General features: G+C 41.0%; 1 protein-coding gene across 2 annotated transcripts; it reads right to left on the reverse strand.

Annotated features, from left to right (window-relative positions):
- Positions 1-25,396: 25,396 nt before the first annotated feature.
- Positions 25,397-71,357, reverse strand: MAP3K7 (mitogen-activated protein kinase kinase kinase 7; the record flags this gene model as incomplete). 2 transcript variants are annotated; one of them, XM_081997253.1, is made up of 17 exons in its annotated part: positions 25,397-25,577; positions 27,609-27,724; positions 28,280-28,341; positions 31,154-31,248; positions 37,447-37,516; positions 43,500-43,580; positions 46,155-46,314; positions 46,951-47,102; positions 48,082-48,163; positions 48,564-48,694; positions 50,730-50,858; positions 54,326-54,450; positions 55,588-55,726; positions 56,400-56,445; positions 57,352-57,417; positions 59,058-59,168; positions 71,268-71,357. In XM_081997253.1, 17 exons carry the CDS (start codon positions 71,355-71,357, stop codon positions 25,397-25,399), a joined length of 1,836 nt encoding a protein of 611 aa, XP_081853379.1. The 2 variants fall into 2 exon arrangements, with proteins under 2 accessions (XP_081853379.1, XP_081853380.1); XM_081997254.1 differs by lacking the exon at positions 43,500-43,580.
- Positions 71,358-144,179: the final 72,822 nt, after the last annotated feature.

The following is a 144,179-nucleotide window of genomic DNA, read 5'->3' on the forward strand; positions in this document are numbered from 1 at the left end:
ACTGCCGGCTCATATTCAGCTGGCTGTCAACCAGCACCCCCAGGTCCCTTTCCGCCGGGCTGCTCTCCAGCCACTCCTCCCCAAGCCTGTACTCCTCCCCAAGCCTGTACTCCTCACACTCTGCCCCTGCTCCAGCTTGGGGTCCCTCCCACAGGAGACCGTCCTCCACGAACTGCTCCAGCGTGAGCCCTTCCCACGGGCTGCAGTTCTTCACGCACTGCTCCAGCCTTGGTCCCCCCACGGGTGCCGTCCTTCAGGAACAGACGGCTCCAGCCTGGGTCCCCCATGGGGCCACAGCTCCTGGCAGCAACCCTGCTCCAGCGTGGGCTGCCCACGGGGTCACGGCCTCCTTCAGGCATCCCCCTGCTCTGGTGTGGAATCCTCCAAGGACTGGCACCTGGAGCACCTCCTGCCCCCTCTTCTTCATTGACCTTGGGGTCTGCAGGGCTGTTCTCTCACACATTCTCACTCCTCTCTCCGGCTGCAGTTGCTGTTGCGCCATTTACCCCCCTCCTTTTTAACTCTGTTCCCCCAGAGACGCTGCCACCATCACTGATGGGCTCGGCCTTGGCCAGCGGCTGGTTCGTCTTGTAGCCGGCTGGCGCTGGCTCTGTGGGACACAGGGGAAGCTTCTCGCAGCTTCTCACAGAAGAAGCCCTTGTAACCTCCTTAGTAGCAAAACCTGGCCAGGCCAACCCAACACAGCAGGTAAACACAGACAAGAAAACTTTTTAAAGTGTCTCTTCTAAGACTGTCTTTCCATATTAAAAATAACTGCAAGGTGATGAGGAGAAAAACATGCTTTTTATGTTAACTCTGACACAATAACAAACTGGAGGTACCACACCAGTAATGACAGTACATTTCATTAGTCTAACTCAAATTGCCACCCATATCCCCTAGATCTCCACTACATTCCAATGAAATTGTTATCGAGTGTGAAAACCACCAGATCTTTAGGATTTACAATTAGTTCTTGACCAAATAGTGCAGATACCTTCTTCACTTCTCAAAACCAGCTTTGAAACATGATGTGGGTTGTTAGTGAGTAGCAGCAGTTTCCATTTGGCTTTTCCATTGTAAATAATCAACATCTGAAACTGTGCTGGAATTTCAAAAGTGAAGCATTTTGCCCAAGACCTACATTCGTTTATCCATGTGTGGGTAATCCTGGTGGAGACCTCCACACCTGTGATGAGATTCATCTTGTCTTAAAATAGATGTCTCTTAGACATCTATTAGGTGGGTAATTGAGGCTCAGAAATCATTGCTTAGTTTTCAGTTTACAACACTGGCAGCCAGCAAGGAAAACCTGCTTTCCCCACGGTCGCTTTAAGCAGTAGCTTGGCCTACGACAGTCATGACCCATATACGCGTCAAGCTGGCTGAGCCAGGCTGCAGATTAGCACACTGACCACCGCTGCAGGCTAAGAGGGTTCTGGGTTGAGTCACGTGTGGGTGGAGGCAAGGCTTTCTCCCTCACAACCAGCGTTATTTTCACCGCCTGCCTGGGCGAGATGGAGGAGGAAGGAGGTCAGTCAAACGGCGCGCCTGTGTCATGTCCTGCTTGCGGCAGCGTCGGATGCGGCGGCTCAGCGTGCCGGGCTTGAGGGTGGGCGTCCGGCCTCTGCGGTGCTTGAGAGGCTGCTGAAGCCTGGCGAGGGTGTGTGGACGGTGCCTTGGTAGCCACGAGGCCCCTGGGGTGCAGAATAGTCCTCTTTTTGTGGAGAGAGGCACAGCTGAGCCCTGGGACGGGGCTGCTCCTCTCCTACAGCACTGCAGGGTGCTGGGGACACTGGGGAAGGGCTGGGACGTGATGGGGGCTTGGCACGAGGCCTGTGCACTGCCCCGTCCCACCTCTCCTCCTGCCCGCGCTGCAGCTGAGCTGCTCTTCGTGATGTAAAGGCTTCTTCACCTTCAGGAGCCTGGGGCGATTCCCAATTTTGCAATGGGCAGAGCTGCTTTGGGCCATGGGGCGACAGCAGATTAAGCCGTGGTCCTTCCCTGCCACGTAGCAGATGGGGTCAGCATGCACAGGAGCACGTGGCTGGTGATGCTATGCAGCAGGGTACATTGCTGATATTGCAATAGACTTCTCCGCCCGAGGGGACACGTGACTGTCTCCCTGACGGAGGTGAGAGAAGTGTTTTTGAAAGACATGAGAGGACTCCAAAGATAATTTCCACTTTAGCTGTTCCTGAGGACGATGGCCCAGGAAAAGCAAAACACAAAGGGATACTGACATTTACACACACGTACGTTTTTGTGTGTTGTATGTGAGAATGGTGATCATGAATGGAAACAGGTAACAGAAAGTTTGCCCAGGAAAAATGCAATTCTAAAGCAAGGTTGGCCTGTGCAAAGAAAACACACCATCACCGAAAGGACCATTTTCCAATTAGCAAATCTTGACCGTTCACTTTGTTTTTTAAAAGTCTTATTTCTAAAGATAAGGCCATGCTTACAGTGGCATCTAGTGGCTATTGTGTTTATGGACCTCTCCTCCCCAACGCGGCTGCGAGCGTCGGACCAGGAGAGATTTGCAACACCAGTTGTTTGCCTTTTTGTCCAAGATTGACTTTCCAGTACGATATTTTTGGTGCTTTTTTTTTTTTTTTTAGATTATTGTCTAATGGATCAATGCAAATATCAACACTGAAGTCGGGGGAATCCCAGACTTTAAGGTGAATGTTGAGTTAGAGCACCTTATAAATAGGTGAAGTTTTGGACTCAGGTCTTCATTTTATTTGAGAATTATAGAAAACGAATTTCAAAAGGCAAAAATTTAGGGTGGTTCAGACTGACGAAAGCTGGAGGTAGCTAGGTAGCTCAGACCCAAGTTCCCATTTCATGGGAACTTAACGTGTCAGCAGATGGGAAATGCACATGTACAGGTTTACCAAAGGGCAAGCGAGCCGGGCTGTGGCCGTGACTCCCTGCGTGCTGGCTGGTGCCCACCTGGTGGGACAGAGTCAGGGCATTTGCTGAGAGATGGGCCATGCCTTCTCCTGCCAGCCAGTGCCCTAATGGAGGATGCTGACAGCCATGTTGCTGATAAAATGACCCAGTAAGTGCTCTTCCTCCCAAGAGACTGAGCTGACAGGAGAGCCCTCTCCCACAAGACAGCAGGAAAAAGGAGGGAGGTCAGCGCTGATGGCAGCTGTGAGGCTGTCCCGGAGAAAGTGCAGCCCTGCTGCTCCTCTCCTTCACCCACGGTTACCTGACATGGAGGGCAAGCACATCCAGCGCTCCTCTTGGCTGTCTGCTGGCCTTGCCTCCAGCGCAGACTTCCCTGTCCCCTTCTCATGACTTCACCAGCGACCCCAGCTGCCGCCACCCCAGCTCTCCTCAGACCCCCAGTCCACCAATGCCCGGCTCCCCACGGGAGGCTCCAGCACGGTTCCTGGTGCCTCACAGCTTCTGGCATCCCTGCTCCCTGCTCCCTGCCGCGTCTCTCCCCTTCCTGCACTGTGGACGCTGCCGGTGGAAATCTTAGCGCGATGCTGAGTTTTTCTAGTGCAGGCTCCTCCTCTCTTTTCATCTGCCGTTGTGCTAGCTGGTATCTCCACCTTCACTTAGCCCTACACCAGGAGTTTCAGCTCCTTTTCAGCCATTTTGGCCTTTGCCTAGCTCTTCCTCCACCGCATTCCCTGCTGCGCCTTTCTGTAGAGCCCAGCAGGTTTTGCTAAGAAAAACGCTGAGCTCTGCCGTGACCTATCTCTTCCGTTTGACCCACTCTTTCCTTTAGTCACAAGCACAGCTTTGACTAACAACGTTATTCTGGGGACTACAGCCTCTCCTTCAGTGAAGTTCAGACACAAGAGCCATGCTTCTGCTACACAACAGGCCAAGGGAAAAGGCCTCCAGCAGTGGCACGTTGTTGTCCATACAGTTAATTAGCAAGGTCCTGGCACGCTCGCACTCTCTCATCAATGCCGAGACGTAGCTCAGGACTGCTCCTAACAGGCTGCAGCAGCCGGACCCGGTTACCTGTACGGTGCGAGCGGGCAGGTGTTAGACCTAAAAAGCAGTCTCAGGCCCATTTTATTTACTAAGGTAGTTGTAATCAGCATGATCAAAACTGTTATGACGAACGACTCACCGGCCAGAAGTCCTCCCTGAATAGCACTCCAGTCCTTCCCCCTCGGTAAGCGTGGGGTGAGCCCCGGCAGCGGTACCGGCATCGCTGTACACCTCCCGTGAGACCTGCCCTTCCTTGCTGTGCCTATCGGAAAGGTGTAACGGATCTGGGGAAGCACTGAGATAAATTCATGGCAGAAAGACCCACCAAGGAGCTTCAGACCCTTCATGCTTTCTTCAGAGATCCCCAGGCCCTAGGTAACTGCAAGTGTCTGGGAGAGGAGGACCACCTCATACCTGCTCCGCCTCTGACATGGCTCCCTGAGCATCCCCCACCGGCGGCTCTCAGGGATGCGCTGGATGTGCCCTCGGTGGCTGTTCCTCTCTGCTTGCCCTGCACACAGTAACAAAAGCAAGTTCAAGGTCCAGAGCTGTAAGGGTGGTGGTTTCTTCAGTGTGAGGACAGCTAGATTTACATACTGAATTGCTGTGTGAAAACAATTCAGGCAACAACACGGGGGAAGACCTAGAGAGCTCGTGTGCTACAAAAGCCCAAGGGAGTTTTTTCTTATGTGCATACCTTATATTGTAATGCATGAAATATTGTAGCTAATGAGCCCCATTTACCTGTGATGTTAATACATCCACATCCTGTACCGCTTTATCTTTTGACATTTTAGAACTTCTTCCTTTTTTTTATGGAAGCGATAATTTTCTTGAGTATATTATCATGAATTCATTTAAACACCTAAAAGCTTAGCTATAGCCTAATTGTGACATAGATATTGGTAATATGAAATCTGCTTTTGCAATGCAAATACCTATCTATTAGCAGAATCTTGCAAATTTGATTTTGAGTTCGGAGCAGCAGTTGTTTATTCAGTTCGCAGGTTTCTTGTGGTTTGTGGTTTCTTGTGGTTTAAACATTTGCAGGGTGTAGACACTAACGAGAGCACTGAATTGTTTATGGGGATCTTTGAAGCAACATTGCAGATTTGTTATGAATTCTTGCCAGGCCAGCAGAAATATATATAAGCCTCTCCTTATGCAAAGTCCCACGCGCAAAGTAACCTCACTAATCCGGTGCTTTGGGACCATGCCACCATGCAGGTCAGTGAGAGTTTATACTGCTATCGTATGGCAGTTGAACACATCCTTTCTTCAGATCTATTATTTGGAGGATCATCTTTTCCCCAAAATAGGGCATTCATGCATAAAGCAAAAAAAAAAAAACAAAAAACCAACCAACCAAAACCAAACTAACGTCTTCGCAGCAAGAGCCCGTGTAAGAGCAGAGCACCGGATGAGGCAGCAGGCTAGTGGTCATCTCAGCGACTCGTGAACTAGCTCTGTAATGCCGGCTCTGCACTGGCAGCGCACGAATGGGACCTCCTAGTTGGAAACCCAACTCTTACAGCAATCTCCTACCAGCATCTGTGAGGCAGAGCTCCTCTCACCTTTTCTGTGTACTTTTGCTGGTAATTCCATGCCAGTTCCACCACTGTGTGTTTTCCACTGCAGTACTCAGCAAAATGAGTTTCCAGGAGCCCAATCAGTTCATGCCAAGCTCCCTCGCATGAACTATGAGGAGAATAGGCTGGTTGTCCCAACTCAGAGAGCAAGTGGCCAGACTTCTCCTAGCAACTACTGACTTGATAAATATTGACTGCAGAGTGATCCACTAGATTGTTGTTACCTCTATAGGGAAGGAGAGGAAGCTTATTTGAAGTGGGTTGGGCAAACCTCTGAAGAGATATAATTGTTGAAATAATATTGCACTCTGGAGGAATAGGAAAATTAATCTCACAAGCCCTTTCTACCTAATTCTTGATGACATGCCATCTTCCTCAGGTTCATGGCAAAAGGGAGCCCTCTAGGGTAAGTGTTGTATAGGAAGATCTCAGTTTTCAAAATGCTTCACAGTTGGTTTCATTTTGTACTTCAGCAGCTGTGAAGGTTCATGAAACACGATGATTTATGTTGCAGCTTCCAGCTCAGGGGAACCCCAGGCGGCTCACCCAAGCCCAGGACACTTTGCCAGCAGAAAGATCTCAGCATCTATGCCCTGTTTCTCTAAGCATCCATCAAAGACAGGCTGGAAGGGCTGGGAGACCTTCGTAGTGGCTCAGACTGGGCATCCCGATGCTCCCTAAAATGGGTATGAATGGCTGAAAGATGCTGGGGAGTGGACACCCCTCTTACCAAAGTGCCATGTTGATCTTCACCTTTTGCTCTTCTATGAATGTTTCACAGCTGCCGAAGCCCCATGTAAATGTGCTGCTTCTCCTTTTCCCATCGTTATCCTTCATCACACGCTGCTCCCACTCCCAGTTACCCACCTGCTGCCAGTACTGCCAGCCAGCATGTCCTATTTGTCTACTTTTTCTGTAATTATCATGTCTTTTCCTCCCACTGCTTTCAGACTCTCTCAATAGACAAGCAAACCCATGCTGCTTGGCTTGTGTATGCTGCAGCGGCGGTGAGGAGCATAGAAGGGCTGGAAGAGGAGAGCAGCCGCCATATCAGTGCTGGGCTGAGAAGAGAGGGGAGGGAGGAAAAAGGACAGCTGGAGGGAGTGGGATTGACCGCGATATTTAAAAATACAAGATGTTTGTACCTAGCAAGGCTTCTGGTGTATGTAGGGTCTCTCCCTTGCTGTTGACTGAAGACTCAGACCTGCTCTGGTCCTGTGACAGCAGCCCCAAGGACAGGAGGGTGCAGCGAGACCCTCAAGGCCTGGTGGGATAGGTGTCCTTCAAACGGGGCACGGCAGACCCCGGCCAGCTGCAACCCTCCTGCCGCTGCCTCGCCAGCCCTCCATCGCACCCAGCGCGGAGGCACCGCGTCCGCCGGGCTCTGCAGCCTCGTGCCGTTTTCTCAGTAAGGATTTACTGTCATGTCAAGCCCGCTCTCCCTGCCATTTTGCTAAAGCACATGGCCGTAGCTCAGGGAAATTACAGGCCTGCAACAGAAATGACTGGGTGTAACTCCCTGGCCTGCGTTAAAAGGATGACAGACCCAGGGATTGCAGAGATTCCTCCTGAGCCTGAGAAACCATGAATCACCTCGTGAAGCCTGCGGCTTTGCACAGTACTGCGAAGTTTTCTTTTTTTTCAGTCCCTTTTGTTTACCACCCCAATGGCAGAGCTCTTACTGGCTTGGGCAGCTGCACAGCTAAAGGATCATATGAATGTATATTCTGTGGTCTTTCCTTCTAACCCAGAAATACCATAGAAAGTAAGAAATCCTTGTTCAGAAATTGCTGTCAGGGAGGCGGTGTAAAGCATTTTCATTTTAACGGGATTTCCCATTTCTCCTTTTTCAACTCTCACACCAAAGGAATAGAAACAAGCAGTTTTGCCTTGGGCTGTGGTGGTTCCTCTGCTACGTGCGCCAGTTCAGCCTCAGATCTCCACCGGGACTGAACTTTCTGCTCAGCGCCCGACTTCAGGCAATGACGTATGAGGTGAGAGTGCAGCAGTTTGGGTCAGAAAGGCACTGCAACCCATGTGTTGCTGTGCTTGTTAGTATTGGACTAGAGGAAGGGTAACAACAGCAAAATTAATTTCTTTCTCCTAATCGGAAGCCATGTCAGTATCAGAGACAGTGATGTGAAAACTTCCTCTCAGACTTCACTGCTGACCTGCAGTGCACTTTAGATTTCAATTTTTTAATTCCTCTAAAAGTTTTGAATTGGCTTAACTTGGGGGCCATCCCTATGTCAATGTGCTTCTCTGCTATCTGCTGGGGTGTCTGGTGAGTGCTGCGGGATAAGCCCATCATGCTTCACTCTCCACAAGCATGCTTCGTTCTCTCTGCCCAGACCACATCTCCTATCATTCCTCACTCTCCCAGCTGACTGAATTTTTGAGGTTCATCCTGGTAACCACACAAGCACAGAGGGGCTCCAGGCTCACGGGAGCGGGGAGGGCTGTGCTTGGGCACAGCTCATGTGAGATCCGGCTGGAAGAGAAGGCAAAGGGAGCACTCACTGGCAGGGTGAAACATTTTCAAGAGCTATGATCTGGCACAGTGCCCTTACCTTCCCTGACGGGAATAGTCTGTCTTCATCAGAGCGGCATGAAGGCTTCGTCTTGGGTCACCAAATGGCATCAGTCTCCAAAAATACCTTCCTGCTTCTAGCACAAACCTGATTATTGGGTCAAGCATATCCAATACCCAGTAACTAATACAAGAGTTTGGCTGTTACAGAAGCTGATTGATTGCAAAAATGCTTTACCTGATAAAGAATTGCTCAGTTAGTTAGTCAATTAGTTGCTCTGAAGGAACAGAGAATGGCAGATTTTGGGGTACTGGCTGCCACCTCTGGAGTGACAAAAATCAGAGAGTGTAAAATGCAGCACACAGGGGAGTTACACAGTGTTTTCAGCCAGTGTCCTGGTCTCGGGACCAGAGAGAGAAGGTCAGAGCATGACTGTCTTTTCTTTCAAAAAGGTCTTTCCATCCCAGCAAGCTCAATGTTCCCAACACTTATGCTCCTTTTCATCCAAGTACTCTCTCTTCGGAAAAAAAACCCTTTAAAAAGGATTTGGCCAAAACCCAACCAAGAACAACCAAGTAAACAATCAAGCAAAATCTCCAGGAGCTCCCTCAGGACAACATTTCTGTGGCCTCTTGAACTTGGGAGACCCATTTCCCATGGCGGTGAGGCAGCACCCTAATGCCTAGCTAGGTAGCCATGATGCCACTTGCGAATTAATGTCATCCACTGTATTAAAAAGATTGGTTCATCAGATGCTTATATACATGTTGTAGCTCCAGAGCATTTACAAGAGGCTGAGTAACTTAACAGCTCCCAATTAGCTTGTAGAAAAGAATACATCGTGCTTAAGGTACGCCAAAAAAGCGGCATGCAACTCTGCTGAAAAAGCAATGCTGCTACTCCTTGTGATGCTTTAGCCTCCTGCAGTGCCAGATGTAGCTAGTGTTACACTATTTCTTTCTTCAAATAGCAGTGCTCAGGGGGGATAAACTTTACTTAACCTAATTAATTTTAATCACAGCTTTCAAATCTCATACTGTGCAAAGAATTACAAATTGGAATACATTAATAGAAGCCATGGTTTATGCTGCAAGCTAATCAGGAAGTGTGCATTTACATTTTCTGCATGAGTTTGCAATTACCATTAAAATAAAATTCAGTTATGTCCTTTTAAATTACTAAAACGTGAAGAACAGATTGAGCTGGTCCCATTTGTTGTAGAAAATGACTTGAAAATGGTCTACATTTCAAAGAATTAAATGGTTCTTACTGAATAAGAGGTTTTAGAAAATGATTTCCAGTTGTCTAGAGTTAAGGTGCTTCCAGGCATTCTGGTTTAAACAATCTTTCTTTTAAGATAATGGATTGCTTAATGTTTCCTACCTGCTTCAATACAGGTTCATGGAAGGAGCAAAGAGAGTTCTCCCACAAAGCCTCAGCTATGTCTTCCTGTAGGAGTAAACCAGAGAAACAACATCTCAGCCAACCGTATCCAAAACCTAACTCTAAGGTACCACAGCACTGAGCATCAGTCCAGAAAATTTCTTTCATAATCGGGAAGTTCCTCCTCATGTCATGAAGCGGGGTGGGGTGGCAAAAATACCTTCAAATACTAAAATGCAGCAGCTCTGGCATTTCACTACAAACACAGAACTCTTCCATGTGTCTTTGAAATTGTAATTCTGGTAGGACCAGGCTGAAAATTTTTCATACACCCAATGATTGAAGAGCTTTTTTCCTGTTTAAAAGGAATAAATGTATTTGGAAGACTGATCCCTTTAGTCACTGAGGGTGACTGGGGCCCATTCCCCAAGTGCCTGGCTGTGGGATTGATGGACCTGGAAGGTTGGGTGCCAAATTTCTGTGGTCTGTGTCACCCCATTAATTTCAGGGGTGCCTGTGACTACAGAAGGAATAAAAGTAAGGTGGCCTTGGCCTGGCTGATATATGCCAAAAAAGCTGATTTTTTTTTACAGGACTGTGATGCCAGATCAGAATGATTTGGCCAACTAATGCTCATCTTCAAAAGCAACTTGATCTTTTAGGCAACTAATTCCCATTGACTTCGGTGGAAACCTGGGTTTCAAGGTGCCAAACACCCTTCTGAGCATGCAGCTCAGATACCTAAGTCATCTGGTTCTTTTGAGAAAGGGTTATCTCACTAGAAATGGCCTAGTTTTTAAGAAAAGTCGAATTGTTCCTGAAAGGAGCATTGTCCTCAGGAGTGCATTCTGTGTTGCAGTCTGACAGCACCCAAAATCAGTTTTAATATAAAGTTTTACATCATAATGGCAGTGTTCAAGAGAGTACAGCAGTGTTTGTATTTACTTTCCGGTGTAAACCTGCTGCAACTTAACATTTTTTTAAAATTCAAGATCGTGTAAGGCGAACAGTGCAAAATTAAGAGGAAAACCACAGTCTCATCATAGTTTGTACAGACATAGAAAGAGTTTAGTCTTCTGTATAGCAAAAAGGTCAAAATGCGTGCCTTTCGGGAAAACACAAGCAGATGTAGCTATTAAAGATTATAACCTTTAGCTAAGTTGTAAACTCCATGCTTATTAAATAATTGATAATACATCAGAGCTTCAGGAAAGCCATGTTTAACATGCTGAGCTTAAATAAAATGGCTTATGCTAATGATTTTTTGTAAATCATAATATAAAGTACAAATGCTGACAGAGAGACCAACAGGATGAAACATTTTCATTTTATCAAACAGATTGTTATTATATCTAAAATAGCACTGAACCTCACTAAAATCTCTGGAAGAGTAAAATTAACCATGTTTTCACTGCGAAACATCACTTCAAACTTTTATTTGCAACAGAAAGCTTGTTGAGGGTTTCTTCTCTTTAAAAATGCAGCTTAAATGCTCTGTAGAGTGCTCATAACCACAGAACGATGTAAGTAGCTTTAAAGGAAATGATGAGCTCATTCTTAACTGATGTAAATCATCAGAGCTCTGCTAGACTAAGTGGAAATCTACTCAATGGACAATTTTAATTTTAAATAAGACAGAGACTGCAGATCCACCAAAATAGTTTCCATCTACTTTCTTTAAATTGCAATGAGAAGAGGAAAATTCACTTTTCCACCCCTCCAGTTTCCATAGGTGACTGTGAGACTATATTGCTCATGTGGCAGAAGGAAATACAAAAACACACCTCGTTTCCCTTTCTGTCACACTCAGGTAAATCACCAGTAAGTTCAGAAAGGTTGCACTGCTGGAAACAAAGAAGTCAGAGGGACCATGTAGTTAAATGCAGAGATGCCTCATCTCTAAGTAAGTGGTTTGTCTGCATCTTTTATGCCAGGTAGGAGTATGTGAGTGGTGCAAATGCCACACTTCTGCCTTCAAAAGAGCCCTGCCCACTGCTGAAGCAGAAATTGGACTCTGGCAAGCCCTTTTTGAATCCTTTTGGGGTTAAAGGTAAGAAGCCACTATGAGTATGAGGCTTACGCCAAGGCTTACCCATAGCAGTCACCGCGCAGAGCAGGAGAGCCCTGCACTTCCCTTTCTGCTCTTCGGTGGCAGACAGAAATACTGCACGCATCCTTTGGCTGCTTGAGTCATTTCAAAGGCTACTCCAGTAATTAGTCTGGGTGACTTAGATACTGTGTTGTTTTGTTGGTTTTTTGGTTTTGTGTTTTTTTTTTTTTTTAAACATGGAAAATCCTAAAGCAAAAGTAACCTCCAAGATGTTTATTAAAAATAAATAAAGGATAATTTCAGATACTTCTAAGATTACTTCTTGTTAACTGCTATAATCCAACTTCTTTGTGCTCAAGCCTGTCCAGCTGCCATCGAGGTCAGCCTGGGTTTTAAGTAGGCTCTTTGTAGTAGCTGCAAACGCCAGCCTCCACACAAGTGCACATTTTCTATGCTCTTAAATTATTAACAATGTCTAATTTCAGACACAAAACCATTTCACACCCATTAGAAAGGCTTTGTGCATTGAACAGGCGCCACGTGACATTCCTTCCCAGCAAAAGGAATGTCCTCCTTCCCGGACCAGAAGGAGGAAACTATGGCAATTCCCATTTCCAAGCTGTAAAGCAACTTTCAGCACCACCAGCTGACTACTTAGTGCATTTTAATTAGCTCAGGAACATTCCCAGGCCATTGCGTCAAAATGAAATGCATGCACAACTGAAGACTTGCTCATTGGCAATCAAATTTTTAAGTTACCAGGCCCGCTGAGTTCTCTCTGCAGAGCAGAGCCGCTTCTTCAAAAGCAGCGATATTCCTCAAGGGGCAAGGGAAAAAAAAAAAAAGCCATATTTTTGCATAATCACAGCTTTCAGTAGTACAAAATTCACTGCTCTGTGGGAAATTGCAAAACAAAAAGTCTTAGTAAGTATGATGTCCTCAGTGCTCTGACATATTAATGCAAAGGAAAAACTGCCTTTCACAAAAGAGATTATGAGGGCTATTTGGCACCATTTTTCTGTTGCTACATCTTTATTCAGGGTCTCATCGCAATTATGGAGCAGAGCGTCATGGTTTGAAGGGCTCCGTGTGCAATATAGCTCAAAACCAAAAGCTTTCTCCTGCTGCTCAGCCCTCCTTCAACAGAAATCTCTCTCACTTCCAGGAGACCTAGGTTATAGCATGATGTGATTTAGCCCCTGCTGGCAGTCTCAGTACTGTTTAATTAACTTTTTCAAATTTATTATGATTTCTTGCAGGTGCAGTGTAAATGCTGTGTCTTGGCTACTGCAAAGCTGACACTGAGAAATTTTGCAGAAAAGCTATGTGTATTTATTACCACTTTCATAGTGAAAATATATTGCTTTTGTCTACTAGTATGCACAATAGAGAGGAATAACACATTTTTCTTTTTCACTTTCCTTGAATTTAGAGGCTAATTTGTGTCTATCATGTATTTATTTCTATATATTTGCAAATAAGGTCAATAATTAGATAGCTTAAAGCCCATCTGTGCACATGGTCCAGTCTTACAACAGAAATTACAAGCAGAGGATGACTGCGTAAGACCTCTGTACTTGCCTAAATTTCAGCGGTGAAGAATATAGGCAAAAGAAACCTGAGCTGGGCATGAAGAAGCCATTGATCAAAAAAAATCAACTGATCATTTCAATCATAATTTAGGGTATTGGTGGTGCAGATCTCGAGCATGCTCCACTGCACAGGCATTGGCCTCAGCTGGCTCCCTGGCCAGGGCTGGGTGGGAGTCCCCAGGGGGGTAACAGCACCCCAAGCTAAGCATGTATAGAAATTTCTGCAAGACTCAAAAAGGTGATTCTTCCAGCGAGAGACAACAAATCAGACCTTCACTAACACAGCAGTGATATGCTGAGAGCAAACACAGAACAAAATGCTATTCTGTAGCGTGCTGGGTTTTGGCTGTGCCCTCCTGACTTCAGCTGTGTTTTCTGGATCATTGCAAGAAACTCTGGCATTAATTTTTTATTTTTTTTAAAGAGAGTTTGGCCCAGTTTCTCAAGCCAAGTAGGCCACAGTCTCAAAATGACGGGCCTCCAGGGAGCCAAGAGTAACTGAGGTAAGTCTGAGTTACTAAAGACTAGCAAAAAGTATTTGACTAGCAAAATTTATTAATTTCTAAAGCCTTAAAGGTTTTCTCGAGATATATGTGAAACATGCATTTATGTAATTTTTGTTTGCTATTTCACTGATGTCACAAGAAAGTAATGCATTTTTATTTACAGCTTTGCAGTCACTGCTGGTCTTGTAAAAGGAAGATTGTCTTGCGTTTCCTGTGCTCTAAATAGTAGAAAAGAAAGAATTCGAGCTTGGTGAGCAGTTCTTTCTTCTTATGAGCACTGCATGTGGAGATACAGCTTTAGGCACATTCTTTCCCAACCGCACAGCATTTTAATGTAATTAAGCACAGTCACTTGTAAAGAAGACCTTGAAGTGTATAAGGTAAATAGACCTGTCAACCTCTTATTTCAACAAAAAATGATACCATAATTTTAAATGCTTATACAGAATAACAGTAACAAGGTGTTTGCTTTAGAATATTTTACTCTGTCCCTGAATTATAAAGTTCTCTATTATTAGAAAGTCATCTCTTGGATTGTTTTATTTCATTAATAGTTATGAGCCTGAGCAAGATTAAGCAGAATCAGCTAGTTTGTAGCAAGTCCAAAACCCTGCATCTTTTATTAAAACCTTTTAGATATAGGAGACATATTATCTCATATTGAGATAGAATTTCATCACCTCGTTATGTGTATCCAAAAGGTGTACCCATTCCTTCACTTTCACAACAACACCTGACCTGGTTTGTAATTGGTTTTCTTCCATTTGTAACAGCTTCCATTTGCAATCAGCTGCAAATACCAGTTAAAAAAAAAAAAGTACCCCATCTTTGCTGACTAAAAGGATGTACTCTCTAGCTGAGCTAGGTACAGGAAACCTCTCCTGAATTGTGCTGCTTGACTGGTATATAATCAGCGACAGAATCACTGGAGCCCACTAGATATATTACTGGATGGACAGGCAGGAAACTTGAATTTTATTCCCCAATCAGATACGGACCTACTGTAAGGTCAGCTACACTCCCTTGGGCCTCAATTTCCCTGTAATCGTGCTTTTTGGAAAGTGGTTTGAAGTCTTCAGGTGAGAAATACTCTGCAAGTGTTATGTATCAGTAATAAAAGTAGACCAAATGACCACATCTTTTTCCCTTAAAGGCTTCCCATGGGGCCAGCATCACTTGTGGAGACTGTTCTGCAGTGTTTTGCTGGTGTTTTTGCTTTATGAATTTTTGGAAGATGGGCTCCATCCAGTTACTGGTTTATCATTATAAGCCTGTGCTGAGACTTGTACATCTAAATACTGGTGAAAATCCAATCACAGCTCTAAATTTTCTTATTAGCTATGCTCTGTACATTTCCAAATAAGCTTTTGCTTCCTAGTTGCTGCAATGACATTCTTTACAAGACGCTGTTGCCTGTGAGACCAGATGATAGTGCTAATGACCCATGTCCTCGTTCTCTGCTTCCCTTGCTTACGCCTCTTGTTCCTCCACACTCAATTAAGGAAAGGAATTGAGGTTAATATTCCTGTCCTTGAAATTAAATATATCCTTGCCCCACAGTGCAATTAATGAAAACAATTTGGATGCAGAGCCTTTCATCTCTAGGTCACTGGTTTATTTAGTAGGAGTCAACAATGACTCATGCCATTAATTTGTCTGCTTGGTGGCAAACACAGAGCAAATCGGTGACATTAACCTAGATTATAGGCGTTCAACTTGCAAAACATTGCCACAACTTAACATCCCTGCTGCTCTTTGAGGTGAAGAGTTGTGGCTACAAGACTCCTCCTTGTATCACAGGTCCTCCTGCAGCCAACAAGGGTGCACATGGCTTGTGCTGCTCTTGATACTACTAATTCTAGGCTTAATTAGATAAACATGGCTATCCTATGTCAAACAGCCTGGGTCCAAAGAACGCAGCAAGTTATGCTACGCACTCTTACTGTGGAAACTGCATGTCAATTATATATTTGGCTATTAAATGATTTTAAGGTCCAGAACATGTTCAGCAGCACAAACACAAGAGATGGGTCAAAATGGGTGTAGGTATCATCTCTGGTTTTCCTCATTGGCAGATGCCAACAAACAGGGAGTTCTTGGGGTATTGGCAAATGCTAAAGTTCAGGCATCTGAGAGTAATTTCTCCCAGATCCACCTCTGTAGTCTATGGAGACACTGACTTGCAAGGCAGAGATGCGTGTTCTGCATCATCCACTTCAGAAGCCTAAATTCAAGCTCATGGCTTGAATTACTGTGGAGGAACGCATCTCTCCCTTGCCTGTAAAGCAAGTGGGAGAAAGTGTCTTTGTGAATAATTCTACCACCCCTCCAGTTACATGCTCTGAGACTGAGTTCTGAGAAAATGGTCAATATGGGAAGAATGGCCATATAGTGAGTAGAGACAGCATCATCCTTCTACAACCCTGATCCTTGTTACAGAGAAGGCTGTGTATCTTCAAGCTCACAGCAACTTCTTCCATCAACTGCTGCCCTGGTAGGCTTTCCAACCCTGACAAGCACAATCAGCTCTTGAAAATAAAAAGAAACCTATAGTTTTCTTTTCCTCATCTCTTCAGAACAAAACAAAAAAGATTTCCAGAGTCACAGCTTGCTTAGATCATGTTGAAAATTTTTGAACTCTGCTGTGCCTGAAAGAAAGGAGAGCTGGCATTAGTGCACTATCATCACTCGCGCAGCAACGATTAGGTCTGAGCAGATACCATGGGGAACATTACTCCAAATAAACACCAGACACTGGATCATAAAGGTTCAGGAGAGCTCAAAGTGCTTAGCGTTCATAATCTGATTCTTAAGGGATTTGTATTTATGCCAAGTTAATAATCGAACAGCATAGCCTACGCTTCATCGCCATACTGCGCAGCAAGATTTTTATGCAGCCGACTGCAGTCACACCGATGTTGCATTCAGTTTTTGACTGGCTTGTGGAGCTGGCCACTTTTTTCCTCTTGACACGCTCAAGCTGGACCACAGGGCAGACGATGGAGTTGATAGCATTGAGATTTAAGAAATCTGTTGTGATGATCTTGCAAAAATCTTCATAACATAGTGTGCTGCTGAACACAGATGAATAAATGCCTCGCCTGAATGCTTCTGTATTTAAGGCATATTTTAGAGCTACCGCACACTTGTCCATTACACAGCAGGAGGAACGCTGAACCAGAACATAATCAGTCAGCACTTTTAAACTTCTTTTAAGCACTTTTTAAAGCATTCAGCTCATTCATCCTGCAAGCAAAAAGGGCTCTTGGGACTTGGCAGACAGAGGGCTACTACAGATATTTATATATATTTATATTACACTGCCAGCATGGATGGCTCTTTTGTTTTAAAAAATTATCTAAACCTCAGGTTTCTTAAATATTAATTTAGAAATTATTTTTTAATTGATTCTAATATGTTTTCTTTGAGGGTGGAATAAATGATTATGAAAAATACTGTCTTTTGGTGCAAGAAGACAATTCAAATGCAGAAACCTTAAGCAGCAACTTGCTTATTATTATAAACCAGTTGTAAGAAACACGGCCATTGCAGCTGCCGCTGTGATGTTCGTGTGACTTTCCCGGGAAACACACCCTCTTCCTACCCCTGCACGTGCTGTTACCAGTCAAGGATTGCACTGCCTTGGGAGCCTGATGTTTGCTAAAGAGCAAAGAGCAGGCAGTTGTGCGATACTGTCAGCGAAAGGGTCTGAGCCAGGCATGGTTTGCTGGAAGAGCAACAACCTCTCAGATCAACTGACGGAGTTGGAAAACTCAAATTTTTAGGAATTGCCTTCCCCTGCAGGTGTGAGGGTAATACCCCCTTTGCTTCCCTGCCCAGACAGTTTTAGACATCTGGAGTAACATGCCAATTTGACTGCAAATTCGTTTCCCTCACCAGCGTTCTCCTTCATTTTTCTTGCAAATTTTTGAGATTTCAGCATTTCGTTTGATTTCAGAAAGGGACTTTGCAGGTTCACTTTCTGTGAACCCAAGGCTCCTTCTCCCTTTGCAACTTCAATACCCAGACTAGAAAGAACCGCTCAGGCAAACGAAGACACAGTGCTACTTAAAAACCTGTTAACAAACAGAGTCATTAGACTCTGATCTCCCAACTGATGGTATTCTGAAAATGACTCATTTCACTGCTACAAAATTTCCTCCCAAGTCAATCAAAGGCTAAACTTTTCTGGAGCCATCTCCTTTGTAATTAGATTTTATGACTTTAGCAACTGTCTAATCTCCGTACGTGAGTCTCACTGGCAGAGACTAAATTTGTAGGAGCTGAAGAGAATATGGAAAAAGCTGTATGCTGTTAGGTTATGTCAGCTAGCTCCTCTTCTAGTTCTGAGACTGGGCACCGGGGAAGGAAAAACATCCCCTAAATCTGAACTCCCAGACAATTAAAACCAAGTTAGGTTCTTAATGTTCATCCCTTTTTGCACCTTTCATGATTTATCACAATAAGACTACATTAAGAAGAGATCAAGTTTGTAGCCTGTAGCTCCAGAAGTAGTAAGAGAAGAAGTTACGTTTTATGGAGGGGCAAATTCATCCACCCCCTCCACCTTGCTCAAGTCAGCGAGTTGGGGAAAAGAAGTTGTTGCTGCTGGTAGCTCTTATATGAGTACACTGGCTCCTTCCACTCTTGGAAAGGAAAAGCCCTTTCAGCCGTACCTGCTCAAAGCCGGTGAAGGCTGAGGTTTGCCCAGGCAGGAGGTGCAGGCTATGCGGTTCTAAACCCATAGAATTAAAGCAGCTGAGACTGCAAACTCAGTTTGACCTATAGCATGCCAGAATATGCAAAATAAACAAGAAGGCAGCCACACTAAGGTCCCCAGCTGTGTTGGTAGGGCTTTTTAATCTTTTTCCTTTCAGGTCTGCACTTTCAAATCAAAGCACTCAGGAAAGCAGCCATGAAACAAACAGAAAGCCTCCACCACACCACTTGTTTCACTGCATGGTTCTTTGGCAGTGCACTCACAGCAAGGTTTGTGTTTCCCTACAGGTGTGTTTCCCTCATCCAGAGATGTGGGATACAGCATGCTCAATAACCCTCACCCTTGGTTTTTAGGTTTTTTCCCCCTTAACAAATGAAATAACTCCCTCCTCAGCCATCTCTTGGTACCTAGTGTTTCTGATGAGCGTAAAAAGATCACGCTGAATCTCAAGCTTTGCTACAGCGTTGGTGTCTGACAGCACTCAAGGATACCTGGAGCGATGGCTGAAGACCTTTAATGAAAACCAGCAGCACAGCTCCCACCAGCAGGCCTGCTAGCACTCAGGCATGGCACTGTGCTCCCACGTGAAGACCCGCTGTACTGACCAAAACGGTGGCTTGTGCTGCTTCTGCCGCCGAGGTCCTACCCGAGCACTTTACTGACAGAAGCTGTTTGTGCCCAGCAGCCCCGCAGACTCCAGGCAGCCCTCAGAGGACGAGCTAAATTAGCTTCACCTCCCACCTCACCAACGGTTCCCGGCTATGCTCTAGCCACGTTGCTAATGATGATGTAAGAAACTTTAATAAGAGTCTGATTTGCACGTACCAGGTTTAACTTTTTGGAGACAGCTGTTTGAGGAGTCCTCTGGTGACGGGCACAGGCAGGCTCCTCTGGGACCTTGGAGAACAAAGACGTTCACAGGAACACTTCTGCGGTGGTGGTTTGGCAAATATGGCCAGCTTCCGATGATGGGACCATTTATTCCCTCTCTTAGCCTAATCTTTGTGACTGTTTTTTGGAAGGGAGTCCAAACAGTCTTAAATGTATATTGTATTGACACCAGCTACGCTGCATGAAAGAATCACAGAATCACTAGGTTGGAAAGGACCTTCAAGATCATCAAGTCCAACAATTAGTCCAGCGCCACCATGTCCCCTAAACCACGTCCTGAAGCACCACATCCACACGTTTTTTGAACACTTCCAGAGATGGCGACTCCACCACCTCCCTGGGCAGCCTATTCCAATGCCTGACCACTCTCTCAGTGAAGAAATTTTTCCTAATATCCAATCTAAACCTCCCCTGGCGCAACTTGAGGCCATTTCCTCTTGTCCTATCACTAGTTACTTGGGAGAAGAGACCAACACCCTTGTCGCCACAACCCCCTTTCAGGTAGTTGTAGAGAGCAATAAGGTCTCCCCTCAGCCTCCTCTTCTCCAGACTAAACAACCCCAGTTCCCTCAGCCGCTCCTCATAAGACTTGTGCTCCAGACCCCTCACCAGCTTCGTTGCCCTTCTCTGGACACGCTCCAGCACCTCAACATCCTTCTTGTAGTGAAGGGCCCAAAACTGAACACAGGATTCAAGCTGCGGCCTCACCAGTGCCAAGTACAGGGGCACAATCACTTCCCTACTCCTGCTGGCCACACTATTTCTGATACAGGCCAGGACGCTGTTGGCCTTCTTGGCCACCTGGACATACTGCCGGCTCATGTTCAGCCGGCTGTCAACCAGCACCCCCAGGTCCCTTTCCGCCGGGCTGCTCTCCAGCCACTCCTCCCCAAGCCTGTAGCATTGCATGGGGTTGCTGTGACTGAAGTGCAGGACCCTGCACTTGGCCTTGTTAAACCTCATACAGTTGGCCTTTGCCCATCGATCCAGCCAGTCCAGATCCCTCTGCAGAGCCCTCCTGCCCTCCAGCAGATCAACACTCCCACCCAACTTGGTGTCATCTGCAAACTTACTGAGGGAGCACTCGATCCCCTCATCCAGATCATCAATAAAGATATTGAACAAGACCGGCCCCAGAACCGAGCCCTGGGGAACACCGCTTGTGACCGGCCGCCAGCCAGATTCAACGCCGTTCACCACAACTCTCTGGGCTCGGCCATCCAGCCAGTTCCTCACCCAGCGAAGAGTGCAAAGTGCTCAGTGCAAACAGGTCTCCTCCTTTTCTTAAGCAGCTTTTTGGTCACCCCCCTTTTCACACAGCAGGAGCTACCAGGACAACCATACTGGCTTTGCACAGCGCTCAAAGGCAGCCCAACACATGAAGTCTACCTTGCTGCTCCTCGTGAAAAAGGAGAGGAACAGACGCAGACAGAGCGTATTCACCAGACCGATCCACCTCATCATATGATCTTCAAGTCTCCTAGAACTAGGGATTTTTTTTCTAGTTTTCTGCTCCAAGCTAAAATCATGTCCCATCCCACGTGCTGAGCCCATGGGCTCTACGAACGCAAGTCACTCCTTGGTCCTCTGCCTAAATACCACGGGAGAGCAGCCCACGTGCAGCTGCTCCACAGCCTCTCCCCTTCAACACGTGGTGGGAGAGAAAAGGGAAGACCCTTGCATTTCCACCAGCCTGCATGCCAGCGTTAGCGGATTTGTATTTACGCAGGGAGCACCCACTGCTTGAGGGCAGGTCCAAGGGAAGCCAAAACACACAGCTGGAGCCTGCGCGCTGCGAGGGAGCCGCAGCCGGGGTGCACCGTGTCACCCCCATCTCCCCCAGCACTGGCAAAGAGCTGTGGTCTCACACCAAGGAGGCTGGGGCTGCACTCCATCCGCCTCCAGGTCTGCCTCTCCCGGTGCCTTTTGCTTCACAAGGCTGGATATGCTTTTAACTTCTTGTAACGCGACGATCTGCGCCTCTCCGTCCGTAAAAGGCAGCGGCTCCCACGTGTAAGAGTAGCTGGGCTGCCTTTATCCAGGTTAGAAGGGGTGTATCGATGAGGCATGTGTAATTACGCACACACAAGCCTATTTTATCCTCTGGAGTATCTCTTAGTTACTTAGCGTAAACCACACAACTATGAATAAAACCCTTTTTTCCATTAATGCTTGTTTAGGTTAAAGTCCTAGGATTAGCAGTGCTCCAAGTATTTTAAGACAGTATCTTATTAACAATTATAAATTTAAAGTATTTGGTCTAAATTCTATTTTGCTCTTTCATTAAGTACCAGAATCAGGATGTAGGTTCAAAGTCAAAACATTTGTAGTGAATCTATCCAAGTGAGGTGGGAGGTCTGAACCATCCCTGCAAGTAGAAAAGGGTTACACGGGCACAGAAAATAAGCGATGCACTCTCACATACGCACACACCTGTATGGATCTGACTCTACAGAACTTGATCCTCACAAGCTTAGAGCACCACTCATCTAGTGACATTATCAAAGTAAATAGAAGCCAACTACAGAAAGCTCTGATTTTGGAAATAAAAAGTCTTCTACAAATTCCGATTGGATATATGCAGCGCTCTATACCCACACACGTAAGTACGTAACAGCGTGTATACACATGCGTATACACGTACACAGGCTTACTTTCGTAAGATCCTCCTCTTCAACCAGTTCACCACAGGGAAATCTGTATTTTGATGGGTTGAGTGTGCTGCACCTTTTTTTTGCCCTCATCCTTTTAAACTTTCCTGCAGGTTTGAGCAGGGCATCTGAAATGGCAGAGTTGCTCAAAGCAGCTGAGAACAGATCTGAAGCAAGATTCTGTGTTCTTCATGGGCCAGGAAACAGTTAAGGGGTTGTCTCTGTCTGTGGTACGTCAACGGAAACTCTTAAGCAGTAAAATCCATTATGAACAAAACAGAGAAGTTCCAGGGAATGGAATTTGTCCGAGCTGAACAACGAAAGATGAGCGCTTATCTTTTTGCGGAACATCCGTATGAAAGATGTGGCATTCTTACGGTATCTTGATACTCAGCTACGAGCAGGACTATTCATCCTACACCCTACTTCTGCACACAGGAAGGGAAGAGCTAATAACAGAAGAATTTTCTTTCGGCGGTGGGAACAACTGCATGATGATTATCCCCCACCCTGTGCGGGATTCCAGTAGAGATCAAGGGTGCCCTGGCAAGCGTTGGGGCATTACTACATGTTTGTGGAAGTCTCTCAGCTTTTATTAATCAGATTCCTGGCAACGCAATAAAACCCTGTAGCAGAAAGCCACACTGCTCATTCCTGAATTATATGAAATCATTCACCATTTTATGTACAAGTTTTGAATTACAATCTTCAACTTCTCATCAGAAAAAAACCCAAAAAGCCTAAAAAAAGCATTTTTGGCAGAACTGCAGAGTGTACAGAAGCATACTTTCAATTACACAGTATCTTACAGAACACATACTGTAACAAAAAGCAGAGCCTGTTACCTTTTCTGAGAAGGCAGTGCCCAGACAAAATTAGATGTTTCACCTCCATTATTAAAGGAACAGCTTTAAGTGGACAAAAGAGTACATGAAAAAAATCCTGAACACTACAAATAGTTGAACAGAAAAATAAAAGTACATTTGTAAACAACTTTAAAATAACAGCCTTATGAAAATGATAAAGGTCACAGAAAGTTAAGCTGTTAAACTCTTCTTAGCCCAAACCACTATACTCTACCCTTACAGTTATTTTTTTTTATGATATACAGATTTTGGCACACAGAACCCTTCACTAAGAAATCTGGGCAAATACTTTTAAAATTTTTGGTGGAATTAGGAGAGGGACAATTTGAAGGCAAAAGGTCAACCTCCAAATTCCCTTTGTAAGTTACAAAAGCGTTATAACCTAGCTATTGAATGGAGCAGAGTTCAACAGTGCATGGAAGCACAGTACTTACTTTACAATCTGAGAACCTTTTTAACGTAAACCTTGAAAGTTGTAAGCAACTGTGAGAACAGACTTTGGTATTACGTACCATTGAATTAGCATTGCATTCACTTTCATTACTCCAACTTCGCCATAAAGTGACTTTTCATATACAACACTGATTTACCTTAAGCGTATGACAAGGCAAACTGTAAAAACTGTCCTGGGAAATGATTTTGTGTATGTAATTACCAACCACGCATCTGAAGTTGAGCAGTAGTACTTATGCTGCTCTACTTCATGCTTCAGCATATGTTAAACAAGCTGCTGATCACCCACTGTGTCCATTTTGGTAGATGGGCAGATGTATGTGAACAGCAATGCTCTGGATAACTTGCGCTATTCCTAATACTACAGTTATTTTCTCTGCCAATTACATTTTGCTATAAATATGTGTGCCCTTAAGTTGATCCCAAGATCAGTTTCAGCTAACTAATCAAATTATCTGCTAAGGTTTTGGGAATGATAACCCTTCCTTTATTTAAATAAAATGAGGTCTAACTCTGACAGGTTTGCCAACAATAGATCTGTTTTCAAGACATGGTGACACTGTTCAGTAAACTGTTCGTCATCTTTGTTGTTCACAGATAAGCACAATAGCATTAATGTTTGTTACAGGGTAGGCAGGAAGGGGAAGAGAAAATACTATGAGGTTTTTACCCTTAATGTTTTCCAAGTTCTGCTCATGGGCTCTTGTGAATAATTATTCATTTGAAATAAGCCTAAGTAAAATTTCAGATTACCTCTCATATTTTGAGGGCTCAGCAGCTGAACTTCAATTTTCTATTTTCCTTTTACAAAAGAGTGTTATTAAAACCCTGCCCACAACTGAGTACGACAAGAGCTTATGTAAGGAATAATTTCTCATTATATCTACAAGCGCCTCATTTTTGTACCAGTTGAAAGTTAATTCACAATCCAAACAATCAGTCTGCAATGTAAGCAAGTAGCTATTTTCTCTCATGTAATAATGGTAAATAATGACACTGATCATTACATATTTTGCTGGAGTTCATTAAATGCAATTCTTCAGTCACAAAGGCAGCAGGCATTCTGTGATGGAATTCCTTTGAACTGGGTTCAAATGAGTGGAATATCTGAGATTCCTGATGGAGATCTAAGCCATTTCCCTCATTTTCTTAATAGCTTCCGCTATTTGCATACTCAACTCCATTTCATAATTTGCTACTTAAAACAAATTCATTTCCCCAGACCCTTCTCCCCCTACCCAAAATAAACTAACTTACATTTATGGTAAATGTTTTTCAGCAAATGAGTTTTAAGGAAAAAAAAAAAAAAATATCCAAGAAGTGGTATGAAGGGAATATGTATTTAAAATGATGTATTAATTTGCCTCCTGAATTTCCTTCTAAAGATGCTACAGGGACAAAAGCTTAAAAAGTTTAAAACACAATTTCACACATTTTTTTGATTGTTTCCCTCTTTTATACAAGGGACCTACTTTGCCCAGTGAATCACCTTCATAACTTTTGCCCAGTAACTAGATGAAACTGCATGCCATTCCCCCCAAGAAAGTAAAGAAAATAGAGCCTTTTACTTCAAATATTTTATGAATGCAAGATTACAAGAAATTAGTCAAAATGCAGGGCTATCAAGCACTGAACCGAGGATGCTGGCATAGTTTGCCTACCATTTTGCATGTGGAAAAAATACACTACGTCTACAGGTAAGAGGCATCACGAATTACTCTGGTCAGCCAGCATCACCTCTGCAGCTTGATGCATGTTTAAGTCCTGAAAATAATCATCATATTAATAGTTTGAGATGAGACACTGGAACAAAACCATTCTTAAACAGGAAAGTTTTTGTTTTGCTCTTATCAAGGTAACACCAAAAAATAAAACCAAGATCTTACAATTCAGCAGCCACTTTAACACTTGTTAGGCTAGCCTTCACACAAGGAGCATGCATACAGCCACTGTTCTTGCTTTAAACTGAGGGCTGTTGGTTAAGTCAAGTCACTGTTTTCTCCCCTTATTTGATTAACCTGTTGAACTGGATGTCCACCATAGGAAAAAGAAAATTAAATGATCTTAACTGTAGCAGACAAATACAGATCACACCAAGAAGCTAACACTCATGAGTTGTCATAATAAGGGATAATAATAACAATAAAAAAAAAAATTCAGTCTTTTCTGTGCATTTTTTTCATTTGGAAGGTCCCAGGAAATCATGATGTGCCTGGCCGTTTCTGTTGCTGATTTCTGATGACCTCTAATTGTTTTTTGCATTGCTGATAGTAAGTTGAGAGACTTTTGTTTTCGTCTAAGAGCTTTTTATGTTCTTGTACCAGACGGGATGTGTTTTGCTGGTCTTTTTCATCCTGGTCCAGTTCCGCTATTAGTTCTTGTCTAAAATAAAAATAAAAAATAATTGTCATTTTTAATCTACTTTTATTTGTGTGCAGATGACTTCCTATGTTTCAAATCAGTATTTCATTATCTGTCTGAACTCATGGATGCTGCTATTTTGTGGGGGGAAAAAAAAAGTTGACAAATTATCTTACTCTTTTCTGTAGTCTATGGGAAAATTCTCTTCCAAATCAAATCCACATTTAAACTTTAAAATAGCTGAAAGCCATAGCCTTAATCTCTAAAATTGTCCTTTATATAATGGCTTTCAGATGTAGTTCTACAGGTCACTGTAAAACATCTAAGGATCCACACAGAATTTCATAAATATATTGAACTCTAATTTGGCTTAATAATACGTACATTTAAAAACTCAAAAGGCAACTTAAAAGGCAGAACTGCAATAATTTTGGTAATTTTAGTGAACTGCTGGTTTCTATTTGGACTTGAACTTCTTAAAGCACTGGAAAAGCAGAATCAAGCGAATTATTTTTGTAACTGTCATTTCACTTAATATATGCCATAAGTGTTCAATATTTTTTTAGTAACAATTTTAGAGGAACAAACACACTGATAAACTTGCTATAAATTATCTGGCAAAACTGAGGTAGCAATTTGTTTTACTATTTGCTTATGAGGTGACAAGAAGGCCAGCTGCCAGCAGTATTTTAGCAACAAAATAGTAGAGGAGACAGTTCATGTTAATTAATTGTTGCCGTATGGTTTGCAATTACAGTTAAAGAAATTCTTAAATTATATTTATATAATAAATAATAAAAATATACATAATCATTATAATTATTAAAAGGCTGAACTAATAACTACCTTAACCAGCATTAAATTTATCAATCACAATACTATTTTTTGTTTTAACACACCTATGGGCAATTATGTTCTAAGAAAAAACAGTTTGGGAGAAATGTTGTATGCAAACTTTCTAGAAAAAACAAAAGATAAAATTGTAATCTAAAGGTACAGAATTAACAGTTTTGAACCAGAAAATAAAACCAAAATTAAGATCTTCACACTAGCTTCATTATCTCATCATGAAATCTAAAAATTCTATTTGCACTTAATAAAAAAAAAAAAAATTCTCAGGATGCTAAGCCAAAAGTGAATAGATGATAGGAGCTCGATCTTACAGTAGCTTTTCCCCCATTCTGTAGGCTATTTTTAATGTACAAGAGGTTTATACAGACATTTTTCTCGTTAGATGTTCCACAAACACCAAGGCAAGCTCCTCATTAACAAGCACTTGCTTGCAGTGGCTCAGACACTGGTGGGTAACAAGCTGGTTACTTGGTCTAGCATGGGAGTATATCGTGAACTCTCAGAACTGCTCCCCAGTGTCAGGAAATAGAAATGATGAGAAGCAGAACACAACAGAAACTATTGCAAACTGAAGTTCTGAACCACTCATAACTTTGGCCCTAGTCCAACAATACATGCAGTTGCTTCCCTTACATGTGTACACAAAGTAAGAGGAAAGAGATTATTTCTAGTGCACAAGGATAAGAAGCTACACATGCTTTTAAGTATTAGGTCCTAACTCCCTAGTAGAAAAATACATGACCTTGCTAAGGCTGATAACACAACGCAATGATTAACAAAGCCAAATATAGAAGATAAAAACTAACTGCAAAATGAGTAACTGGTATATTACTCAAAATTCTATAATGCATTGTCCAAATGTTTATTTACATATTACAATTTAAAATCTTTTCCTGGCTAGTGTGTGAAATAAACTTTCCAAGGTTCCTCAAAAGTCCAGGTCTTTCCTTTGAGCCAATACAAACAAACATTTATTAGTATGTTACATACATGGATGTGCTACACACTTTAAAGTAGGACTTGTCCAGAAGAAGAGTCTTGATGTTGATTAAAACCTTCAATTACCGGCTCTGAATCTCTCACCTATGGTGAGCAGCTCAGTATTTCTGAGATTAAGGCAGAAATAATAGTCACAGATAACAGACTTTGGGTAAAAGACACATATGGAAGAACAGAAAAGGTTTAACATGTTTCACTTACTTCCTCTGCAACAGCAATGCAATTTCTGTCTGAACTTTCATATATTCTTGTGCCATTTTGCAGTGCTGTTCAAACACAGCCATAGATTCTTTCGAGTTTGGGCATGGTGCTAGAGGCTGAAAATAAATCAGACACATTAAAAACTAATGAACTGATATCTTAGTATATAGTATGTTAGAATGTCTCTGCAGTGTATTTATAACATCTTTTAAAAACCAGGAAGGTTTTAAAAATAAGTGTTAAACCATGCCCTGGAAAATGTTACCACACTGATGTCAAAGTTGACTCAAACCTCAAATCTGCAGTTATTAATCTGATACTCTTTGTCACAAGGAACAAAAATCAAAGTAGTATTTAATCCCCCACACAACAAATAAAGTGAATACAAGAATTTAATTCAGTAACACTCAAGCAAATAATGTCTTATTTTGACAGTCAAACTCAGCTTACATTTGGTTTTAAGGATCATGTTTCCCAGGGCTTGTTTTTAATAGCTTGATCAAATCTCAGTCAACCAATCTCATATTACATAATATATTTTTTTAGCCTTGGTCAAAATTTAGACAGAATATAAACACAGGTAAATATGTGGCACTATATTTTGCAGCCCAAAATTCACACATTAGAATGAGATGCAAGATAAAGTATCTAATAAAGCATGTATTTATTACCTGTAGCTGATGATCTAATGTAAGATATGCCATTGGGATGGAGTTATCTGACCCATTGGTCTCTGTAACAACACCAAGAAAACTTTGATGTATTGTCGGAGTTAATTCTATACTTACAGGACAAAAACAAGAACACTAAATCATTTCACAGTACGCAATCTGAATGTGGAAAGGCAAATGGAAATAGCAGCGTTCCAATCCCAAGGCAGATGAATCATTTTGTTTTTCTGATAAAGTTAAGAACTTCAAAAGTATGGTCTATCACACCAAGAAGAAATAAAGATTAAGGTTATCATCCTACACTTCTAGAAGCCATGTAAAAGCATACTGACTTTAAAAATACTATTTTTGTACAGTTTGCAATCATGTTTTCTATTTATAAAAAAGTTGCCTTTTCATTCTTGTTTATGAAGGATCAGCCAGCCAGCCCATGCATCTAATGATTTTAAAATTAGAAGCTGTGCAAACCAGCTCTGCCAAAATAAAATAAGCACAACCTCCTGCCCAGTTTTGAAGCCTACTGAGGTAGGTCTGTAAGCATCTTCCTCACAACATGCTCTAGGACATCTTTTTTGCTCTGTTAGAGATACTTTGTGGGTAGCAAGGAACCCAATAATCAATCTATCTCCTGGGCCTGGCTGCTCTCTTCTTACACTGCAGTTACTCTGGATTTCTCTAGTGCTTTCATTCCAGATTTAACATGTTTCTGAATTCATATAGATCCTATCTTTTGGTAGCCCACAATCTGGGGATCACAAGGTTACTGTTAAGCTTTAAGAGACACAGGAGTAAAGACACATGGAGAAACTACTGATTTTATAGCTGCATTATTGCTACTAGAGGATTATATGGAGGAGGGTAGGTGGGAAAAAAAAGGGGCTGCTTACCCATACCCCAAAAGCACCTGCCACAGAGTAGTCGTGGTAGAGAAACTAAGGTGTTGCCCTCAAAGACTATGCTATCTCCAAGAGCAGCTTCAAAAGGAAACAGAAATAAGAGAGTGGGAATGGAGAAAAAGTGGTTAAGTGTATGCTTGTAAGGAAACTGGAAGGTGGTAAAAAAAAAAAAAGAAACAAAAAAAGAAACAACCCTAAAACCAGAGACTTAATCACCACAGTATCTTAAATGAGAACAATATAAAGAGTCCTTCCCTATGTTAGACTATTGCCATATACGGCATACCGCTACAGCAAAGGAATTACTGCAATGTTTCAAATACATCAATACATGCAAAATACCTCAGATGACACTCCTGAGCATTTCAGCACTGTGTCACGGAACTGTAACTTTTCCTGTGACTGACCAGATTCGGCTGCATCTTCATTTTATCATTTTGCCTCATTAACTTAAAAATGTACCCTCTTTTACAGAAAACTAAAATTATTTCTCTCTTTAGAAATTCAAACAATTATTTGTTTATGGACTGCATAAACCTAACAAGAAAAAAATATACATGTGGTACATTCTGTATTTACCCGAGTATAAGGTGAGGGATTTCTGTGGACCAGAAAACAGACCTGACTTTTAGCTCTAGTGCTGGGCTGCATTTAAGGCCGAAGACTTGGGAAAAACTGCCTTTGCACTGGCATACCACCAGCAACTTTCAGTTCCCAATAAGTATGGATTGGGTAAGAGCTTGTTTTCGTGTGAGGCAGCAATTCCTGTAAGTGCTCACTGCCTAAAGCAACTCAGGACCCATGCCACACAAAAGAGGGCACAGGTTGGGCTGTGGCAGTGGGCAAGGGATTTGGGAAATTATGAGTGCCAAGGCGTAGTGTGATCAGGCAAAGTGACAAGGGACAGAAAGAAGAAAGCACAGAAGCAAAATACAAGGGTATGTTGCCCTCCATCCACCAAAACGGGTGAGGAAAAAAAAAGTACACATCTTACATACAGAATCACCTTATATTTGGTAAAATACAAGTGTGCATATATATATGTGTATCTATATACACGCTTGTGCAAGAGTCAGTCCACATGTGAGTTTCTATTTTGCATTTGGTTACAGGAAAAGAATGAAATAGTCTGGTCAGTCAAAGATGAAACAGATCACAAGAAAAAGATTTCAGAATTTGAGGCACTATGAGGTATCAGCCTGAGATTAAGTATAAGATTCAACATGTACATTTTTGTAAGAAAAATGTAATTCTTATTTATATTCTAAAAAGGAATTTGTGGGTATTCATTTTTTTCATGCAGTCCAGTACTGGTTCTTTTCATAATGGAGTGCATTATGACTTTTAAAATTGAATTCAGCTATTAAATTATATTCACTTTTAATCATATTTCATAACAGAACAGTGATGCTACAGAAGTATTTACAACACTCCTCCAGACACTTACATTAGTTCATTTAAAAACAGTAAGATTGTGTGCACATGTACATTCTGAATAAGCAAAATTACAACACAGATAAAAAAATAGAACTAATGTATTCCAGCTGATACTCACCTATATAACATTTCATTCCAGAAGTCAGAGTAATGAAAGCTTTAATTGTGCATTCATAATACAAATGCACAAAGTCTAAAATGCTCTAAGATGTCTATTCCCCTCATTTCCCAAAACCACACTGCAGTCAAAAACTGGAGCTAAAAGATCTGCATTAAATAGTACTATAACTGCATAGGTACAGTATTTTATTACAAGCAAAATGCTTACAAGTTTATGTAATTTAATATAATCGATATAAAAAAGTTCTTAAAGCCAGTGTGCAAAACAAAGCAGTAATGTAATGATTTAATTTAAGCACAACTAAAATGGACTGTGACTTTCACTGCTTGGTTTTGTTAATGCCTGGGCACACACCCCACACCATAATCAAATAGATGTATTTCTTATAGGCAAAAAGTTAACTAATGAACAAAGGATTACCTGCATCATCAGGTGTCCATGGATTACGAGTTGGTTTTTCAGAGGTTGGTCCCGAGGTAGTGATCATTCTCACACTAGGACTAGATGATCTACTGCTGTTTCTACTCTCCTGAAATGATAAAAGAAAACAAACTAAAATGACAAGAAAAGTCAAGAGAAGTTTTGAAGGGTTCATTTTAGAAAACAGTATTAAAAAGAAAAATAAATGTGAAGAAACCTGAACCTATAAGCCTCCCAAATACCCCCCTCCCCAAGCTTTTACCCTGAAAGTTCTCCAGACAAGTTTGATAAACTTTACATGCACTACAGGGGTAATTTCAAATTTCCTTCGTCCAAAGGAATGGATATAATTGGGCTATTCAGCATAATAAAAAGCCGTGCTGAACAATGTGTTCAAGATCTTTATATAAGAAGCATGAAACTATGTCTAGTAGTTTTCATACTACCATTAGTGAAGTCTAGCAGCTCCATAACGTAAGGAAGAAATAAAGTTTGTTTCCAATGTTTAATTGATGAATGGAAGGACATTCAACTAAAGGAATGAAGCTTAGTAACTGCACTAGACTGCAGTGTGTTAATCTACAATTTTCTGACGGTTCCTGTGTTAACTCAGAGATTATGTGACTAATCTTCGGAAAACATGAAAAAAAGCGTTTAATCAAAAAGGATCAATCAATTAAAGCAAAGCCATTAGAAAATGAAGACATTATCTTATTCTTTAAAACCAAATTCTGTAGGGAGTTCCTTTATATACAACTTGATTCCTCCAATCCTTTTGTTTACCAAAGAGCAAAAATATAATACAATCTTCATTATTCTACTGAGCTTCTTTTCCAGAGTTATCATTTACAATATATATTCTTGTATTTCATATGCCCCCTCACTGACATAAAATTAACACAGTAAAGGACTTAAGACTATAAACCTCAGCAAGTTTTGCAGGAAAAAAAAATGAAGTAAAAAGAGAAGATGCTATTAAAATACAACTATTTTCAATATGGCTACTTTATCATAAAATGACTAAGCAAATGTCCCTATTTTTCAAAAAAAGCACTCAGATATACATTACCTGGAAACTGTATTTCTTTATGACTTTGATTTCCAAATATCCTATCTTAATTTAATTTTTAAAAGCCAGGATTTCTGTCAGTCAAGCAACAATTCAAAGAGTAACAAGATTCTACACACTGAAATATCCATTATTTCAACTGCATTACGTTTCTCCTGTAGTTGCTTCAGTTTAAGAGGCTAGGAAAACACACTATTAAACTGCATGCATGAGACCTATAACGGTAAATGCCCATGCTATCTAAAACAAAACATCTTTAAAAGAACAACAATTCAAGTCTGCTAGATAAAACAGGGAAGTCAGAAACATGGCTCAGTTACTACCTTTCAAACTAGCTTTACAAACTCTTACAAGCCTTATTTTGCAGCAGTTAATACCATTCCTGTGTCAATGCTGAACATTTCAGTGTTACTTGCTTATGCAATGGAAAATGTTTGCAGAGAAAGTAGGCAGCTTTAGTACAAACAGTTATTAATTAAAAAATGAAATGATTTTATATTTTATATTTCCTTATGCATAGTTTTCTGAAATTATTTCAGTCTTCAGATGTTGAGGAAACTCAACGTATGCGAGTGCATTCTGCCTTAACAAGGGAAGTATTTTCATAAATAGAGAGTAACTAACACAAAACTCTGCAAGAACAAAGGAATTGCCAAACTGGGACCAAAATTTACCCATTAGCCTGGTATTCCTTCTTTGACAGAGCCACTGGAAGCAGCATGAACGGGAGGTAGTTTTATTTTTATGAACCATTTAACGTTTTATGTTAGTAGTCGGGAACAGGGCAATAAACTATTGCAGAAATAATACTACGGGATGGTATTAACTATCAGGGTAACGGCATCAGGTATTTTGAAAAAGCTTTTTTGTTGGGAGTGTTTGTTGATATGAAGGAAGGTTTAAGTTGCCTAGCTTACTCCTTATTTACTGTCAGCGTCCTCAGACACAAACAATAAACAGACTCCGCTGATGTGAAAGGTCAGACGACTGAGGAAATGTTTTTAATGGTATGTAAGTTCTTTAAGCAAAAAGAGATTTGCTGAGTATCTACAGTCGACAGCAAAGGGCACCTGAGAAGCACTCTAGTTACAGTAACTTTGCATATGTACTGTACTAGATTGCTCGCTGCACCGGATTGTTTTGATCCGTCAACGGAAAAGAAAAAAAGAATTCTGTGGTAACATTATTTAGACAAAATTACGAGAGATAGAAACGAAGGAGCTGTATCGGAAGCATATCTAAAAAGCATTGCAAAGCCCAAAGAAAGTGCCCACAACTGAACACCTGTTAGATTACAGTGTCTGAGCGCGTGTTGAGCGAGATGCTTTAGGCCTCCTGGATGCCAGCCCCTGTGACAGGTATGCCAGTGACTGTCTTTAGCAATCGGTTTCTGCTGCCCTTTCACAGGTATCCTTTCATCCTTGCTTCCTCCAGGCATCTCAGCTTGCTCAACAGACTGGTTATCAGGTTACTCTCAAATCAGGTGGCCAAACCCACTTGGCGTTGTCAGCTTCTTAGCTTCCATTTCTCAAAGACTTGCAGTCTCGAAAATCTGGTGTGCCCAGAAGAATAATCCCCCCCTCAAGTTTAATTTAAATGGGCAACACAATTTAAAGCAATCATTGTTACTAGCCCTATCTCCTCATCTGTGGATTTTATCTCCCTGTGAAAGGAAAGAAAAAAATGTGTGTCTGTGACCAATTTCACAATCCCATGGACAGAATGATTCATCTGTATAATAGCAGATCCCAGAAATTATCACACTTAGCTTGCATGCATGTGGGCACCTACATTCTGACCTTCTTTTTCAACTGTTCAATACAGTACATTGTTTTCTTTAATACATTAGTTTTTTTCCTACTTCAAAGTAAACTGTATGAGTTATCAAGGCCCAGAAACAGTTGTAAAACTACAAAAAACTTTAAAAGAGGTAGTTTTGATATTACAATGGCACTGTGAAGGATGATGTACCAACACGACCCAATAAAAGATATACCTGATCACAACCTGCAGTTCTTGAGTGGTTATGCCAAATATGTTTCTCAGTCTATCTGTATCAAATACCAAATTTTGCAAAAACTCTCTCCAGTGTAAATAGGTTTGCTGTGTTCCTTCAAGCCCCTGAAAGTTTTTGGAGGCCTGCAATTCAGAGCCTGCACCATCTGTTTCTGTGCTACAAAGGTGTTTAGGCAAAAGCAGTAGTGCTGGACAGATGGCACAGTACAATGTTTTAAAGTACATGTACCGGGAAATGGAAAGGCAGAAGAATCAATTCAGATAAAAAAAAAAATTACGTGGAAAAATGAATAGAGCATGACAGTATATGGATGGAAACAAATGGAAATGTAGCATTTGACTGTACAGAGAGGGTTGCAACAGTGCTGCTCATGCCACTCGGAGTAAGGTCCTGTCTAAGGTGACCAAGCACTAAAGAAATTTGTGAAAAACAGGACTTAAAACATGTTATCAACACCGCAAACCTCCAACAACTGATCCAATGACTGAAAACCTTTGGTATATTTTCCTATCTAGACTTCTGATGTAAAAGGGTCAGGTGAGTAGTCAAATCATCTGCAAAACACTATTACTGCCTGCTCTTGATAACATTAGTTTCCAGCAATACTGGAAAACGCCTTAGGTCTCTCAAAACAACAAAAATAATATTCATAAACCATACAGATCACACAAAAAATTTTTCAAAGAGTACACAGAAAGAGTAACCGTAAAACATACAAGAGGGTGAAAATTGAAACAGACCAGAAGCTAAGCAGGGACACATGAGTCTTGGTCTACCCTTTAAGGTAAACATCCCAAACTTTGGTATATTTGTCATTATCAAGTCCAGTGTTTTCCTCCACCTTAACAAAAATTCCATTCTGAATTGGAAAAACCTTCTTGGTTAAAAAAATACAATTATAACAGAAACATTTTCTATTGACACAGCAGCTATTTTTCAGTGAAAACACTTTTAAGAAAAAAATTTCTGATCAGCTTTAGCGTGCAAGTCAAATAGCCACAAAAACGAAAGTGGCACAGCAGCAATCCTTCAATTTTGAGCGGGACAGGGGCTTAGAAAGGCTGGCTGGGGGAGCGGAGGCACGCAGTGCCATGGTGGCTCGGCGAGGAAGGCTGCGCCGCTGGGTGGGTGTAAGAGAGAATGGAATGCGGAGAAGAAGGATGTTTGCAATGAGGAGAGGGAGGGGGAAGGGGATTTTCACATTAGAAAGGATAACCTATATATGGTATGGTGCATATGGGGAGATAGGATAAACTGACCAAAACTACACTAGTCACGGATGTTTCTTCTGCTTTGGTTAGTAGATTGCTTATATGGATAGCACTTCAAGATTTTTAATTAAAAAATCAAGACCGTGACATCCAGAGCTATAGAAACCCATAAAGAGTAATTTTAAGTAGTTTGCCATAATTACATTGTGCTTGCTTTCTTCATTGGTTTCAAAATTCTTCTTTATTGTATGTTAAAAGTTAGCATTAGTTTCAGCAAACTTTTCTATCCCTTCTCACAGCAAAAAGGGGACAAAAATTCATTATTCATTTATATGGACAGTGCAAAAATTTCTTCCAAAGTGGATTTTTCATACCTGGTAAAATATTATTACATTCCATTATGTTTTCCAGGTTTTACTGTAACCTTTCCAAAAACTGCAAGATAGAAGCAGGTAACTGTAATTCTTCCATTTAGTTTTCCAATAACTACACTATCAGAAGCAAGAAAGTCAAATGTGATTCTGGTCCTTCTATAAACTCTCATCAGAAATTGGTGAGGTAAACAAAGAAAACCTTTTCTGTAGGTAACCTTTCCTGCACCCCCCTGGTCACAAGGACAATTTAGCTAGAACATCCATACAAGCAATATGACAGCTTTCAAAGCAAGGTTTTATAATAGTTATTAAGATATGAAATGAATGCTGAAATTCTATGTTTTCAAATATTAACCATTCATTAAAATGAACAGAATGAAAAATTTAAAATAAAAAAGCTATAATTAAATATATTCATACATCAATCATTGCAATTTGGTATAACTGATGTACCGTCACTTCCCCCTCCACCCCCAAGTCTTGCATAATTTTAATTCTTCAATTAATTGAATAGGCTAATCTATTTCTTTACTAAATTTTGCAGATTCATTCTTTTCTAACAAACCTGCCTTCTCTGAAGATACTAAAATGTATTTAAGAGTCATCCTATTAATTTCTGATAGATGTACAGAGTAAATTCTGCTAACAATACCAGGGGGATTGATGAGGTTTCTGCAGCTTATCATACTCCACGGAACTCAAGAAGGATCAAATGTTGATCTCCCTGATAACTACACACCCCCAAAATTACCACATATTGCATATTATTGCAGTAGGTTGTTTAATAGGGCAACCTGATTAACCTGATGAATATGCTAAGCTTCATTTTCCCACATCCAAATAATAGCAGGGATCTCAAACTTGCCAATTCACACTAATGACCGAGTAGCCTCTGTGAATTACTGAAACAGACAACGAAGCAATTAAAAACACGAAATAAACACATCTGAATGAAGCATTAGCTGTACTTTTCTCATTTAAGATGTTCTTAGTTTAATTTCAATTTTATGTAATGTACCACTCTGTCTGTTACTATGGCACTTACGATACCAGATAAAAAGCTATGTTAGTATAAAATAACTTACTGAGATAGTATTTTTTTAATTACACAAAACTTTGTGATAGCACCCTTCTGTAAAACTTTCACAAGAAATGGAGAGCTACTACTTTAAGCTATTATTCAGGATTCAGAGATTGATAATAAATACATTTATAATACTGACACACATGCTTTTTATTTTTATGCAAAAAGTGAGTCTGATGTATGTATAATTGCTTCAGACAATCGTAAGTAGTAATTAAAATTGTTTTCTACATAGAGAGGTGAAAAGGCTTTCCTGCATAACATCTGCCCTCAGCCAAATTAAATGGTACACAAAAACTTATGTGTAAGTAAAAGTGATAAATGCTGCACGAGCTATACAGAAAACACTTCTCATCTACAGCTCATTCATAGACTACCTACCCTCATGGAATGTAATTTAAAAGCAATACAAGTGCCACTACAGTCTGCCAAGCTTCCACATCATTTCTACGAAAGCATCAAAGGTGAAGTTTTCCAGACCAAGTTTCCCTGTACAGATTTGGTGTTGACTTGACTGAAAGATAAAGAAGAGAAAGACGTTACCTGACTGGACTCTGTTCCAGCAACACTAAGATCTTGAATGGATCTGCGCCTCTGCTGTCCGTTTCCTGCTGGGAAAAAAACAAAACAAAAACAAACCAGTGAAATCTATTCAGAACAAAATAAGAAGGGTGCGACTGTTACAGAGGAGCTTGGAATTTGTACAAATCCACAGAGAGAAAGTGAGAGAGGGGGAGAGAGACAGCTGCAGAATTTTAACTCAAACCATGCTGGCCTGTCAACAAAAAGTATACCCTAATACAATAACCACTCCTACCACATGAATAGCTGCTGCACTCTACTCCACCATCTTCTGTCACATGTATTTGATCAGGCTTCGTACTCGGGGCAGGAGCTGATGACGACATCTATTTCAAGGGCGTTACGTTATGGGGATTTCTAAAAGCTAGACCGCGAAGATAACAGGCTGCCAGCTTTAACCTGTTGCTCTTTGGAGCGCTCAAGGAACACAGCAAGGACTTCTGCCCGCGTGCCGCTCCCCTCACCCAAAGGAAGAGGCGAAAGCGCTTCCTTCTGGTCTTTCTCTCCTTCACATGAACGAAACTATGTCCCATTCTCATGCTCTGAGAAGTGTGAAAAGGGGACTGTTCAGCTAAATCACATCCCACCATCAACCTACTGAGCACAATGCTGTAATCTTTTCCTCTTCTCCTTCCACCTGTTAGCAATTATCCAGCAGTGACAGCCACATAAAGCAGTTTAAATTTTAACACTGACACGCAATCAAAGGCACTTCCAGGAAACAAAGTCTCCTTAAAAATAAAAGGAGATTATGCAACGAAATCTCCCTGGCTGCTTTGATTTTTATTACGGTGATTGTTTATATTGTCTCTTGAGAGCAGGTCAGCTGTCCAAAAGGAAACACCGAAATGTCCCGAGTAACAGCTGACAATGCTCAAAATTCTTGGTCTTAGCTCTGCGTTACGTAACTTTTCTACTCGAGGGGAGCATCCGAAACATCCACTACAGCCGTGGCAGCCCCTTGCCCAGCGACCCTGCACGCAACAGCCGACCCGGCTCACTCGGAGCCCTGTAACAGGCACTGTATTTTTAACCTTTTAGATACTACTTATTCAACATCATTTCCATGTGACTCCATAGCCTATCTTGACAGGTGTTTTGATTTGCAACAGTCACTACAAAAATGTCAGGCTATTTAATATTAATCAATACATTTAATGGCATCATACTTTAAATTTTTTAAATATAGGTACTATTACATGTAGGAACACGTTACCACAAAACAGCAGTACAAAATTCTCAGTGTCACTTTACCAATTTGTCATGACATTTTATAGCCTAAGATTTATAGAAAGTACTATGAGAAACAAGCATATCAGAAAATCAAGAAGTATTCTAGAATAGGAATATATTCTTTACTCTGACTACACATGAATCTGAATTACAACTTTTCTGGGGTCTCGATCTTTTTTCTTCTGAAATTCAGGGAAAGTATATACTTACCTAAGCAACAATAGCTATATTATGTTTAACACTTCTACATTAGAGATCGTGTGAATGACAAATCTATGTCAACATTTCTGAACTTACTCATTTTCTGTGAAATTTCTCAATACCTAATCATTTAACAAACAAAATTATACATTTAACAGAATTCGGCACTGTGGATAATTCATCTGGGTGCCACAGCACATCTCAATATTCAAGTTACGGGCGATCTACCCATGACCGATACAAAATTATGGGCACGTTTCATTCAACAACACTGTTCTAAAATTAGCTCAGCTGAAATAGGCTTGCAAAAATATCTGAAATTCTCATTTCAGATTAGCAACATTTGTGAATTTGAAGAACCCGGCACATGTGTTGCTGAAATATTAGAACATGGCTGCCAAAACGTTAAAATAATCAGGGTGGGGTGCAAGAAAGAAAAGAAAATGCCTTGGGGGGAGAGAAAGGGCCAAAACTACTGTGTTGTAATAAATGAACACCTTTAAATGAAATATATTTAAGTTAGTAGCATGAAGGAAGAGCAAGCTCTACTAGGCAATGCCATTTTAATTAGTGTAACTACTGCAGACATCTGGCAAATAGCTTAGACAAAGCAGAAACAGACTACAAATCAACAAATACTTATTGCTCCAGATTCAAGTCAAATTTCAATTGAAAAATATACTATACAACATATAATCTTTATTTGAAATGATCACTGCTACTTCTCTACACTTTCGCAGTTTTGATCTTGTTCTTACCTCTACGTCCATTTAAAACTGATGTATTCTCATTATAAAAACTAAGATCTGTGTGCATTCACAGAAGCTGACATATGGTAGCTTGATGCACTATGTCAGGATTTCAGTGGTTTACAGGATTTTAAGATTAAAAATCAAACATCACAAACATACCTCCTGGCCTCAAAAAAACAATTTCACATATTGTTGTTTATTTCTAAAATGAAATTCAAAAGGTACAGGAAACCTCCATCGTGTGCTGCCTCACATACTCCAGCAAAAACAAATTATGCAGCTTAAGGCTTTTGATCACCCCTCCCAAACATCCAGACCAGCTATGAACTCTTCTCCCTGCCCTTTAGCAGATACTTGCGTCTCCTTTTACACTTTCTTATTTGTGCAGAGTACTCTCTGTTCCTCACACACCTACGAGACCCAAACTGCCCTCCCAGCACAGGATGATCAGTAAGTGTAACAGTGCTAGAAGATATTTTGAAGACGTTAAAACACTGATCTGAATTCCAGAAGAATGAAGTGATCTGGGGAGACAAGGGTGGGGCTTCTGGCTTATATTGGTTTTAAAAGTAGACGGAAAAAATCACAGACCTAAAGCATCTACAATTCCTGCGCACTTTCTAAAGACACTGAACAAAATGTGTCTATCCGGAGTAATCACTTATGCAGTGTCAATGCTATAAAAACATTAACGCTGTGGCACAGTTTCAGATGACAAAATTACAAAGCCAAATGCATGCATGCTATATATGCATGAGATGTGTAACGTTTCCAGTGAAGAAAAGGCTGTACTTGAAGGTATATTTGCTAGATGCTGCTTGACTGGTTTGTACTGAAAAGGTGTTCTGAATATTTTTCTTGATTATTTTACAAACTAGTCTTAGATTTTTTTCTTTTACTTCTTTAAACATACAGCTACCTAAGCCTCTTGTATTTACTAGGGTTTTATTTTTCATATATATGTATAAAATGTTGGCCCGTTATTATCTATACCATATATGACCTACACTATAAATAAAAAAAAAAATATTGATAATTCACACTCGGCTATCTGGTTGCAGGATACCACCGCTGAAAACTCATTTGCCAAGTTGTTACACCAAAAAGGAATTAGTCAATCCATTTTTTGGTTTCTAAGTTTTGTAAGCTAGTTACAAAAAATAACATCTTAAACAAAAGAAAAATCTATCCGCCCTTATTTAAAACTAGTCAGAATGAAGAGCAAATATATACTAAAAACTTCCAAGTTCCACCAACATTTTACCTTCAACTGATAAAAACTTGTATTTTACGACCTCAGTAGCATAATCAGTTCACGGATGAAGAGCAGCCGAGGCAATACATTACGAAAAACCCCGGCGATAGCAGATGTAGTACTCACACTTCCAAAATAGCCCTGCCCCAAAGCAGCTGACTCATGGTAACATGCCTGCCTGGCGCCTCCCCTCGCTGGGAAGCAGCTGCTTTACCATGTGCTCAGCAGAACCTCGGGCAGCAGCGGCACAGCCTGGGACGGCGACGGGCCGCACGCCCCCGCGCCGGACGTGCCCAGGGAGGTTCGGAGGAGCTGGGTACGTGGCAGAAGTGCTACGGAACGTAACGGCGTGGGATCGAGATGGAGGTGCCAGTTTCGGGATCCTGGAAGTATAACTAGAAGGGGCAAAGGGTGTTAAAAGGCCAGGACTAAAAGCCTTGTGCTGAGAGAGTAAGGAAAGGGAAGAGGTGAGAAACAGACCATGCTATATTGTCTTTAAAAGACTGAGCAAGGTACTTTTCAATAACTGCTTTAAGTATATAGATAAATATAATTAGTTTACTGGGCAAATGATCACATCCCTGTCACGTAACAATTAATCTATTTTTTACTGATTCTTATGAGAAAGCTGTTCTGACAACCAGAAAGCTTTTAACATACAGCCCAGACTTACTCGCAGACAATTTACATCTTTTTTCTGTAGTGCCAACACTGCCTTTTAGCTTAAGTAATTCTCTTTTCCTAGTTTTTAGCTGCAGATTAATCTATTATTAATTTTTAATTAATTATTAATTTCTCAGCTTTAATTTTGTGGGCTAAAAAACCCCATGCATGCTTCTTCATACTCTCCATACTGTCCTAGTAGCTCTTCTTGCTGTTCAGAGTGCATGTGTATTTCTTTTATACAGCTGCCCAGAACAGTACATTGAATTCCTGATTAAACTTCATTGAGGGCCTGTAAAATAGCATTAGTGCTTTCTTACCTTTCCTGGAAACACACCTCTGGAAACAAAACTTAAAATTTCACACAGTTTTTCACAACTGCCTCACATTAGTGGCTTATGCTACGTGGCATTAATCTGCCTGTATCTGCTATGGTCCTTTGCAGTCATTTCCACTAATGAGCTCTCACCTTACTAAAAGAAATTGTTGCTAGTGTATGACCTGCAGTGTATGACCCTGGATTTTACCTGTTTTTTTTTTTTTTTACCCCCAGTCACAACATAATTGACCTTATGTGAGAGCCTAATCCTCTTCTTAATTAATAAGCTGCTCCTGATAAAGAATTAACAGTGAATTTCATTATCCCTCATTTAAGACTTAAATACCTTAAAAATAAACTTTGAGAAAATGAATTCATATGCTTGCTACAATCCTTTACCTTCTTTCATTTCTATGGGTTGCTATTTCTCGTGTCTATTCCAAATTCACCTTAGAATTCCCATCCTGTCAAATGCAATTAAAACAGTCCAGGTAAAGAATATCTAATTGACTTCCTCTGCCTAAATAAGTAAACCCAATAGATCGGTACAAACTATTTTGGGAAAACCACATGGCATTTTATTTCACTGACTTTTTAAATTATTCTCTAAAGGTTTTAAGGCTTCTTGGAAGTCTCATGCACTGTTACATGCAGCCTGCACAGACAAGAGGTGCCCAGTTAGCTTCAAGAGCTTATTGACCAGGCTCCCAACACATGTTGATACTGCAAAATGTGACAGACCACTTTCTCTTTCCTTGCTCTCTCAGGATTTCTTTTCTGTCATGGCAGGCCAGGCAAATTGCAAATTGCAGTGCAAAGCCACAACAAGTATACTTTCTTGCTGATTTGTTAGCCCCAATGCCAAATAGGTTTTCTTTCCACGGATAGTGCTACTGTTCTTTGGAATCTACTGTTTGGCATTCTGTATTTTTGTATGTAAATGTCAATAAAGTTATTTGAAAGAAACTTTAGTACAAAACTATCTTTTGCATTCAACTTTAAAATACCAAACAATCTCAAGATTTACCAGGCAACTTCCTCAAAGGACGCAAAATTAGAGTAGGGGGTCCACAGATTTTAATGGATCTCTAGACTAGCAGTATATACTACTACTTGCATCTCCTGCCTCTGACGAATCATTTATGGAACTTAGATGCCGCTAATGGTATACCTATCACAGCTTGGGGTTGCTTATACTTATTTGTAGGCTTTGAACAATATGTAATGAAAGAGAGAAATCCACTTGGGATGCAAAAAACGACATGGGAAAGGAAAAAGATATGTTACTAAATATAGACTTGGGATAGATGAGAATTATTCATTAAAGTCCCAACTGAAACTACCAGCTATGGTGCCTGATTTTTTAAATCAAGAAATGTAAATGTGATCTGAAAGATCCAGTCCTTTACTGATAAAAGTAAGTTTGTACTAAAATATCGTGCTCCTCTCTATAGAGACATTATTAAAAAATTATTGGGGTAATTTCTAGTTCTGTCCTAGCGCAACTGGAGCAAGAAGTATTTTTAGCAGTCTGATCATTATTCCAGCATCTTAACCAACTGACCCGTTCACCTGGTCTGCGATACCTGGTATGATGATCTCAGGGACATCCAGAATGTTGCCAAATGAAGCAGTTTTACGATGGCCTCGTTTAGGCTTGGAATAGGCTGAAAAAATACACATATACAATACACATGCAAAACACTAAAATGGCAATAGCAAAATTATTAAATTCCTAATACTGCATTTTTCATAAACCTGGTTAAACTACAGTTCATGCAAAAATGTGTCATGCAGAATAAACTGCATTGCCTTCCACTCATGCTTACACATAGTAAAGCAACTGTTAAAAAGCAAAAAATGCAGAACTAGCCGTCATTACAACGCTGTGTAATTAGTTATAGTTAGCAACACAAAAGTCAAACACAGAAAGCAGCATGGCAACAAGGAAGGGAAAACCAAATGTAATTATCCAAACAGAGAACAAATAAAATAATTTCAGATCAACTGTATCTTCAGAACGAATTATTGATTGCCTGAACTTACATAACATTTTCTCTTTACTGTTGGTTACAAACTATTTTATAAACAAGATTAATAGTTGGGTACTTCTGTTTCTTTAAATCACGTCCTCTTAAAGGAACTCTCACCTGTGTCTGAAAAAATGCTTACTCTTACTCTGTTTGACAATCATTCCTGCCTTTGCATTCTTTTGTCTTATTAATGAAGTTTTTTTGTTTTGCGAACTGGGTATCACTACCAACCTTTTCACTTCTGAATGATGTTCAAGAAACATTACATACTTTGGAATAAAATCTAATCATACATTTTTATTTTTATTTTACTACTTGTGTAGTTTGAGATAAAGAGTTCCCATTTACAGAAGTCTGCATACATCTCCCAAAGGCAGAATACTGCAGCATATCCATCTCAAACGTAGTAAGTAATGCTGACGTGCGTTATGTGATTTACTCTTACACTTAATCTAGTGATAGATGGAACAAGAAGATTAAATAATTCTTGACCTGATTTCCTCTTAACAACAGCCCAATTCTCACCCAGCCACACATTTTTTTTCAGATTCACAGCATATTATTTCTGTCACACAGTTAACAAGATTAAAAAACAAAGCAAAACCAATACAGGGCTGTTCCAGCTCTTTTTGAAAAAGTTATGGTCAGATGGATTTGACCTCATTTCTGGTAGTCTACTACTGCCTGAAGTGATTTCTTAGAAAAATAACTAGTATGTTCAATATAAACAAGAAAAAGAAAACCTACAGTCGTAACAAAACAACAACAACAACAAAACCCTTAGAATATTCTGAAATAATAATTACTGTTCAAAGCAATGTACTTAAGGAAGACAAACCAGGAAAATTAAAAGCTCACACAAAGGAGAGCCCAAGTTATGTCCACTAATGTCAAAAACTTACATTGACTTTAGAGTGTCAGTGACCAAAGTGAGTCCTGACAGATTTTAAAATAAAACCAGCATGTTGTTATTATCAGGTAAGTACACAGCTGCCTTCTGTGTTAGGAAACCTTTAGAAATACTCAGGGTGAGATGTGCTACACAATCATCCAGTCAAAGACTGACAATACGAAAGACAAATCTTGGAATAAGGCTTTAAAATAAGAATGTAAATGTAAAAAGTGTTTAGGGCAAGATAAATATTATTTCATGAGTATCTTCAGTATTTAGCAAAACAAGATCCTGGAGTAATCATAACACAATGAAGAACAAAAATGAAGTAGTAATGGTGCACAAGAAAGCCATAATATATAATATTTCCTTATAAATTACACCTAATTTTCAGATTGCTAGAAAAACACTAGGACAGCTAAATAACCCTGGACTAATCAAAGTAATTTTGTCTGATTATTTAAATCAAAACAAGATTTTTTTTTTTTTAGAACAAAAACAAGTCTCACATGCGAAACCTAAAAACGGAAGTTGCATAGATTAACAAACATTATCTTTGATGAAGAAAAGAGACAAGAAAATTTTTGCCAAGTATACACGTTTTTATTAATTTGCTCTCTGTGAAGAATAAAGTTTGCTCTCACCATAAAATTATGTATTTATACTTACACATAAATTCCAATTCACTCAAGGATTCAATGTTTAGACACAACAGTTTATAGCTACCTGAAGCAAACCTGGCAAAACACCTGTAGCTTTTTTTTTTTAACAGAAGATACCAATGCTTTGTTAATCTGATGAATAAATTCTGAGTATGTTTCTCTTTCTGAAATCTGTCAAACTGGATTTTAAAACCTATTTGGGAACGTGCTGAACTTTAAAACCACTTCTCAATTTCAAAATACTATAGGAGTAACCTTGAAAGAAATGTTATTTTAGAAATAATTATGCTAGCAGAGATGAAGTAACATTATTTCAGATGCAAAGGAGAAAGTTGTGCATTTGGAATAGGACTAATATTTAGAAGGCTCAATGATTTTTTTAAAAAGGTAAAAGTCTAATTCAACAGAAGTAATCTCTTCCGGAACCTTAAAAGTACCCAAGTAAAATACTCAACCTTGTTGAGCATAGAAGCATGAATGAAGCCATCTTCCCCCACAGTTAAAGGGCAATAAAGACTACATGAAAAGTTAATAGTGTTTTCATACAGCTAATTATATTAGCCTTGTGTAAGACTATGCATATTTTACTTCTTCCTTCCTCCTTTCCTTCCTTCCAGTTCCTTACTCTATTCCCCAAACATCCTTTAATGTTACCTGTGATGGAAGCTATTCTTGCTTCTATTTCAGACATGTCAGCACTCATCCTTTTGGCTTCTCCTGAAACAAGGGCTGACTGTGGTCGCGCACGAACATCTGACAAGCTCTCCACACTGCTCCCACGAGACGGAGGTAAACTCAATCGGCCAGGATCACCCTGTTACAACAGTCGCATTTTTAAAAAGAAAAAGATTTCTGCAGATGCCCCTCCATGACATGCTCAGTATGTAGGTTAAAATATATCTCTATAATGTGCATTTTAAATGTGACAGGGTTTAAAATTTGTAGTTTAAGAAATGGTAATAGTTTAGCTATTATTGGCATACACGGACCAAATATCTGCAACTTTCAAAAGAATCTAACTTTACACAGATAAAAATTGAGTAGAATTAGGCCAATATTGTCACAAGAGAATCTTTGTATTTTTTCATCCTACTTGAAATTAAATACAGCCTTTTCAAAATTCAAATAAAAGTTTAATCCTTTCATGTCAAACTAATATATTGGTTCTAAATTAAGGCAGCAATTTTAAAATTTTTTTTTAACCTAATGAATCCCTTTAAATAAAATTAATTATTTTTTCATTCCATTGGAGATCTTGTTAGAGCCTTGCAGTTTACCTTTTTGGAAACATTCAGTATTTTTCCATTCCCTTTCATGTTCTTTTACTGTAACTAACTGGCTCCAATCTTGTACTATTTTTGAAAGAAGACACTAATGTTTCATAGCAGTTACACTTGTGTCCATCTTTGCCTATGTCATTATTACGGTTCAAAATTGCACGTTTGCTTACCGGCTGCTTGGCTGTATTTTTCATTTGCTGTGCCAATTTTGACTCTAAACGTTTAATAGTGTCATTGGTAGAAGCTCCTTGGAAGTCACTTGGTTCCATGTTAGCATCGCTCTTGTTACTTGTATTTGTAGAAGTAATGTCCATGAATGAACCTGGAGATCAATGACAAGGAAAAATATTTGAGAATTTCCATTCTTCCATCTTTTCACCTGAGCATTTTCAGAAACCTAACTTTGCTTTAAAGACTCTTGAAAACTTTTAATGAAAGGCAAGCTGCAAGATTGCAACAGATCCATTAATGTAAAAAGTAAAAGGAAGGAAAAAGACAGAATACACGACTAAGTACTACGATGATATTCTGAAGTCAATCTTTAGCTTGCTCTGAATTTGTTGGCGTAGACTTATATTATAATCTACAGGTCACTAAGCTGCAAAGTAGCCAAGGAAGCATTATCCAAAATAACAGCAATCTGTTTGGAGATAGAAAACAAACCAGCCAAGCAGTGGAAGGTGAAGACACCTAAGATTAAAAACAACTGAAGTGGGAAAACTGTACTCGAAAAAATGAGAAGACCAAACAATCTTTATTTTCTATTATTAAAAGGATTTATCTGAGGGCAAGACCACCTGAAAGTCTAGCCCCCATTTTGTTCCACTTACCTTTCTAGTGATTTACTTCCACTAAATTTAAATTACTGTATTTACTGCATTCTAACACAAAACAACTGCAAGTTTAAATTGTGGAGATCATAACTGAGAGCAGGTGCACTTTTTAAGAGCAGCCAAAAATTTAAAAATGCCAACTCCTAAATATTACATATGAGTGAAAGAGTGTCAATTGCTAGCAACCTTCCTGGGAGAAAAAGGAGGAGACCCTAAACCTGGGCGTTTTAAGATAGCTTTTATTATATGCTTGTTCTCTGTTAAAAGGTACACTGCAGCAAAACTATTTGGCTGAGAACACTAAATGTGATGTGGTATGAGGTCTTACCAAAAAACTAGATTCCTGCCAAGATTTTGGAAAGGATGCCTTTCTCAATTTGAGTTCAAAAATCACTATGAGAATGTGCTTTATAATCCATCTGCATCATTTCATGTTGCTGTTCTTTTCTCTTACTTATACAAGTGTACCTGTACTAGTGGCAGAGTTGCTTTGGCCTTCATCTGAATACTGGCAAGGATACTGCAGAGGTTCATCAGCTCCTGGAAAGTACTGTGAAAAAGCAGCAATGATTTGATTAAAAAAAGTAATTAACAGTTGTTTTAAAATTATTTAACTAGTATCTCATAAAATAAATATAAATTATATATTACATTTATAATAATTTATGTAGAAGTAAATGCAGTTACTTTAGTAGTATATTAAAATACATCTATGACTATTTTTATTAATTTCCCCAAATTTGTTATGAGTTATTATACCTCTCCCATGAGGGGAGGAATAATTTTCCTTTTCTACTGTAATAATTTGATAATTTTTATCAAAAAGAGGGAGGGGAGAGAAAATAAGCAAGCCCACCTTTAGAGTGTGATAAAAGGCATACCTTCTATAATGTAATTTCCCAACGTAATAGGTTAAGAAATGATTATGATACTAAAATAGATTTTTATACCCGCATCAAGTGTGTCATTATTTTAACAATTTCCTCCATGGAGGGTCGTTGCGAGGGATCCTTGGACCAACAACGGGTCATTAAACTCTCGATTGGTTTAGGTAAGTTTTTGATCAGTGGTGGCCGAGTACCTGTAATTGAAATTAGAAAAAACTCTTAATTTGTTAAGCAGACTAAGTCAACTGACAGCGACTGATCTCTCTCCAGTATTTTGCTAAATAAATACAGGAAAACGTATAGTTAATTCTAGTCTGAAAGAACTGGCCTGTACTTCATTTTTTCTCTTACAAACAAAAAACTGACAGAAAAGTTCCTTTGCACTACATACACGTTACAAGTATATACAAACAAGTAGAAAGAAAAATGAAACTCTTCAGTAGTGGTTTGAATAAATTCACAACATACTGCAATGGCTAATGAATATGTTACCACTTTCTGAAGAATAAAACTCTAGTCCAAACTAGGAAGCAAGTAGTAAGAGTCTTTGATTCCTAATCTTGGACTTGAAAGAAAAAAAAAAGAAAAAAAAAAAAAAGTCATTTTGCTCTTAAGGATTTCCTGAAAAATTATTAAGCACTGGGAGTATCAATTTCAAGTGACTTTTTCATGGTTTATAAACATTTTTATTTATGTATTTTACTTCAACTGTTGTATGACTACTCAGCTCTTTCTAGTTCAAGTTTCTACTCTATTTACTATTTCAACAATGATTACAATTAATGAACATTCAGTTGTGTTTAATACAGGAGATGTAGTGACATTTTGCATAGAAAACAGCAAGTATTTAAAAATGTATTAACCATAACAAGTAATACATGAAGTAAGAGTGCCACAGTGGTTTCAAGTGAGATGAAGCGCACTAACATTTCCTTCCTAAAAAGGAAGGGGGGTGGAGGGGAAAGAAAAAGAAAAAAAAGAGAAGTTTTTAAAGCAAAAGTAGTGACAGATAGAGAATTTGTCTTCCCCTAAAGGATACTTCTGCACCTTACTGAAGCGTTGTGGTTTATGACTATTACATTTATGCTTACTTTTACAGTTAATGCTTTTATGCAAGGCACTCATCACTCGCAATCTCAATGACTTGTGTCCTTGAAAAACTGAAATGGAGAATCAATTTCTTCATTAAAAAATGCTATCTGCAAACATTCTTCTTTGTGCATTATTATGACTATAATGCTCATCCATCCTATCACTGTCTGCCCCTTTCTCTTCTTCATCGATCAGGATGCCTGTGCTCACCTTAAGCTTCTATCTTTTAGTACTGAAGCAATGACACTCAGGCAGAGTACCGGCCTTCATTGCTTGTTTGTTAATTACATCTTCCAAACAAGTTCATGCTTTCTTTGATGTTGTCTTTCACAAATAGCAGAAACTCTTTGCAGACATTCACTGAACTACTTCACTATCATTACTTTATTCTTCTTAAAACTCTGCTTTGCCGTGGTACCTAAAAACACACTGTTAAAAAAGTTATACCACTAGCATGAAGATACTACAGTCTGTTATTCTGACCAACATTATACCACTACTTTCTTTTGTCCATTTGAATCCAACCATTGTCTCCTGTTTATATTCTAAGCTCCTGAGAAGCTGTTCTGTATATTACCTAGCACAGTAGAGTCCTGCTGCATGATTGCAAGTACCTAGATATAAAGATAACACAATTCAAACAGCAGAACAAAAAAACCCCAGATGAAAAACAAAGTAACACTTTTAATGTCTAATGGTCCTGCAGGAGTTTGACAGTTTCTAGCATTTCTAAAGACAGGTCAAGTCACTTAAAATCACACGTTTACTGTATACACTTAATAATAACAACAACAACAATATCAAGTTGTCATTCATCCAGACAGGGTTGTTTTTTTTTACCATACAATTCAGGTAACTTTTAAAATGGGGTGTCATAACGAGAAGAACACAGTTCTTTTCCCTAGTTTGTTCATATGCTAGTTACATGTAGTGGGAAATGCAAGGACTGTAGCACCCGAGTAACACAAAACACACACTGACACAAAAGTGGTATTAAGTCTTTATGCCAAAAAAGCATATTTAATGGAGTATAAAATGAAAAAAACCCAGTAATTTAAAACTACACAGTTCAGAGTGTTTAGAAAATTTATAGGTCAGATACACAACTTCAAATGCAATAAAGTATTTTCAACTCACCATTGTGAACTGCCCACATTATGCGGAAAGCTGGACCACCAATCTCATCAAAAGGTTTCCTACGGGTGATTACCTCCCAGAGAATAATACCCCAACTGAAAACGTCACATTTTTCGCTGTAATTGCTACCTGGAAGAAAGCCACCAATATAATTTGTCTCTTTTCTATATAACACGTTAAAAATAAGTACAGTTTGAGCTGATAAATAGCTCTATATGCTTCCTTTCTCTTCACATTTGTTTTATTGAGAAAAAACAGTTTTCTAAAGCTGGCTGATTCACGCTAACTTAAGTCTGAAATCATTTGACAGTATGACATACTAAGATTTCCTTCTGGAAGTCAATCCTTTTCACTTGGAGTCATCCTGAAATGATAAAATGTGTCAGTTTTCTCATATTATATAAAGTGCAATTTATTAACTTTCAAAGATCTCTTGCATCCAGGATTTAACTGACTATGCTTGTTTCCTTTAAATCTTCTTTTTCAACTCACTTCTTCCATGTTAGTCATAATATGCCAGCCAGTTACATCTCTGTCATACCCATTGCTCTTTATTAATTACAGGTCTTCAGCAGAACTAGTAAGTTACCATATGAACAAATAGGCAGATTCATCAATTCCTCATATTTCCTCCCTGTTTATTATTCTTACTCTTTTTGACATGTCATTAATTAAAGTTCTTTGACCATAAGTTCAATATTTCTGAAACTCCTGTTAAAGGTGTAGAAGACACATAGGTGATACAGAATAATGAATAAAAATGTTCAGAGACTGCAAAGAAAGAATGTATGCTCTGTAACCATAACTCATGCACATACTAAAAAGAAATGTGAATGGCTAATGACATAATAAATGTGTCAACATAAATAATAGACTCGTCTGTCTTCAAACAAGGATCAAAATTGGCATCGAGTGGCCAAGACATGTTTTTGCTAATACATAATCAGAAAGCAGCATTGAAACAAATCATATCATAAGCAGTAGAAATCAAGAAGCCTAGTTTCATGTGGATACCCACTGTATAACATCCAGTTGCAACAGGCTCCACTGCCTATGAGCCATCTTCCTCAGCGCCTATACCTCTGACAAACGGTGCAAGGAAAGCAGCAGGTTCTCAGGCCAGTTAGAATCATAGAATAGTTCTTGCAGACCAGCCAGTTTGCAAGCCGAACAGGACAGACAGGCTGCAGCAAGAATCACAAGTCCTCTCTAAGCGAAGGCACTAATTTGGACTGCTCCCCGCTACTGATTTTACAAAACTCTTCAAGAACTTGGCATCTTCAAAGCTTTATACACCTGTATCAGAGTAGCTGATGGTGGCTAATGAGTTCAAAAGTTACTGAAGGAGAATAAAAGAAGGCGGCTTTATCAGTCAGCTTATTTTCAAAGGTGCTGGGAAAAAAGGTATCCGTTAACAATGGCAGATTGGTAAGGGAAGCAAAGGAGTCTTTCTCATCCTATGCAGCCACAGCACTTCTGTGAAAACACAGCCTATGACATGGAAGCAGTGTTATTCTCCTGTTTGAGCAAGGAAATTCTATTTTGTGACTGAGAAGCCTTGGACTAATTCCGATACTGATAGTCCAAAAGAAGTGAGTATCCTGTGTTGTTTCATTATGTAACAGAGGAAGGTAGGATAACAGACACAATCGTTCCTCCATTTATCCAATTCTCCCAAAGCAATTATTTTAAAATAGTTTCTTCTAAAGAGGAGTTCTGAGATTAGAGCATTTGCTCTCTTTCACTTTATCCTGACCTAAATGATACTATTTTCATTTAGATTGATTGATCTATACAAGGCTTTAGGTGCCCTAATGGTTAATGAGGGAGTGAAATCTTAACATTAGGGCAAGTACTTAAAATGAGCACTCTGCCATGTACAACAGATACTTCTTGTGCCTTTATTGTTGTAATCTAAAAAAATTAGTACTAGAACAGTACTAAAATAACATTAGCGTTTATTCCACTGTTGAATTCTGATGCAGTAACATAAGCAAACAAATTTTTAACAATTTTGACATTTGACATGATAATTTTAGTAGTTTAATGACTGTTTCAAGAGTAGTTTGACATGCTGCATCATAGAAGCTACTAGATTCCTTTCTTTCCTGGGTACTTGTGTAAATGCTTTCAGATAAAAGTACATAAAACCAACTGTAAACTGAAGGCTTTTGCTGCTGTCCAACAATAAATCTGCAGTACAGGATTTCTTTGTTCTGCCTTGCTGAATTCATACACCAGAGGAATTAGGATATGCACTGTAAATTCCTACTACAGTATGCTTATTTCAAAAATCTGGTTTCAATTAAGATTTTTCACTCCAAAAAAATCTAGCTTTAACATGGCTTGTCCAGCTGATTATTTCTAAAACAAGTTTATAAAATTTCATTTAATAGCAAACAGAAAAGAAGCATTCCTAGGTAGACTTAAAGAAATACAGTAGGTACCTCAATATAAAGTGATATAATGGAAAATTTTTAGGCACCAGAATGAAACACATCACCCTTGGGTGGGTTCTCTATGCAGTATGTGGGAGAAAAAGGCACCTTCAGAACAAAAGCTCCAAACGTAGTGTTTGGGAGGAAACACCTCCTAAAAATGTATATGGACATATATGTAATACTTTCCTGCTCCTCTCTGGAATAAGGACAGTAAAAGAAAAGAGGCCACTTGGACCCAGAATCTGTGAAACCACTGCAGCAGCTAGGCACTTGCCAATATATCAAAACCAGGACACCTGCTTCCTAAAGCAGGAATATGTCTTCTCCAGACCACTCTGCTCATCGCAATGATAATTTAAGGTACTGACTGGCTTAAAAGGTGTTTAATCTACAATCTAATATTGATGGGATTAATTCTCTGATTATCATGCAGCAATTATACCTATCTAATTATCAAGTGTCATCAGTCTTCCCCAGCTACACTCCAAGAAATAGCCTGTTTTCCTACTTAACTGAGTTAACTGTTAATAACAAGTTCTTCAGTATTTAGGAAAGAGGAAGTACATAAAATCTCCAGATTACACAAAAAGCAGATGAAGATGGAGTTACACGAAAGTGGGGGACTGAAAATGAAGGCAATTATGTTCAATTCAGAGACACTAACAGGGAAATTCTAAAGATAAAAGCTGATCAGAATAGAGAGTGAAAGTAATGACAGTGTATTTAAATGTCAGAAGAGTTTGAAAGTACTTAAGAATCTTGGAAACAGCACAATCCTGGGGAAACAGTCCTCTGGCTGTGTTTTGCTTATAAAAGAAGAAACAGCGTCTAAAGGTACTCCTTATGTAAATCTCTGCAATGACACAAATAAAGGTTCCACATCTTCAAGTAATTAGCTGTCTAATACTAACATGATAGAGTCAGTTCAGTGCTGCTCTTTGAAACGCTGCATAATTATTTGGCAATATGCAATCATACAGATTTTTAAACAAATGTTAGAATTCTGCCAAGACTCTTTCAGTTGTTACGTCAAACTTGAATATACTGATTGAAATAAAGTAAGGCTACATGATGCTCTTATTTTCTACATCAACTCCATTCACTCTTGCGTCCCTAGAAAGAACACATAATATTGACACCGTAGATTATTGTTACCTTCAAAAACTTCAGGGGCCATCCAAGCAGCACTTCCCTTATTGTTGGTCATGTGTGTTTGAATATCACAGGCTGTACCAAAATCGCAGATTTTTAGAACTGTCCCCCCAGCTACCAAGAGCAAACTGTCAAAGAAAAAAAATAATTGAAATTGTAGGATGAAATAGTCTGTTAATAAATCACTGATTTTTTTACCCCAACAACTATCATTCTAATATAGTTGAGTATCTAAGGCTTCGCTTCTCAGTGCCTTAGGTTTTATAATTTGAGAAAAAAGCAAAATCACTTATGCCTAATAAACATATGAAATATTTTAAATAATCAAATATATATTGTGATTTATTAATATTTCTACATGCTAGGTTTTAAATAAATAACTTTAGCCATAGTAAATCACTAAGCATATATAGGCAAAATCAGTCTTTCAGATGCCAGAGGCTGAAAAACAAGAAGTGCTGTAATAATTTTACCAAAAGAAGAACGATCAAGACTCCCATTAATGTCAGTCAACTTAGCTATTTATTTAAACGAAAGCACTCGAAGTTACATGTTAACAGCTCTCTAAGTCAAAACTGAGGATACAAGAAAGAATTCAAGATTTAAAGTGTGGCTTCACATTATAATTTTATCTGGTAGTAACTGCAGGCTACCACCAAAAGGGGGATGATCCTGCTGATCCCCAAATCTGTGTTTCCACCTAATCTGTGGAGTCATATCTGAAGCTGTAAAATGAGTCAGATCAACAAACTGACTGGGCAGAAAACTATTCATTTTTGTTTCAGTGGAAAGTGATGGGTCATTCTGGCAGGGGTAGTGGAACAGGCAGAAGATGAGGGCAGAGGAGGATGGCCATGTCAGGAAAGAGCTCTAACATATCAGATTAAATATGATGTTAAAACCAAGCAACCAAACAACCCCCCCAGCCTAACGTCCTCTTACTGAACACCACAACCCACTGTAAAATTGGGGCATTTTAAATGCCTCTGACAAGAAGCCCAATCCCTATCAAAATCCTCTTCCATGATGCAGGGCAAAGGCAGGATGTTTTTCCAGTTTAACAGAAAGTAACTAAGTACACTTATTTTCCTGTACCATGCACCATCCTTCTCTAAGTTTCAAATGCACAGCTTTCATTTAGAATATGGTACATCCCATAAAGTTAGTATCAATTACAGGTATTTCTTTCAAATGCAATGAGATTACTAGAAATTATCTTAAATTCCAATTGCAAAAATAATATGAAATATGAGCCATAAACCTACTTTGGTGGTTTCAGGTCTCTGTGAATCAGAGCCTTTGGTTTCATGCTGTGGAGATATGCCACTCCTTGGGAACACTGTAAACACCAACTCATGGCATGTGCAGCAGTATAATGAGGCAGAGGTTCAGCACCATGCAGCACTGCAAAACAAAGGCACAAACTAAAAAGAACTTTATTGCATATTACAACAGATACAATGGAGTTAACAACCTACCAGTCAGAAAGCTCAATGGAATCTAAGTAATTGTCAATGCCTCATCACTGCAACTGAAAACATCCTTCTGCAGATGGTTAAACTAATGGAAATGTCAAAATATTTTCCATTCTTTAGTATGTTTTTCATAATTGTTGATGTTAAAATTCAATATGAAAGGTGTTGCTTGTTCTCAGCTATCCCTGGTAAAGTCTATGTTAAACAAATGCTCAGGGCATTTACAAGTTAAGGAAGAATCTTTTCAGATGTTCCACTGGAAAACCTTAAATGCCTTGTATAAAATATAACAAACTGATATCAAGAAACAAACCAATGGACTGAAAAGTGTTTCTTAAAGGCACACTCCTTTCTCCTTAAAATTATTTTTAAGAATTTCAAATAACCACAGAATGGCTGGGGTTAGAAGGGACCTCTGGAGGTCCAGCAAGCAAGGTCAAGCAGGCCACCTACAGCGGGTTGCCCAGAACTGCGTCCAGGTGGCTTCTGAGTATCTCCAAGAATGGAAACGTATGTATGAAACAGCTTTGCAGTTTAGATCATGTTTTCCCTAACACTAGCACTTGAGCTCCAGGAAGACACTATGTTGAAATGATACTCACCATTGTACAGGGAACCTCCTTCAGCATACTCCATAACAAGACACACCTTTGGGGGCAGAGGGGACAAAGAAAAAAAGGATGTTTTAAATGTAGGGGTGGAAAACAGCCTTTGTAAACTAAAAGTTCTTTTGAGAGGAACTGCAAAGTCTTCCATACCTAAGCTAACGGAAAATTTATTTATGAGGTAAATAGTCAGTTTCAATAGTACATATTTACATATAAGAAACAGAAATTAGTTTTATGCTTAGTTCCCACTCTAAGTTACGAAAGAAAAGAATGACCTCCCCCCCAGTCTTGAAAAGCAAATGCTGTCTTCAAACAGCAATTCATTTGCCTTTACTTTTTTTTTTCTAGTGACTTACAAAAGAATTTCACTAGTACTAAGGAAAAAGGGATGAAGTGTTATTTTAACCAATTAAATAGCCCATACTAGAATTTAGCTAAGGATACATCTGTCCTGTCACAGTACTTGCTTTTCGGCTTTGAGAATTTGTGGGACTGTTTGCAGCTGTGGCAGAAAGCAAGCAAATCCTGAAAACTGCATATATGAGAATAGGAACTGATTTACAAGCTATGAATCACGTGTTGCTAACATATTTTCTTTTCATATTGCTGATCTACAATTAATAGGACTGCAGATATGAATGGCACTACATATGCAATACACCAGATGCCATTCTGACAAACTGACGTATAATCGGTGTTTAGAAATAGCTTTGGGGTTTTCTTGAAATAATTTCTTTCTCATAGCCAGGGAAAGAAGAAACAAAAACTTGAAAATATCAACCAGCCTACATATGTTTATATTTCCTTATTATGGCTAACTACATGTATAAAAAAAAGTATATATAAAAATATACATTTTTCTATATAAAATAGATATTTTGTACATTGATGCTTGCAATATGTTTAGTTAGTCACCTTTTGTCATACTGACAAAGCTATAACTTACTGGGTTTAGACAGGCTCCATATAACTTGACAATATTGGGATGGTTTACTCGTGACAGCTGTCGAAGCTGCAAAACAAATGACACTATTTCAAACCATAAGGAAAAAAAGGCTAATGCTTTATGTTCACATATATCATTTATACACCACAACAGCAATTACAGTTTTATATGTCTGCATAACCTTAGATGGTAATTTTAGGAATTACAAGACTGATGTTCCTGTTTGCATTTTAATTTATGTAATTAGGTTTCATTTAACTGGAACTGTATTTTAAATTTAATTTCTTTAAAATTTCTTTTAAGAAAGTATTTTTTTCGTGGGGAAGTAAAATCACTCAAGTCACAAGCAGTGTGCAACTATGACCTCTATAGGTTCAGTGCTCTTCCTGGAGCCTCCAATTTTGGAATCCCCATTGTCTGACCACATAAACTTGGCTTTATTCACAATATACAAAATTACTGTTCTGAAAAAAAACAAACCAGAACAAAAAAACACAAACCAACCCACAAGCCTACAAAATAAGCCAGCCAGTTTAATATTAATGTGACATAGTTCCAAGAACCTACGTCTGCTTGTGCTAATTGACGATCAGACTACTTTGCACTGAATTTTCCTTTAACAGTAGGTAGAAGAGAAGGGAAAAGGATTTTTTTTTTTCCCCCCCTTGACACAGATTTCTGGGGCAGCTTATGCTGTTCATTGTCTAGGGAGCTAATGTTATTTTTTCTGTCCAATTCAGAAGTTCTAAAAATCCAGAATGGAGTATTATAACTGATGCTTGCTCTATATAGGGTTTCCCAAATCCTAGTAATTACTGAAATATTTCTGTGATTATCTTCTCAGGTCTCTTTTGAACACAAAAATGCTAAGAGACTGATCAGATCTACTCAGTATTAAATTAGACTCAGGTTAATAACATTGAAAACTTTCCACAGTAACAAATGACACATAAATATTTACACAGAGAGGCCTATTACAAATAGGCTTCTTTTAACCCTTCAGTGTTACATTTTTACTTCCAAAATTAAGAGATTTTCAACACATTTTGTATACCTTGAACTTCCTAGATTCTTACTGACTGAATACTAAGCAGCATGTCACAATAGATCTCATTTAAATTACATGGCTAACTTTTGATTCTAGAAGAAGTTGTATCTTGGGAAGTTTATCAGTATATCTGAAGTACTCAAGATCTTTCTGAAGAAATAGACATTGAATGGAAAGAGTGATTGCCCTTAAATGAGTTACAGGTATTAATAAACTTATATGTATGAAAAGAAATAATGAAATTATTAGAACTGCTGAAAAAAACCTAAGAAACAGTTTCAAGTATGGACCCAACCGTTTGAAGAACCTACGCTGTAGCCCCTGGAAGTGTTAATGTGCTCTGGGATTTTGGTGGGTATCTCAGCTGCACCCTGACTCCATGCTGGGACAGAATCCAGGAGCTGGTGTTTCCCTGACCTGTGTGCCCTCCTCCCTCCCTCCCTGCCCTCCAGTTTTTATGGGAAGCAAACTAAAGGAGCTGCAATGTGCTCTGACAGGTGTCCTGATCTGCATGATAGGGGGTCCAGGCCTGTGCTGGGTACCACAGGCTACATCTACCTTGGTAATCCAGACATAGGTTTTAGTACACCACAGGCACCCATGAATTTAAGACAACAAGCTCTACCAATCCCCACGTTTTCCAGCAAACTTACTGTACCTCTACAATGAAGGCTTTCCTTTCAGATTCACTTTCTATTTGTTTAATGGCCACATCTTTAGCTCTCCATTTTGCCTTGCAGACCACACCAAAGGCTCCTCTTCCAACAACCTAAAACAAGGTAACACGAAACACTTGAGTTAAAACTTGAAATGGTTTCATTTGCTGTGCAGGACTTCATAAACAGAAAAGAAATTTAACTTGGAAAAATTAAGACATAGAATTGAGTTCTGCAGCAGCAATTTAAAATTATGCTGTTAAAGCATAACTGGTGCTTAGCTAAGCTTCCTCCAGAGATTATTTACAGAAGAATTGGAAAACACACATATAAAACATTATTATTAATCTGCAGCAAGAGTATTTCATAACAATGTTACCTTAATTATTTCAAACAAGATTTGCTCAGAAGCAAGTTAGGGGAGTGCTGGCAAATTTATTTTTATAGTTTTGACCACTGAAACAGTATCTATTTGCCATATTCATTTATGTTTGCTAGTAACAGGAATTGAAACTTCTGAAATCTAAATGCAAACAATTGAAATCTAAAATGCAAACAACTGCACAGGACTGTGCTGAAGTCTGGATGAGGTGTTCAGTGTGCTCAAAGTTATCCTGTCATTTTTCTCACAGATGCCTCAATCGTACAAGAACAGTAAATTCTCCTGAGAGTCCTCCAAATAAAGCACAGTGTCTGTATAAACTATGCCTTCTCTATTTTTGTTGAAGTCTGCTTTCTAGTTTATTTGGAATTAACACTGCCTAAAAATATACAAAACAAGACAAGAGTCATAACTCTTCACTGTAACTTCACAGAAGCAGTAGTAGCAGCTTCTGCATACTATATTATTCAAGAATCCTTTAACGTTTGCTGTGAAGAAGCTCTACCACCACCATTATTTGGAGTAGTTCTTTGAGACCAAGCATGAAAACTAAAGCAAGATAGAGAGGTGTCCTTTTTCTGTGAGGTCACTTTCAGTTTCTGATGAGTTATAAACTACAGTAAATGGAAATATCACTACTTTTAATTGCCTTCTTCAGAGGAAAAAAGGCAACATACAAAAGTAACAACAAAACATGTATATGCAATGTAAAGTTGAAACTAGAGGGTCATCAAAACCCTAGCTGCTACAGGAAAGCACAGACAAGCAAGTTGTGATGCATGTGCCTAAAACAAAAGTGGAGAAGAGGCGGAAAAGGAAGGCACACAAAGGTACAGAAGAAGCCAAGGGATAAGAGCTCCTCCAACTCCAAAAAATGCAAGGCAGGGCAGATAAGAAGGAGGGGCGGGGGAAGAAGTGCCCGAGGGGCTCGGTGCGCTGGTCTCAGACTCTCTGTTCGTCCCTAACAGCTTTTCTTCACCGTTGGTTTTAACAGCAGACTGTGCTCATGTTCTTAGTCCTTGATTTCAAGTAATATCACATGTATCCTGAGGAACAAAGCAGACACTTCCAATGAAATAAATACTTTTCTGGGAGGTGAATGAGGAGGGAAAGGAAGGGGAGTAGGGAGAGAGTGGAGAGGAAGCATTTACAAACGTAAGTATCATAGCAGTTTATTACGGCAGAATTTAATTTTATTATATTCCTTAAATGGGTAAATGCACACAACATGAATTTTATTTTGGATGGAAAACCTCAATTCCCAAAATTACAAAGCTCTTCACTAGAAAGTCATAGTTATTTATGACTTTATCCAATAAAAAATGGAAAAGATTCTTGGGGGCAGGGGGTGGAAAGGAATATTCAAAATTAAAATATAGAGATGCAACATAATTAAAGGACTCACAAAATGTTCAAACATAACATTGCATCCACGTCGTAAAAAACAGCAACTGATTCTTACAGGTTTGCTAATGAATTCACTTCTTAACAGGACAGTTTCTTAAAAGAAAAGGGTGATTTGTAGGAGATCAGTGAATATCCACACATTCTCAATGCTGAAGCAATGCAAACTGCCTGCTCCCTGAATGCTTATCCTTTGAGGAAACAACATTTAATAATTTTACCTCTTTTTTTTTTTTTTTTTTTTGAGATGCCCCCTAATTTAGTAATTATCCAGAACATAAATTAAGAGTGTTGATCCAGAGAAGGCAATTCGGTAGCCAGGAATGTACAAGCACCACACTGTGCTTGTCAAGGCTCCCTGTCAAAGCAACTGACTATCATGTATGTAAACGATGCTTGGGTTGGGTTCTCGCTAGTGAAGCTGATTTCCCCTGTGAATGAGGTAGATAAGGTTGCAGGTGCATAGCTCAAGACCTGCTAAACTTTCATGTCTGCAATCAAGGGCCCAATTTGAAGAGGGGGAAAAACATAAATTAAAAAAATAATCAAGATTTCACATTAAGAAAGATGAGAAAAGGGGATGTATGCTCAGTATTTTTGTGAGGTTATATAAGGATATGAGAGATGGCTGCCTAGGAATAATGATCAATGGCATCTTCCTCTTCTGGTTTCCTTAATACACACAGAGAAGTACTTTTCTCTTTTATATTACAGCACACACTTAACCTTCCAGGATCTCCTGGCTTCTCACCCTCCACAACAGTGGTTCACAGCCTGAGTCTACCATAAGAATCCACAGCAGATCCACAGAACATGCCCCATTCTGCACCATGTATAAAGGGACCTGTTGATTGTAACCTCCTCCCCCAGCTACAGTATAGGGCCTTGGCTCTTCACATAACACACACCAACTGTTTTCTTGCAGTCCACAAATGAGATTGGGAGCACCAAGCCATATGAATGATAGTCAAGCAGCCTACAAAAATAGTACATATAAACAAATTGGAAACAGTGAGTCATCAGAAGGCCTAAAAGTCCCAAATAGTCTCCCTTGGTATTTCCTCTTCTCTCTCAGACCACTTTTTAAATAGAATCGCCCAATTTCTTGAGCTGGCAGGCCGCCTTCTACTGGCATGAAAGAGTTGTCCATTACAATCTCCCTACCCACCTTGCACAGTGCATGACCTGAGCTACAGTTTAAAAAAAAAAAACAACAAAAAAAACCTCATCACTCTGTGTGCCCTAAGACTGCATTTCACAGAAGAGCTGATTTACTGAGCACATGGAAATCATCCACTGTGCAAGCACATGTAACTCAGCAGCCTGCTCACACCTGAGAAGTACTAAGGACAGACAGTCAACAAGAGAAGGATGCCCCAGAAGAACCTGGGCAGAATGAACTGCATTGGCAGCAGCAATTCAAGGTCTGCTGCTCCCCTACAATCTAGAGGAACCCAAACTGGTCAAGGAACTGGGAAGAACTCTTCCCTCCACTTAGGGAAAATGAGGTGTGCATATAATGATTTCTCCTAGCTGGATACAGCTGACACACAAGGCTAAGCGAGACTCCTTTGAGAAGGCTCCTTTTCTCACGCTCTTTCACGGTTTTTGGCTACAGCTCTGTTACATTTAATCCAGTGACACAGTTAAAAAACAGTTAAAAAATTGAAAGTAGTTAAAAGATTGGTCTCAGATGCATCTGATAAAATTTAATGAAGCAATTTGACTTTTTTTTTTTTAAACTTGGCCTGAACAGTTTACAACAGTTTGTGATGAATCAGGGTTACTTCTTTTGACTTGTCTTGCTAAAAAGACTTGTTTATGTGCATATGTACAAATATATTATATGTAATCTAGATATAATTTTAGTATTATGACTAAGTAATATATACTAGATATATTGTATTATTAAATATATTTATTTTTCACATGTGTATAAGAATAAAATAACACATTTAAGAAAAAAAAAGAAAACACAAGTATATCTTGCATTTGATTCCACATGGTCAAATTCAGGCCATAAGCCAATACAATTGCATACCGTTCCCCTTAAGATAAATCCATGACTATTTCTAAGTTTAACACCAAGAATCGGTACATGAACTTCCAGTTCACATAGTAGAGAAAACGTTATTTTTCAATTTTGCCGTATTTTTAAATAACATTTCTATTCAAGGAAGAAACTAAGATAAACAAGTGTACCACCCAATATGATGTTTTACATTGTGCCATGAATGCCACAGTACTTGGTCTCTAGTTGAAAACTGGAGTAAATTCCAGGAATCAGATGCACTTTATGAAGTCCTGCTGATGACTGAAAAAAAACCCAACAAATCACACACACAAAAAAGAAAAAAATCAGTGTCAGGCACCAACAGAAAGAGTTTACCAGGCAATCTAAATCTTAATTACATAATAGAAAACTGAGAGAGACCACCAGATATATAAATTTTATGGTTGGTGAAAGGAGTTTGATAAATGACTGTGCAGTCAAGGTTTCATAACAATTTATCAGTGACTTGGTGCCTGCTTAGGCAGAGGGTTGAACTTGAGAAGAGGACATGAATGCACTGAATATTTACCTAGGATACAGGGAAAACAGAGAAGAGCCGATCCTCTGTTAAAGCAGCTCAGCCACTTGGACAGCATATGAAAGGAGCAACCGTCAGAAGCAATGACGGATCCGACACAAGCTTGAAGTTTACCATATGTGAAAGCCCAGTATGTCATTCTTACTTGATCTGGAAAAAGTATCTTACTCATCGTAAAAACATCCTTTATAATCAACAGAACGGAGCTTGTGGTGGATTCCACTTACATTTAATTTTCTTCCTTTAAGTTGTCACTGAATTTATTCCTGAAAGGAGTAAGTCTTAGAATTTGTCAGAACAGTTCAAATACTACGTAGTTTCCTTCAACACCGTGTGCTGGAACTAAGTAACCTAATAGCACAGGAGGGAGGTGCTGCCTGAACTTTAGTTTCTTCACGCTCATTCCTTCTTGTCCCCTGCTGTTGGTGCCACACCATATGTTTGGTCAGTAGTGCATATTCTGAATTATATGAAGCACAGTTAATGGAATTATTGACACAACAAATCAGTAAACAGCAGTTGATCTGTAGCACTGTGTATGTTTGGAAAATGATCTAAAAATAAACATTCTTTTGGTAAAAGAGTTTGTCTGTCTAAATATCTTCTAGGAGAAAAAAGGAAATATAGGGCAGGTGACACATTTAGAAATAGAACTCCAGGGCTTCTACTTTCCCACAGAATAGAATTAAGTTTGTCAAGTATCACTTGGCTAGTGCATGACACAGACTCATTTTAAACTGGCAGAAATGCTTAAAGAGCTCTAAAGATTGAAAAGTATATAAAAATTTATTCCTCTCCCTATAAAATTCAAACCAGTAAAAAGTTATGTTTTACTGTGTGACAAAGTGACATGGCAGAAGACAGTGCCATTTGCATGTTTTCCAGATAATGTAGTTAGGGTCTTATTTAAAGAATCTGAACCATACAAGAGCCTTGGAACAAACATTACCTCTGCCTCTGTGTACAAATAGCATCAAATGCTGTACATAAACAAAGATACATGATACTGACTTGTAAGTATATAGACTATTACTGACTGGTAAGTATGTAGACTAGAAATCGTGCAGGAAATAGAGACTGGAGATATGTTAAGCCCTTAAGGATGTATTTTGTCCTAAGGGATGTGACCAATAATTTTCCCCCCTCCCACAGTAAAACAAGAAAAATACAACTCAATATTCAGATGCACCCTATTCCCCCATCAAATGTCAAAATTGGAAGCATTAGTTTCAACTTTGCATTAACTACAGAAGTTTTCTATTCACTCAAAAGACTAAAGATACAAAGTTGTCTTCTCTGTCCATGAAGTTTTCATGCTAGTTAGCTCTGCACGCTGGATACCTAGTGCTTTTCTTTCTAAAACAACCTTGCTGGATATATAAGATAGCAATAAAATATAAAAGCTCTGGTTAGCAGATGTAGTATTCTTTGGGAGGATTGTCTTCATAATTTGCAGTATCTACATGACATGTGTGTTTACGATTTTGGGAAGCAAGAAAAGCAGTTAAAAAAACCACACAACACAAAACCAACAAAGCTCATGCTTCCGAACAGACAGCATTCTCTGTATTATCTTTAATATCTATGTCCATTTGGTTACTGGTATATTTGCAAATGAAAGGTTTAGGTAAGCTGAACTTTTGGATCCCTCAAGCTTCAGACACAATGCAAGATGGACGAGGAAAAAAGAAAAAAAAAAAAAAGATGTTCTACAGCGCTTTGTAAAAACAGAAATGCAATTTTAAATTTAGTTGCTTCTATTCTACCTACCAGAGTTCCAATAAAACATACTAATATTTTCAGTTTTTCATACATCTGCCCATACGACACATGGAAATCACATAGATAAAATAATGAAGTGCCAAAAGAAGCCATGAACAACAATTTACAGCCCCTAAAAATATATGCCAAATTTTGTGTCATTCATTCAACCAGTCTCAAATTCCAGCTTTGCTTCCTCTGCGTGTGCTACGCTTTATTAAGCGGGTTGAAGCAAATCGGCCCCATGGCACAAATGACTGTGGCCAATACCCTGGCAGCACTTTTAGGAAGGAGTTCACATCTGCCAATTCTTACAGCTACGTTCTTTGACTGGTTAAGTTTATTTCTATTAGTGCTCAACCCAATTCTAAATGTTGCTTTCCCTTTCTGGGATTCGTACAGCAATGAAAAAACCCCAAACGTCAATCTCCCCCTCCCCCAGCCCGCCGTAAGCAATCCCACTAATTTTAAGTAGACTAAGTAATTTAGACTTAGTTTCCAAGTTTCACCTTTAAAGTTATGCAAAGCATCGTAAGAAAAAGATTTCTTAATGAAGGAAAAAGTTTATTAAAAATCAACTTATATTCTTCATAAATATACATAACCTTGGCTTGTCAGAAACTAATACAGTTGGTGAATATTTAGTGCATCATCTGTCAGAGCTGCTCAACACTGTACAGCTATTATTTAGTGATTTGGCTATCTGCATTTAGTTCTGTTTTAAGAAATCATTCTCTTTTCAACTTCTTTAGAACATGTTTATGGAGAATCAAAGTACCATCACATATGTTCCCAAAATTATGTGTGTTTCCAAAAATTCTTCCTTTGCTCTGAACATACAACCAACCCTCTTTGCATTTCGATAGCTAGGTCATTCTAAGAAATGCATCCATCTCAAGCAAATGTAACAGTTTATCAGGTTACACTTTCATTCCAGCTTTTTTACATATTGATGGCCTTTTACACATCTGTCTCAAGAACTGAACTCATTTTAATTACCAGTAATTTTAAAACGTTAACAAAACACTTGCCTGATGAATCGATTTGTTCTGTCACAGCAGCCCAGACAGGAGATTCTAGTTTTAGATACAAAATGCTGGGTAATGAGGCACTTGGGGTGAAGCAGGCTTGCTGGGCTGGCATACTCTATAATTACTGGTCTTTGAAAAACAAATAATCATTCTGCAGTCAGTCGAGTACTGCTAGAATCCACTGGGTGGGACAGATAAGGGACACGCGAAGCTAGTTCTGTTGTTTTAGTTTTTTTCCTAGGGAGAGGCCTCCTGCCCCGCCCCAAGTTCTGATAGCAGTTACACTGTCGCTCGGTTGTGACCTCAGCTTCTGCATTAGACGTGGAACTTCTATTATCTCAGAAATGCGCATCTTGCTTTCATCACTGGAATAGAAGAGCCTGTGAGTTTTCTTCCCCATGCATTCTTTATCAGAATAAAATGCAAGTTTATTTTACAGGACGCAAATTGATTCATTGAATAAATCTGCATGTGTAGAACTAAGTGTAAGGTCTCACATTAACAGTTTAACTAGCTTATTAGCCATTTCCTAACACTTACTGAACACTAGATTTCATCCACATGAAATCAGTGTTATATAACTTCCGCTATAAATTCACACTCCAGCTGACACTTCAGCTATTTTCTTATGTAGATGAATGAAGAGAATCTTCCACTCAAACTTAAAAATTAAACTAAAACTTAAAATAACTCAACAAAATTAAAATAGTGATTTGAATTAAATCAGAAATGTATTTAGAGCACAATCACAGAAAATCTAGCTTATGTTTTCACCATGTACTAGTTTTTTGCCTTTGCTTCTGGATGCCCAACTTTGCACCTTGAAGGCTTACTTTCTGAAAAAGGCTGAGAAATTGCGGATGTGACTGACTTCCAACGGATTCCTAACTACCACTCTCGGCTCTTGAGAATGAAGCCTTTCATACCCACATCAGATATCCAAGAATATTGTCGAGATCTCAAGTCACACTTGCGATTCTCATCCAAATGCCTTCCAATTTTGCAAACTTTTAGAATGGGTATTCTACAACTGGACACAATCCCCTAGGACTTAAAAACAATTAAGTTTTATACATGGAGGTATTAAAAATTCCATGCTCAGCAGTAGTTTAGACAAATCCACTTTACCTTGTAGCATAACGAACATAACTTTTTTAAAGTTAGTGAGATACAGTAAACGATTCACTACTGTAAGGGGGAGCAAAAACCGACTGTCATGTTGTATTCCTCATTCTCTTGTCTCCAAATTGTTTTGCTCTGTAACTGCAAGGAACACACGCAGGTCTCAGCGCACTTCTCGGGCAGTTAATGAAATTATTCAACTGTTTCAAAAACATCTAAGCTATGTGAACATGCCATAAATTGCAGCTCCTTAGTTGTTGGCACTTTAAGTAGGTTTTCTAAAATAAATATCTAGAAAGCTTACCTGTTCATCTTAAAGAAAACATTATCCTAAATCCCCTTAGAATTTACTACTGTTGCCCAAATAGACTGTTGAAAATAAACTTCATTGTATACTACAGCATATCAGCAGAGCGTTAAACAACAGTTTTCAAATAAGTTAGGCTTTCAGACTGTCAAAAACTTGCAACTACACAAATATGGCAATGGTTTTCAACCTGGCTACATCACACAGTGACTGGGCAGGGCCACAGCATACATGACCAGACATGCATCTTTTGGCTAAGGCGTACACACATCATGTGATGAAGAGGTCTGCCTTTTGGTCATGTATGGGACTGTTATCGAGTTACATGATGGAGGAAGGGCTGTGGGATTTTCAGGAAAGACTGGCAGGGAGCAGGTTGCCAGAACAATTCAAAACCAAAGTCTGTTCATTGCTTAGATGCGAAAGCTTTTCTGAGGAGAGTGCAATATTTAGCCTAGATTTAAAGATGAGATTTTAAAATAGGGCTATTAGGGTTTTTATTATTAACTTTATTTCAGTTATATTAAGTTTTCAGATAAATTATGTGGTTTTATTTATTCAGTTTCTAATGATTTGTCTAATACCTGAAAACTTGAGAGGACATTCTTACAGTCAAAAATGTGCATGGTGAAGAAGAGAACATTTCTGTTGAACCCAAGTTTTACGTTATTTTTCCCCTTCTAGTTTTGAAGATGCTTTCACTGTGTCACATCAATTTTAATTTTACTCCAACTCATTCTATTATCTCTGTATTTACTTCAATCTAAGTACTTTAAATAATGAAAAGGCAGCTTGAAACTGGAGACGTGTTTGACCGATGGGAAGTAACACTATAGTACAGTTAGTCATATGCATGGTAGCTAAAACAAAATATGGTGTATTCTTGATATTATCCAGTAGAGTTCAGCCAAACCTAAATGAAAGCACACTTATAGATCTCGCATTTATTAGCAAGGACTCAGGGCCCTGCAAGTATTCCAGAACTTCAATATCTATTAATAAACCAGTGGCAGAGTGGGACTGCTATCTGCTGACAAGACAGCCTTGATAATACAACGGCAAAGCTATGATTATAGAAGCATTCATTTGAGTTCCCACTGTAGATCTGTTGACACTCCATTTTGAAACATCTGAAGTTTACCAAGCATATTAAAATTTGACCATTTTGAGTCCTTACAGCCATTAAAAAAAAAATCTCTGAAAACTTCTGAGCCTGCAGTGAGAGCACAGAAAATCCTCAGTAATGATGTATGTTTTGTTACAACTGCAAAGTTGACTATTTGCTCTAAAACTGCATCGTGAGTAAGAGGTCAACACCCACAAGCTGCAAAAAACAAGGTCTAAGTATGATCTCCAGTTCACCTGTTTTATTCTAAAGTATATCTTACTTCTCTCTCAGTGCAATGACGTTTAGACTGTGTTCAGCACTATCCTCATTGCCTGTAAGAATTTCTGACAGGACAGGTACTGAGCGTAACTCAAAATGCGACACCACCTGTCACCAAATTTTCTCATGGAGAAAACACTTTGAGAGCTCCCCTGCTTATATCATATGAGTTTTGTCATCTCCAACAGAGATACTACTTTGAGGATAATGCAACAATCACATTAAAGCATAAATAACTGCTTAGACATAGTTTCTACATACATTTTCATTCATATAGTCCCATCTCTACAGGGACTAGACAGTATGTAGGACACAGATAAGCTCCAAACATTAAACCTTAGAATGATAAATTCTAGTTACACCAACTACACACTATGCAGCTCCACATTTTCTACTTGTAAAACAGCAATATAATCCTTGCTAACAGCTTCCCAAGGGTGTGTGAGGATTAAAGATTCGTATAGCTTTTTAGTTATTCAAAGGGTTATATCTAACGTATTAGATGTGCTACTCACTCCTGTGAGCCATCACAGGGCACCTTCTTATGAGGGATAAATTCTTATCAACTTTATTTTCTTCTTTGGGTGAGAAAAACCATTTCTCCCAAAAGATGTGATTTGACCCCTGTCCATTAGTAACTGTTGCAAAAAAGTCAGCATATTATCAAAAGCAGTTAAATGCATAAAGGGAAGAGGAATGATTAAAGTTACAGAGTAAAAAAATGTTCATGATTGCCATATTCATAGAAATGGGGAAGGCAATCTTTTGGAAGATACTGTCTTCTGAGAATTTCCAGTGTCTGCTATGGTGAAAGATGAAGTTACCCCAAAACTACTTGAATAGAGCAGAAAGTACCCTGGTGTTTTATGAAAATATTGCAGATTTTATGTTCTGTGAACTCTCCCAGGCCATACATGCCCAGCATAATAATTATGAACAAACAGATATCTAGCAAAACCACTTTAAAAACTGGAGACACTGGTTATGATATCTATAAAAGCTACTACACAAAACTAAATTCACTTCCACATAAACATTTTAAGAAAAAGAGGGTAATTATTACTGAAAGAGAAAGTTCTTAAATCTACAAGTGAAAGCACAAAGACTGTTTCATCAGTATTGGGTGTCTGTCAGGTCCAGACTCTACAAGCTGGCCTCATCAATTTCAGTATGGGTCTTCGTGAAGCGAGTTCATTCCTGGAAGATGTTAACAGATGAGAAAGAAAAAAATCCAACAGTAGCAATATTTTTGTGTGATTCTGAGAGCTAGACATCGTGCTATATACATACTACTGAGCCCTTTAGTAAAGCTTACATGCTATCCTAGATCACACCCATCCTAATTTTACAGGAAATCCAGACTGATGAAAGGTACATATGAAATCCTGTACTTTTGGCATCCCATTCTAGCCTCAAAGAACCTAAGGCAATAAATATACTAGGAAACTTTCTACAAAAGAAGAAGAAATATTTGCTTCCAACTGCCTAATACAATAACTGAATGTCACCTCCTAGGTAACATGCACAGGTAACTTACAAATGAAACGCTCCAGGTTCATGAGCCCAACATCACTAGTCTATGTTAAGAAAAAATAATACAAAAAGATCTGTACATCTTTACAGCTAACAGAGCTGTAAACTTAGCAAATAATTAACATTGGTATGATGATTATATATACAATGGTTCAGTTAGGTGGCAGGAGAAAGTAGGTGCATACAGAAAGAGCGACCCAAAAGAAACATCAGAATTAACAGTCCCCTCTTGTGACAGCGTTTGACAACTGTTTGCCACCGCATACTAAAGTGGGTGGCAAAATGGGCGGCGAAAGTTTTAAAATCAAAGTCCTGAATAAATCTATCCCGCTTAAATACATCCCCGCAGTACAGCACCCAGCACCAGGGCTGGCAGAAGTACGCTGGCACCTCCGCTCCCAGCCACGCCGCATTTGTTCGCTGGCGCCAACCGCGGCAGCATCCAGAGGAGAAGGGAAGCCCCGGGCAGGTACACAGCAGGCGGGGCTGGGGGGCGGCGGCCCCGCGCACCCAGGAAGCCTCCGCGGCCCGTCGCCAGCGGGGCGGCGGCGCCGGGGAGGGCAACCCCGGGGCCCCCGGGGGCAGCGGCGGGGCAGGCGCGGCGGCGGGGGCCAGGCAGGCCCGCCAGCAGGCCGCGCCCGGGGCGCGGGGGGCGTGCGTGGGGAGGCCGCCGGGCGGCGGGGCCCTCACTCACCTCTTCCACCTCGATCTCTTTGTAGTCGATTTCTTCGAAGTTGAGGACCGGGGGGGTTTCAATCATTTCAGCGGAGGCGGCAGCGGACATCCCTCCTCTTTCACCTGGGGGAGGAGAGGCCAGGGCAGGCCGGGGGCGGAGGGCGCGGCGCCGGGCTGCCGAGGGCCTGGGCCGCGGCCGGGGCTACGCGGGGCGCGGCGGCGGCTCCTGCCCTCCGCGCGGGCGCAGGTCGGGGGGAGCCTGGCCGAGGCGCCGCCGCGCGGGGCGAGGCCGCATCCGCGGCGGCCGCGGACTTCAGTGGAGGCGGGCGGAGGCCCCGGCAGCGGTGGCGGGGGCACCGCTCCGCATCCCGCGCCCTCCCGCACCGCCGCGGAGCGCCGCGCCGGCTGCCCTAGGCCGCGGCCTCTGCGGAGCCTGGGAGTCGCCTCGACCGCGCGTCCCCGGCCGAGAGAAGGGGGCGCCCCCGGGGCCGAAGCTGGGCGCCTCGGCAGTCCCGGCGGCGGCAGCAGCGGGCGAGGGGGCCGCGACAAGGGTGGGGGAGCCGCTCAGAGCCGCGCCGCGGCCGCCGCTGACATCAGAGCCGCTTCCTGCTGCCCCGGCTGGGAAGGCGGGGGAGGGAGCGCCGACGGAGGGGGCGGGGCGGGGCGGGACGGGGAAAGGCGCCGGCGGCGGCTGCTACTCAGGCGGCAAGCGGCTGGGCCACGGCCTGGCGCCGGCGACCCCGCCCCCGCCGCGCCCCGCCCACCGCCGCCGCGCCCCGCCCCGCCCTGCAGCTCGCCTCCGCCAGGGGGAGCAGCCACCGCCTCGGCCCGCTTCCTCTTCCTGCCGCTTGCGCAGGTGCCGGCAGCGGCGGGCCGGGGGATGCGGGAAAGGCGGTGGCAGCAGCAGCGGCGGGTAGTGCCGGCTGCCCCCGGGGCCAGGGAGACGGAGGCGGCGGCGGGCGGGTCTCCCGGGCTGCAGGCAACTATCAGGCACGGCGCACCCCGAGGCCCCGCCGGCTCCCCGCGGCCGCACGGTGCCGCTGCCCCGCAGGGGGCCGGCGGGGGCCGAGGCAGCCGCCGGCCGCGCGTTAGCTGCGTGCGCGGCAACACGCCTCGAGTGCTGAATATACCTTTTCCTTATATACATCTGTATTTTTCCAGGGGCAGGGGTGTAGCTGTGGGGGACATGCGTCTCGGGACGCGTTTTCTCTGAAGGCAGAAGCGCGGCGATGGGAGGCCTGTGCTCTTCAGCGGCTCTTTCTCGGGGGGAAGCATGTGTAGGAGGGTAGCTGGGGAGCGGAGGGTGATGAAGCGAATAATGTAAACACGGAGCAGTAATGGGAATAGGACTGGGGAATGAACATATACCTTAACCGCTCCCTCTCCTGACCCCAGCTAATCGGAATCTCGGCCCACTCCTCCAACAGCTAGTGTCTGCTTTGACTGTTAGCTGGAGCAGCGCGTCGATGTTTTTTGATGGTAAACCTCACAGGCTGAGGCTTCGGGGCGACCCACGGTGTGAAGCCAGTGCTGGGATGAGTGGTTTTAGCTCCCGTGTTTCACTGAAACAGCTGTACTTCATTTTGATATGTTTAGCCTCAGGGCTATATATAAAAAGTTATGTTACTGTACAATACTATTAATAGTGTGTAAGTTTAGTAGATCTAGTACACTTTCCGAGATCTTGCTCTGCTAAAATGCTAGTGAATGTCTGTACCTCACAGTGAAGTCTGGTAAATGGGAGGTAGAGCTGGGTTACAGGGCTAGCCTGAGGAAGCTGCTTAAGCAATTAACTGGGAAAGAGAAGATGGAGGATGAATATGGGCAGTGATACTCTCATGATGGCTCAGTTGTTAGAAAAGCTAAGGTGAAAATACCTCTGTCAGAGCTACTGTGCTTTTTGACAGGCTGTCATTTTGGGTTGTTTGCTCCCCTCTTGCCTTTTTCTGTCAGCTGTAGTAATTTGTCCAGGATTTCCGGACAAGCAGTCATGGTACATGTACTGGTTGACTGTGTTGCATGCAAGGTGAAACTAGTCTCCAGAACAGGTTGGATTGGTGCAATTACATCGCCCAAGCGATCTGTATGTGCGTGGGGAGCAGACTTGTATCCGGAATGCATTGAGTTCCTGTTGCTTTTTGATTTTCTCATATGATTTGGTCTAGAAGGATTTAAAGAGGCTTCTGTTAGACATGGGAAAGTTCCAGGTACCACAAAATCTGGCTAATAATCTGCTTCATGCAGCAATGGGATTATTCAGAGCCCTTAGTTTCTTGGAGGTTGTATATAGGTTTGAATGTTCATATTGACCCTGGTGCTCTCCAGATACGTAGTCTCTGGATGATTTGCGTTTCAGTTTCATCTTCATGAAAGCCACTGATAGTACACATCTTCATCATACTGTGACATGGAGTCACAAAGTACCGCATTTGTACCTGGACCCAACGACTTAAAGCATTTAACTTCAGTGTCAGCAGCTACTCCTGTCTCAGCTGCTGGGTGTGGAATATATTGGGTGTTGGAAGATGAAGAATATGGACTTCTGAGGTATTGAGAAACTGCAGATCAGATCAAAACCAGACTCCTCTCAGATAAATTCACAGTGCTGGATGAATTGCTTCAGTTCTCTAAATGCTTTTAAGACTGGTATTCAAGGTGGCCAACACATGAAGTAAACTGAAGCTAAGGAACAGGAGTGAATGAAAAAAAAGGATGTGTGAAAGTCTGTCACTGCTGGTCTTGATACCTAGTTGCAATCTTGAGCATAGTGTCGGGCAGAATTCTGAACTTAAAACTTTCTTTTTTCTTTTTTTTGGACATTTATGCTATGTATTAGGGAAGGTGAACTACATCAGTGCTTTTTAGAAAGATGGCCAGGTGGGTGGTGGTACTTTAGGTGGCAGTTGGTGATCTCTAGTAAAAATAACTGAATATTTGTCTTTTTGTTATGTTTCACAGACCTTTCTTGAGGATGTTATCAGGCAAGTGACAGTTGAAGTCTTTCATATTTTAGTGGTGAGATTTTTCTGTTATCTTTATTTTTTTGTTGATGAGAATTAAGAGCGCAGAGGAGAGCATTCCAGTTATAGTTGCTTGTAAGGTTTATTTCCTTTCAGAAATTGATGTAGAAAAAAAATAATGTATGATGTATCTCAAAAATAATGAGCTCTCTTTTTGTGAAAACAGAGTCATCATCATTATCAAAATGTCGCTGTTGCAAAGATCAGATGGGGTTTTAAGGATGTGGTAATTCTGATGTTACTTCATTTTGTTTTCTGACTGACAGAGTTTTAATTAGCTGCGTTGGGGACTGTGTATAACTTGTACACCCCAAAACAGAATGTTAAAATATTTATTCAACAAACACATTTGAAGGTTGAAATTAAATAAAAGCTGCATCTGCCACAGGCTGTGTTTATGTCAGAGAAAAGCTGCTCTTGTGTTTAGAAGAAAAACCTAGAACCTGTGAAGCCCACTTTCTGGGTCTCAATTGCTTGTCTCTTAACGTTGGAAAGAGGTTACACTGCCAGGAATGAGACCACGTAAAGATTGTTGGAAGTCTCAGGATACCATAGTCAGAGTGTGCACAAATGCTCAAACCCAAGACAACTGATGAGGAGCTGTTTGTATCTCCTGTCATAGAGCAGGTTTAAGAGCTGTATTTTTTCACATGAGGCAGCTGGTCTTATGCCAAATGTAAAGTAAGTCTACGTGGACAGCTTAACAGACCTGAGACTTAGCCCTAACATCTGCATATCTTAGCTAAAATTTATCCAACATATACAAAATCTTACAGCTTAGAATTTGGGCACATTTTCATGAGTACGGACAAAGGCGCAGATATATTATCCTGGCTACCCTCTGTCTGGCTCCCTTAAAATTTCTCCATGTAACAGTTATAGGAGTTTAAGAAGAGCAAACCAGCATTGTTTTTCCTCTAACTTAGAAAAAAGCTAAGTGATTTCTTCTTTCAAAAGATTTCAACTTGTGTTGTATTTTTAGTATATGCAATTTTTTTTTTTTCAGTTGGCTAAAAAAGCTCATTTTAAGCAATGGAAGAAGGATGCTAGAAAGCAGTGGTGGAAGATGTTGGATGGTCTCAACAACTGGCATACGTACAACAAGAAAGGTTCCCTTCTAGCTTTAAGCACAGGAATATTTCAGGTTTCTGACAAGACTGACTGACTTTTTTTTCTTGTGAAATTTTGTCTTGTAGATAGGAAGTTATGTCATTTCAGTTTGGGGGAATGTGATTAAAGACCTTGACATCAGCTGTAGAACTGATTGCGAGTCATCAGCTTTGCCTTGCCTGTGTGTTGGGAAGTGTCTGGATGCATACTATACATAGGAAACCTGTGGGACTTAAAAGGAGAGGTATTAGCCTGGGTGACTGAGTGACAAGAACTGGTGGATGAGCTGTCTTGTGCATTGCCTTGCAAGTGTGAGGCCACAGCAGGTCCTGGTGACCAATAGTATGGAGCACACCATGAAACACATGCCATACAAATTCAGGTCCCAGCTGAGAGGGATCCTGGAGAAGCTCACATCTTGTTGCAGTGCAGGTACAGTGAAAATATCTCATGACTACAAATCACCGTGATGTTATGGAAAGATTTCTGTTGCTCAGTATGGCAGTTGTTGCCTAATCCACTCTTCTCATGTAGCTTCTTCAGCTCTTGTGTTAAGATTGCCCAAGAGCGGGTTGCAGCATTTTGTGTGTCAGATTTCACTATGAATCTCAAAGATTTCACCAGTTCTGTCTTGCAGTACAAGGATGTCTTCTGCCAAATACACCGAGATAGTAGTCCCAAGACACTTTATGCTTTCTTATTACTTCTTTCCTTTTATGGGAAGGCTTCCCAACACTATGTAAAGTCTTCTAAAAAGCTATGAATTCCTTAAATTGTGGTGTGCCTTATCATTTGTAATAACAAGCATATATTTTTTAAAAAAAAAGCTTTGCAAAATAGATGCATGAGCTGCTTTACTAAATACAACTGTATGCAAGGAACTGTAATCACTTTGGTGAAAGGAAAAAGTAGTTCTCTTGTATGAATGTTACAGGAACTCAAATGGTCACAATTGTTTCTGAACCTTATTTTGCCTCCTAATCTGAGGCGTGTTAGATCTCAAAAGTTTTCCAGCAGCCTAAATAACCAAGAGAGCTAGGAAAGAGGTGTAATGCAGCTGACTGTGCAGTAAGGTGAAGTAAAGGTGGGAGATGATCTAGATGCAGTCCTGAAACCAAACTAATGTGTTTCCCCTGTTGCAGCTATCAGCAGCTGCGGTTGGCTGACAAAGTGGCTAGTGGGAAAAAGATACTAAAAAATTTAGCACACAGAGAAGAGCAAGAGACAGAAGGCAATAGACTGGCTGATCTTCAGCTGAGAGGTCTGAAAGACATGGTGAATGAAATTTCTGATAGAAGGTGTGTCAGAGAGAGGCAAATATGTTACCAGGTAACTATAACATAGCAAAGATATTTTAGAAACGTGCAGAAATTGATCCAGGCATCTAAATATGTGTTGTTCTACTCTCAGTAGGCTTTAAAATAAAATGTGACGGAGAGAATAAAAAAAGATGGAGGTGAGAGGAATAAAATGTCACATCTTTTTAATCAAAGGTAGATTATCTCAGATTAACAAAAGATTATATTTGATAAATTCTGTGATATTTTTAGGCAAGGGGAATGCATAGAACTATTTTGTCTTGATTATATTTGATGTATTGCCTTGTGTGAAATTATTAATTAAGCTGGACATGGTAAGAATCATTAAAAGAACTGGAAGTGGGTAAGGAGAGTCAGGGAGTAATCAGAAGACAATGGGGACTACCAAAAGGGGAGTATTGGAACGAAGTTACTAATAGATTTTTTTTTTTTAAGATTCAGTTTTGAGAGCAATCTTATTAATCTTAATTCCTTTAATGATGTTGATAAGAAAATTAGGAGGGTGTCAGTGATTTTGGTGACACAGGTTTAGACAGCATAGTTAATGGAGAGGAGGATAAGAATATCAAATGGGAAAAATTAGATGACCTCAAGGACGAGAGAAATAAACGGGCTAATATTTAAAATATCAGAGTGCTAGTACATTAACTAATTTAAGAACTCAAAACATCTTGTTATCCTATAAGAGACTGTGCTGGTTTTGGCCGGGGTAGAGTTAATTTTCTTCATAGTAGCTTGTAGGGGTATATGTTTTTATTTTGTGCTAAAGACAGTGTTGGTAGTTCAGGGATGTTTTCATTACTGCTGAGCAGTGCTTACACAAGGCCTTTTCTGCTTCTCACACCACCCCACCAGCGAGTAGGCTGGGGGTGCACAAGAAGTTGGGAGGCGACACAGCTGGGACAGCTGACCCCAACAGACTAAAGGGATATTCCATACCATGTGATGTCATGCTGAGCATATAAATTGGAGGGGAAAAAAGAAGGAAGGGGGGGACGTTCAGAATTACGGCATTTGTCTTCCCAAGTAACTGTTGCACGTGATGGAGCCCTGCTTCCCTGGAGATGGCTGAACACCTGCCTGCCCATGGGGAGCAGTGAATGAATTCCATGTTTTGCTTTGCTTGTGTGCGTGGCTTTTGCTTTCCCTATTAAACTGTCTTTATCTCAAACCATGAGTTTTCTCACTTTTACTCTTCTAATTCTTTCCCCCATCTGGCTGTGGGGAAGTGAGTGAGCGGCTGAGTGGTGCTTAGTTGCCAGCTGGGGTTAAACAATGACACAGGCTTACTGGGAAGAGATGAAGAAGAATACAGATTGCATGTTTTAACTGATTTTAGGAGGACTATGAGTCTTGTAGATAATGTGCCTGGGAAAAAGTGCAAGCTTATATATCTTGTATGATATATCCAATAAAGCTATGCAAGGTTATACAGACCTCATCTGAAAGACTTTACAGTGTTTGTTATCTGCTTTGCAAGAAAAATGAATTGAGACCTAACTAATTGCAGAGAAAAGCTGCAAAGATGGTCAAGATAAGAGAGGGCTTACCACAGAAGGGAAAATAAAACAACTTGGCATGTTTAATTCTGCAAAACAAAGACAGAGAGGATATATGTTGCTGCTTCTTAAAGAGATTGGAAAGATAAAGGTATTGGGGAGGTAAACTGTACTGGTGGATAAGTGATGTTCAAGCAAAAGGAAGCTTCTTTTGGCACAGGAATCCTGTTAATGCATGCGGATTAGAAACCTGAAAAGGGTTTCTTGCCATCAGGGCAAAAGTCACTTCACTGGATAATGCCTTATCAGTGAAATTGTTTATTTGTCATAACTATCTGTGAGAGCACCGTATTCATTGCTTAAGGAGGTTTCTTCCAAACATATGTTGGCCAAACAAGCACTATTAAAAGTGTAAATAATATAATGAATTCTTATCGTGGTCTTTTTTTAGCTGAGTAGACATTGAAATGAACTGGTATGTTCGTAAGGTGAAGTAAGCATTATATTGACAAAAGTACGTGAGTAAGGCCCTGTTCTGCAGTATGAGTTGAAGGAGAGGGGATTTTTATTTTTTCATTTCTTGGAGAAGGAACATCAATCTCTTTTTAATCTTTTAAAGCTTCACAGTTATGAATCAGAGCAAGAGAAGGGAATTATTGCAGGTATGATTTTTAAGCAATATTAGAAAAGGGAGATGACAGCCTTGTATATTTTACACAAGACTCATAAGTGGGTGGAGTACCACAAAGCACTGGAACAGTGGACTGGAAGTAGGAGAGCAGACTGTTCATGACTTTCATCATGCATTGAGGATAAAGACTAATGTAGTCTTCATGCACATTGAGGATGAGGAACTTGTCTTCAAAATCTTTCCGTTCTAGAAGATCTGTTCTGCTATTTGAATAAGAAACAGGAATAGATGCTCTGTGTGCTTAGTTTCTGGTTTCATACCAGCTAGAACTTACAGAAACAAGGAACATGTAGACCTGTAGGTCAAATAGAGAACCTGCCCTATGAGGAAAGTTTGAGGGAGTTAGGTCTTTTCTTCCTGCAGAAGAGAATTCTCGGGAGAGGACCTCATCACAGTATTCCAGTAGTTAAAGGGTGGCTACAAAGAGGATGGAGGCTCTCTCTTCATGAAGAGCCATATGGAGAAGACAAGGGGCAATAGGTACAAGTTACATGAGGAAAGTTTTCACCTTGATACAAGAAAGAAATTTTTTACAGTGAGAACAATCATTGACTGGAACAACCTCACCAGGGGTGTGGTAGATTCCCCATCGCTGGAGGTTTTCAAGATGTGACTGGACAGGGTGCTAGATAACCTCATCTAGCCTCCCTTTCCCACACAGGGTTGGACCAGGTGATCTTTTGAGGTCCCTTCCAACCTGGACTGTGCTGTGTTTCTAGGAAATACACTAGCAGGCTAGAAACATCTCCACAGAAGGCAGCCTGATTCTTGTGCGGTTTGCAATAGCCAACGGCGTGAGTGCCGAACACAGACTTGCAGCTCCAGCTGGGTTCTGTGTGCAGGAATGCGTTGTGTGTGGCTCTGCATTCTGGTTGCTTGTGGATGTGTAGTTGGCTAACAGCCTATGTATGCACATGGAGGACTCAAAGATATCACCGAATAGTCATATTTTGAATTGATACTTGATTCACGTTTGTTATAACCAATGCTGAAAGTCAGCGTTTTGTAATATACAATAACAATCACAAAGATCTGGCCCTTTCTAAAGGGGTACTTGTTAACGTGCTTTGCCATATATCATTAGGATGATACAGCTTTCTGGAAGGTATCTTAAAGTGGTCAGTCAAAATAATCTGTAATCAAGGTGACACATTCTCACCAGTGGAAGAATAAAGCAAATACAATCACAGAAGAAGGAAGTAAGCTGTTTATATCATTGTATCACTTGTTTGGTAATGAAATATGGACATTGTCCTCTGATTTACTGTGAGCACAAGACACATGATGCTCCCAATTAAATGAGATCAGAGAAGAGCAAAAGTCACAGTAAAACTAGAAGTGACAAGTCACCAGAAATTTTTCTCTCCCCCCTAGAAACTTCAAGTCAGGTGTTACTTGGCCACTGTCAGTAACTGAGTGTTTCATAAAGGCAGTGGTTGTTCAGGCCATTACTGAAGCCATTACTTCAACTGCCAGATCAATGTAGTAGAAGTGCTGAGCCAATTAACTTGCTAAGGCCTAATTTTTGGCATAATCTCAACAAGTTCTAGTATCTAAGCATATAATTCTTCAGTGAGCATAAATATATCTATCTCTTCTTATCAGACTAGTAGGTTAGATGTTAATGACACTTGAGAGAATTTCTTCTCAGCATAGGTCAAGCTTCTGAACATAAAATCATTATTCTTTTGCACCTACTAGTTCATAAATTTATTCCCTGCAACAAGACTCTATGTCTTTAAAATTTGAGAGGTTTTTAACCTATAGATGCTGCTTTCTAGTGGAGAATCCACCCCCAAAGACACTGAATGTTTTATGCGAATTGGAACAAGAGAGGAGGAAGAACGCTCAATTCATAATGCCCTAAAAATGGTATTTAATGACATCTTTGTGAGGTGAATGTTTGACGAATGTTTGAATGCCTTCAGGCAGAGAAAGGATTTGAATGGTGGTCTGTTGCTCAGCAACTGAACTATTAGACAAGAAGGGCTCCGAACAGTGATACTTGCTTCTCTTCCATCTCCTGTTGGCCAGTCCAGCACAGAATTTGGTTTGGTTTTCTTGCAAAAGTCCTAAACCAGAATGTTAAAGATGAGCAATTAAAAAGCTGAAAATAGCACAGCATGCAAGCATTTCAGAGCAGTGGCTAATTTGTCAAGTTGAAAAGCTTGTACTGCCTTGTTTCATGTGAGGAGGAAGAGGTGCGTCTGTAAAGCCCCTTCTCCACTTCTGTGGCTACATGGTGCTCTGCAGCTGTTCTCCTCTTGCATCTAGTTTGAGTCTGCGCTGAAATGCAAAGAAATGTCACTGCCCACATCACTTCCCTCTGGAGTCAGGTAAAGTGAATTCTCAAAGGCATTCCATTGTCTAATTCATAGAATTGTCATAGAATCATCAAATTATGGTTTGGGTTGGAAGGGACCTTTAAAGGTCATCTAGTCCAACCCCCCTGCAATGAGCAGGGACATCTTCAACCAGATCAGGTTGCTCAAAGCCCCATCCAGCCTGACCTTGAATGCTTCCAGGGATGGAGCTTCTACAACCTCTCTGGGTGTCCTGATTTCAGCTGGGATAGAGTTAATTTTCTTCATAGAAGCTGGTATGAGATGATGTTTTGGATTTGGGATGAAAAAAATGTTGCTAAGGTACTGATGTTTTGAGTTGTTGCTAAGCAGTCAAGGACTGCCCAGCTTCTCATGCTGGCCTGCCAGAGGCACAGGAAGCTGGGAGGGGACACAGCCAGGACAGCGGACCCAGGCTGGCCAAAGGGGTATTCCATACCATATGACATCATGCTCAGTGTATAAAGCTGGGGTAAAGAAGAAGGAAGGGGTGGAGGGACATTGGGAGTGATGGCGTCTGTCTTCCCAAGTAACCGTTACGTGTGCTGGAGCCCTGCTTCCCTGGAGATGGCTGAACACCTGCCTGCCCATGGGGAGTGGTGAATGAATTCCTTGTTTGCTTTGCTTGCGTGCGCGGCTTTTGCTTTACTTATTAAACTGTCTTTATCTCAACCCATGAGTTTTCTCACTTTTACTCTTCTGATTCTCTCCCCTGTCCCACCGTGGGGGAGTGGGCGGCCGGCTGCGTGGGGCTTAGTTGCCGGCTGGGGCTAAACCACGGCACTGGGCAACTGGTTCCAGTGTTTTACCACCCTCATTGTAAAATATTTCTTCCTTATATCTAACTAATTTACTTGATGAGACTTGGAGGCCTATGCCATCTTGGGAATTTAAAACTACATCAGTCGGTCCCTACTTGTGAAGAGGAATAAATATGAACTTTTCTAAAAAAATCAAATACATAGATCTCATGATTGTAGGGGAAGCTCCAAACGTAGCTGATGTCTAGATTCACAGCCAGCCTGAAACGGTAACTCTGATACTTGCGTATTTTTTCTCTGAGAAAGTCTCCTGACCTCGCAGACTGTGGGGCGTATATGGCTAGCGGCACAGCAGGCGCTCCGAGGCACGTGTGCTGGATGATGGCAGCAGCCATAGCTCTGCATTATCTAGAATGGTAGCTACTCCTGGGATGTGTGACACATCCACCCTGATGGAGACTGGGGGTGTGGGGATTGAACCAGGGGTGTTTGGGGGAGGCTGTGACTTTGAGGTGTTGGTTTGTGGAGGTGGAGAGTGTGGGGAAGGGGAGGCACACACAGCAGGCATTGGTTTTGAAGTCTTTCTGCCAGCTGAGATGCATGTTTGGAGAAGAGAGGTGCTGCTAGCGCAGGGAAGGGAGCAGGGAAGGTGGGTCTGTAGAACATGGGATCCTAAAAGAGCAGGTGGGTGCAGAGGCATTGCTTCTGCACGTGGACACTACCTGGCAATCAGACTGCGGTTGCTGCTACTGCTGCTGATTAAGGCCACACTAGCTGCCACCACTAATGATGGGACCTGAGCTGACTGTTTAGTATCCTTCCTCTGAGACTTGTGGCACAATTCATACATTATAGTTCAGGTCAAGTTATCCAATCGTATGTACAATGTGCAACCTGGACTGTGTTATCAGGATGCAAAAATAGGGAGAAAGTCTATAATCAGTTGTACATTAGGTTTCATATTCATATCAGCAGAATGTGATCACCTGAAAGTTAGACATCTTTGGTGAGTAAGGAGAGAGAGACATCTTCAGAGGGTATTTCTTCCCATCTGTCATAGACATATATGTTAGGATGTAATGAATTACTGTTTGGAGATGTCTCTTTTTCCGCTGACTGTAGATGGAGCCTATATGACAAACTTCAATTAAACACCTAGGGCTTCATTCATATTCCCACCCATAGCCACCTAGTGACTTTGGAAGCCCCCAGAGATTTCTGAGACCTCTGCACAGGCCTGGCAAATGTGATGTAGGTCATGAGCTGAAGGTCCAGGAAGCATATTCTGGGGAGTCTGAGATGACATGAGAGAGGTATGTATGGGGAACTGGACTGATTGATTGCCTAATTTCTAGCTACTTAAAGTGAGGTGAGAGGAATCGCACCACTGCGATCTGACACCAACCCACATGAAGCCAGCGTTGGGGTCTCCGTAGAATATAGCTGCAGGTGGATCAGCGCCCATACTTTAGACATCTAAATTCACAGCCCAGCTCTGTGTGATGCATAAACCTGAATACAATTTTTGTTTGTTTCTTGGTGGGTTTGATCCTGCACTGTTGCCATTAACACGAGGTTTTCCAAAGCATGAATGCAAATAGGTTTAAACTTTATTTTTATATTGGAAAAAAATAAAACCCAACCAAACAATCTCCCAAAAGAATACTTCCCTCCCCTCACCCCTGACAACATTATGTTAAAGACTATTATACATACTTTGGCACAGTTTTTCCCAGTTTGACCCAACTGGTGGTCTCCGGCAAAGAATGCCCCAAAATGAAATGTCAGGAAGAGCTGATGTTAAGAGTGCTGCCCATTAGTAGAATACAGAGGGAAATCTGCCTGTTGGTTTGGCCAGCACTCAAGCCACTTAGGAAAGAAAGAACTAGTTGCTGTGCTTTATTAGGGGCATTAAATTCAGAGATACTTCTGAGAAGTTATATTTGAAAGTGTGAAAATTACATTTAATAGAGTTCCTAAAATATGACGACTGGGTGACTGTTTCTTCTGACAGCCAGCAATTACTTAATCATACAAATTTGTTTCACTATGTGGCAGAAATGGAGAAATGCAGGTGATAGTTCCCTTTGGGCATCTGAGGATTTGATAACCTTATTTCTTCAAATGTACTCAAGGAATATTACTGTCTCTAATCTCTACAGCAGCTACAGAAAAGCAATAAAAATAGTTGTCTCAAAGATCCTGACATTAGTTTATGTCACAGCCTTTAACTTTATGAAGCATTTTGAGGGGGTGGAATTTGACATGCCTGCTGCAATAGTTCTTTTGACTCAGTGTAGCTAGAGAAATAAATTTGCAGTAAATGGGAGTCGAGAAAGGAATGCAAGCAAAAGTAAAAGGAGACATTCTTCTTCCAGGAAGTTTTTACATTAGACTTATGAAAGATTTTGACTGGAACATGGATTCTTCAAAAAAAGTAATTTGACACTGGGAGAAATCATGCAGTGCATACGTTGCTGGTGCCTGAGTCTGTTTCATTTGTCTTAGAATTTTGTATTTATATAATGGGTATCTCCTGAAACTGTGCAGTGGAAGGTCAATACCGAGGCCACTTTTGTTTCCCCACAAGGTGGTACTGTGGTACTGACTATAGAACTCTTGGCTGTAGTTCTATTTCTGTAACCCTTCTGCAGATGTTTTAAAGACAGATATTTGACTGCAAAGATGACAGTTCGGTGTTAGAATCAAATTTCTTAGCGGAATGGTCTTGAGACTCTTTTTTGGTATGCTTTCTTTTCCTAACTTTTTGTCTCATTAAAAATAGATTTTATTGCAAGTTGCAATTGTCAGAAAAACTCCATTATTGCTGTTCAGGCTTTTTCACCTTTTATTGCATTTTTTAAACCTAATCAGTCAATGTCAGACTCCCTTGTTTTTCAAACTAAAACAATAGCCCTTGTAAGTTTATTCAGAAATTAATCTCTTCCCCCCCCTTTCAGTTACGTATAAGTAAAGAGGCACCTACAATTAATTACAGAAATTAAAATAGATTAAAAACATTAAATCTTCAGGACAATGCAGTTTTTCCCCTGAAAACAGACCTAACCACTATCAAGCACAGAAACAAAACATAATTAATTGCTTAAATCAACCTCTGTGGCACTACATGGGGTCCTTCCAGTTGCCTGCAGAGGTCTTTAAGATCTGTTGTGAACAGCCCCATGTGTTTGCACACCCACCATTGCATTTGAGAACTTGCATAATTTCTGTGATCATGTCTATCCTACTACCCTACCGTAGTTTATAGCTTATTTTAGAAAATGGAGTAAGTCTAGGCCTGAGCACTAGTCTGGGTGTCTGCATGCTGTTACATGGTCAGCATAGTCCTTGGCAGGGCTTTGGCTCAGACACCAAGTATTCCCCTAGACAGAGATTATCAGAGTTTGATTGTAGCCTGTGCTTTACGGGGAAAAGAGTTAAGCTATATTACAGAATCACAGAATCATTAAGGTTGTAAAAGACCTTTAAGATCATGAAGTCCAACCATCAACTCAACACCACCATGCCCACTAACAGTATCCTGAAATGCCACATCTCAAAAAACGTGTGGATGGGCATGTGGGGCATGGTGGCATTGGGTTAACGGTTGGACTTGATGATCTTGAAGGTCCTTTCCAACCTTAGTGATTCTGTGATTCTCTGATTCTGTCTACATCTTTTTTGAACAGTGACACTGACTGCACCACCTCCCTGGGCAGCCTGTTCCAATGCTTGACCACTTGGTGAAGAAATTTGTCCTAATAGCTAGCCTAAATCTCCTCTGGCGCAACTTGAGGCCATTTCCTCTCGTCCTATCGCTAGTTACTTCGGAGGAAGGACCAACACCCACCTCGCCACAATCCCATTTCAGGTAGTTGTAGAGAGTGAAAAAGTCTCCCCTCAGCCTCCTCTTCTCCAGACTGAACAACCCCAGTTCCCTCAGCTGCTCCTCATAAGACTTGTGCTCCAGCCCCCTCACCAGCCTTGTTGCCCTTCTCTGGACACGCTCCAGCACCTCAGCATCCTTCTTGTGGTGAGGGGCCCAAAACTGAACACAGGATTCAAGCTGCGGCCTCACCAGTGCCAAGTACAGGGGCACAATTACTTCCCTACTCCTGCTGGCCACACTATTCCTGATACAGGCCAGGACGCTGTTGGCCTTCTTGGCCACCTGGGCACACTGCTGGCTCGTGTTCAGCCATCTGTCAACCAGCACCCCCAGATCATTTTCCGCTGGGCAGCTCTCCAGCCACTCCTCCCGAAGCCTGTAGCGTTACATGGGGTTGTTGTGACCCGGCACTTGGCCTTATTAAATCTCATACAGTTGACCTCTGCCCATTGATCCAGCCTGTCCAGACCCCTCTGCAGAGCCCTCCTACCCTCCAGCAGATCAACACTCCCACCCAACTTGGTGTCATCTGCAAACTTACTGAGGGAGCACTCGATCCCCTCATCCAGATCATCTATAAAGATATTGAACAAGACCGGCCCCAGAACTGAGCCCTGGGGAACACCGCTTGTGACCGGCCACCAGCCGGATTTAACGCCATTCACCAAAACTCTCTGGGCTCGGCCATCCAGCCAGTTCCTCACCCAGCGAAGAGTAAACCTGTCTAAGCCACGAGCCGCCAGTTTCTCCAGGAGAATGCTGTGGGAGACGCTGTCAAAGGCTTTACTAAAGTCCAGGTAGACAACATCCACAGCCTTTCCCTCATCCATTAGGCGGGTCACCTGGTCATAGAAGGAGATCATGTTGGTCAAGCAGGACCTGCCGTTCATGAACCCATGCTGGCTGGGCCTGATCTCTTGGTTGTCCTGCACATGCCCTGTGAGCGTCCTCAAGGTGAACGTCGCCACAATCTTCCCCGGTACCAAGGTCAGGGATCCTCTTTCCAGCCCTTCTTGTAGATGGGTGTCACACTGGCAGCCTCAAGTCTTCTGGGACCTCCCCTGTTATCCAGGACTGCTGATAAATGATGGAGAGTGGCTTGGAAAGCTCCTCTGCCAGCTCCCTCAGTACTCTTGGGTGGATCCCATCAGGCTGCATAGACTTGTGGGTATCCAGGTGACATAGCAGGTCCTTAACTGTTTCCTTCTGGATTATGGGGATTTTATTCCGCTCTCGGTCCCTGTCTTCCAGCTCAGGGGGCTGAATAGCCTGCAGATACCTGGTCTGGCTATTAAAGACTGAGTCAAAGAAGGCATTAAGTACCTCAGCCTTTTCTTCATCCTTGATGACAATGTTCCCACCCACATCCAATAAGGGATGGAGATTCCCCTTGGCTCTCTTTCTGTTGTTAATATATTTGTAAATACATTTTTCATTATCTGTTACAACTGTGGCCAGATTGATCTCTCGCTGGGCTTTTGCCTTTCTAATTTTGTCTCTACTTGACCTAACGAGATCCTTGTACTCTTTGTGAGTTGCCTTCCCCTTCCTCCAGAGATGATAAACTCTCCTTTTTTCCCTGAGTCCCAGCAATATCTCCCTGTTCAGCCAGGCTGGTCGCCTTCCCCGCCAGCTCTTCTTACGGCACATGGGGATCGCCTGCTCCTGCACCTTTAAGATTTCCTTCTTGAAGGCTGTCCAGCCTTCCTGGACTCCTTTGTCCTTCAGGACTGTCTCCCAAGGGACTCTCTCAACCAGTGACCTGAACAGGCTGAAGTCTGCCCTCAGAAGTCCATGGTAGCAGTTTTGCTGACCCCCCCTCCTTAGTTCACTCAGAATTGAGAATTCTATCATGTCGTGGTCACTATATTGATATGTGCCGTCCAGTATGTATTGGTCTCAAGGCCAGAGGACAGACCGTGGTCCACTTTATTCACCAGTACCCATGTATCCATGAGGACCCACTTGAGTCATGCTTGTGCTGCAAGCTAGGTGTGAACTCAGGCAGGTTTGGGGCTGCTCAGTTTTAGAGAAGTGAACTCCTATTTTTATGATTTAACTTTTACATCCATTATTTTTCTGTGTGTGGTCTGTTTCTATGAACCTAATGAACACAGATACACCATAGATATCTTGAAAAAGCAGTTACTCTACAGATGCTGGACATGCAAGGTATGAAGTATCATGGGCAATTTATAGTTAAAAGTGGGGGTAGGACATCAAAAAGGGGTCCGGTTATATAAAATGAAGATTTTTAATGCATTTGGAGGCTCACATTTGACTGTTATTTTAAAAAAATCATATTAGAAAACAGTGATCTATGCCTTATTTAGTGATATCTAACAGCTTTTTCAAAAATAAGTTATTAATTTTCTATAGGGTTTCTGTATATCCTTCATGAGTGGAAAAAATATATTTGAGAGCTGAGTGTGGCTACTATCTTTCAAGCTTTCCTTTCAAATAGCATCTCACTCCAGGTTCTTATACTTCATGGTGGGCCAGGGACTACAACATGCTTCAGGCAAGTGATAGAGACCCCAGGCAGGTCTCAAATTAAGGGAGTGTATCTATGTGGCACCATACTATCCTTTATTGAGGCAGAGTGAATTCCTTGACTCCACAGCAGTCTAGCAGGCCTTGTTTGCCAAGGTCAGAGGATAGAGCTGGTCCAGCTGAGGTGAAAATGGGACAGAAGGTACTCCTCCTTTTAGGAATATGAGACTTCCCAACACTGAGGTGAGGAAGTGGGAGGCATGGGAACAGCACATAGGGGCTAAAAGAAGAGTTTGAACGGCCACTAGTCCCCTGGCAAGTAATGCTTGTAAAGCAGATCACTGGGTTCTGTGTCAATATTGTGGTCGTATTATTATGCTGAAGGTAACATGAGAGCAGGATAGGAAGAGCTAAACAAGACAGTTCTACTCAGACATTCTGTACACTCTACAAATGGGGACCCTTTCTTTGGGCGTCAGATCCCAAGCAGAGAATTTTTCTATGATTATATCTTCTTGAAGCATAAAGCTGTGGTCAATTAAATGCCTGTACACCCTACTAGAAAATGACCTAACAGCATCTTCAGCTTTTGGCTCTGCTTTTGGACATTCTCCATCTATTATTGTTGATAAAGGCTGCTTCTTACTGTTTTTTCCCATTACAAAGAAGTCCTCTGAATCCTGGGACTTTCCTGCAAATGTGCATGCTTAAAATAACACTTTCTGTGGGTTCTTTTAGATCTCAATCTTTTTTCTCGATGGAGATAATTAAGATTATTAATTCTACGTGAGAGAAAAATATATACAATGTCCTGGGAAGGTGTTCTGGACCTGGGAGCAATGTCTTAAATGTGTTCGAATGAGATCTAACAAAGAAGAATAAGCATGTGTCTTAGGCTCTTGAGACTTCAGGATGGGAGAAATATACTTGAAGGAATCATACTGAAGTGGTTTGCCGGTGGTTTGTCATAGATAGGATTGCTGGTAGGGATATTTAGTAACATGGGTATGGTTCTTGTTTTTAGGACTTAGAGTTCATAAAAAATAGGTGAAAAAAGATTAAATGCTTCTCCAACATCATTTTTCCACATCAAAATTTGCTGTTGGTGCCACAAGTCATCTTTGCAGGGGGAAAAGTGAGCTACGTAGCTACAAGCAGGAAAGGGAAGTGTGCATATGCCCTATAAACTGGGAATCTTGTTTCCAATGACACTGGATCCTGGTAACAGTATTTCTTTGTTATGAAAATGCACTTCAGAGATTGAAGCCATACAAGACAATTTAAAGAATCATACTTCTGAATACAGAGGAGTATCACACAAAGAAGAGTAGCAGACATTGAAAATATTTGCCCTGTGGCTTCCAGCTTTGACTTCTGTTCCTAAATGCTCTTTCTCTGAAATGTAAGAAAACTGTTAAGCTGGACTCACCCCTTCACAGGCCAGACTTAGCTCACATGCACTCTGAAACATCTGCAGACTCTGACATAAAGCAACCAGAAACCCCAGTGTTTTATGAGCCATTTTGGGCTTTAGGGAACCCCGACTAAAGCACAACTTTGGTATTACTGAAAAAAAATTAAGGGTCACCAATTTGAGATGGCCATCTAAAGGGACTGCAGGATTAAGATTATAAAACGTCTTTTAAGAATGCACTTAACAGAGCTGAGAAAATGACCTTTGGAAAGTCTCTTATTCTCCTGTAATTTCTTTGTCAGTTGTTTTTGCCAGATATGTCTACATGATGCTCCAGGGTGAAGTAGCTGACCCTCAAATCTTGGGAGTCTGTGTACTTTCCTCTTCTACTGCTTTATCATTTTTTGGAAGAATTCAAACATATATTCTAGTCACCCTCTAAAGAATGGATTCTGGTTTATCTAATAAATGATATAAATTGCTGGTCTGTTCTATCTGGACAAAAGAAATGAAAAAGACCTCAGATAAAAGCCTGTCTTTATTAAAGAGCCAAAGACATTTTAGATCTCATTTGGCCTTCATGCCCTACTCATTCCTCCCCTCTTTATCTAGTGGTGCTTTGCTGATACAGTTATTACCCTTTTCAGCTACTCTAAACATATATTACTAATTCTGCAACTGGCTTTCTACCTCCAGCCTTTTTGATAGTAAGCTCTCTCAAATCCTGTAAGGCTGTATACCCGGGGAACACCCTGCATGTTTCTTACCCAAGCGTGCATACTCCAGTCCCCTCTGAGTGGCCCACCGGCACCGTGCCCTTCTTGCTCTGTTTGTTCCCTTGCCTTCTCCCTTCCCCTTGCTGTGCTTCACTATCTGCATCCCTTCTTCTGTATCAGGAAGACCTCTCTGTCCTCATTTTATCAATGTTTTTTTCCATTCATGAGGAAGCAAAAAAATCAGGGAAATCGGTGGTAAGACTTGGAATTGAATCCTACCTCTGAAGTTGGTTCAGGATCTAGATCGAAATATTTCAGTGAGCGTCCATTTTGGCATTACAACCTGCTTTTTGCGCAGTATAAAGTGTTGGCCTAGACTATCGTAATGATGATATTGGCTGGTTTTAAAATCCACGAGTTCTTCTTTAAAGGCTCACTTAAATAACCTACCCCTTCAAACAATTACTTCTCTCTTTCTTTATTCATTAGTAATCCCCTCACATGCTCTTTGCTACAGTGTTGTTTCATCCTGTGTTTGTTTGTCCTACCTAATTTAGATATTAAGTCCTTGGTGACTGACAATGTGTCTATCTATGCAAAGCACACGTAAATAAATAAATTTAATAATAATTAATAACAAATATGCCAGCTGAAAGCTGCGCATCTGAGCTAGCAAGGACGACGCTGACATTGATGTGTTTGGTTTCAGGAGCAGTGCTTGCTGACCCTCTGCCGTGGCTCCTTGGGAAGGACTGTTAATGGCTGCTGCACTCCCAGGGGTGTCTGGTCCCCCTCTCGCAGTCCTCCTCGTTGGAGAGTTGCTCTGCCTTGACCCTCGTCACTCACTGATTTGAAATCCAGCCTTCAGAGATAACACTCTCCTAAAAGTGGTCGAAAACCAAGAGGAGAGCATAGAATCTGTTTTGGGGGAGAGGATGCTGCAAATCTCTGACATCTCCCAAAAATCAGCATTCACAACTAGTGCCAGTCCTTTACAGACAGTAAAATTTTTAGGTCTTTATTCATCCTTCTGTGTAGGGCAAATTATTTTTTCTCTTTTTTTTTTCCGTTTCCTATGTGTGAAAGGCTTGCAAAGCAAGTAAGCACTTCTGTGAAACAGGCTCTGTAAACACTGGGGCAGAATTACTGAAGCTGGCAAAAAAGAATTCATGTGTGTTTACAATTTTCTAAGCTAAAATGCTATTTAATCTGTTATTCCTGGTGGGCACTACCTTGTAGAAAAATAATATTATTGCAGATATAATCTTTCAGTTAGTAATAAACCTCAGGAGTGGTCTGGCAGAGAAAGGGGAGAAGTGAGCAGAGGTAAATGGGGCAAAAGCTGCCCTTCATGTGTCTGCCTGAAGAATTACGACTTCTGACAGAAGCAAGTTAGTCACAGTATATATTGCCTTTTTATTTCATTATGGGAAGCAGGGATTACTTTGCATATACTTTCTCTAGTCCATCCCATAGCTAGAACTGCAATGAAAGTTAGGGAAGGAATAGCTGAATAATATGTAGCAAAGGCAAAAGAATTATTGTAATTTCTATGATTATTAATCTGAGTGTGACAGTTTTTGTCAGAGATGGCAACATCTAGAATGTGTCCACTGTAGTAGCAGTTTTACTGCCATCAAAATCATAAAGTATTTACTGCCACGAGCAATGTTTGTCACTTGGGTTTTGTTCTCTCAGTTCACCCCTGGGGCAGAGGGGTGAGTGCTCATAAGCTTTTTTTTTTGTGGAATCTTCAATTTTTTACATAGGTATGAAATGCACCTTGAAGAAGCGGTGGGATGCTCTGTGGGATTCAGGAGCTGCAGACTAGACCACAAGTCAGTTCTTTCTCAGGCAAACAACTTTTCTTCTTACCCTGTAAGGCTTCATTATGACAGAACTTTCTGAGGTCTGGGGAGTTCTTTGAATATAAACACTGCAATCTTGAGCTTAATTCAATATTTTGCGGAGTCAGTGCAGAAAGTAATGTAATTTGTTCGCTATAATCAGCTAGTACGTGTCTCTGAAGGTCTGATTACTTCATGTTCAAATAAAATGCTCGGTTACAACCCAGATGGGAGTTAATGATGACATATATAACCAAGATGGACTTGCTTAGGATGGAGTCTTTTAACCAATCAGAGATAAAAGAAAGCATTATCAATGGATACGGCTCCTTGGGAGCTGGGTGTGAATGAGAAATGCAAACCTAAACTAAATACCGTGGGCATGCAGTGTCAAAGAAAGGATATTGCACAGTGACTACAAACTTTTGGAAGTCTGCTGCAGAGCCTCCAACATAACCTCTGTGTCTCTCAAGCTCCAGGTTGTCCAGTCATTTTTCAAATATGAGCTACTTTTGGCTCGTGTGGTGATGCCCGTATATTTGCCCTCCCCTTCTCCCCAGCTTTTTCCTTAAACATAGAAAAGGTGTGGCCACTTAACGACATATTTTATACTTTACGATGATGTGTGGCTCATCACCAGTTTGGGGATGCAGCCAGTGGGCTCAGCCATCACTCGTGCAGCTGTGATTTGAGCAAAGATGGGGGATAATGAAGGCTACGCAGCACTGTGTGTCATCGGTGGATCGTTGGCGTTTTAGCTGATATCATCTGACCCCACCATTTCATGGCTGTACATAGATGCTGACAAGGCCTTGAGAGAGAATTGTTTCTTGCAGAACTCTGCTTTTAAGAAGTCTGCTGTCAGACAAGCATTGTTCTTGTTAGTATTTGTTAAGTGCTTCTAAACCTGAAATAAGCAACTATTTTAGCTTATTCCTCGTGATGACTTTCTCTTCTAGGCAGGACAGCAATACCTGTCAGACCCTTTAACGGGTTACGTTTGCAGCTTACCCCAGGATCTCATACTCGCTATATTGAAGATCCTATGAGCTTTATGTGAAGCAGAGAAATGCTACGTAATGGTCTTCCAATTTTTGTTTCTTTTGACAGCTAAATACCAAGTCATTGTGAATGAGACTCATCTGCCCAAATGCAGCTGTCTGTAGCTGAGCTAATCACCTTTCCTCATTAATTAATGAAGAAAACTAGGCACTTCTGGGATACAGTTTGTTTTATACCAAAGTAGATACCTCAAATGTACAAGGGGTGTTGAGAGCTGGAAGTTTCAAAATTAGCGACTTAATTAGATCACTAAAATTAGTTCAGGCCAGGGGACAGGCTGTTTAGGCTTAGGGAACAACAGATGACTATTTATAGCTTTATTTATTATTATTAAGAGGAATCTTGGTAATTCATATTCCCCTGTTTTGCAGTACTTTACAGGAATTCTGTTTCTCATAATTCCTCTCTTTTTCTCTTAGGGAAAGGAGAGCCAGGATTCCTTTCTTTCCAATTCAAATGTGACTTCTATCCCTATTTTTTGAAAGGCAATTCTACCCAGGGATCGCTTAGAATGAATGAGCTGAAACCGAAAGATGTGTGTTACTCAAGCAACTGCGATGGGCTCAAGACAGGACTAACTGGATGCTATTTTATGAGTAATACAGGAGGTCAGATTAAATGATTCAGTAGTCCCTTCTAGTCCTAAAATCTATTAAAGAACCCGAACAAGTTCAATAAAAATGTAATAATAGCATTTTACAGAAATTATTCTAAAACCCCCAAGAATTAAACAATAGCCTTGTCATGATGTTTTCACTATGCATTTCTAGAGCAACAAATCCTACAGAGAGGGATATATAGCTCTTTAAAGTGATGATTTGATGGGGGGAAAAAAGTCCTCATTCGAACAATCAGCCCTGGTATAGCAAAATAGCTTATTTCCTAGTGTGGATGCTTCATATGCATTTGCAAGTAGGAAGAACAGTAATTTAGAAATGAGAGGGCGATCTCATTTGAACATGAGTTTTCAAAGCACCGCTCTGTGTATCATTTAGACAACCCTTGGCTCTGACCGCTGTGTGCAAATGCATGAGCCAGTGTGTGTAGGCAGTGTGAGTCATTCAATTTTCTTACTATATAATAATGAAAAACCAAATAGTGTTGAAGCCAGCGTTTAGGTCTAGAGAAGGAAGCTGTGATAATGCCATGAATCCTTGCACTCAGGGATCAACAGTGATGGCATACAAAGCAGACACAATGACAGGCACCTTCTTGCTTAACGGATGTTGATCTGAGCTGCAGACACAGATTTATCCAACCTTATTTTTATCTACAGCTCCTGTATCCTAACTAATACCTTTAAGAAAATGGGTGGTGCTTTAAAACATAGTAACTCAAACCTACATGAATTAAACACATTTGAAAACAAGTTAATTTATCCTGGTTAATATCACAGATTTCTGGTCTTCCTTCCTTCCTCTAATTCCCTTCAGTTATATCTATTTTACATTTTAATGTAATATATTGTACTGTAGAGGCAGTAGTTTCAATTCATGCTAGTGAAAAAGAATAGAAACACAGAACTGCTGCAATACCATGTGCCTTCTGGGGATCCCCGTAGCCAAATGTCTCTGGAGAACTTCCCTTCATAGGATATAGCTGCTGCATCATCCCTAGTAAGAAATATGATTAAATGTCCTTTAATATAGTTAAATACCTACTCTGCACACACAAACAAGTTTGTCATGACAGAAAAAATAGTTTTTATTGCTTTTACTGGCTTTATTGTGCAAAGACTGGACTAACAATTGTTTTTACAAATTTTATTTATGGTGAGACATGGGTATTTAAAAATGATCAAATGTGGAAAGAGAAAATGATTTCAATAATTTTTAATAATCAGACCATCACATTCAGATTTACAGTCTGGTTGGAGATAGTGTGATGGTCCAAATTAAGAGAACTGAGAATGATTACTGTCAGAAAAGGAGTATTAAACAGGCAGGGAAAGAGTCAAGCCTCTAATTCCATTACAATAGTCACAGATTAAAAATAGCCAGTTCAGTGGCACATAAAATACTGACATGTTGACTCTAGAGAAGATTGGCAAGGCCATTACATGAGTACAATATTAATTCTGATGGCAAAAATTCTGTATGTAAAATTGGCTCAAGGAAGAGTTTCTGAACTGTTCGAGACTCAGAAAAAAATTGGGGTCTGCAGTGGTTTAAGGATGAAGCATTATTTTTAGATGTATATAACGTACTGAACTATGGAGACTCCAAATCCTAGCAAAATGTAAGTATCTTTTAATAATGGGCTCATGGTGATTCTTAGTGATGCAAAGAGAAATGTGGAAGTGCTGATAGCGATATTCTTGCATACTTTTTTCCTCCATGTAAAAGGTACTGGGATGTGAATTGGGAGTGTGGGTATGCTGTAGCGATGTCCACAGTTCATTCCCAGCCCTGCTGGGGTTGGAATACGATAAATATTCCTGTGAGATTTTGGTCTAAAATAGAGCACAAATTATGGGAGGGATGAAGGCTGTTTATTGTTGCTGGAGCAGTAAGACACAAATTAATAAAGAAAGCAGCAGCAACAAAATGCTGCCAGTCACAATTTGTGATATAAAATTAAAGTAGACAGCCCAAAGGAGCTAGTGACAATAAGTAAATAACATTTACAAATATGCTGGAGGAAAAAAAAAAAAAAGCAAAAGCAAGAGCAAGAGAAGCAGTCAGTCTTTTGATAGATGACAAGGGTACTAAAAAACAGAGAGATGAGGCTTTGCACAATTCTCTTATCTTTCTGTCCTTGTTCTCACTCATGCATCCTAAGCTGGAAATAGGATCTTCTCATGTCTAATGGAAAGGGACATACAGTATAAAGGAAATAAGAGCAGACATATTCCAGTGCCTTCACTGCTGCTTGTGTGAGCTTATCGCCATACGGCGAGCAGAAAATGTTCAACTGCGTAACAAACCTCATCCCAAATGTCTGGCAAGGCTCACAACACTGCAGGCAAATCCTGCTTCGTCTTCACATCTGGCCCCTCCATCTTCCCACAGCACCGCCATCCTGGTATAGATGCACCCACCACAACCCTGCGTGGGCTCTCCAGGACTAGACAGGCCAAGAAGCAGCAGCTCTGGAGCTTATTTCTGCCTTTGCTCTAGTTCCTCAACAAAGGGTTTATCTGCCTGTCCCCTGTGATGTGCCCCTGCACTGCCCGTTGTCTAAAACTCTTCCACATCTGCTAGCGATGTGCATCACACTAAAAGGACATGACACACTTTGAGTGCCTTTTTTCAACTTCCCAGAGTCCCTCCTAGTGTAGGTAAGACTTTTTCAGGGGAACAAACTACCAAACCAATGCTCCAGTCCTTGTATTTCCCTACTGTGGTCTCTTGTGGGTGCCTTGACATCAGCCACCTGCTCCGGCAGGCTCTGCCACGGTTCCCGTCACAGTACTGCCTCAACGCACCGGTCTGTCCTCACTCCCCGCTCCCCCAGCATCTCTCCATACTGCTTTTCCAGGACTCACATATTTCTCCTCTCTCCTCCCTCCCCGTCCCCTTCTCGCTGTCCTTTTCCCTCCCCATTTTCCCAGCAGCGGCAGCCCCTGTCTCCGTGTCAGCCCGGCGCCTCTGCCTGAGTTCAGTTGTTAACAGCAGTCACTGGCGTAACGTACAATTACACGGTTACGGATTATGGGGCTCTATTTAGCAATCAAATCTTTGCCTTCCTCCAAGTGGCAGAACACAAGTAAACTTGGAGTTTTACCTTCCGTGGAACTTCAACAGCTGAGGCAGGGAGCCACATCTGTGTGGAAAGGAAACTGGAAAGATTTATGGAAGGAAGGTAACGAGAGCTTGACAAATAAGGGAATTACCCCGTAGAGGATCCCGGTGCTCCTCAGACCGCCTTCCTCAGAGCCGGAGCAGCGCTGGCCTCCCGGGCGGTTCAGAAGGGGTCTGCAAACCCGCAGTGCTGCGGGAGCGTGACCAATGCAGCCAGAAATGTGCTGGCAGCTGAGATCTCCCCAGGTCTGTGAGCTGCTTCTAGCCTGAGAAGCGTGGGCTCGAAGGGCAAAGGAGGTAGTTTTTGGGGAATTTCAGGTGAAGAAGGTGCCTGGGGCCGGCCGCGCGCTGAATGCCGGCGCTGCGCACAGAAGGAGACTGGGGAGGCTGTCCCGCCCCAAGGAGAGGGGTCAGCCGGCGGCTGGGCTTGCTGTGCTGGCTCAGGCAGGGCTGGGGCCCCGTGGGCAGTCAGGAGAGAGCCGTCGGATGTCCCCCTGAACCTGAGCCGCTGCCCGCGGGGATGGTCCCTGGGAGCCTTTGGAGGGGACGGGGCACAGCGCTGCCCGCGGCCCAGCCGGCCTCGGCGGACACTGGCGCGCTGCGTGCGCCGCTTACCCCTCTCTAGCTGCTATTAGCCTAACGTGGCTACGCCGTTCTCGCTAACGTGGCAGGTTCATTCAGAACAGCTTGCCAGCTTTGTGGCCTGGGTCAGTCTTAGGAGCCCGCTTAGACAGTGAAATTTAGGAGAGCAGTGGGTGACCCCGGCAGCTGCTGTTGATGCCTGCAGGGGCGACGCTCTGTGGCCTCCATCACCTTCACTCAGGGCACAGCTCGGAATAATATCAGCAAGTAAAACCTGTAACACGCTGAAGGAGATTAACTAATGCAAAGTGCTTTTCCACCCCGATGCAATTATGAGCTCTTGCTAGTCCTTCCGTTAAACAAACACATCCAGTTCTTCCCACTAACGTGCAATACCTACAATTGCTTGTATGAAAGTTGTGGTTTGATCACGCATTCATGTTCCTTGATCGTGTGTTCAGAACGTGTGTCACGTGTGCATTGCTTCTGTCTATAGAAAAAAATAAATGTAGAGAAAGAATTGCAGGAAACGCAGTGAAGACTTTCATAAAGTGAAATTCCCACAGCACTGTTGCTGAGCAGGACTGAGAGCACACACTTAACATAAAAACCATTCCAGAAGAAAAACATGCCATATGTATTATGCAATGTGATAAAGCTGGTATCTGTCTTGGAATCTTAAGTTCTGGATCTCATGATTTCTGTGTGTTTAGCATTTTCAGACTTTGTGTTGTGATAGCAATCTTTTCCATTAATTTGCCATCTAGTTGCAAAAACAATTGTTTTATTGGTTTACATTTTATTTACAGCATTCCTGCTTTACTAGAGGTGTGTTAAATTATTAACAGGTTATGTCCATGTTCACAGAAAAGCTAAATTGAACCCAGTACAATGTGGGCTTATTAAAAGACTAGCTAACAGATTCGCTTTGCCCACAAAACTGTGCACTGTGGTCTGAAGTATTCCTTTTCCAATTAAATCTATTTATTTATTTTGATTTCTAGCAGTCATGGTGAATTCTCATCAGTGGTATTTTTTTTCCACAGAAATGCTCTGTATTTTTGCAGGAGTAAAATTGCATGTTTAATTGGTTATTTTAACACCTTTAGTGCAATATCTTCATGCTTTAATAGGGCTATAATTTTTAAATGTAAGTCCATTATTTTCTATGGCATGAACATTGGCAGACTTCTCAAGTGTCTTGCTTCTCACTGGTGTCTCTGATTTCACATTAAAATCCCTCTTTGTCCCTCCTTAGTCCCTGCTGATGACCCTTATTAACCAGAAGGATTTCTAGAGCTCAAAAGCTTATCAGGTTAGAAAGGGGCATGTTACAAAAATGTGTTTTTGTCAGAACTTAAAGTAACCATCAGGATAAAGAAAGAAATGCCTCTGATGTTGCACTGGGCTGTATAAAGATAAAGATAAGTATGCCATAAGTTAGTAGATTTTTTCTTAGTATTTTTTCTGCTATGATGGGATGAAGCATTAGGCAGAAGCATTTAAGTTTTACACCACTGAAGGGCATCAGCTCTGTGCACTATCCTGCTTATCTAGCACTTGGCTGAGCCTTCAAGTCAGCAGGTCAGGTCTCATAGATGGTGACAACCAGGTCATCTACCGACTTTTCAGATGTGTTTGGGGGAAACTCAGTTGAACTCTTGCTCTCTTTTCTGTCACAGAATCATAGAAACATAGAATCTTTGTAGAATCTTTGGGTTGGAAGGGACCTTTTAAGGACATCTAGTTCAACCCCCCTGCAATGAGCAGGGACATCTTCAACTAGATCAAAGCCCCATCCATGACTGTGAATGCTTCCAGGATGGGGCATCTACCACCTCTCTGGGCAACCTGTTCCAATGTTTCACCACCCTCATAGTGAAAAATTTCTTCCTTGTATCTACTCTAAATACTGCTACCCTCCTTTAGTTTAAAACCATTACCCCTTGTCGTATCACAGAATCATAGAATCACTAGGTTGGAAAGGACCTTCAAGATCATCAAGTCCAACCATTAATCCAGCGCCACCATGTTCCCTAAATCATGTCCTGAAGTGCCACATCCACGCGTTTTTTGAACACTTCCAGAGATGGTGACTCCTGGGCAGCCTGTTCCAATGCTTGACCACCCTCTCGGTGAAGAAATTTTTCCTAATATCCAATCTAAACCTCCCCTGGCGCAACTTGAGGCCATTTCCTCTCATCCTATCGCTGGTTACTTGGGAGAAGAGGCCAACACCCTCGTCGCCACAACCCCCTTTCAGGTAGTTGTAGAGAGTGATAAGGTCTCCCCTCAGCCTCCTCTTCTCCAGACTAAACAACCCCAATCGCAACAGGCCCTGCTAAAAAGTCTGTCCCCATCTTTCTTATAATCCTCCTTTAAGTACTGGAGCCTCACCAGAGCAGAGTAGGGGGGCAGAATCACCTCCCTTGACCCCCTGGCCATGCTTCTTTTGATGGAGCTCAGGAGATGGTTGGCCTCCTGGGCTGTGAGCACACATTGCCGGCTCATGTCCAGCTTTTCATCCACCGGTACCCCCAAGTCCTTCTGGGCAGGGCTGCTCTCAATCCCTTCATCCCCCAGCCTGTACTGATACCAGGAGTTGTCCTGACCCAGATGCAGGACCCTGCACTTGGCCTTGTTGAACCTCATGAGGTTCACATGGGCCCATTCCTCAAGGTTTTCCAGGTCCCTCTGTCCTATCTTGTTAGAAAAGGATGTGAAGGATTGAGGGAGAAATGGCTGTATGAATGGCTGTAATATATCTTGCTGTGCTTATGCTGAATGCATGAGGCCAAATCTTGCATTGGTGTCAGCTGATGTCATGCCATGGGGTGGCAAGGGAAACCCTGTTTGTTGATGTTAGTTGGGACCTGGCACTTTGAGTTGTGTCTCTTTAGGTAACAAAGTTTCATTTGTTTAATCAGATCAACTCATGTAGTTTTGCACAGCTTTCTATGAGTAAAGTTATCAAAATTGGGCCAATTATGGTCAGGAAAATCAAGTGTTATGTCTTAAAATGCAGTGTGACTGAAAAAGGTTAGGGTTAATGATATGCTTAACCACTGAACGGGAAACTCACTGGGAAGTCCTAAGGACAGAGGACCAACATGATGTTTAGGTGTGTAAGGAAGGAATATCAAGTATGAACAGGAAACTGGTATTCCACATTGTTCAATGCTGGGAAGTTATTTACCAGAATAATAATAAATCAGGCCAGAATATCTTCAAGCAGGATACTGAAAACCAGGCAAATGTTACTACCCTCATCACAGACCTTTCACCAAGATTTCATAAAGATAGTTTCAAGCCTATAAATATGCCATAGAGATGTAAGAAACTTGATGTATTTTGATTCTCCAAGAGGACATTAAGAGGTGAACTGATTATGATTTACACTTACATAAGGAAGATATTTGTGGAGGCGAGTCTTTAATGCAGTGAAACAGCCATAATGGGATCCAGTAGTCAGAAAATAAGATGGACAAATAAGATGTGTGTTTTTAGTACTGAAGGTGATTAATCCACAAAACAATTTATCTTGGAACATGATGGCTTTTCAGTTGCCTGATGTCTTTGAATCAATAGTGGATATTTTTCTCAGAGATCGGCTGTAGGTCATTGAGACGTTATAGACTCGATGCAGGAGTCAGTTGTTAAAGTTCTGTGGGGAAAGGAAAGGTCAGGCTAACTGATCATATCATCATATCATCATATCATCATATCATCATATCATCATATCATATCATATCATATCATATCATATCACCTTGTGATTTATGTACCAATTATGTCATCTTTGCCAGCTCTACATTTTGATTCCTGTTTTTATCTGACCTAAGCTTCGATGAAGAAGCTTCACGCACAATAGTCTATAAATCAGGGAGAGGGTCAGCAGCATTTCTTGGGAAAATTTGTGAACTGCTAATTTTTCTGCTTTTCCAAAGCAGTGAACATCAACTGTAAAGCAAATGAACCGTGGAACCCTTAGCCATCCCTTCATGCTGGCCTGATGAAATGGTCAGCTGGCATGTGATGACTTGCGGCGGGTTCAGGGTCTACTGTCTCAGCCTATACAGAGATGCAAAGAAGACTTTTTTGCTCAGCCTGGACCACTATGAGAGTAGTTCAGGCTGAGCAGAATATACAAGAGGATTTGCTTTTCTTCTCTGTTTAGCACTTTATTCCTTTTAAAGTATGTGCTCTTTCAAACAATACTAGAGGGAGGAGTGGAAATAGAAAAGACCGATCTTAGGAAAGTTTTTTCTTTGTATCCACTTAAACCAAGAACATAAGTGAGGATTAAGCAATCTGAGCAAATAGAAGGCTGATTCTCCATAAGTTGAGACATGAATCAAAGCAAAATGAAAACACCTCCTTTGCAGAAGTATGTCATTACATTGCTGCTGCTATTGAAAACACTTGTTTTATTCAAAAGCCTTGTTATAAAGCCTTCATGGGAGCGAAGAGGTGGCTGAGAAGCAGTCCCCATAAGCCATAATTGGACACTCATAAATGTAACAATTATTTTTCTGTTCCTGGAGTCTGCACAACTTCTTTCTCTCATCAAGGATTAAAATAATGAAAAAATTGCAATCGTTGTCAGAGCACGGTTCATGCTTTAATTCAAAGTTGGAGGGCTAATCCTGGCAGTGGTAGAACTACAGTGAAGTTTATTGAAGTTACTCCACAGAGGGATTAGATGCTCTTTGTCTCCTCATGCCTCTACTTTCCACTCTCATAAGATACCTTCATGTATATCAGTCAGGTTTTTCAACCATGGGTGAAATATTGACTATAATATTGTTTTTATCACTGCAAGCTGCAACTTAATTTCTATTTTGTTTCAGTAATATCTTTGTCAATTGGCAACAAACTGTGGTGAGTATAAGTTTCTGTATAGGCTGAAAATGTGTGATGAATGCATACTCCCAGAGTAATCAAAAGCTGAACTCTAGTAATTATGATTAATACTGTTTGGAAATAATTGTGTTAATTTTAAGCTTAATGGAATCCCAATAGTCAATTTTACACTAAAAATTATGCTTGCAAGATCTTGAACCAGTCTCCATCTGTGATGAATGTACTCATATCACAGTGCTTTTTATTTCTGAGGAACTCTTGGCTTTGTTTTGCTGCAGAATGCAATTTATGGCATGAAAATGCTATGGTCCAGAACTGTGCACTTCTCCTTTCCAAATGGCTAACACATGGTCTTTGACTTGCAAGTAATCCATTGCCTAAAATAAGAAGAAAAAATGGAAAAAAAAAGTGGGGGTATTTCTAATTCTAAAGGCTTTGACATATTACCAGTGAAGAGAAGCAATATATTCTTACACCCCTAGCACAGTAATATCTCCTGTGGCATTGCGTTACAAAGGGATTACACATATTTAGATAGCCTTTATGGAATTTAAGAAGAAATGAGGGGCATAGGGCATATTGCTCTTAACCCTAAGATGTAGAGGCACCTAGAGAAGCCAAACCGATAGCTGTGTATATTTATATAAGCCTTCTGATACTTGGTCAGTTATGCAAAAGCACAGAGGGTGAGTTTCCTGGAACCATAAATCCCCCGAACTGTTCCAGTAGCAGCACAGAGTGTTTGTGCACCCTCTGAGGACTGTCTGCAGGAAGCGAAATGGCCTTTCTGGGGCAGGAGTGCAAGTATTTGCTTAGCTCTGAGGGCAAGTGCACAGTAACCCATGGGGGTGGGAACAGGGGAAGGAATGTATGGCCACCACGCTGGCCGTCTATGTGTCACCTTCTTCTATAGGCCAAGCTGCAGGGTGTCAGACCTGTTTTTCTTGGAGCAGCTGTAGGGTACACCAGCCAAGGAGGAAGGGGAGCGTTCCCTGAGCACCAAGGGGTAGCAGGGAGTGGTCCCTCCATCTTTTGCAGAGAAATAGGATTTCCCCCAAGATCTAGTCATTAGTGGATGGAGAGTGAGATTCCAGTTATTTGAGAATGTATGTTTCCTTGACTAAATATCCTTTAATTTTGACCTAAGCAGGATCCAGTTCCATATATGTAATACTTTTTTTGTGCCAATTAAAGTAGATATTCAGTATTTGATTGTATAAAGCTCACCTCAGTGAATGGAAAAACTCCCATGGGTGTCCACAGGATCAGGTTATTGCCTTGGATGCTCTCAGCCAAATGTGGCTCTTATTTTCCTGTGAGGCAGCTTCCAGGCTCTAATGGCTACTCTAATGGCTATCGAGCATCCTCCACCCCTTCCTGCCTTACATTGTCCTCTTTGACAATGCGGTCAGCTGGTGTGGCTGTTATGTTTACTCTCTTCTATATTTCCCTTTGGAAAGAAGAGAAGAACTTGGAATTTAAGTCATCAAAAACATGATTTTGACAATATGAAAACCTTCAGCTAATAAAGTGTGTGTAGAGCAAAAATAAATTCAATGCAAAAAGCGAATGAGTGGAGTTTTGTGTCACTGGGGAAGCATTCTGTAAAAGCTATGACAGGGATGAGCAATATATATTTTATTTGTTCTCATGTTTCGTAGTTTCTCAGACTGCAATGCCAAAAAGGCCCATTAGGATCACCTAATCCTCCTGCATAAATAGAATTTCACCCAGTAATTTCTACATCAAGCCTGATAATTTCTTGCTCCAAAGATGTATTCTTTTAGCAGCTTTGTGCTTCTTAATGGTTATTGATTTAAGCATCCTCCATCCTGCTCTTAAAAATGCTTTGTTTAGGGAAGGAAAAAGTGCACTTTGTTTCTTGTCTGAAGAAAATAAGCTTCGTTACTCAGCTTGGCATTTCTGTCCTTTCTCTATAGCAACAAACTTCTGCATAGCAGCTCAGGGCATTTCAGGGAATAGTCTCAATTATTGGTGGAAAAACCCTATTGATTTCAGGTAACAATTGGAGAAAAAAAAGAAAACAAGAGAAGAGAAAATGTGAATACCTGGCATATGATTAGCAGATTCAGCAGCTTCACTCGCTTCTCTCATTGTTTATAGACCGAAGGACAGGTTGATAGCAATCACTCACTTCTTCCAAAATAATTATACTGTCCATGTCAGCTTTGCTTATCCTCCCAAAATAGTTTGAAGAGCTGACTCCCTGAAATATTTATTCTGCAGTCAAAAAGAAAGGAAAAAACAGTGATGGTGTCATGGCAGGAGTTTTCAGAAACGCATTTGAATAAAGGTGATTGGGAGGAGGTCATGAAGGACCTCCTGATAGAGGTAGGGAAAGGAGGTGGCAAGGAGTCTCCCATGTGTACCATGGGCTTGGCCTAAGGATCCACAAAGCGTGTGGTGCTGCAGTTGGAATGACTTTTTAGAAGGTTTTGTAAATGCTACAGTCACACTGTTCCTGTGAGGCACTGCATGCACATGCAAGGTATTAAACACTTTGCATACACTGATAGTGTCAGGAGTGGAAGTCCGGAAACATCCTTAACAAAGGCCCAGGACTGGTAGGACCAAGCTAATATGCTTCAACAGTCTAAATATTTCAGGTCTGAGTTTTTTGTTGATGACTATTCGTGCTGCTTGTTCCTGTTCCCTTGTAGACTGGAATCTTTCTGGTGAGAAGGTGGAAGAGACGAGGAGGTCCACAGCTCTAGCTAAATAGTCTGAAAGAAAATATATGGAATAGAAAAGAAATGGAAAACATATACATTGTGAATACTAGAGGCTTTTATCGTAATATACATTTTCTCTTGAGTTAGGTCAAAAAAATATAAAACCAAAGGAATAGCAAAGTAAACAGTGTGTGTGGACAGCTGTACTGCTTATGTTGACCTTTGGTTTTACTTTTTCAGTTACAAATGGGAAAAGAAAGGAACATAAGTGATAGCAGTTGGCATAAGACATAGTGTTCTCCATTCTTCGTTGCTTATTTCACATATTGAATACTGTGTTCAGTTTTGGGCCCCTCACTACAAGAAGGATGCTGAGGTGCTGGAGCGTGTCCAGAGAAGGGCAACGAAGCTGGTGAGGGGTCTGGAGCACAAGTCTCATGAGGAGTGGCTGAGGGAACTGGGGTTGTTCAGTCTGGAGAAGAGGAGGCTGAGGGGAGACCTTATCGCTCTCTACAACTACCTGAAAGGGGGTTGTGGCGACGAGGGTGTTGGTCTCTTCTCCCAAGTAACCAGCGATAGGATGAGAGGAAATGGCCTCAAGTTGCGCCAGAGGAGGTTTAGATTGGATATTAGGAAAAATTTCTTCACTGAGAGGGTGGTCAGGCATTGGAACAGGCTGCCCAGGGAGGTGGTGGAGTCACCATCTCTGGAAGTGTTCAAAAAACGTGTGGATGTGGCGCTTCAGGACATGGTTTAGGGAACATGGTGGCACTGGATTAATGGTTGGACTTGATGATCTTGAAGGTCCTTTCCAACCTAGTGATTCTGTGATTCTGTGATTGTGTGATCTCCTGGGAAGGATGCAGCAGGCTTGGCTGGACCTGATAAACAGGAGCACTGTACAGAAAAGGAGCCTATGAGAAGTGTCAGCACTGCATTTGTGATTAAATGTCGGTACCTGTGCTATCATATTATGAGGTGAATGCTGTTCTGCAGGTTTGTACCTAACAAACACAACAGCAAATGGTTGCTGGTAAATACATTTTAAAATTAAAAAAAAAATTGCAAATATTTGTTACATTTAGAATTTGATAAAAATTATGTAAAGAATTTGATACGAATGATGGCTCCATAGTGAGTACAAAATTTTATTTCTCTGCAAGGCCCCAGTTAAGTCATAAACTACAAACTCCCAGCATAAATGGCTTACGAATGGCAGCAGAGCTCTAGGAATGAGTTCATTTGTTTTCCTTCTGGGGCCATCTGTTGTTATTTCTAATATATACTTCTTAGCTTTCACCTTTGATCTTTGCAGTTTCCCGGTTTTTAAACTTTTATAGTTCATGATTATATGTTTTAGTGATGTCAGTGAAAGGATATTATCACTTTCAGTGACTTAGTGGGAGTTTATTATTAGTTTACTACTTGGTGAATTGCAAATAAATAAGCCAATAATTAAATATTATGGAGAGATGGTTGTGTCTCCATAGTTAGAGGTTGTGACTAACTCTGTGTTTGAAAGTTGATTATAACGTGCTCCCTCACAGGAAAGTTCACTAAAACCAAAGCGAGATGCCTAATAAATCACACAAGAAATGTCTTACTGGAGGTTAATTCGCTGTACAGGCTTTGAGGATACTGAAAACAAGGCTGGACTGGAGTGCAGCAGTAGTCTTTTATCTCTTTGTATACTCATCGTTTTTTCCTTTTTTTGAACTGAATCCTCAAAATGCTTCTCTTGAGTAGTGCCCAATTTATGCATGTAAACTAAAGCAGAATGAGTCACTCCAGCAGTGGTGACTGGGGCACAAAATAATTGGTGGGATAGCAGTTAGTACTCAATCTTTTCTTCTCTCTCTCTGCCACTTGCCACACTTCGTTATAAACTAGTCATATTCCTGAAATGAAAAACATACTCTCCAGGAAAGGGCAAAGCAAAAGAAAGTGGTATTTATCTGTCTATCACCCTTTCATTGTTCTTTCTTAGTCCCAGTCTTCACTAGAGCATATTTCAATATTCCTTTATCACTAGTTTATATTCTCATTCACATCACTGTGCAAACTTAACGCTGCAAATGCTCCTTTTTTTTTTTTTTTGCCAAAGAAACTCCCTTTTAACCAAGCCTAGCCCAACTACCCCAAGCCACACCTGCCCAGAAAACCTGCAGCCTGGATGAACCTATGCTGAGAGCATCTCCTTTTCTTTTTTAACCTCTTCCTGGGTCAAAACAAGTTTTAATTCACTGCGTGATGCTTCAGGGGACACACCCCTCCCAACGTAGGTTGCTTCTCCCCAAATGCCAAAGCAAGGAGGCAGGGAGCGGGTTTGGAAATCAGAGACACACCGGGAGAGATTCTTCTGGTCAGCTGTGCACAGCTGCAGCCCAGGCGCCTACACCTGCCTGAGCTGCGTAGTCTACCTGTATAGGCAGCGGGAAGGAGCAGGCACCTGGGAGGTGCTGTTTATTTTCTCTTAAAATAGATGAAAAAATAGATCAGATTACTCGTGTCTGAAGGGGCCTTCTCCCTAAAAGGAGGTTGGGGTGACTGGCTTGGATGCTCATGGCTGCTGTTGTAGGTGCGACAGCTCCCGCAGCCGCTGGCGTATAAACACAAAGGTCTGTGGCTGAGATCCTCCATCACTCAGAACAAGGCAGAAGGCACCATTTTGCTGTCATACATTTGGTGTGCCCTATTTTTGACCACTGTGAGCAGTTCTGGCCCTCTGTCAAGAAACACATTGGGGAGCTAGAGGAGATGCAGAGAAGGGCGAGTAGAGTAATTAATAGGGTGGGGCAGCTGCCTGACGAGGAGGAGTTAACAGATGTGGGACCCTGCAGCTGGAGAGGAGAAGGCTGAGGAGGGGTATGACTGAAGTCTCCAAAGTCGCCAAGGTGGTAAATAAGGTAAAGGCAGAACTGCTGCTACTCACCAAACCCTGCGCTTTTGGATCTAGAGGATGGTATCAGAGGCAGGAATGTACCTTCCAACATGCCAACACGCTGGGGCTACATGAAGAACAGACTGCAGAAAGCAGCCTGGCTTGTGGGATGTCCTGAGTAGTGTCTCTCTTCTTGTGCAAGTCAGGGGCATGGTACTGGGCTGGATGGATCACTAGTAAGACTCAGTGGAGCATGTCTTAATGTTTCTCTCCACTGACTGTGTAAGAAATGAAGAGTAGCTCTGCTCCTAATTTATATTTCTTGACAATTAAAGTTGTCTGGCATCAGTCCTAGGCTGGATGTTCTGGAAGCAGCTACCTCTGATGTTGGTCTGACTTTCTGGAACCGCAAGGGTCCACCAAGACCTCTGTCTTTACTAGTGAGGTTTTGTTTGTCAGCCCAAATGACCTGGGAGAGAGCAAATTCTCTGTCCTCCTAATGAAATCAATGAGAATTGCGGGTGCTGAGTGTATTCCAGCAGGTGTTCAGCATCCCACAAGGTCGGGCACTTGGTTAATAGACTGAAGCTGTATAAAATGGTGTATGCTATTAGCAGCCAGGGGAAAAATCAAAAGGTAGAAAAGGATGTTGGGCAGAGCTGTCAATTACATATTGGAACAAGAAAAGAGAGAAACTGTCTGTAGCGCTTAGAGCAGAAGGGTTTAGCCAAAATAGAAGAAAAAGCGCTAACGTTTATTGCTATCAAATTTATTTTGCCTTTCAGAATACTAAGTATTTTTAGTAATGAAAAAAATTCTGCAGCTTCAAATGTATTAAAGAATCACCAGTGCACAGTCACATTGCTCAGCGATACTGAATCCTAACTTGCCTCCAGGTTTGAACATATTCAGGCACAGGTTAGCCTCACATATTTGGGTAAAGTTGATTTGATTTTGAATGTTTACCTCTACAAGATAAGCAAGTCCCCAAAGTCTGGTCAACTCAGGTCAAAACAACAGTCCATAAAGCTTTTGAAGTGACTAAAGCAACTTCATGGAGCTGGTAACCTCCATTTGACCATTCACCACACCAGTCATATTTGCTAAGCTTAATTTATAGCATCTATACAAACCTGTGTCTCACAGTAGTGTAATTAAATTCATAGAAGCTTGTCATACTTTTAACTTCGCAGCTGGATGTAGCATTCAATAAATAATACCAATCTCATACCACAAATTGACTCTAATGTAAACAGATAAAAAAATCAAGCCTCTTCAGAAGAGGCTATTAGCCACATAATAGAAACAATAACTGAATTAGAATTGCTCAGCTAATCAGTACATGTTTTATTATCCCATTGCTTTTTCCTCCAAGTTCTAAGAGACCAAATCAGAGGTTAAGTTACCAAGTTCAGTTTAATTTTTCTTCAACAAAAGCTTCACCTCTGAAGGACTGAAAGGACGCATCCCATGTCTCTCTGTCTGAGGGAAGCTGCACATCCTCTGTAGTCAATGGCAGCTCAATGCAGTTGGTAGCGTGCTGAGGTGCTCAGCATCTGACAGCAGCGGTGGAACGCTGCCGGCAATATTGTTCTCTGAGAATCAATTACACGAGAAATTCTGGCAATTAGTAACACAAACCTTGTGATATTGCTATAATTGGTTTGGCAAGACATTAACATTGGTAAATTCATACTCCCTTCATTAAAATTGACTGTGAAATGCTTCTACCTCTTCATCAGAACTGTAGCGGTGGGTTCTGAGTTGCCGCACTCTTCTCCTGCATGGGGAGGAACGTTTTCCACCCATCTCAAACCATCCCGTCCAAGAAGGTTCTTCCTCAGATCTCCTTCATTTTAACTCTTCACAGTACTCCTTGCATTGTGCTGGGGTAATGTAGCTTTATAGTTTCTCAAGATCAGGCAGGTATTCCTTTCTCATATTTGATTACTGAGCCTGTGAACACTTCAGGGCATGCAATATCTATTGCCCTAGCAATGGTTTTCTCACTTGTGCTGAGTCTGCTGGGTGCTTCTGCAATAGGAAAAAGATGATATTTTTCCAGTTTTCTAATCATCTGATATTGCATTCTGGTATCAAAACTCCCCTGAAGTAATTGTTCATCCTTCTGATCCCTAATTGCATTTATCAACTCAGTGTGAAAGCTATTGCCACCTGGAGCTTTGTCTTCCTTTATCCAAATATTTCCTCACTGCTATTTTCATAATCTGCAAAAGCGCCTACAAAATATATCCTCACAGGAGGCACTGATAGTATTCTTCTTAACAAATACAGAGGAAAGAAGTCATTGAGTTTTCATGTTATGTTCAAAATTATTGTTAATATGAAGCACTATTTTTTCAGCATACAAATCCCATGCAGCTCTATAGGTTGTGAGATAAAAATTGTTTGTGTGTTATTAAGTTCATGCTGTTTTGAACTACAGAATCACTTTGGTAATATTTTTCTTGGAAAATCAATTATATATGAAATTGTGTAGCAATTTAGTAACATAAACCTAGGTAATAATATAATTAAAAAGAAAATATTTACTTGCTGCATGGGGTATTTTGTATACATCTTAATTATGTACCTTTGCTTGCTGACTTGTATTATGTTTATAACCTTTGGGTAGGTTTAGCATCAGACGGATAGGAAAATAATAAAAACCAATACCATAGTTAGACTTTAGCTGTAATTTGAAAAATTATTGGTATCTAGATCTTTGCTGCCAGTAGCACTGTGAATTAGGAAAACAGATAGAAAAAGTATTCCTCAGCGTGTAAATCTTACATGATAGTGTGGAGAATCAGATCCTAAGCATCCAACTGACCATTTTTAAAGTATTTTGGTCAAAGATTGGTCAAAGCAGTGTAAGTAGTGTGACTCTAGCACAGTCAAATTCTATGACCTTTGAAGGTCCCTTCCAACCCAAACTATTCTATGAATCTATGATTCTAGAATATTTCTCTGTGATTCAGCTCTGAATTTGATCCTTTGTTTTATTATTCATTTTAATGAAAAAGACTTGGGGAAATATTCTTTCCAGATATCTTACAACTGTAGACATGTACAGACATGTAGAGAGATTCCATTTTTCTTCTTTTATCAGAAGTAATTTCTCTGGTTTCTATATCAGAAAGATCCTCTTTATACATCTTTTTGCTTGGGTGAGCTAATTTATTAGGAGCTGAAGATGATGAAATCACCACAGTCATTCTCAGCATCACTGAAGTAAATGAGACAAGACTTAGCCAACTAGCCAAGTGAGGATTTCAGGTCCATATATCAATATTCGTCAAAGTATTTACAGACTTTTGGAGTCTTTAATTAGCTGTTGCATGTTGAGGATTCAGTACAGTGAAGACAATCAGGCTGTATTCCCCTCAAAAGCTGGATGAGGTTTACCGCAGTCCTAACTTGAGGATTTTTTCTGTGTTGCAAAATGGATCAAGCACACTGTGATTATAGCTCCCCATTAATCACTTTCTGCATTGTTTCCTTACTTAGTTTTTTTTTCTCTAGGACTTTTAAATGAAGCCTAAAATCCCTCAAGAGGACATGTCTCCACTACTCAGAGAGACTGGGCACTTTCTTTAAGAGGACTACTTCACTAATTTTGCCCGATTTTAGGTGGGGATGTCCACCACTGAGTAGATGTCTAGTTTCCTGTTGTGGTCACTGCCAATCTAACCAAGACTGTCAATGGAGTTTACTCGTCTGACCAATCACAGGTCAAACAAGTTGCTTTCTGGACTCTCCTGATAAACTCAGATATACTCATCTATGCCGTATAGACCTAAATATGAGATGAACGCCACTTTTGGTGCCTAAAATGTAGGTGAAAGTCAGATACCCAAGTTAGGTAGACTTGATCTTTAAACTTCACCATTTTAAGAGGTAGCCGGTTGTTCAGGGATATAGGATGAATGCCTCATGTGGCAAAGATGCGTCTCAGGTATAGGTGGAGTTTGCTGATGTTGTCACATGCCCTTTTACTCATTTTGAATCTGTTGCCTTTTTTAATTCTGTAAAGTTGATGTGTTATGGTTTCCTTCCATCGCTAGAGCTAACAAGCCCTGCTGCTAACTTGACATTCATGTTTTCTTCACTACATTTCTCCAGACAAGAAAAACGAAGGTTTGCTTTATGGTCCCATCCTTTAGGAAAAGAGAGGGAAGGAAGATGAATTTTTTGTGCCTTTCCAGCAGCAACACAATCTCTCCTAGAACCCATTTTTTCTATAACTGTATTGGCCTCAAGGTCTCCATGCTGTTGTAGGCCAATGGCCATTATGCACTATTCTGTATTTATACTCGGCTAAAGTCAGTGTCATATGCTGTAGCTGGGCAACTGCCAGGGCTGGCAAGTCCTTGTTTTCTGTGGAGAGTCCCATGTACGGTTGTCATTTATCAGAATGACAAAAGGCTTCTTCTGCAAGTAATGTCGGATTTCGTAGATTCTCAAAAGGACAGCTCCTCCTGTAGTAATGAGTAACGCAGTTTAGTTTCATCCAGAACATCCCACTGGCTGTTCTCTGGCAGTCATCACGTTGTGTAACAAAACTGCTGTTACGTCTGTGTCATGGATAGAGTGATGCACTTCACTTGTAAGAGAGAAGCAGCAATATGTTTATTGATATAAAACAGTGACTTAACAAAGTCTGATAATAAATGTGACAGTGGTTTAACCAAGATTTGATGGCAAGGTATACTTGATTATTTACTGCATGGAGGACAGGGTCAGACAAAACTGTCAGGGAGACTCCCGTTGAGTCATGAGGTTCAGAAAAGACCCCCTTGCTTTCTAAACTCCTTCTCAGTGAGTAGTGTAGGTGCAGCTGGATCCAATCCTAGTCCCAGACTTGGTCAATGGTTTATGTTTAAAGGATTATATATGTGCAATGAGTCCTTTATATCACATAGCTAAGATTTTGAAGTTTAGCATGCTATTAGTCGCTTACTAAGAATGTGTTGTGGGGAGGAATCTCTCAACCTCGAAGAGTAACCTTGAGAAGTGTCCTTACTCAAGGGGAGATCCTGGCGTGCAGCCTGCTGCCATGCAGGAGAGCTCAATGTGCTCTGGTCCACTCTTTATGGGGGACATTGACGCATAGTCATATTTACGTACTGACTGCAGTTTCTTCAAAATTTGGCTTGAGCCGGACATTGACCAGCACTGTGGTTAGGTGAGGACATCATTGCCATAAATTTGCCCTTGGCTATTGTGGTGTTATCTGGCTCCCCTGAATCCCCTTTGAGCCGAATGCATCCATCATGACTAAATGCATCCATCACAACTGCCACACGTGGTTATCACTTGAGCAGGGTTGCAGGAAAAGGTCAGGTCCAGGGTGGAGGGGAAACACACTGTCAATATCTGACAACAAAAAAATCAAGTGAGAAGACGAATGCTTTGTTTTAACGTAAATAGGGGTTTGAACACTCTCCCCCGCCTGCTCCCCCCATCCCCACCCCAAGTCTTGGTGGGAAATATCATCTCGTCTTTTGACAAAATCTTAGCCTGTGTCACACCCACAGAAAAAAAACCCCACAAACCTGTGGTGGAGGTGGATAGGCCAGAAAAGTTGGAGGTCATCTGGTCTAGATCCCATTGTCGTCTCTGTGCAGGGGGTTGTTTTACTGTCTGGTTCGAGGTCTTTGGGGGTACCTTGCCAGCAGGGAGCTCTGTTTGTGAAACAGAGGCTGGTGGTGTGGTCCTAACCTAAAGCTGCATGGAATGCACCCCTTCTTTTTGCCCACTGCCTTTTTTCAGGCTGTGGTTTTTTCACTGATAATATTTATTTTATTTACATGTACCTGTAGCACTCTGGTCTGAGGTGTTTCATTGGAATCTAACCTGAGAAATTTCTTATCATTTGTTCAAACTCTTGCCACCAATCTCTTCCTAAAAGTTGTTGGCTTGAGCTGTGGTCTGACATATTTTTTTTTAGGCTTTAATATTTGGAAGGACTAAATAGAGCCTAGATCTCCTGGGTGCTTTTTCTGTTTTAGCCGCTGCAAGATAACTCCTTCTTTCTCTACTAGTCTCTGTCTTACTTTGATTTGGTATTTTCTCTCTTCACTAAGTATAGTATATTAACCTTAATATCCACCTCCAGCAGTACTATTTAACTCTATTTTTAAGTGGTTATTATTGAATTTTCTTCCTTTTTCTACAGTGCATACTTGTGTACATTCTTCTATGCTATTCCTCCCTTTTTAAAGTCACATAACTGCTGGATTGTTTTCATTTTCCCCCTTGGACCTTTTGAGTCAACACTGAGATGCTCTTTAAGATCCATAATGGATCTTGAATTAAGTTGGAAGGAAAGGAGACTGGAAGGAAAATAACTCACTGCTGCAACATTTTGGGTAGGTCAGCTTCCTTCCTGATGATCATCTACAATACAACATCTCTGTACTTTTGTAACCCTTTCTAGCACATAATAAGAATAGATTGGGATTGGTTAACAAATTGCGTTCGCTTAACTAAAAACTGAATGACTCCACCATTATGGAAAATGGAGAGGTACTAAATTTGTCAAACAGTAGTTCTTGCTCTTTAAATCTCTACTTTGATTCCACAGCCTATTAGAAAAAGCAGCTAGGAACTGACTTTTGGTTAAAATAACCCAGTACACAAAAATATTCTTTATCTCTTTGTATCCATAGTCAAAAATTCATATTTACAGATAATAGAAAAGCTCCACAACAACCTGCAACAACATAAACTTTTTTTTTGGCCAGTAGAAAAGTAATCTATTTTTCTGACCCAGATGAAAAAATGAAGAATTAATGCAACCAAGACAGATACCAGGACATCATTTAAAATGCCAGGACATCATTTTAGACCCTGGTGAATCATTCTTCAGATGCCACTGAATAAGAGGAGTATGATGATAACTTGTCTCTCTGACCTAAACTATAATGCCAACAACGGTAAATTCACCTGTCTGCCCCCATTTTCTGTCTGCCTGAGTGAATAGGCATTGAATGTGTTTCAAGCGATTGTCCAGTTTCAGGCAGTTGGGCAGCCCGGTGCGAAATCACAAAATTAGGTAAACACGATAGATTGATGCTGAGGACATTGAGGGTGAATGAGATCTTCTAGTTTATACAGGTAAATTAATAAGGGAAATTGATAATCATTTATACATGCCAGCATCAGCAGGCGTCTCAGCAAAACTGCCGGTGAAAGGTCACAGCTCATCTGCCACTGGGACGACCAGCAGCCAGGCTAAAAATTATTCATTTTCAGACATTGTTTAGGTACTTTGTTCACTGTGGAGGGAGAAGACCTTCTTTTTCTTCTTCTTTTTCGTTTTTTTTAGCAGGCAGGAGCAATAAATCAGCTAGTTTAAGAAGACCCAGCTAGCCCAACACAGATCGATTTCATGGGGAAGTTGATGGGCTGCTAATAGAATTACAACTACCTGTCAAAATAGGGAAAACATATCTGTGACAATGACAAAGGGCAAATCAATTGAAGAAGTGTTGTGGGCTCTTTTTTTCCTTTTTTCGAGACACAGATGCAAAGTACACGTGTGTCTTTCAAAGCCTGCAACTGTGAAAAAACAGCAATATGTTTATCCCTTTACAGGAGCCACCAGCCCTGCAATACTGAATTCTGTGGTCACTTTATTTCTACTGCAATCGCTATGCTGCTCCCCAGAGAAGAAGCTAAAGAGTCGCATCCAGAGGTATTTGAACAGTTTCTCACGTATTATGAAAGCTATTTAAATGGCTTTATTAACAGCTGTAATAATTTGCTCCAGGTGAAAACCTTGACTCATTTTGTTTACCACAAACTGGTTTTTTTCCAGTTACACATACGAGCTTGCCAGTTTCAGGTGGTTTTTAGTGTTTGTACAGCTCAAGCAGAAAATCAGTTACAACAATGTTGTTGGCTCAGAAATTATGTTATAATTTGCAATAATTAGATAAAAATTGAGTTATTGAACCGTGGAAAGCTGCCATTGTGCCGCAACACTACTGCTGCCTGTTTATCATGTGTATAGCCTGTGTCCTTAGTAAATTGCATATTTACATTAGTTATCAGAAAGGTTCTGTGTAGTTAAAAATGTAACTAAATATGTACATACCCATTGATGCAACAGTTTGTGATGGCCCTGCATGTGTCATGATTGAGTACTGAAGTAGTAAGATATTTACCAAGTCATTCCAGCATAGGCTTCTGCTCTGCTGGTTCAGCTCCAAAATAATCAAGAAATACTACATTAAAATAAGCAGGGAGACATTCCCTATTCTCCTCTCACTGCCTCCGACTTTCTATAGAGCAGACCACATATCTTTATGAATTTTGTGTACATGTGTGAATGCAAACTTGGAAAAAGAAGTGTAATCAAAATTAATTATCTGTGAATCTTCCTCTTATCCCATTACTTGGGTATATAAACCAAAGAGGTATAAGTCCTTTTGTTTCATTTCTTAGTGCATACCAGTTTGGTCAATGGTTGGATGCCAGAAAATGGTACTGCCAAAATTAAAAAAGCAAACAGTTTTATTCTCCAAAATTTACTCACGTACTTTCTTTCATGTGTATATACACACACACGCACAACTATATATATATGCCTATGCCACACATTTTCAAAAGTGATGAAAGTGGCATCTAAAGCCATACTGCCTTGTTAAATAACCTGAAGAACAGCTGAGATGATTTATTTTGCAGTGCTACATGTGTACAGGCCCTGATTATGATGATTGGAAGTATCATGTACAACTAAACTGGGGAAACTTCCTGGAAGTCAATTGAATTTGCATTTAAATAGACAATAAAACTTCCATTAGCTCCCAGTGAGAACGGGATTTCATGCAGTGCAATTAAACCAGACTGTGAGAGGAGTCAGGGTCAAAATTCTCAGACCTGAATATCTTGCTTTTCTTGCATTTCTTTGCTTGCTTTGCCTATATAAAATCAGTGCCCCGCTGTGCTCTTTATCATATGCTGCAACTTCTGTCGACTTTGTTGGGTCCTTCAGGCTTACATGAGCATGGCAACAATGTCTCTGGAGGCAGGACTGTGTTTTAAATTCTTTGGAGCAAGGAGTAAGCCATAACATTAATCTTTTTGTAGAACATTCTATGCATTTTTAACACTGTGATTTTTAATAGATGGTAATAATAGCAATTTTGAAGTACCCTGCAGATTCTAGTAAAGGACTTTCCTTCAGAAACACTATCCCCTGCTGCTAGTTTGCAAATCTTCTAATTCATTGCCACATGGAGTGTCCTATGTGCACAACATTTTTTTACTTCAAAACAGATAAAGCTGTATATTTTACCAACAAAGGTTCCCCGACAGCATGTTACCATTTCTCCTGTGTGGGACTACAGCTGCTTTAAATAATTTCCAAATAATGGTAGAGGATAGTTTAAAGATCATTTATTTAAATTAAGCATTTAGATTAACCACCTGTATTTCAAAGCTTATAGATCTGTACTAAACCAGTGTGTTTTTCCTGAATAGTGCTTTCATAATGTAGGTTATTCAGTGAATCACAGTATTCCTCAGAAAGTCACATCATCCTTAAGTTATATATATCTGTGAGAAGTGTCTTCCTGGCAGAACGTGGATGTGGACCTTTGTGCTGCATAGACCTCGGGAGCCCAGCGGGGAGTGGCTGGGCTGGCGGTTCACAGCTCCTGCGGCAGGGAAAACAACAGGGAAGCTATTGCTGAATCTCTCAGAACAAAAGGTATGAAGTTAGATCCAAGCACTGAGTGATCGCAGAGTTAAGTGTCTCTCTGCCGTAGACCACGGCTCTTTCTGGAGCCTTACTCACTTCAAAAGTAGTGGGAAAACTCCGGGAAAGAGGGCAGATGTTCCTATTAGTTTCAAACAGATATATGAAAAGCTGGGTAGCCAAAAAGGTTTTAATAACAGCTCTGTGATGAAACTCCAAAAAGACCAAGTGGCTAGGGCTTGGTCATCAGGGCTTCAGAGCGCATCTGGTTTATGCAGCCCAATTTGAATTGCGTATGCCACTGTCGTGGTTTAGCCCCAGCCGGCAACTAAGTACCATGCAGCCCCTCACTCACTCCCCCCTGGTGGGATGGGGGAGAGAATCAGAAAATGAGAAAACTCGTGGATTAAGATAAAGACAGTTTAATAGGTAAAGAAAAAGCCGCACAGACAAGCAAAGCAAGGAATCCATTCACCACTCCCCATGGGCAGGCAGGTGTTCAGCCACCTCCAGGGAAGCAGGGCTCCAGCACGCGTAACAGTTACTTGGGAAGACAAATGCTGTAACTCTGAACGTCCCCCCCTTCCTTCTTTTTCTCCCAGCTTTATACGCTGAGCATGACGTCACATGGTATGGAATATCCCTTTGGTCAGTCGGGGTCAGCTGTCCCAGCTGTGTCCCCTTCCAAGTTCCTGTGCACCCCCAGCCTACTCGCTGGTGGGATGGTGTGAGAAGCAGAAAAGGCCTTGTGTAAGCACTGCTCAGCAGTAATGAAAACATCCCTGAACGATCAACACTGTCTTCAGTATAAAATCAAAACACAGCCCCATACAAGATACTATGAAGAAAATTAACTCTGTCACAGCCAAAACCAGCACAGCCACTTTAACTTTGACCTACGTTTTATAAAGTAAGGCTTAAAACGTCTCACAAATAAAAAAGCTTGAGGGAAGGTTTGTCTCTCCAAAAGTGCCAGAAAACCCAGTTGTATGTGTCTGAGGAAAATGCACAGGGGAATGGGTTATGGAAACAGTGAATCTTAAAATACTAGCACAACAAATACCCTGCCACCACAGGGCTGTGCCTTAAAAACTTGGCATCTTTGTGCCTGGTTGTACCTGGGAGACAAAGCTACTGGAGACAGAATGTGTAAGCACTGCTTTCTGCTCAGCATTGAATCACTCTCGTGGTTGTTTGACCCACTTTTATAAACTATGTGTTTTAATATGCATTATGGACACTCCACTAACAAAGGTATTCACTTTTCTTACATAGAATTTCAGTGAAATATGACTTGAGAGGATATATGACCCTTTTAAGACACGAGCAGCAATCAGTTACTATAGAAGACTAGAAAATATTTGTTCAGTGCTCTCTGAAGCATGCAGCCTGAATGCCTCTCAAACACAGTGTCACCATTATAAATTAAGCAGAGACAAAGTGCTTGACTGTCTTCTATCTTCCCAGTTTGATACACAAGGTCCTGCAAACTCCAGGGCTTTTTAGTAGCATCATGTCAGCGTAACACAGTGGAAAATTGGATTGGAGGGATGTTCCTGGTTGGTTTATTAGCACTTTTGAAAAAAGGTTATGTTTCTCCCTCTTTTGAGGATTATGCTTGCTAGATACTGTTTTAAAAGGTCTAATAGTTTAATGTTGTGCATGTATAGCATACACTGAAAATATTCTAAAATACCAAGGGTAAAAATCCCCGAATCAGCTTTTAGAAGACATCTTTGGAGCCCCTTCTTGCACCATTCAAGCCACTGAACGATTAGAGGAGTGTCTGACTCTCAGGTACTCAGCACTTGCGGTGCAGTGCTACTAGAACTGCAGATTTCCACTGCATTTTAAAGAACTTGAGGAGCTCTGTGTCTCCTCAGCATTGGCATTTGACAGGTGATCTAAAATGACCCTAAGCATTAAATAATGTGAAGTATATCTGAAGGGTATTAGGCATCTTATCTGTGCATTCAGCTTTTGGTCATTTCTTTACAATGTTCAGATGAAAAGAAAATTAAGGAAGGTGAGAACAAATGAGGAAAACATTAATTTGTTACTCTATTGTTCAGTTTTAGTGCTGCTTACTATGAAAAAAACCCCTTATTCCACAGAAATAAAATTTAAAACAAGCAAAAATGTATCAAAATTTGAGCAAAAATAAAGTACTCCCTCCAAAAAAAGCCCAAGCACAAAACAAGGCAAAGTCGTTCTAATGAATATAATTTAAAGCCTACACACAATAAGGAGGATTTATCTTTTACAAAGCTTTCACTCCAATTCATTAGTTCCTTCATAAGTTATAAACTGCATTAACTCTCCTGTGCAGAAATCAGCACTGCTATGGAGCTCTTGAGCAGATGTGATACAAGAAAGCCTTTTGATTTAAAAAAAACCCCAAAACCTCAAAGAGTAATGACACTGCAATATCATGTGGTGAAGGAGCAATAATTTGATAAACATTGTCTTTCCATTAGATTAGAGCAATTAATCTGATTCTAATTTAGCTGAAACATTACCATACTGGAATCCCTAGAGCCCTATGAATAATCTCTAAACACATTGACACACTCAGCAGACAAACATTATCTCCACTCATACTGTTATTCCATATGGTCTCCTCCCATTCTGATGGAGGGCACCCTGCTGTTTCAATCAAATAAATGTCAATTATCTGAGATAGATTTTTTAGCTCACGAGTGCAGGCTTACAATTCGGCAACAGCGGCTGTGGAACAATTATCTGCGGTTCTCCCCTGATTGCTGCTGCCTCCTTTTTCAGCTGCAGACCTTGCTGGATTGTTCTCAAATTTCGTTGCATCATACACAGTTTCAGTGGCTCTCTCTTGAAAATTGTAGGCACAGAAAATCATTTGTACCTGGGGAGAAAGCAGCAAAGCATCGAAGAAATGGCAGAAGGGTTTGCCATGTAGACTTCATTACGCTGTTAGTTGGGATGGTCTTTATTGCCTTTTCTATTTGTTGATCTAGCAGGGTGCCAAAACTCTATGTGACTAAAGGCTGTTTAGATTACTTGATTGGCTCTTACTTTTCCAAGGCAATGGCTCGCAAGCCTTTTCCTTCAGTGGATTATGGGCACACTCGTCACTTCCCACAGGCTGCCTTGCACTTCTAATTGAAATCGCTGTAAGACAGGCTGAAAATTGCAAGCCCTTGCAAGCCACAGTTTTGACCACTGCTGCAAGGTTCAAAACTTAGCCAAAATATCCCTTTGGCAATGAGAATCAGACTGCCTAGTATATTTGCCCAATGCAAACTTTGTGGCTACTGTAGTGTCTAACACAGAGGGAGCGACGTGCAATTCAGGTTGCTTATCGCCTAATGCCATCAGTAGAGAGAAACCGCCAGAGTGCCCAAGCTGGGTCCCTCTCAGTGGTGGTCTGAACACAGCACTTTTCAGGCTGAACTCATTATTATGTTATATTGTATATGACTCCTGTTTATTTAGGTAACAGTTTTCTTCTCTGGATATGCCATTTTAGGCAAATACACCTATTTGGAAGGAAGGATGGCAAGTGGAAGATCTTGTTGAACTGTACTTTCTTCAGCTTTCAATTCTTTGGATGCTCAAAGTAATGTAGCAGAAGATACTCTCTCTCCATCAAAGCACCTTAAACTGTGTCAGATAATCTTATCACATCTGCTCCAAGATATGTGGCATTAGTTGATTGATCATAGTTGTTCGTACAGATATGCTGCTTTAGAGAGCGTCCGTATATCTGTGTTGGAAAGATCACTTGGCAATCTGACATGGAGAAAGTTTAAAAAATTGAAAGTTCTGCAATATTTTATTGATTCTTGGCATTCAGCTTGACCTAAATGACGTGGCCATCGTGAGAAGAGAAGTTTGTTGAATTTGGCCTGTGATTTGTTTAAGAAACAGCTCATTTGATCATCTATGTGAGGGCTAGTGCATCAGTCCTCTGCCTAAGAAAACCTTTGGCTTGAATAAGTTCTTTTAGGTCCAGTAGACTGGGGTAGTAAGTACAGTGTGAATGGTTTCTGAGCAGCTTTAAATCACACCTGTGAAACTGGCATATTTTGACTCACTCGGTACCCAAGATGCTGGGTACCTTCCTCTCTTCCTAATATCAAATGGACTCCCAGATACCTCCGTACCTCAGGAGCAAATTATACTTTTCATACCTTTTCCACCAGATATTCCTCATTCCTGGCACAGGCAGCTGGAAACACAGAGAATCTCTCAATAAAGTGGGATGATTTGCATGCAGCAGTTATCCATATATTTCAACAGAAGATAGGGCTTTCAAGCAGAGCCATATGGTTATTGGTTTTTAATCTAGAATTTTAGGCTATCTGTAATTGTACATTACAGAAATAAAAAGTGTCTTTTACTTTGGATTTGGACATTCTGGCACCCTTAAAGTGCCAATAAAGGCTTTGTTTGAGGACGTTGTGGAACAACACTCTTCTGTTGCTCTATAAAGCTATTAATACGATCAATTTGATTTGAAATGTCTCTTGTCTTGTAAAGTATCAGATCATTAACTTTAACAATGTCAGAGAGCTCTGACTATCATATTCAACTAAATTAATGTCCAAGGAATAGCTAAGAGCTCATTTTGCACAGTAGAAAGTATTATGTGCCATAGTGTAAAGTATTAATGTGCTACTGGATATAAACAAACTGAGCAACCTTCAAATGCTTCAGGAAGGATGTAGGCTTGCACTGGTACATGCAATAAAAAAGAGGAAATGAGAGACATGAGGCAGTGAAGGAAACAATAATGATCCTTGAACTGAAGGTATGAGATAAAGAAAAATGCTGCTGAACACCTGAAATTCACTTGTAATCACAGGGATATATTGGTTCTCAGGGTTTCACAGTAATGCATGTTATATGCTGTTGAGAGACAAGAAGTAGGGTCAGAAAATGCCCCAAGAAGAAACTCTACAGGTACCTCTGCAGTAGCATTTTAGTTCAAATCAGGGTAATACTTCTGAAGCACAAATCTTAATCTTTCCAGTTTACAATATTTTGGTTCACATTGTAGGGCAATGTTGGGGTGCATAAAAATAAACCGAAAGGTGTGGTCCCATCTTGCACCTAATTCACTCTCTTCGTGGCTGGTCAGACAACTCCACAGGAACAGATGAGTTAGTCAGCAAGAAAATGCCCTGAAATTCTTACAAAGTGTATATTGAGTCCTCAGCACTGACTATTCCACTCAACAAATCCATCCCTATTGGGCATCACTGCTTGCTCGTGCGGTCATAGCAGGTGAAATATACTGGGGACTCCTTCCCCTGCCCCACATGTATGCTGTCACCCATGCATCCAACATGCATAAATATTGACCAAGCCAATAGCAATTGTTCTAATTATGCTTGAGAAAGTAATGATTTTAAGCCTGATTTTAAAAGCATCTGTGGATGCTCTTGTACTGGCCGTTCCAAGAACTGAATTAGAGTAATAACATGGGGCAGATCCTAGCACTCACACTGAGTACAGAAGGGAGAACTAAGGGGATAGTGAAAATGGAACATATTGTTTTTGAGCTCCTCAGGATGTGCAGCGCTTTGGTTTTTTTTTATCCTTTCTCTGGTCCTCTGCCTAAAATAAACTCACACACCAATAATCCTAGAAACTGACTGCCTGAAAAAAGACCAGGTGGATGCCAAACTGAGTATGAGCTGACAGTGCACCCTTATCAAAAGGGAGGCACATGCATGTAGGGTACATTAGGAGGACCATGGCCAGTGGACTGAAGCAAGTTACTCTTCCCAGGTCCATGCAGGTGAGGTTGTACCTAGAACAACTTGAAGGCCAGTCACAAAGATGACACAACAGTGGTGGCAGATCATATAACAAGGGGCAACAGCCAGAGGCTGCATTCAGGTTGGTCATTAGGAAAAAGTTTTTGCTGTAAGTGTAGCACTGGAGCAGGTTACTTACAAAGACTGTGTAACCTCTAATGTTGGGTACTTGAAGACATAGCTGGGCAAAGCTAATCCAGTGCTTGTGGTGGCCCTGCTTCAAGTGGGATGGTGGACAAGCTGACCTCTAGAGGTCCCTTCCTAACAACACTGTTATGACTGTAGAAGTCTGTGGACAAGTCTTAAGCACATACTAGGTGAATGGTATAATGAGTAGATTTGTTAACTACAACATTTGGCCTAGCCTAGCTTTGCAGAAGGTCGTAGGTAGCTTAGGCTATATCGTTCCTTGGGACGCCAAAAGTCTGTAGCAGTTACCTAGGGAGCACCTGTCTCTTTTCACCTCAGATTTCTTAGCAAGTAGAGGGGTAAAACCAAGGCAGAGAAAATAGAGGGTGAGCCTTGGAGAGCCTTGAGGAGCCTTGGGAGGCCTGAGTTACTATTGCTGAGAGGAAGGGGAGGAACGGTAGTTGCTTCTTGAATGAGACCCCTCATTCTCCCACCCAGAAGTAGCTGCTGTCCTGCACATTTCCAGCTGTAGTGACAGCAATGGCTGATTTCCACCCTGTCCGCCTGCTGCCTGAGGCAGCTGCCTATATCACCTCACCTTGATGACTAGCTCTGATCAGCACTTGCAAACTTGCTCCAGGGAACAGAGCAGCTGTACTCAAAATATTGAGCAGATGTCTTCACCTCCACCTCAATACTGAAGGCTTGCCGATTCCTCCCTATGGGGTGACTCAGTGGCACAGGTTAGGAGCAGAGACAGGTGTCAGCGTGGCCTTAGTCAAAAATCTACATTTTCACAGCTTTACTGAGATACTGGGAGATAAAGCCACGAGCTGGCCTCAGAAATGTCACACATATGGAACAGCAACTAGATGTTACCCACAGAGGCACAGCTGAGCAGGTGTCTGCTTAAAAAGCAGCTGCCTGGGTGGTGGCTTTTCTTCACTGCCTATGTCAGTTTTCTCATCCAAAGTCAATGGGATCAGTGGCATTGAAATGACTGAGTACATTGTTTTAGCTCTGATTTTAAAATTAAAACTTTTATAATTAAAACCTTTTTCTTTCAAAACACATTTTTTCCAACATTTTAACTTCTATTGATGATAATTTTGATTAACATCACAATTTAGATTACCTTTCTTAGAAATCGGTGACTTTATTTTGTTATTGAGTTCCTTTATGAAAGTCCTAGTGATGCAAAAGAACCTTGCAGTGTTGCGGGACTGAAGAAGCAGGCTCCATTCACAACACGACAGTTTGTTAGCGAGTGGTAAATACGACGTATGGCTGTAAGAGTCTAAATGGATTTTTTTCCCCTGCTCTATTTTCAAGATGTGACAAAATTACTAGGTAGCCTATGTATCCAAAGTCAGAAATACACTGGGAGCTGAATACTGTCAACAATGCCAGAGAAGCCTGATTTTAGCTCCATCGCAACACAGCAGAGTTTCTGCTTTCACGGTGCATTAATTCAACACCTGCAGGCGTTCACTTTCCTTGCTGAAATTACAGGCTGTCTGGTGAGTAGTTAAGGCTTTGAGCTGGAGTGTGGAGTAAAGTTGTGTGGTCTTTATTGATCCGCACAGGGCCAGATCCTAATAGCATGATGTAAGTTACAGAGGCTCCCTCATGTTGCCTAAAATGGATACAAAGGATGAGACATAGCTGAGATGTTTTACTAACATGTCCAGTTTTTATAGTTCTTCACCTTTAGCCAGTCACCTTTAAATTAGTTGTTTCTTCAAACTCAAAAGGAAAAAATGTCATGGTGCTGGAAAATGTGCAGTATTCAAATCTGTTTATTTATTTATCAGTTTAAAGTATAATTTAAAAGCCACCCCAGCCTCCCAAAAAACATTTTGAAGCACAGGACCACATGAATCAGAGAAAAGCCAAACAAAAAGATTTGCTTTTGTTGTGTGCGTTAATACATTAAATTAGAAGCAGTAGAGAAGCCTAATTTAATTTGAAAATAGGCAGTTGACAGCGTTGTTTGGCTGTTGGACTGTTGAACCACTCAGGTTTCTGTGCTGGCTATGGGGGGCTGGAAGTAACAGGGGGGCTGGAGGAGAGGCCATGAATAGAAAAAGACATTTATTTCTTTTATCTTGGGTAAATGTTTAACAGTCATAATGAGACTGCTGTGAGGCATGTTAATACACTCCAACAGGCAATGTGTTATTGTTGTTTCTTTGGTTTCCCTAACATGGCAGTTGTTTCATATAGGATATTTCTGAACTCAGCGGAGAGCAAGAGCTGCTGCCTCTTGCCAAGGGGGGATACCACTCCTCTCCTGCCTCTGGAGCAGTGGTGCTGCAGGGTTCCGAAGTGCCTCGTACCGCACTGAGTTATGTCTCTTGGCTGGTTTCTTACCTGCAGGCAGACAGTAGCTCTCAAGGCGCTGTGCCTCACCAGAGCTTCGAAATGAGAGCTGCTGTGTCACTGTCAGTGCGTGCTTGGTGGTATCTGGTCTCTGTGGTGGAAGATCATGCCTGGTGTTCACAGTGAGCCAGTTACCTAAAAGTCTTCACGCTATTCAATTTATCAATGGAGGTGTGCGTATAGCTGCATATACTGTTCCACTCTCAGTGCTGAACAACTTCCATAGACTTAATGGGGACTAGTCATACATTGTAAAGTTAGGACATAAAAAAACAGAGTATAAGAACACTGAATGGGGTTGTACCACATGGCTTTCTAGCTCTCTGTGCTGTCCCTGATGGCCATCAAAAGGAGATGTCTAGGAAAGAGTATAAAAACAGGGTGCACGATACGTGATACTTCCATGGGTACAATCCCTGCTTCCAATCATTTGCAGCTCAGAGACTTCCTGACCTGGAGAGGTTTCTTTGAATTTATAGCCTGAAAGTATTTCTGACCTGTGAACTTGCCCTGCCTCTCCTTGAATCCATGTAAGCTTTCAGCATCTGCAACATCCTGTGGCATGGAGTTCATCAAATGCACGTGCTTTTCTAAGGTCACAGCCTCAGAGGTCAGACTGACGCCTCATGTCAACAGGATTCGGTCCCCCATTGTCATCACAGCAGGACTGGGCTCCAAAAACAGCTCATCTTCAGTACCCTCTCTCTGTACCTGTTAATACACGTTAATATTGATTAATGCACTCGCCACATATGGTGTAGGTACTTGTCTTACTCCCCATCCACCCGGGATACACATTAATCAACAGTACAGCATGGTATAGTATGTCATGTCTCATTGCTTAAACATTTTCCTACTCCCGTATGTTGTTATTAAATTGAAGAAAACGAAGTGCTCAGACAGAAGTGATAGATCAGTATAACTGGATTTGTCTTAATACAACCCAGATGAATTTGCCCAGAAGATTTTCACAGAAAATATTTTTGAGACTACAAAATCTTTTTGAGGAGTTATATCACTGAGGATTGCTTTCTGCAACTGCAGTAAAAACCAAAAAGGCCCCTTGTTCTGTTCCTGTGTCTCCCACAAGATAAAGATATTATTTCTCTCTCTCCCCTCTCCCATTAAAAAAAAAATAATTAGATTACTGGCTTCAGAAAGACAGCATTTCAACTTCTGAAACTTTTAGTTTCCTGATCAGTGTCCTGTTAATAGGTTACGGGCTAAGTACAACTCTGCTGTAGCTTAGTTCAGTTGAGCCCAATGGTGGTGGCATTCAGTGTTCCTGACGTTAGTCACCAGAAGTCAGGTGCCAGGTCTCAGTGGCTGGGTCTGTAGTTGACACAGGAGGATGGATGCCTCCTGAGAAAGAGTTAATTTACCCTGTGGTAGGTGTTTAAAATCAACCTCTAGAGATGTCTTTCCTGGTCTATTGATTAGAGGTTATTAATTCATTGCAACGTAGCTTTCCCAGCTTCCTCTGGGAAAATTTAGATCCTGGAACCTGGAGCTTAGAGAACAAAGCAGAACGATGGATAATTATTTCAGTTGCATTTGGTATAACAGGCTTCAAATATATAAAAATTCATACTCAGTAGACATTAAAAAATGGAAAAAAACAAGTTTTCATAGAAGTATAATGCACAGAACACAAGCTGAAAGGGCTTGTGGAGCGAACAGTAGGTCCTTCCAATGTGAATGGTTACTGGTGTGAGGAGCTACTCACTGAGAGCAGAAAGCAGCGGAAACTATCCTGTAATCAATGCATTTACTTGGTGTGCCAGTGACAATGGTGGAAGAGCAAAAGAGCTGAAGATGATCGCCAGAGGTTTTGCACTCTGTTCCGTGCTAATTAAGAAATTTCTGAGCTCATACACAGCCTAGTAATTGCATGCTATGTTTTAATGTGCTTACACAAAATGACCAGGTTATTGTTGCTCATACAGTCCTTACCATACCGTTTTATCACTTCTGAATGCAAGTTCCATGGTCCATTAACAGAATTTTTGAAAATTTTTTGGAAATTCTGTCAAATAAGCCTGTGGCTTCCATGGTGTTTTTATCTTCTAGATGTGTGGAGACCATTATCAATATGCCTTGCACATTATTGCTACTATATGAATACCAGGTAGAAACTATGATGTTCTTACATTGACTGCATATTAGCTACTGTGAAATAATGGATACAGTCAGATCTCCTGCACATTGCAAATGTAGCTTGTGATGTGAAGAATAAGTCCCGAATAACTTTGATGCAGGAAGGATTTTGATGAATAATCGAGCACTTTTTCATGGAATGATACTTTCCAGAGTATTTATGTAGTGTCTTACATCTTTAAGCAACCATATAAACAATAAATAATCCTCCTCATCAGTGTCACTACATGCTGTTGCAGAAGTCCCCAGGGCACTATAAATAAAGGTTATCTTGCAGCCATCAATAACAAGCAGCAGAAGAAGGATCTACTCACTGACTTTTATGAAGTTTTCAGTAGTGTTTTGATTTGGTTCAGCATTTCTCATAGTGGTGTAGTGTTTGCCTGCCTGCCTGAGACGTTCAAAGGCAAGCAAGTTTTTTAGGTTCACAAATCCCACAAGCCTTTGAAGGACTTCAGGAGCTTGCTGGGCTGTTTGGTAACTTCACTGCAATCCACTGCTCTCCAGGGTAGGTTTGAAACTGTACTTGCATTGAAACCTGTGTTAGGAGTATCCCTAGACATGCCTACGGGATGAAAACAGGCCGACCTGCTCTTGCTTTAAACAAAGATTATTTGCTCAGGTTCAGGACAGTTTGTGTGTCTTTTAGCCAGCTCAGAGTATTAGGCAGCATAAATTTATGTCGTGCTACCCTCGCCTACTTAGACACCCAATGTCTCTAGGTAAGTATACAAGCTCTCATCAATCTATAATAGGTACAGCTCCAAATGTTAAACTATTACTTGTTACAAGGTCCCTACGAGGTAAGAAACTACTGTAATCGTAGTTCTACAGGTAAGAAACTGATGCTCATGGGCAAGATTGTTAAAGATACTTTTGTATCTTTTTGATGTCCATAGAATGGTGGTCTCTGAATGCTAATGAAACTCATGCTAAGAGATGTACTTAATTTCACTTGCAGGAGCCTGCTGAACAATCTCAGGGAATAACCTCTCCTTACTAGATATCTGAGGTCAACATTATTATCACTTTCTTGCCTTAAGTTTAAATCAATTGGAAGGCAGGAAAGGAAACTTGTTCAGTAAAAAAATAAACATTAATTACAAATCCATTATTATTCCTCTTAACTTACTTTTTTCTTTGGTCTGCAGATGCCTTCTTGCACTTACCAGTGAAAGAGCTGAGAACTGACCGTCTTCTGTGAGTGCCTTTTGGCTTCAGGGCAGGAGGTGATACAAGAGGTGAGTGCAGTTTTCAAGAATGATTAAGGAGCTCTGGGTTCAAGTCGCATGGACCCCTCAGGTGCCTAAATCGCTTTGGAAATGGGACATAGTGTATGAGAGTCAACTGATATGGGTGAGATTTTCCTGCCTCAGGCCTCTTTCACAGTTTGCCACTTCTGTGACAGTGATTAGTGAATTGCATGTTAAACAACTCTGAACTGCCTTAGTTTTCAGATCTGTATATTCAAATGAGCTAAAGTTAGTTATTTGCTTTGACAAGCCACTGGAGCTTTTCAGCAGCAATCCTGGCAATGGCCATAGCAGCCACAGCAAGAGGGTTATAATCTACCTCTGCGAATAGCACCACTGGTTCCTAAATTGTCTTCCAGTTACTTTGCAGATCAATCCTTCTGGAAAAGCCTGTGTCTGGTGCATTTTTTCTAAATGTTGAAATTTGACATTTAAGAGTGTAAGGGCAGCACAGGCAGTGCCTCCTCTGTTCACCAAAAACGGATATTCAGGGTGCATGGTACAGAGACCCATACTAGCAGGATAAGACTGAGATGAGAGCTGACCCAATAGGAAAAATGTTTGGCATGAGCTAATGAGCAGTGCTGACATTTTGAGATCTTCAGTTAACGTGCAACAGGGAGCTGCACATAATGTGGACAAGGCAGATTAATTTGGGCCAAACACGCACTCTTTTGAGCACATCTGGCATGGCAGAGTAACACCCAGTGGACCAACCTGCAAAACAGATCCTCTGTACATCCATGGGAACTCCTGTTCCCTTCAGTGGAAGTCCTCGCATGTAGGTTATGTGACAGGACAGGGTTCTGATGTCACACATGGGTGCTGGGGTGATTTTTCCTGGTGACCACCCTCTGTTATCCCTTTCCGTCCTCCAGCTGAGCTGCAGCCAGTCAGCAAGAACGCTTCACCATTTTCCTTTTCCCACCTCTCTTCCCAGGAAAAGAGAGTCTCCCTTACCCCTTGTGCTATATAGGAAGAGAGGCCTGCCTTTCATATCTCTTCAGTAAATACAGAGGAGTGAAATTCACCATTTCTAAAAGACCAAGTAAATTCCGAGTCATGTTTGCAAATGTTTTTTACTTGTCCTGATTTCCTTATACCTCTGGTTCACTCATTCACAGGTGATTAAGCCCCTTAATACATTGGATGTAAATTGTGGTTTGGCTTTTTAGAATTGTGCATGCTGGTGGTCTATGTGAAAGGCTTTCCCTGGTCCTAACAGAGCAGTGACTTTGAGGTGCTATGGCTGAATGTCCAACCCCTGCCCAGCAGCACGCTTTGAGCAATGCTTTGCTATTCCTGTCACTGGGACATGTTACTTGTTCTTGCTTCCTCTTTATTTCATAGAGTAGTTTGGGTTGGAAGGGACCTCTAAAGGTCATCCAGTCCAAACACCCTGCAATGAGCAGGGATACCTTCAACTAGATCAGGTCGCTCAGAGCCCCGTCCAACTTGACCTGGAATGTTTCCGGGGATGGGGCATCTACCACCTCTCTGGGCAACCTGTGCCAGTGGTTCACCACCCTCAGTGTGAAAAATTTCTTCCTATCTAGTCTGAATCTACCCTCTTTTAGTTTAAAACCATTACCCCTTGTCCTGTTGCTGCACACCCTTCTAAAAAGCCTGTCCCCATCTTTCTTATAAGCTCCCTGAAGTACTGGAAGGCTGCAGTAAGGTCTCCCTGGAGCCTTCCCTTCTCCAGGCTGAACAAACCCAACTCTCTCAGCCTGTCCTCAGAGGAGAGGTGTTTCAGCCCTCTGATCTTTTTTGTGGCCCTCCTCTGGACCTGCTCCAACAGGTCCATGTCTTTCCTGTGCTGAGGACTCCAGAGCTGGATGCAGGACTCCGGGTGGACCTCAGCAGAGCAGAGTAGAGGGGCAGAATCACCTCCCTCAACCTGCTGGCCACGCTGCTTTGGATGCAGCCCAGGATACAGTTGGCCTTGTGGGCTGTGAGCGCACATTGCCAGCTCATGTCCAGCTTTTCATCCACCAGTACCCTGAAGTCCTTCTGGGCAGGGCTGCTCTCAATCTCTTCATCCCTCAGTCTGTACTGATACCAGGGGTTGTCCTGACCCAGATGCAGGACCCTGAACTTGGCTTTGTTGAACCTCATGAGGTTCACGTGGGCCCATGCCTTGAGCTTGTCCAGGTCCCTCCGGATGGCATCCTGTCCCTCAGGTGTGTCAACTGCACCACTCAGCTTGGTGTCATCTGCAAACTTGCTGAGGGTGCACTCGATCCCACTGTCTACGTAATTGATGAAGATATTAAAGAGTACTGGTCCCAGTTTCGTCACTGATCTTTATCTGGACATTGAGCTGTTGACCACTACCCTCTGGAAGAGACCATCCAACCAATTCCTCATCCACCCAACAGTCTACCCATCAAATCCATATCTCTCCAAGTTAGAGAGAAGTATGTTGTGGGGGACTGTGTCAAAGGCCTTATAGAAGTCCAGATAGATGTCATCTGTAGCTCTTCCCTTGTCCACTGATGTGGTCACTCCATCATAGAAGGCCACTTCTATGGTGGTGAATGGTCAGACAGGACTTGCCCTTGGTGAAGCCATGCTGGCTGTCTCAAATCACCTCCCTGTCCTCCATATGCCTTAGCATAGCTTCTAGGAGGATCTGTTCCATGATCTTCCCAGGTACAGGGTTGAGGCTGACAGGTTGGTAGTTCTCAGGGTCCTCCTTGCTACCTTTTTTAAAAATGGGTGCAATGTTTCCCTTTTCCAGTCACCAGGGACTTCACCTGGCTGCCAGGACTTTTCAAATATCCTGGAGAGTGGCTTGGTGACTACATCAGACAGTTCCCTCAGGACTCTGGAATGCAACTCATCAGGTCCCATAGACTTGTGTATGTTCAGGTTCCTCGGGTGGTCTTGAACCTGATCTTCTCTTACAGTGGGAGAGACTTTGCTCTTCCCATCCCCATCTTGCCATCCATTCCCTCGAGAGGTGTGGGAAGAGAGATTGCTGGTGAAGACTGAGGAAAAGAAGTTGTTGAGTACCTCATCCTTCTCCTCATCCGTTGTTACCAGTTTGACAGTCTTGCTTATCATGGGAGGTACGCTTTCTTTGACCTTCCTTTTCTGGCTGACATACCTGTAGAAGCCCTTCTTATTACAGAATCACAGAATCACAGAATCACTAGGTTGGAAAGGACCTTCAAGATCATCAAGTCCAACCATTAATCCAGCGCCACCATGTCCCCTAAACCATGTCCTGAAGCACCACATCCACACGTTTTTTGAACACTTCCAGAGATGGTGACTCCACCACCTCCCTGGGCAGCCTGTTCCAATGCCTGACCACTCTCTCAGTGAAGAAATTTTTCCTAATATCCAATCTAAACCTCCCCTGGTGCAACTTGAGGCCATTCTTTTATTCTTTATTATTCTTTGCATCCCCTGACAAGTTAGCTCCAGCTATGCCTTGGACTTCCTGACCCCATCCCTACACAACCAGGCAGCATCCTTGTACTCTTCCCAGGATACCTGTCCCTGCTTCCAATGCCTGTGCATTTCCTTCTTGCCCTTTTATTTGACCATCAGGTCTCAACTCAGCCATGCCTGTCTCTTGCCTTCCTTTCCTGATTCCTTACACCTGGGGATTGAGAGCTCTTGCACTCTAGGGAAGGCGTCCTTAAAGATCCGCTGGCTCTGTTCTGCTCCCTTGTACCTGAGGGCAGTTTCCCACGGGATCCTATTGACTAACTCCCTGAAGAGCTGGAAGTTTGTTTTCTTTTTTCCATTTGTGTGTTCCTGGTGATGGAGTATTTTGTTTCCCAGCTGTGGTACATGCAAGAGAAACTCAAAGCTCAACCAAAGGAGACAATTGAAAGAATACTCAGTGATATCAATCAGAGGCGACATCAGTAACCTAAAGAAGAGGTGAGCTGTAGATTTCCACATTCAGAGGATGCTGCTTGACTTGTACCTTTCAAACTTGTTAGTGCAGCTGATGATCCAGGCAGTTTTTCTGGCAATTCTCATTAGGACTTTCCTGTCCAAAGTCAATGAATGGCCTATATCATACAGCACAAAGACTAAAGCCATCTTTGCACTGCATATGTTAAAAATGTGACTGAAATGATACCCATTTGGAAGAGAGCAAAGGAATCGACAAAATAGCCTGTGCAGGACCTAGTGTGATATGAACTTCTTCCATGACCTTGATATCATGAAAATCTGATACTTCTGGAAGAAATAACCCAAAATGTTTCATAAACTTTTTTAGGCAATAATATGAGGCATAACTTTAGAAGGGCTCCAAACATCAGCCAGTCCCATTGTCTTTTATTACCTCTGAAGAAGAATTTTACAGTAGGTTTTTACTTCTAAGTTGATAAAATTTTTAAGAGAAAACAAAGCAAAACATGAACAGAAACACTAGGTCTAGAAATGTTCTGGTTTGTTGCAACAGCAAAGATGTCCTATGCTTTAGCAGAGGTCCATGTTGGACTGTTATGCTCCATGCTTTTGTCATGCTTCATCTTTCTCTATTTAAATTAAATCCCAAAGCTACTGTTGGGTTGATTTCTAATAGAGCAGAAGTGGCATAAAACCAGTTTTTCTTCATTGAGAAAATATGTTCCCTCTGTGATAGTGCCTTTTAAAAAAAAGACGCTATCAGTAAAGTAATCAGTAAAGTAAGAAACATCGAGGTAGATCCAATAGTCACACCAGAGAGTCTATTCATGTATAAGAAACCTGCCTGCTTCTCATAACATCACCATAATAGACTGTGGATATTTTTTGGTTTTAATTTTATGGCAGCATGAGCTCTGCTATCTATATACAAAATAGCACTCTTTGTACAGACAAAATAGAAATGACATCTATCCAAATACACTGGCTCAATGAGCTTTGGTTTTGATGTTCTTATGCCTTTTTGGTCTTCACATTTAACTATGGTACTTTTATTGTTGGTTTTGAAGCAGTTAAATGTAGTCTGAAAGCCTTTTCTTATTTCCTGCTTCTTTTTTTTTCTTCCTCTTTTTTTCTTCTCATTGTAGAAAAAATACTGTGTCAAAGACAAGCACTTAGGTTATAGATTTTTTCTTTTCTATTACTATTTTTATTACAAAGCAGCCCTGAAGACCTTTTAATTCTCTTGATTGTTTAAAAAGGCTTGATGAAAACATGACATCTCAGATATGGAGATAGGTATAATTGAGTGCAAAATTCTATTTGCCAGGACTCTACTACAGTAACATGCTAAGGAATTCAACAGAATGGAAAGGGTCAGTAAGGGTTTAGTGGAATTTGATAGGAAGCCCCATACAAATATCCAGATGAAACTATAGACAATTATTCTGTGCTGAATATTATGCCCTGATGAAAATAAAATACCTGAGTTTAATCTTTCATTCAGGGTAAAGATTTGTAGTATAATGACCTGATTTAGTTGAAAAAAGGAAAAAGTAAGTAAGTCTGACAGCTGAGAACAGAAGGGGGTTTAATCTCATAAGTTGCTAGTCTTTGTTTCCCATCCTTTCATTATTGTGCAATCAGAGCAAAGAAAGAACTAGCTGCCCTGACACAGCTTCAATTGTATTGCTCGGAGAAAGGGGGAGGCATGGTGGGGAAAGATTTTCCATTCTTTACAGACAGAGGAACTGACAAGAAAACAGAGAGAAATGGAGCCAGTTGGTCCACCTCTCAGTGTGCCTGGGACTTAGGGCAGAAGTATGCTAACAGTGCCTGCATTCATCAGCAGGCACAGCAAGGGCAGCTGCAGGTAGGTATGACAGGGTGGGATGTCTCACAAGGTGCAGTAAGCCTGCTGAATGCATAATTATCCCACTTCTCAGTCTTACATTTGACCTCCAGTGTGCCTGACAAGAGAGGAAAGAGGAGGATGATGCTGTGGCATACATACAGAGTGCTGTCTGCTCTTCTGATCTCTTTGATGGTGCCTCTTCTTGGCATGTGGCACGATGCCATCTCTCATTCCACTTGTGAACATATACAACCATCAGCTCCACTACGCACCACTAAAAGCCAGTGGTGTACTGGCATTTGGCATTTAGTACTGTGTGCACCTACTTGCTCCAGCTGACTGGAATTGCACTTGAAAGTACTACAACGTATCTTCTACTTCTTACACCAGCTGTTTGAATTGATGCTTGAGTTATCACATTCTCAATAATCACCAAGTTAAAGTGGCAAGGAGGTAGGCCAGTTAGAGAACGTTTAGCTCTTGAATGTTTTCAGGAAGAAAACAGTTTCCTGTCTCAGGAAATTCACTGTAATATGAAGCTTGGCAGAAGCAATCTTAGAGCTGTTAGTAGTTATCTTTGATAATTCTTGGAAGATGCATAGGCTTCCAGAAGACTGGAAAAGTGAAACCATGGTGTCTGCCTTTGTAAAAGGGTTACATGAGGAACTAAAAATCGTAGAGTGGTCTGCTTAGCTTTGATTTCTGGAATGATATTGGAACAAATATTCAAAGTATTTTTAAACACCTGGAAGATAATAAGGAAATGAGCTAACAGCCATCATGAATTTGCCAAGAACAAATTATGTCAGTCATCTAATTTCTCTCTGGAACTAAATAATACCTGCCCTTATGGATAGGGAATAAACAGGCAATGAAATGCTGCTTTCTCCTGATAAATTCTGATTTTATCTCTCATGACATTTTATAAACTAGCTAAGAAAGCACTCTGTAGATACAATTATCATAAGACTAGTTTAACACTGTTTGGAAAACTGTATTTAGAAAGTAGTTATCAAAAGCTCACTATCACTTTTCAGTATTTTCATGAACTTTCAGCTGATATCAACATTTAAAGAGCATACTGGAGGACAGGATTAGACTTCAGAAAGAGTTTGACGAGTTAAGGATGCAGTCTAAGGCAGCACAATGCAGTTCAACAAGAAGAATTTCAAGATATTAGGCTTGGATTAACACAGAGAGAGAATAAGAGGTTGGAGAATTGAGTGTTCTCTTTACTGGAAAATAAGAGGTTAGGCTGGATCTCCCACCACCATGAATCACATACAGACCAAAAGTAAAAAAATGTAATTTTGTTGTGAGTTAATAGGATAGTTGCTGTCCTGGTTTCAGCCAGGGTAGAGTTAATTTTCTTCATAGAAGCTAGCGTGACGCTATGTTTTGGATTTGGGATGAGAAAATGTTGATAAGGTGCTGATGTTTTGAGTTGTTGCTAAGTACTCAAGGACAGTCCAGCTTCTTGTGCTGGCCTGCAGCGAGAAGGCTGGGGGTACGCAGGGAGCTGGGAGGGGACACAGCTGACCCAGACTGGCCAAAGAGATATTCCATACCATATAACGTCATGCTCAGTATATAAAGCTGGGACGAAGAAGAAGGAAGGGGTGGAGGGACGTTCGGAGTTATGGCGTCTGTCTTCCCAAGAAACCATTATGCAGGATGGAGCCCTGCTTCCCTGGAGATGGCTGAACACCCGCCTGCCCATGGGGAGTAGTGAATGAATTCTTTGTCTTGCTTTGCTTGTGTGCGCGGCTTTTGCTTTACTTATTAAACTGTCTTTATCTCTGATCATGGGTTTCCTCACTTTTAATCTTCTGATTCTCTCCCCCGTCCCACCGTGGGGAGTGAGCAAGCGGCTGCGTGGGGCTTAGCTGCCAGTTGGGGCTAAACCACGACAGTTGCACAGGAGTATTACCTATAGGGTATGTGAAATCATTTCCTGCTCCATTAAGTTTTGGTAAAGGCTTGCTTGGAATATTATGCCCAGTTTTGGGTACTAACTTTTGAGGAAGATGTGGCTCAACTGTAGAGATTGCTGAAAGCAGTAATTGTGGTAGAAAATGTGATTTATGACGAAAGGCTTAAGCAATTGGGATGGTTAAGTAAAGAAAGGAGAATATTAGAGGGAAACATAACAGTCTTTGAACAACTTAAAGGAGGGAGGAAACTGTTCCCTTCATGTTCTATTGATACAACAAGAGATAGCAGACTTTAATTAGAGCAATGAGGATTTATGTTGAAAGTTGGGAATAACATAATGAGAGAAAAGACAGGAAAACTGTAGCACAAGCTGTGAAAGATTGTGGGATCTCTGCCTGAGGAACTCCTCTGTCACACGTGGCTTGGGTATAGTTCAGCGGGGAGAAAGATTAGGTGTACTCTTGAGGTCACTTCCAGTCTGATTTTCTATAACTATTTGCTGAGTCTATTTTTGTTTTCCTTTCAAGGTGAGATTCTTCCTCAAGAATGACTATAAAGTGAAACACATGTTATTTAGCAGAAAAAGATTAAACGGCCTTGATATCCACTTAAGTGCTCAAATATGTGCTTGTGACCACTTCTCACAAGCTCAAAATGGCCTTTTTGTGTCCTGTGTGAGCCTGTGGTGCTGGGTGAACCTGGCAGGTGGACTTCAAAATACTCCTGACGTACTTGTAACTTACAAGACTGACGAGTTTTGTTGTGTACATGAGATGGTTCTCAGTGGGTTAGAAGTCAGATGTACTCTTTTAAAAAATGTTCACTATTTTAGAAAGCCTTAGGCTTTGGTTCATCTTGAGAGATCCGGTTGCCTTAAACTCAGCTCTACAGCAAAATGGTGCATGAAGCTGGTTGCCACTTTGGTAAGTGCTGGCTTTGCTCACTGTAGTTCACCTTCCAAAAGAAAACTTCAACTGTCCTCACTGTAACCTTCTTAGTCTTACAGTTGTAGGCTATGAATACACTGGCACCCAACCTATGATCCAAAAGGGTTTCTTGTTAATAAGTTTTACTGTTAAATTTCAGGGTTATAAGGTCAGGTTCCAAACACTTGGGAGTTTTCCTGTTTCATCAGAAGACACTGAAGCTCTGTTATTAGGATTGTTGATTTTGGCTTGTAATTGCAATCAAGCCTGAATAATTAAAAAAAGCAGCAGTGGTTCAAAATGATTGCCAGTTGTAATTACAAACCAAAACCAACAATCCTACAGCCTACTGGCACTGTCTGCTTTTTTTCTGCTCACTGCAGCTATACTTCCCCCATTTCCTCTTCTCACTCAGCACTGAACACCTTCCACTTGCTGCTTTGACCCCCTTGTGGGGGATCAGAGCTGGGATCTTACAGGGGGCTGTTGTTAGTAGGATGTCTCCTGTTACAGGCATTCAACAAGGCCAGCAAGACAGATATGGTGGGAGTCTGTTACAGACCACCCAACCAGGATGAAGAGGCAGATGAAATATTCTATAAACAGCTGGGAGAAGTCTCACAATCGCTAGCCCCTGTTCTCATGGGGGACTTCAACTTACCAGATGTCTACTGGAAATAAAATACAGCAGAGAGGAAACCATCTAGGAGCTTCCTGGAGTGTGTGGAAGATAACTTCCTGACACAGCTGGCAAATGAGACAACTAGGGAAGGTGCCCCACTGGACCTGTTGTTCGCAAACAGAGAAGGACTTGTGGGTTGATGTGATGATTGGAGACCATCTTGGGCATAGCAATCATTAAATTATAAAGGTTTTGGTTCTTGGAGAAGTACGGAAGAGGGTCAGCAGAACTGCCACCTTGGACTTCTGGAGAGCAGACTTTGGCCTCTTTAGGAGACTGGATGACAGAGTCCCTTGGGAGGCAGTCCTGAAGGGCAAAGGAGTCCAGGAAGGCTGGACATTCTTCAAGAAGGAAATCTGAAAGGCACAGCAGCAGGCTGTCCCCGTGAGCTGAAAGACAAGCCAGTGGGGAAGAAGACCAGCCTGGCTGAACAGTGAGCTTTGGCTGGAACTCAGGAAAAAAAGGAAAATTTATAACCTTTGAAAGAAGGGGCAGGCAACTCAAGGGGACTACAAGGATGTCATCAGGTGATGCAGGGAGAAAATTAGAAGGGCCAAAGCCTAACTAGAACTTAATCTGGCTACTGCTGTAAAAGACAATAAATATTGTCTCTATAAATACTTTAGCAACAGAAGGAGGGATAAGGAGAATCTGCATCCTTTATTGGATGTGAGGGGAACCATAGTGACAAAGGATGAGGAAAAGGCTGAGGTACTTAATGCCTTCTTTGCCTCAGTCTTTAATAGTAAGACCAGTTGTTCTCTGGGTACCCAGCTCCCTGAGATGGGAGACAGGAAAGGGGAGCAGAATGATGCCCCCATAATCCAAGGGGAAATGGTTATCAACCTGCTACAGCACTTAGACACGCAGGTCTATGGAGCCAGATGGGATCCACCCAAGGGTACTCAGGGAGCTGGCAGCAGTGTTCACCAAGCCACTTTCCATCATTTATCAGCAGTCCTGGCTAACTAGGGAGGTCCTCGTTGACTGGAAGTTAGCAAATGTGATGCCCATCTACAGGAAAGGGCAGAAGGAGGATTCAGGGAATTACAGGCCTGTCAGCCTGACCTTGGTACTGGGGAAGGTTATGGAGCAGAGCATTCTGAGTGCCATCATGTGGCACATACAGGACAGCCAGGTGATCAGGCCCGTCATGGGTTTATGAAAGGCAGGTCCTGCTTGACTGACCTGATCTTCGTCTATGACAAGGTGAGCTGCTTAGTGGATGGGGGAAAGGCTGTGGATGTTGTCTACGCAGACTTTAGTAAAGCCTTTGACACTGTCTCCCACACCATTCTCCTGCAGACACTGGCTTCTCATGGATTGGACAGGCGTACTGGGTAAAAAACTGGCTGGAAGACTGGGCTCAAAAAGTTGTGGTGAATGGAGCTAAATCCAGTTGGTGACTGGTCACAAGTGGTGTTCCCCAGGGCTTGGGGCCAGTTCTCTTTAATATCTTTATTGATGATCTGGATGAGGGGATCAAGCCCACCCTGAGTAAGTTTGCAGATGACACCATGTTGGGCAGGAGTGTTGATCTGCTAGCACGTAGAAAGACTCTACAGAGGGATCTGGACAGGCTGGATCGATGGGCCAAGGCCAACTGTATGAGGTTTAATAAGGCCAAGTGCTGGGTCCAGCACTTGAGTCACAACAACACCATGCAATGCTACAGGCTTGGGGAGGAGTGGCTGGAGAGATGCCTGGAGGAAAAAGACCTGGGGGGGTTGGTCTACAGCCAGCTGAGTATGAGCCAGCAGTAGGCTCAGGTGGCCAAGGCGGCCAACAGCGTCCTGGCCTGTATCAGAACTAGTGTGGCCAGCAGGAGTAGGGAAGTGATTGTACCCCTGTACTCAGCACTGGTGAGGCTGCACCTTGAATCCTGTGTTCAGTTTTGGGCCCCTCACTACAAGAAGGGCATTGAGGTGCTGGCAACGAAGCTGGTGAAGGGTCTGGAGAACAAGTCTTACGAGGAGCAGCTGAGGGAACTGGAGTTGTTTATCCTGGAGAAAAGGAGGCTGAGGGGAGACCTTAGCACTCTCTACCACTACCTGAGAGGAGTCTGTAGCGAGGTGGGTGTTGGTCTCTTCTCCCAGGTAACAAATGATAGGACAAGAGGGAACAGCCTCAAGTTGAGCTGGGGAGGTTTAGATTGGGTATTAGGAAAAATTTCTTCACCTGAAGGGTTGTCAAGCATTGGAACAGACTGCCCAGGGAAATGATTGAGTCACCATTGCTGGAAGTATTTAAAAGACGTGTAAATGTGGTGCTTAGGGACATGGTTTAGTGGTGGACTTGGCAGCGCTATGTTAACAGTTGGACTTGATCTTAAAGGTCTTTTCCAACCTAAACAATTCTATTCTAGGATTCTGCCCATGTATAGAGGTTTTGTCATCTCTCTCCCAAGAATATGTCATATGAAGATTGCCTCTTGTTGAAGGAAACATCAGGTAGCCAACTGAATTGAATAAAAATTTTTATTATTGTTTTTAAACTGACAGCTGGAAAATTGATTCTCAGTTAACAGTTCTAATTTCTATTACTGTGTATCTAACTCCTTCTTGAAAAGAATTCAGATTTCTTGTTTAATAACTTGAATATATTATTTTGCCCGTGTGTCATATCCTGGATTTGCATAATGAGATTTGAAAGCATGTCCTGAGGTAAAGAACCCCCAAAATAACCTAGATTATGTTGAAGGAGACAAGGAGACATAAACATATAGAAGACAGAAGAGGGTGTAGAATAGCTTTTTCATGGCTGTTAAATATGCTGCACGTTTACAGTATCATCTAATATGACATTTCATCATGGGCTACAGAGGCAAACCAATCATAGCATAGGACATTGCAAACAAATGGGCCCAAAGTATATATAGAGAAGAAATAAAAAGGAAGATAGTTTTGAATATTATTATCCACACTGGTCATGGGCCATAGTGTAACCTCCTTCAGCTGCCCAAGTATTCCATTCCTAAGTTTGTACCTAGTTTTAGGTTCAATTTTCTACTTTCTGGGGAAAAAAAAAATTGTACTGGTTTCAGATGATTTTTCGCTAACTCTGGTGATACAGGAGAAAGTATATACTTTTTGTCATGTTTAAATTCTTGCATAAATGTTCAGGAGAATGAATTGACTGGAAAAGCACTTATATTTTGTGACATTCAGCCCCATCAATTTCAGTACTGCTTATGACAAAACTTCTCACTAGTCAAGACTTCCCTCTCAGGAAAAAAAGTAAATAAAAGGCTTGTTGTCAATATAATCTATGGAGAGGTAAGACCTTACCTGTAACCTCTTCAGCTTGCATGTGAAGAAGCAGATTACTAAAGCCAAGCTGCAAGGCTCCAGGAAGTACTGAAAATCACTTTCTTAAGATGAAAATGAACTACAGAACTGAGATGCTGATGGAATGAAAGGAACATCATCTCTTGTGGTGGCATCTTTTGAAATATCTAACATTACTAGCTGATGTCAAAAAGTGAGCAAACACCAGGCAGCGTAGGAATATATCTACAAACAGACCAGACAAATTGGCGTATATTTAGCGAACACAATCATGTGTATTTCAGATGTGCCACCTTCCTGTTGTGTGAAAAGAAATAAATACAATGCTGTCTTAGGATTAAGCATTCTTAGTTGGTTTCCCTTTTATTACATGTTAGGAATTTGAACTTTATTCTTAAAATCCCGTATTAAAGAATTAGACTAATAGCATGGTAGAGACATGTATTTGATATGTTCTGTTGTACTTTGTATTCAAACATTTGTATAGTGGAATATTTGCTTTAGTATTTGCTTCTGTGAGTAGATGTCAAAAACGGTGCATTGTGCTTTTGGGAACACAGCACAGTATTCTTTTCTGTGTGCATGTTTTATATTTGATGTGATAGGGAGGAAACAATAATGAGGTTAGAGTTGATAATTTCACATAAATGATGAAAAGGAACCCACAGTTTCAAAATAAAACTGATTGAAATTCACTCTAGTTGGCTTCCATTAATCTTAATTGTAATTCCATATTTCACTTTAATAGGTTGCTAAATTTTAGGAAGCTGTGTTATTGTTCTTATATACTTGGTTAATTTTTAATTCACAAAGTTTTTCTGACTTCTGCATCTGGAAAGAAATGCCAACATTTTTATTTTCTATATGGGTGTTCATATGCCAAGCAGCATCTGTTTGATTCAAAGCAGCCAGATAAAATACAGAAAGATCTGTTTAAGGGCAGACTGCTGTACCTGAGATAAATTTGGTGGAAGGCTTTTTTTTGTAGTTCAGTTAAAAAAAAAAAAAAAAAGTTTCAGTCCACAAGGAACAAGGTAGTGGTAAAACAAACTGGTGATATAGCACATGCATTGCTTCAGGAAACTGTGCTCAGTTTTTTAACGTCCAGGAGGAAAACCTGGGATTTGTAACACAGTACCTAGGAGGACAAAAATCTCAACCTTTCTGCTTTCACTGACTTCAAGGAGAGTCGAGTGTTCTCCACACCTTGCAGGATTGAATCCTTTGTAAACTTGCTCATGATTAATGTATGTTATGAATATCTATTAAATGTTACAGTAGGTTGATAACACCCAGCCATATCACTCATTTATTAAAAGAAACTGTTCAGTCACAGTCTGAACAGAGGGGCAAGAGAGCAGCTCAACTGCAGTTAGATTGATGATACTTCTAAAAATTGTCCAAGCATGTGTGCAAGAACCTGTCAAAATAAGAGTTTAATAAATGAGAAAGTGAAGGACAGGTAACTTTCCCAATATACAAAAGTTGTGCACATGCATGTGCATGCTTCATTTATTCCCTGCTCCCTAACAGGTAAACAATACAGAAAGAGAGTCTGTTTGCCATTTTTGAGCTAGATTGTCTGGAAAAGAAATTTGCCCAGTCAGTTATTGCTGGGGTTATAGCAGCAGGCAACATGGTATCACTGAAGACCTCTTTCGCATCAGCAAATTTCCACCAAGCTCAGCGTAGTGGTTCTTGCCTGTCGCTCCAAGAACCCGCTCCGGTCTTCTGGGCAGTATCAGCAACAGTAGGATTTGCCCCCTGGGAGGACAGGCTGCTTCTGTAGAGGGAATGGGGAGGGCAGTGTGAAGAAGCAAGGGGAGACGCAGACCTGAGATCGGGGAGCAATTGATTCTGTGGAGTTGCCTACCCTAGGCAGCCCCATCCTTCCTCTGCAGCAACAGCATCACCTCCTGATTTCATAGGAAATTCGCACTTTTCAGAAATCTGTTGCCCAAGTTAATTGCTGATTTTGCCTGTGTTGGAAGATGTCCCTGCTTACACCAGAACTGGT

The sequence above is a fragment of the Phaethon aethereus genome (genome assembly GCF_964289735.1).
Source record: "Phaethon aethereus genome assembly, chromosome: 3".
NCBI lineage: Eukaryota > Metazoa > Chordata > Aves > Phaethontiformes > Phaethontidae > Phaethon > Phaethon aethereus.